General features: G+C 43.7%; 1 protein-coding gene across 2 annotated transcripts; it reads left to right on the top strand.

Annotated features, from left to right (window-relative positions):
- Positions 1-52,492: 52,492 nt before the first annotated feature.
- LOC107186251 (nucleolar protein 4-like) lies at positions 52,493-132,334 on the top strand. 2 transcript variants are annotated; one of them, XM_015574078.1, is made up of 9 exons: positions 52,493-52,995; positions 107,841-107,895; positions 112,459-112,698; positions 121,873-122,207; positions 123,867-124,070; positions 124,653-124,799; positions 129,299-129,513; positions 130,558-130,748; positions 131,725-132,334. In XM_015574078.1, the coding sequence occupies exons 1-9, from the start codon at positions 52,951-52,953 to the stop codon at positions 131,889-131,891; spliced, it is 1,599 nt and encodes a 532-aa protein (XP_015429564.1). In that variant the 5' UTR covers positions 52,493-52,950; the 3' UTR covers positions 131,892-132,334. The 2 variants fall into 2 exon arrangements, with proteins under 2 accessions (XP_015429564.1, XP_015429565.1); XM_015574079.1 differs by lacking the exon at positions 52,493-52,995 and adding an exon at positions 87,694-87,726.
- The last annotated feature ends 11,845 nt before the right edge of the window (positions 132,335-144,179 follow it).

The raw sequence follows: 144,179 nt of genomic DNA, 5'->3' as shown, positions 1-144,179 counted from the left end.
AAAATATTAATTTATGCATTTTCTCAGATCTAATACGAGATTTTACATTTCGTCTCGACACGTTGACATGCGAAATGTTTCTAACCATCGAAAGGTTTACAATTGAAAAATTTTCAAAGGTAGAAACTTCAATAGAAAATTAATTATATGTAAATTACTCTTGTAATGTGGAATAATTAAAATTACGAAGAATTAAGTACTTATGCTATTGTAATTCTATATATACATAAATTTCTCGCCATTGAATTCACTTTGCAACAGAGAACGTGTCCAAGCGAATTCCGTTCGGCTGCATCACCCGCGAGTTCGATCCAAGACCGATCGAACTCCGCGAACTTTCGCTCTCCATCGGCCGCCCGTGAAAGCCGCGGCGCGCCCGCCTCTTTTAACCCAGTCGTAACTTTAAAATCACCTGAATCCAGCTTGTCGATCAGCAAAGCACAGGAAAAACGTTCACGCGTCCCTTCATAATTCTTTAATACAAATTCACACCTCTCCCGTCTTGCCTGATATGAAAAATTCTCGAGACGAAATTGCCGGTATTATCTGACGTACCATTATTATTACTCCGTCGACCCGTAATTTGCATTTTACGTACCGCAACATGTGGATAAATATTTGAAGAATCGTAAAGAAACGTGACAAATATTCTTTCCACGTTTATTACATCATAACAGCACGAGCAGTGTCCATTGAGCTTTAATATCCCCTAAGCAATACTGCCTCGAGACTCTCAATAATTTCGTAGTACACTGTAACATTTATTGTATAATCGATCAATATTTTTTTTTTAATTTTAATTTATATTTATATGAGAGTTACGAGCGCTTTGCTACAATATACAAGTATTTCGAAGTCCAGAGGATAAACAAATAGTTTAGATACACAATAATGCGTAATGATGTGCAAGAGTTTATAAAATCTGTATAGTAACTATAAAGAAAGTTTACAAAATTTTATAGTAACTATACAGAAAGTTTAACAAAAGTTCTACGGGACTAGGTATACAAAGAATTACAAATATAAACAGCAACAAAAATTTACTGAATGAACTTTAAACTGTATTACCAGTTTACTGGAACAAAAAATGGTCGATCACTGATTCTACACCTAATGCATACCGGTTACAATAACGTCCTATTAATAATAATTTATTATATGACAAGGATATCTAAACAGGGCTGCTCCTGAAGCTAGTCTATGCAGCTCCCAATACAATATCGAGGTTCATTGCCATTTTTCCTAAACTTCAATACCAACAATCTATATTAATATATCTACCAATATTAGTATACTTTATTTCTGTGGTCCTCGAACATTCAAGAATGAAAGAAGAACTAACCACCCCTGTTATACAACAATCTAAATACACCAAAAATACAGATCTTTGAAAATAAACAAGTAAAGAAAAAAACAACCAATTTTTCATCACGGTTCTCAGTGTATATAATAATTCAGCTGTATCTAACGCTGGGTTAGAGGTGGCGGATGGCACACGAGATGGGTAGATTTCACAGGGTGGTCTAACTGGGCAGAGTCGAAGGTGGATGGACGAAGAACCTAGGATAAGGGGGTGTAGGAACCAGGGGTGGTTGGTGGTGGGTGGTTGGGTTGGCGGCGTTGTTTGTGTGTCAGCCGCGTTGGGACCCTCTGCCCATCCTCCATCCCTCGGAGCCCCGGTTTCCCACTCAACTACCCCCGCCGTAGCGCAGAACGCCACGGTTGGATGTGGCGGCTCGGTTGCACGTGTGCGAGCAGCAAGGTAAACCGACGCAACTCTCTATGTACCCCCGCTGGTGCCTGTGTTACACCTTACAAACATTACTTCCATGTACCACGGGATATCCCATGTGCCGGATATGTGGCTAATACATAGAGAATATTGTAGACCTCTCCTTTCTCTCTCTCCCTCTCTCTCTTAACACGCACCATGCTACGAGTAAATAGAGGCTAGGGATGGAGTATGGTGAAACGATTTCTACGTCTTCTGATTTTTAACGAGACGACAGATTCCGAGATATTTCTAACACGTTCGCTACTGCTATATTATTTCGAAAACGTTCGTCGCAGACCACGCTCTGTGTGTCCATTGTTCTCGTGGAATGGAATATTCTTGTTTCCCTGTTCAGCTATTAAAAACACATAAACACAGAGATAAGTTACAGATGAAAATCGCAAAGCACATTCTGCTTTTATCGAATAAAGTATGCTGACTTAGAAATCGGAACATCACACATACGTAGGAGTCCCCCGTGGGATCAGTCGAGCGCACAGTGGTAGGGATGACGATTGAACACTCAGAATCCTTCGAACACTCATCGATGATTTACTGTGCACTTCTCGATATCAAAATGCTCCTACTTATCGATAAATGAAATTATCATTTCCGCTGGTATTTATCGAATTGAACAATTTTATTCGACTAATTCTACAATACCTTAAACGAATTCCTAACACAAATAAAGATATTTCGTATAAAAAACATACTTATAAATCTGCGTATAATATTCCACAGATTCATGCAAGTGTCCAGGATAGTACTTTCAGACGGTAGCGTTAATATCGCCTGATTCAATCATCTACTTGTAGAAACAGGCGAAATGTGATCGTGTATACAGGGACACCATAAATTCTTGGCCCCCACCGATTCCCACACAACCTCATCACCCACAAGCACACTACCTGCAAGATCAATGTTCGATCGAACCCGATCGAATACGTTCGTGGTCGCGTGTACGCGGCTGACACCTCTCTGAACCTGACCACGAACACACGGCTGTGAAATTATTACGTAAGAATCGCATCCGATGGCGAACGGAAATAGCGAAGCGCTCGACCTGGCGGGAAGAAGAGGTTTCGCAGGGGTGAGTGTGCGCGCCGTCCCGTTTACCGCCTCTCTTTACTTAATTACGCAAATGAGTGATTATTTACGCGACACCTCGCAGAGATCGCAGGGAGGGGTGGGGCTCTCGCGTGTGTCTGCACGGTTGAAACGGAGACGCGGTGGAGGAAGTGGAAAAAAGAAAATAAAAGGGTAGAGAAGAGAATGTGTTTGCATAAAATAATAAGGCACGGGGAGCAGAACACCTGATGCGACGCTGGCGGCGTGGCGACGGGGGTTGGAGTAAATAAAAAACTGGCGTAGTAATAATAAAGATAACACACACGGTGGGGGGGCCAGGCAACAGCCGGAGTAGGGGAGGAAATATGGGAATGTAATCACCGGGTGCAGAGGCGACTCGCGAAATACCCCTTTTACCTTCCCGTTCGACGAAAAGTCGACGAGAGTGGTCACGGGGAGGGTGGAAAATATATACCGGGTGTCTGAATTTTTAATGGGCGAGATGATGTTTCGTGAAAAGTCGCCATACAGCCCCCGTCCCGTACAGTCATTGGACACTCGATTGTTTCGAGAAAAATGGAAATCGAAGTAGAAATGTGATTTCTTTGAACTAATGATCTTTAAATTACCTCAGGCATCTCTTAGTATTACTGAAGGAAAAATTACAGGATAATAGATCAGCTGTGAATTTTGAAACGGTATCCATAGTCGAACTGATTTAATGAAAAAATTAGTGGAGAATTATTGCAAGTGAATTCGAGACTGATTTATGCGGAATCGGGGGAGAATTGTTTTGAAATATTCACCGTTGATGTGTCACTATTCGTTCGGATGAATATTCTTGAATGAATGAACACATATTTAAAATTGTACACAACATTGAATATACAATTTATATTTTCTCTGCCATGTGCAAGATTGATAGGAATTCGTTTTATTTTAAAATTCAAGCGTGTGCTTAGAAACACAAGGGTCCGATGACTTACGGATGGGAGTGTAGGTATTTGCAAGTCGAACCACCGGTTGCAACTTAGCGAATCCGGCTGAAAGGAAAAAAGTATTTCGTTCTGGAAAATGGAAGTACCGATGTATTAGCAGAGGGGGTGGGAGGTGTGCGTTATTTAATTTCAGACGAGAAGCAGTATCCACCGTTTTGGGTTAATTGATTTATTAAATGAAGCAAATTTGCTTTTAATTTATTCCTCCACGGCGGCGGTTCGCGGGGGAAAACAGAGAATTTTCTCGTTACCGTGCCGGGAAAAGGGGTGCTTTTCGCAGCGACGGGGAAATTGTTTACCTTTGTTTTCGTAAATGCTCGCGAACAGGACACTATTTCTAATTGAGGGGAAAAAGGTTCGCCTCTCTCTGCCTGCAGTGACAGAACGAGAGGAAATAAGGATTTTCTGGTGAACGAAACAGAGCAGAGATTTCACCTTATGGAATAGTATTTTTGCGGGTCGTGATGCTAATAAAGTGTGTCTTACATGTAGGTTTCCCGGTGACATTTTCTGTGTCGTGATCAATAAAATCTACTTCGCTTGATAATATTTTTATTTTTTCGTAGTGTATCCTTTCGTTAGGAGGAAAATCAATTTTGAGAATGTGGGGCATGCGCAGAATCCTTACACGCTGTCACGACCTCGTAAAATATTTTACCACTCCCTATCGGATTTATAATATTAAATAAGCATACTTCCGATTTTGATTTTATTACATTTCCAGTTAACGATACATAAAAAATATGATAGTTCGGCTAACCTTCTGAAAATTAAAAAAAAAAACAGTACTGTCTTTAAACACAATTATCCGTTTCCGTTGAAGCTACAGGTTTGTCAAGGAAAAGAATTACTTTTTCTCGAGCTTTACCGCCCAGGTTGAAGCATACTGCGGAGAATAGACCGAAATTATTCATCTGTCTTCGCAGTGACATTGTCTTTGGTAAAATCAGATAATTCGAGACAAACGGATATGGAATACTTCTACAAAATAGAACAGAATTTATTAGGAGCACGTGCAGGTTGGTTGAAACTAGTCGAATGAAATATCCACATATACCGTCGAGGGATTAAATCGAAAGAAATGATATCAATAAATTTCCACACAAGCTTCGACATCAACGGAAAAATAAAAATCTTCCATTTTTCGGATCCGTCTAAATTAAATTCGGTATACCCCGCGCAATCGACACACACGTTCACCATAGTAGCATTTCCCGTGTGGTATACGTATACTTGTTTCAAACAAGATCTTTGCCGGAACTTCGGTCGAGTAATCGGAGAATTATTCATCGAATGATAAACAGGGGTTCGCGGGACAAAGAAATACCGGCGAACGTCGTCTAGATGCGAGTGTCCTCTGGATTTTCCACTCGAGCTGACGACAAACGTCCCTCCCTCCCCTGAACGGACAGGCGAGCAAGCCTCACGGCTAATTAAGAAAGCAATCGTCCCGATAATCAAATAAACATCCCTTTAACTCGTCCCTCCCTGTTATAGACGACCACTCGATGACACTCGAGGAACCTTCCTGATCAGGGCGGCGTCCTTCTCGAGAAGGGGTTAAATTCTACGACAGGGGGTAGGAAAACGGGGGAAGAGACTGCGGCCTGTTCGTACCGTTAAAATATTCTCTCGACTGGCGAACGAGAGGTAGGACGAGACTCAACGGTTAAAGACAGGTAGCTACGAAAGTATGAGGGTAGATGGTGGGGTGCAATGAGGGTGGTTGGAAAACGGGTGGTACGTGAAAGTTCGCCGTCGGCGGTTACACGGTGCCTTCAATTATTTTATCAGTTATGTGTTTCAGTATGTATCGCGGGGGGTAGAGGCGGCAACGTCAGTGGCAGGGGGAGAGGAAGAACACGACGACGAACGGGAGAAGCGAGGGGAACAGGGTAAGGGTAGAGGAAACCGAGGGGGGTTGGTTGAGCGGAGAGAAGCGAGAAAGGGAGTGGAAAGAGGATGAGGACGAGGACGATGCGGCTGGGTGGATGAGGAGGGCTGAAGCAAGACACTCTTCCCTCTGAAAGGTGGAAGGCATTTCAGCCCCGAGAGCACGTTGGCTCAGCTGTGTTTTCTGTTCAGGGGGGGAGCGGGGGCGGTGAGGGGGTGGTTGCGGCGTAGCGGGCAAGCCTGTGTGTGCCGTGGTATGGGGCGTAAAGGGAGAGCAGAGTGTAGGTGGTTGGGTGGGCCGTGGTAGAGGGCTGTAGGTGGGATGGGTGGTTGGGTTAGGTGGATGGCTGGCTGGCAGGCTGGCAGGCTGGCAGGCAGGCAGGCAGGCAGGCAGGCACGCAAGGGTACGTCGAGCTAGTGCTGCGAGGGGGTGGCTGGTAGATGGGTGGCTAGAGAGAGGCTAGGTGTGTCGAGGGGCTGCGGGAAGAGTAGGAGGGTGGTAGCGGGTGGTGGTGGGCGCGCTGCTTTGAACTAAGCCGGGCTAGAGGTGGAGTACGCTCGGCGGTTGGCGAAGGGCAAAAGGGGCCAGGGGAGGGTGAATGGTTGGTTGGTATGGGGGGCAGAAGGGCGGCTACGACGGGGGACGGGGGAGAAGGGAGTGGAGGCGAGAGGGTGGTTGAACACCGGCCGACTCTCTGTCGGTGGTGTGGGGTGGCAAAGGTAGGTTGGATACGGGGTGGTAGTCCTGGACACCGCAGCCCACCTAACTACAACGTGGCTACTATCCACTGTTCTAAATAATTCCGCGGTACGATTGCTGCGGGCTTCGGTGCTCCACCTGCTGGCGAATTCAAAATCGTCCTATGCCCGCTGGAAAGACGAGCCGGTCCCAGCGGGGAGCTATGCAACCAGAAAGGAAAAAAAAAAACGATGAAAACGGAGAACAAAACTACGGCTAGACTGTCCGCGTATCCCTTGTACGCGGAGGTTACGAACGGAACGATTGTTAACTATTGGTATTCACGGACTGCGACGGATTAAGGAGACGAATGATACTATGATCGAGCAGTGGGTGTGTTTTGATATTATTGGACCCCGGGAGAAGAATGCCGTAGAAATTTACGCCTAGTTTTTGGACGAAATACAATTGTCGGTGAGATAAATGTAAATCAGTTCTGAGTTAGGACCTAGGGAAATTGATGGATATTTGATTGATCGATGTGGGATCGAAATGGCTCATTCTAGCGTTCTGATAACATTTTGATTCTTCTTTACAATGTCATCGTTCGTCGGTCCCTAAGTTTACACAAATTTAGAATTGTATGTAGATAAAAATGGATTGTTGTGGTAGTGGAAAGAAGCTTTTTATAGACATTAGGTAACAACTAAAACATATGTGGGGGCAGGATGACTCGGGAGGTCCGGTTAGATAGGGTACTCTGGCCCTTTTAGCATTAACGTTTTTCCATACGTACAGTCTAATTACGCGATGGCTGACTCGACGATTGAATTTCTCTTATAGGAAGAAGTTGTCAATTTGTTTCGGTAACGTTGACTTTATACACGATATAAACGGAATGTATATGGAAAGCGGTAAAAGGATTCCGAGTGTGCAGATACAGAGTTTGGTTTTATGCACGAGTGCCGGCTATTGAAAGAAAGGAAAATTTAAGAATTTACAGGCGTGCTCGCGAAAATGAGCCCGAAGCGCTCGGTTTACATAGGTCCGCAAAACAAATCCTTCACAGTGAAATGCTCTCTGCGTCAGCAACGCAAGAACATGCTTGTTTGGATTGAAACGTCGAAACGCGGGGAACTGGTTTTGTCGGGTTGGAAATGTAGACCATGAAACTGGCAGTGTACATTCTTTTTCCTTTGCATCGGTATATTGATGCAATTAAAGGGATAAATGTTTACTCCGTAATAACGACACAATGCGTACACGATATCTGCCATTGGAGTAATATTGGTTCATTATTATATATATATCTGGACATGTATCGAATTCACAGTGTTGCGGCGTACTCGCGATTAACCACTGCTCTTTGGTAAATTAATACCAAATGGTGATTGGTGGAAAATGCAGAATTTTGGTTGGAGTAGGTGGTTCAAGAGGGGGTAGTATGAGTTGGAAGAAGTGGGGTTTGGTATATGTCTTGTTTCTTGGATTCCTTGAAATCAACGCCGAAATATAAGGAACGATCTTAAGGGCTGCGAATGTTTTGCACGTGATGCACAGCTGTCTAGGAATCCCTGTTTATGACGGTTTGGTGACCGTGTCGACGGCTCAAGACGCGACGAGCTATACGACCATCGCCTAGCTGCGTTGGATCGCACTCGCAACACACAGTAAGTGTAACAAACGTTACGTAAATTACGAAATATCTCGAGAGTTTGAAATGAAATATTTTTCGCAGTTTCTTAAACGTGTAATGGACAACGTTAATTCAAACAGTGCTTAAAGAATGATTTTAATATGGAACATCACCTGGTCTTCGTACAAACTGGGTATCCTAGTACAAACGATGACTATGAAGTATGTGTATGAAGAAAATATGATGTTTCGTAGAAATGAGATACTTCAGGCCACATTTACAATTTTATAGCAGCAGAAACGTTGTCCATCGAACGTCACTATTCCCTCAACACTATTTCTTTGAGAGTTTCAAAGGATGAAACTTTTCTAGCCAGTAATCGATCGAATCGACCCTGATATCATCCTCCTCCAAAATTAGGGGACCATCCGGCCCAATTACTAAATTCATTAACCCGCACACACACACACACACCACCTCTGTACACGTCGACACCGTAATCAACTAATTGATACCAAAGGGACGACCGATTCATCGAGCGTTCCAACGGATACCCCTCACGTACATTTCGCGTTTCCGATAGAACCGTCCGCTACAATCCTCTTGAAACGACGACGGTGGGGCCACCACGTTTGTCTTTCTTCAGCCTTTTGACCAAATGTTAGAACCTTGCCTTATTGTATACAAAGGCGTCGGGAAGATTAAAAATGTAGAATATTCAAAGGCGAAAGCTACGAAAGGAAAACATCTGAAAAAAAACACAGTCACACCTGAGGTGATACATGTATTGCGGTTAAAATAACAAAGAACCACTTTTTTTGTTCTAGGGAATATAATCTATTCCTTTCCAAAGAAACATTATATCTCAATACACGATTTCATACGCATATATTGTTCGTTTTTATTTTAAACACAATACATAAGAATCGAACATTTTTGGGTGGTTTTATATTTATTCCACGCAATGTATAATCGTGACCTAAGTTGGCAACCGCGGAATCGTATCCAGCCCGTTAAATCGATGGCGACGAATTAACGGGCGTGACCGTCGCGACAAAAGGTAAAAATGGGTCAGCATGTCTGTTGGTTCGTTTTCAAGGTCGCCGGAAATCGATGCGCGGTTTTTAGGGGGTTGGCCGCGACGCTGTCCTACCACTCCGCGTGGTTTCGCGAGCGAACAACCTTCCCTATTAATTTCTACCCCCGCTCTACCTTCAACCCTCTTCATCCTTTTCGCACCACCATCCTCTTGCTTGTCCTCGCCGACAACGATTACGCGACTTACGAACAATAAGCCGGGGCTCGGTCGGCCGAGGCTTTTCTGCTGATTGAATACGTCGCGAGAAAGTAATATACGGGTCTCGCGTGTTTTTCTTTCTTCTCGAGCGGACGATGGAAGGGTTGGGAGGGGGTTGGTTGCTCGAGGGCGGCGAACGGCGCTTTTAGCAATCCTTGTTGCGCCGGATGCGCGTTTCTGCTTCTTAGTTTTTTTCTTTCTGTCTATCTCCGTTCTCTCCCTCTCTCTATCTTGTAGCTTTTACGTCGACGCGTGCAGAGATATTGTGGTTTATGAACCAAGAAGGGAATGTTAAGTTTGTTTCCTCGCGGCGGGAGAACAGGTGTGCGCGAGGTGGCGTTAACGAGGGTTGTTTATTGGATTGAGAGGGGTGAAATGAGAATCGAGGAAGAGTATCGCGGGATCGAGATTAATTGGCTGATCAGTGATGGTGGTGGTGACTACTTGGGAAATGGGTGAAAATTGTTTAACGAGATATGCGTTGTCTGCGGAATTCGGTTTCGATATGATTTTCACATGTGACTTCGTGGATTTTATGCGTTTACAGTAACGGCCAAAAATGTGGGACCAGGTCTGATAATAAAGAAAACAATATTATCCCATGAAGATTTGACAAAAGTGATGTGCGATAATTGATTGGAAATGATTTTTGTATATGTACCGATTTCGTGATTTTTATTATATCGTGACAGAATAATGGGTTTGCTGTTCGATTAATCTTGAGCCCTGGTCCTATACTTTTGCTCGGTAGTGTATGTCTGGTTCAACTTGAATGAAACATCGAAATGAATACCTGTGTTCTATGAATTTTCATACCAATTTTACTATCTTTCTTGTTTAATGGAGCCCCGTTTATCGTGGTGATATTGTTAGTTTTTACGACGAAAAATATTAACTGGCAAGATATGTACATACCATAAAATGTCTTACATCTATTTCTGTTTGTAAAACCGTTTTCCTGAGAAATCAAGGCGTCCCTGGAAATCAATTCCAACAGAAAGACAAAATCTCCAAAAATTATAATTCCTGTTTAAATCCCCCAAACGGGACTTATTCGAGTTTCCGCGAACATCCGTTCCCCGTCCACTGGAAACAATCGTTAATCCGGTCGTTCTATAAAAATCGGTGCCTCGGAAATACGGTTCACCCCTCCCCCCTTCGTGTCTCTAATAAACGTACGGTAAAGGACTATTATGCGTGTAGCCGGTCGTTTCGCGTGGGGACACACTCGTGGGGAGGCACAAAGAACAGAACAAACGATTCCGGAGCAACTTTACGCGCCCCGTGCACACGTACACACACGTACACGTATGTGGAGCAGCACGAAGTTACTGCAACGCTTGGAAATGGTCGAGTAAACGTATGTACGCACCCGTATACACGTGGAAACCATGGAGAATGAGGGACGGAAGAACGGACAGAAAGACTGAGAGAGATGGAATAGAGGGAGAGAAACGGGTTATATATATATGGTTGCAGACAGCCTTGGTCCAGAGGATATTTCGCAGAAGGGTTGGTCCAGGTCGAATCCTGAGGGTTGCTCGTTCTCAAACTCCCTCCCCACCCACACGAATCCAACGAAGTCCGCCCTGTACGTGGGGGTCGAAGGCAAAAGCTTCTCCTTTACTCGAGGCAGGAACAAGCATGGAACTCGAACGGGATCCCTTCTCCCTGTTCCTAGTTATCCTGGGCTCCGTGTCTTCGGTGAAAGGTAGAAGCCTCCGCTCTGGTACGTGTTCAACGACCAAATGTGTCGTTTCCCTTTGAGGGGCCTCTCTCTCTCTCGATGTTTGCGCTCGCTACCCGAGCCGAAAATGGGAGAGCGACGTTTGCGCAAATTACCGGGACCCGAACCGTTGCAAAATTATAATGAAATTTCGAGTGTGAAGAAAGGGGTGGGTGGGGGAACGCGGTTATGCGCGGTGTTTGATCGAGGAAAATTGTGTATTTAATGACACCGTGGGTTGATTACGTTCTACGTTTCGTATAGATGTAAATTGTAGATAATAACGTTTCGATGATAGCTGGATAATTTTCAGTGTTGAACACCGGAGAATTGTGTCGATAGTGTGTTACAGGATGTTTTTTGGTGTTCAGAAATTTTAAGGGATGATTTTATGTGCGAAAATAAGAGAAGAATCATGAATGACGAAAATGTGTTGGAGGTTTTGTCCTCGAGTTATTAACCATTTGATTGCGAACCACTCGGAAGCAGGAATGATTTGTGTCGATAATTTGAAAACTCATGCCGGTACTGTCGTGCTCTCGTTTACCGTTTTTGTCCGCGAATTTCCTGTCGTCGGGCGTTTCGCCGAACATTCGATCGTTAATAACCCGAGAACAAAGCTTCTGACAGAATTTCGTCATTCTTGATTTTCTATATAATTCGACGCGTAGAATCTTCCCTTAATGTTCCAGTCAACCACTCTGTTTAAGCAGTCGAGGTGTTAAAGAACCGAGGTGGAAGTTGTCTATAGCCGGTCCCGATTTTACATTGTAGACAACCAGGAATCAATTCCATCCGAAACGGAAACGAGGCGAATATTCAATTCTCAGTCGAGATATTCGCGATCCCAGGATAATTTTAATCGTAACGATAAAATTACCATCGAGGGTTGAAAATTCATGCGAAAGCTCGAGTTCCGTTATTCGATTGATTGGCAACAGAGGCTCCGGCAATTCCATACGGAATTCCGAAAGCTATCCCCCCCTAGGGGTCAGGAATTATTTCTTTGCTAATTGGCTGTGTTTGTGCCGTTGACCCGTCACTGAAATTAGTCGAAACGAAGTTAAAAGCTAACGGTATATCTGCATCTACATATACGTCGCGTGTTTGTCGAGGGCCAGGAGTTCCAAAAGTGGCGTTTACGGTTGGCCAGGGTAACCGACGAAAAAGAAAAAAAATGAAGAAATGAAAAAGTAAGGGAAGGTGGCTGAATTTGGACCATCGCCTAGAGTAGACCACTACTGTGACTTGTCATGTGTAAGCAATTTACGCCGTATGATAGACGATATGCCTTGCTTACATACTAAATTATTAAATGCAATCACTATTATCATATAAAGAAATTGTTTACACATGATAAATTACAGTAGTGATCCAACCTTAAGCGATGGTTCAAATTCGGCAATCTTTCCTTATATTAACAATTTCTTGACGGGAGGATTTTTATGTTTGCAAATATACAACGTTCAGGTATTCTAAAAATATTTAGAAACAACCACTTAACTTTCATTTCTCAAACTTTCGATACAAGAAAAACGATTTCCCCCCTCTTTTTTACTATTCTAGTTCTCATTTCAAAAAGACGTACTACTACGTCATCCGACAACCAAAGTTTAATGCCTCCCCGCTTAGTCGTTTCGTTCATCGAGGAGGGCACAAATTTACGCCCTAAAACGGAAGGGAATGTCTGCAGGCTTCTGGTTCCTTCCTTATTAATCTCTTGATTGGTCCTCGGTTTTATACCTCCTGCGGAATACGCTGGAGACCGAGCCACGGTTACCGTTGCGGGGGGTGGGATAGGTAGAATGGAACACTGCCGTCGTCGTGTCCCGTCACACCCACGAATGGCGTGCGGCGTACACATTATCTGCATCATGTGCAGAAGCACGTACGGAGGCACGCGCGAGCACACATACACACACACACACATATCTGTGCTTTCTCGTTCGTGATTACGGCACTGCAAGAACGGTTCCACGGGGAAAGAAATGTCGGGCTGTTGAATCGAAGACTGGCGTTTAATGCTGGATGATTTACGGCCGAGGGTGAAAGTCTTTCACGTGGCGGGTTTGGGAAAGGTAATTAGGCGAGTGAAAACAGTATTATTGTACAGAACAGGTATACGTGCTCTGAAATATTATTGGGATACCACTATTACGTTTTAATGGTCATAGAAATTTTTTATTTCTTTGATATGGTAGGCTTGACTAAACGAGCGACACGATGTAAGAAAAGTCGATTTTCCAAGAAATCGATTGAGAAATTGATCATGATAGAAGATATATTAATTAGTTGACTATTTGGCGATAAATAATCTATTGATTCAAGGTCAGTTAAAATGGTTTCTATTGGAGCTGAAATTGATTCCACAAAATTTAAAAACAATCGAAGAGGTTGAAATAGTCTTTACAGGTTTGTTTCATTGAGGTATCAATAGTCACGTTAAACCGAATAGAAGAAATTTTTTCGTTTATTATAACAATTTAAACGAAAATTCTGTCTTTGATATTTGTCTATTTATTCCCGGCATTGCGTAGATAAGAACGACAAAATATTCCCAGGGATCTGATACAATGGCCGGTGATACTACGACAATGCACGTTGTGCGGTCATCCTCGTTCGTACGAAATATATACATCGGACTCTCGACCAGTCGCAACCATTATTTTTGGCAGCGGCCAGGTAACAGTGCATTACCGGCGTATCATGGAGGTGTTAAAATATGATACGTTCCGCCGTGATATATTAAATTCACTGCGTAGCCCAACGACGCCGTCCATATTCTCAACCGGTCGGGCGACCTCGTGAACTTCCTTACGCGTGCGTTCAACGCGCGCTGCCGGAAGCCCAGGATATAAACGTTATCAGAGACGGCGAGGAATATTTCAAGAAATCCATTGGGTAATTTCGTAGAATCATCGACGGACCGAGTCGCGTTTAAATTAAAATTATAGAAGCGAAGCCACGAATTGATAAACAAAAAGGACACTCAATAACTGTGTTATTAATTTCGTAATTCTTGCGAGCGGGTTGAGAACATTTTAAGTAATTTGAAAGTAATAATGTTAAGTTTGAAATCGTTTATGATAATCCACCTTTGTGTTTCTGTAGTCTCAAGCTTCGAGGCGGAATATTTATAATTAAAGCTCACTTATGTTTACATCAATGTTTTTCTTGTATCGTACAAGAAAACAGCGAATTACTTATATCTACTACTATACTACTATATTTCATATACTACATACTTATTGTATTTTTATATCTACTGATCTGATTTCGTAGTAAAATTGCTATAGAGAATACGCGTTCAATTTTTTTCGGAAATATGTTCGATGCATTAAATATGTTTGCTCACAAGTTCTCTTCAAGCAAAAAAAAGATTATCATATGCGGAAAATGAAAGATCGAATGACCGCTTAAGTAATCTTAAATCAACATTTTACCATTGATTTCCTCAGTTCTACTATATTCCATCCTATTATTCCTCCTCTTCACTCTACCCTTTTCGATTACGTTCGTTCGTCGGTCGAGTGATTAAAAATTGTGTAAACATTGAGAAACACGAAAGTGGTTCGTACATTTCGACAAAAAAAGAACGAAGAGTTAAATTTAAAAAAAAAAAAGAGCAACTCACCAGGAATGGCCGAAGAAGACGTGAGCACCGCTGGTATCATTGTTAGTCCGTCGAGCAGCTCTGTGAACTGAAAATAAAATCGCTCGGTAGAATGCAGGGGAACAGAGGGGAGGGGCGTGTGTTACTCAAAAAATGTTTCCGCGTTTATGCACATCGTTGTAACGGAGCTATTGTAAACAGCGCGTAATGTTACAAGCGGCGAAGTTGCGATGGTCGTATTTACTTTGTAAGCACGGAGGCACGAATAACGGCGCGGTGTTAATTATGGGGAGACCTAGATGCTTCCGCGATACCAAATTTATAGAGAAAATATTGAAGTATTCCGTGAAATAAAATAATCACCACAATGCAAACAGGTGACGAATTGACGCGTCGGTACTACATGAAATGTCGGTACTAGATGAAGTTTCACCCTTTAACAAAAAATTAACCCCTAATTCCTCACTGGTTACTATTCGTTTTCCCTTTGATCTGTCGCCTGACCTGTGTAACAACAATTGCTGGTAGAAAGTGTTATTAATATTAATAATATTTAAAATAAACTACAAATAACTTTTAACTGCCCTTTAATGCGTCCGCCTTGTTGCTAGTACAATCATCAATTTATCAAACCTACACAGACTCCTTTCGCTCCCTTGATTAGAGCAACAAGATCACCGCGATCCATCGATCGATCCCTTGCTCCTTTCAGGCAATATGTAAACCCTCATCTTGTTAACAAAATAACGAATCACTCATCGTCTATCATCCAATAACTCCATCGCGCATCAAAAGATCCACCAAACTCTGTCCACGTTCAGTTACACCCAATGCTCCATACCGCGTGCTACATTTCGTCACCGTTAAAACGGCCAGTAACGCGCGGCCCCTTTCGTCACCTCCTCCCAACCCCCTACATCCGTGGTTGGTTTCTGGACAAGTGGAAGAGTTCGCGTAGCGTGGATAGCCTCGATGTCCAGCCTGTTGTACGAAAATATGAGCACCGCTGGGTGTTCGCCATGTTGGCTACCATGCCACACCACGTCGGTTGAGCTCGGGACGAAGCTGTTTCCGGTACTGGAGGGCAGACCAGGTATATCTATATGCCTGTATGTGTGCCACGTGTACATATGTACCAGGGGGTGTGTACCTATATACAGTTGACGTACATACATATACATATATATATATACTCGCACACATATATATATCATGGCTTGCAGGCCTTCACCCTCGTTCAGCCCACCTCAGCCACCCCCGTGGATCTCCCCCTTCGTACCACCACGCTCCGGGGGCCGTTAGAGGGTTGCGTGGGGGAGGGAGGGGGGTGTAGAACCCGAAGGGTGAAATGGGGGGGTGGTGGGTTGGGATGTGGGGTAGGGTGGTAGAGAGGCAGTCAGCGAGGAGGGTGAGAGAACGGGGCAAAATGGCCGCTCCAGACCTCTAGGTGGGATTCATGGTATCGCGCGGAGGACCTTTCCCCGGTGCCACTCCTTCATCCACGAAGTTAAAGCTCTCGGGGCACCCCTACCCACCGATACCCTCGGGGAAACCTTCAAGGACATCTAACTGTGCGGCACACGAGAGACCAGTATCTATACCTATCGGATCCCCTCCCCCGATTACATGTCCGCGCGGTATCGAGGACCTGTTGTACGGCACGTAGTCGATACTTGCGGACGGGACGTCGAACTTCCGGCTAAGAATCTCTGCTAGTCGAACGGCGAACTGTTTCGAGTATCTTGTGCTCGAGTGGGTTAGTTAATCTGGACTTTCGGAACCAGCCCCCCCCCCCGCCCCTTGTTTCGCTTCGTTGCGCGAAAGCTTGCCCGGCGAACAGTCGGCACATGGAGTGTGATCCGGAGGATGTTGGCTTAGCGACGGTTCCGTTCCGGTTGATTTTCGAAATTGAACGAGCACGGGGTTTTTGATAAGCGGAGGTAGGGTGTTTTTAAGGACAGATGGCTAGGGTTTGATGATCGAAAGAAAAGGGTTAGGTATTCCGAGCCAATGTGCAGTGGTCGTTTGAAATAATGATTAGTTACAGTGGCGAAAGGATTTTTATATATGTGTGATAGTGGTAACTTTGCACAGTGATGTCGAATATGCTGTCGGGATTCTTATACAACCGTCGTTCTGTTGACGCGAATGTATGGGAATCGCAGAATTTGGTAATGTTTCTCTTTTAATTTCACCCTCTATAAGTAAATTTCTATTGAATTGCCTCTTCTTGTAGATCGATCTGGAGTAACAGGAATTTGCAGAAATTTTTTGCATCCGATGGATTATATTGTTTGTGAATTAATTTCGAATTATTTAGAAGACCATAAAATAAATAACACTGGTGGATAGTCGATACGATCCCTAAGCTGGACGATCAACAGTCCCTAAGCTGTTAATAAATTTGATTCGTCATATCAGTAAGTTACAATCGTCAAGCAACATGTCTTCTTTATCCTTTCTTAATGGCGTACGAACAGCTCTCTTGTTGATAAGCATTTAAATAAAACGAAAAGTCTACCAATATGTTTTCCGGTCAGAAAGGTGCCAACAAGCATTAGAGGATACGATCCAAGGGAACCTAGAGAATCATATCTGTATCGCTTCAATTTCCATAAACTCGAAGGGTCTGGGAGATCGTTGGCCGATACACGGTGAACCTAATTAGAAACCCCGATCGGATCTCAGCGCGACCAAGGACCTCGATACTTCGTGGATAGCGCGTAACAATTACGTTCGCGCACGGAAAAGGACCAGCAATGGTTGAAACGGCGTGGACGGTGGTTTAACGACCAATAATTGAGCCACGCTTACGAAATCTTCATTACACACCGTCGCTCTAATAAAATCGTCTACGCGCTAATTTCCAAGTCCTCGTCTCGATTTACCCCATTTTCGCTTGAAGGGGTGGAACGGGCGGCTCGCCACCCCTCCGCGGCGGAACGAACGAGAGAAAGAGAACGGAAGAGAGAGAGAGAGGAGGAGGGTGGAGATGGACGAAGGGGAGCGAAACAATCGTATTATCATATTGTTCAAGCTGTCTCGTTACTTTCGACGCGCTCGCTGAGCTTTTGGCGAGCGGTTAAGGGGGTGACTTTCACGCCCTTTTCGCGGGTAACTTACTTACCGATTAGTACGAACGCCAGTTTCGTCGGTGTAGCAATGTTAATTTCAATCCGGTGGCCTTGAGTATCTACGTAATTTGAATACATTCGAGTGTTCGAATCGAACCCACGGTGACTCATAGTGGGATTATTAATTTGTGATCCGAACAGAATTCAATTGAAATTATTTTAATGTACTCTACGTTCTGGAAAAAGAAAGATCGTAAAAAGTTTTGAACGATTCTCAGCCGAAAGATTTCAAAAGTACAGAATTATTAGTTTCTTTTAATTAAGACTGCGTAGAGTTAATAACTCCTGGATTCGCCACCCTCTAACCCCACCCAACATCGTGTCATTAATCGAACCTTTATCCCCAACGAAGTGTTCTCCGTTCCGGTAACAAGGTGTCCTCGTTTACTACAAGCTGCTCTTTTCAAAACACCTTTTCCTCCGGTATTAATTGGAAGTTCCCGAGCACCCATCGCCCCTCCTCGAGGGGTGCATCTCCATCAGCAGCTCCACTCCCCCATACCCTCCCCTATTTCGTACACTGGCTCGTTAGCTGAGTTTCCCGGAGGTTAAATAATTAACATTTCGGTCAAAGTGTACTCTCCGGCCAGCTTCATTCTGTTCTCCCGTCTTTCGCTACCCTCAACCACCGCCCTTCCACCCCCCTGACTCGACTATAGGTATACAGAAACGGTGAAAAACCTTTCCGTGATACAATCATTTATAAATCGTTGGGAAATAAATGATGATTCACCGGTAATATCCGTAGAGTACTACAATTCATAACATAATTGCTCATCCCCACTACTCAACTAAAAAGTGAAATCTCATTTTTTCCATCAACACCTCAAAGACTTCGATACGATTGTTATTTACGTGGTAAACAGATCGAATTTCCATTCAACTGAATAATGCATTAATCCTGAACGATCATCGGTGAGACACGCACACGTTTCAAATTCAACCCTTCAACCCCCCTCCCCCCACCCCCTTCCTCGTGATAACCTGGAACAGAAGCTCCAGTCAAGTGAAATTCAAATTACCAAATATCAGATCTCGCAACATCAAACTTCCATTTCCAATTTACACGCGCAATATACACCCGACGTTCCGAAACTAATCACACGATGCCGATTTTCAGCCCGTTTATCGCCTTCGCGAACAGCCACCACCTCCAAACCCACCCCCCCGAAAACTTTCCGCCGGCGCGGCGGTATAGCCACGGACCGTGACACGAGCCCCAGTTAGTCCACCGGCCTCTGTCCAGTATACCTCGCTCTGAACCCACCCCTCTTTGGCTCACCCTGCCCCCAACCATCCTCCCCACTCGTATGCTCCGAAGCTTCGAGCGGAATAGCCGCCCGCGGTGTGCATATTGCACGGTGCACTGTAACCGTGGTCCTGAAATATACAGCCCCGCTGGAAACGTGGCGCGACGCTTCCGCGGCTGCTACAGGCTGTTCCATAAGCGAATTACCTGACAAGGAAAGTTGCACGGATCTTGAATTAGTTTAAAAAAAAAAAATAATATTTCTACATTATAGTACCCATTCCTGACTTCTTCAGAAGAAAATGTTGATTGTGATCGGAAAATTCAGTATTGGGGCAGAAAATTGACGTCTTTAGGGTAACTATGAGATTAGATATTAAATAACTTTCCATTTTTGTATCATTATTCTAAGAAACGACATGGAGTTTCTCTGTTATTTTATGTTACATCGGTTTATATTTTGATATCATGAAAGAATTTTGGATCAATGGGATTTTTGTTCATCACGTTTCGTTAATACCTAATGAGATGGTTTTGGAAATTTAATATTTCTCTTCTATGGCTTATTTCCTAATGTTATTAAATGGATACAGATGGGGAAAAGGTCTTGATTTTTGTTGCTCGATGTCTATATGTTGGTTTTAAATTATCAGGAGAACAACAATCTGCATTAATTAATCGGACGTAGATCTTGTTATAGGATAACGCAAGATATATCAAGAACGGCGGTAGAAAAAGTTAATGGAATATGGATTTTTACTGTGTTTATTCTATTCGATCAATCTCCGTCCATACGCATAAATTACTTAAGCAACAGAATTGCTTTTCACAAAAGAAATTGCTGCTAGATGGAAAACATTTTTTTAAAAGAATTTTAACATTTGGTACAAAGTTGTAATAACCGGAGAAGGATTATAATTCTTGAAGATCTAAGATTCTTGACGATTTTATATTTCAGGTCGTAAGGGACTCTCGTTCTTTTAACGCAATTTCTTAAGGGCGGATTGAAAAGGAACTGCAATCGATATATTACAGATCGTTTACAGTTGACCCCCCCTGAGATAAGCTCACTATTTCAGCCACTCTTGACTTTCTAACGAATAAGACGAAACAGATTTCGCGAGGCTTATTGCCTACCTTTTAACGTTCAGTGATTTTAATTTATTTATATCACTGAAATAAAATCCCATTTAAAAAAAAAAAAATAATATCTCCAATCAACCCAAAATAAATCCCCCCACTGGCCCCTATAATATGAATCCTCCTGACAAGGAGAGGTCCCCAGGTGTAACGCTGACGTTTTAATGAGGTGCAGCACAGTGACAGATCTTGAAATTCTGAAGCCAATGATACTTGTTTCAACCGCATATGGCCATTAGTTCACGAAATATTTAATGTTCTGTGGCGAGAAGCCTTCGAACACTCATCGAGGATTCCCTGTATTTCCATGCAAGAACTAACAAACACAGTTCCCCAGCCAAGCAGAGACACGCAACAGCCATCATCTTCAAGAGCCAGGCCATCCCTGATGGACGAACTTCCGCGGTAGTTATGAAACAGCCTGTACGGCGTGTCCACCGCGCACGGCAGGACAGAGATAAAGAGCCGGGCTGGGGGGCCTTCGGTGGGTACTGGAGGGGGGCAGGGGGGACGAGTGAGAGAAAGGGTGACCACCCCTCTTCGCGCGTCACTACGCTGAAAGGTATACTCAAAGATAGGCGTGCGCTCGTATGTGGGTCCCCCGTGTACCCAGCGTATACACATACACACACAGATACACATCTATATATCCAGGCACGGCCGCGTATCGCCGGTGTGTATCGCGTTAATGTACGTAGTAATGCATTATTAAATAATGTCCGGCCGTGCACGAGGCGAAGAACGTTCACCTCGGCCCCGAGACGAGTCCACAGGCCGATCGAACTGGCGATGGTTTGCGTGTGTATGTGTTGTGTGACTGTGTATGTGCATTCACCGGTTTCGATCCGCGCCCGTTCCACCTGGTGAACAACTGCTGGCCGAGTTTGGGCTCGGTTAACATGATCGATCCCCCCTCTCCCGCACACTTTACGCCCGCTTCCGTCGATTCGACGTGGCCGCGATCGAGCCCCCATACCATCCCTACCAATCCCCCTCCACTACCAACCGGGTGCTTCGAATAACCGCGGCGAACTTCGAGGCGAATCGAGCGGTTGCTCGACTGTGCCGTAGAACTGGGTCCAATCGATGAACTTCCGTGGCCCTCCGCTTCGACTCGCAACTTCCGGTTGGTGTGTAAAGATCGAACGCTCGAAGTGGGCTTGGGAAGACAGGGATGGTTGAAGGAATAGGGTGGTGGCGGTGGTTCGACTCGAGTGGAGAGGATACTCTGCGGGCACCTTGCGATTCAAATGCTCTTTTGTGGGACAGATGGAACGGGGGTTGGGTGGTTCGCCACGGTTGTACGAGGAATCGCGCCCGTCTGTGGGAGAGATGCTGTCGAGTAGCTCACCGAGTGTGTATTTACAACGGGGGGGGGGGAATTTAAAAGAATTCAAGATAAATATTTAACTTGCTCGAGAAAGTGAAACTGATCCTGTGTATCGGAGATGGAAAAATTTACTGTCCGGGTAAAGGTGGTCGTCTAACGAATGGATGATAGATATTAGGGGTACAATGTAATTCGTGAACTCCAAAATTAATTATTAGCTTACATAGGTTTTTCGGAGAAGATTTTCGCCAACTGCCCGGGAAATGGTGTAAATGTAAAGACTGAGGAACATTTTCAAGACTGTACTTTGGTTTTGTCAAACGTGGGAAAGATATTTTTTATTCAAAATTATATCGTTCTGTAATGAAAAAAAAGATATTATAGGGTGTTGCTTATTGGTCCACCTAATACTACGGCCGTTGTAGGGTTTCTTGTTCGATACTTCACGATGCTCACGTTCCTCAACATCATGCACTTCATTTTCACGATAATATTCAGAATGTTCCAGGAATTTCGAAACGCCCCCGATAATGCAAGAATTCTTCCATACCAAGATAACTATGTAACAGGTTCTTTGAAGAGAAAGAGGAATCGATCTACTGTCGTCGTCCCTGCTCGAAATTTACGTTGAACAGAAATTTTTCGATATTTTCGCAACGAAAAAAGTGACCAGAAATCGGGACAGAAGAATTTTCAGAATCATTCTGCAAGAAATCGTATGAATTTATTTATTTATTTTTTGTTTTCCACTTTGTCCTCCTGTTTTGAGAACGCATTGTACATACATTTGCGCGGAAACTCGTGGTAAAACGGAAGTTTCTTCGGAGAATACCGGCTGCCGAGTGTTCTTTGATTTTCCAAGCCGAAACGGTCGGATCCGATGGGGTGCAACCTTCTTTCTGAACGTTCGGCTTTAATCGTTTGCGCGAAAACGGTGACTCGGTCTGGGGCGCTCGGAACTTCTACTTGAAGGTGGCGGATTCCCAGTACGTTTTATTATTTTCCAGAAGAAATACTTTTTCAATAAATATTTCTCTGCATCTATTCATAATAAATACTCTAAGCGAATATTAAAAGACATCTATCGATTGGAGGTACTACGGAAATGAGCCAAGGGATAGACGAGTCAGAACGAAGTCACATCAAAGAATTTTGCTGTAAGTAAATCGAACCGGATGTTCCATCGTAAGCAGAATTTTTCTTTCATCATTTGCGATCGAAGTTTTAAATAACATAATATTACACTGTAAGCACTTGTCATCTAACGATACATAAATTAGATTCGATAGGATAACAATATTAGACTGGATACAAGAATATAATAGTTTTTCTGAATAACAGTTACCCATTGAAAGATCGACTATAATACATGCAAGGTGCCTTTACAGCAGCTAAACACATCGAAACCACCCGGTCCGCGCCGAAAACCTCTAGAACATCCCCCACCTCCCCATCGAGGCAATCGAAGCAAAGTGGTTCTACGGTGTCGTGCTTTGGGGCTGATTTAATCTCCAAACAATTCGGCTCCGTGGTCCGGTGTCTGTTTGTTTGTCGAGCCAGGGCTGTGCCCCCCCCCCCCCCCCCCCCCCCCGCCGATTCCGTGCCGCGAAGCACATACCTATAGCGACTTAGGAGTCGCCAGTGAGTCTGGACCCTAACAAGAAACTTACCCTTCCGCCCAACCTCCCTTTCTTAGCGCGTCCACCCCCCACTTCCCCCTGCCTTCAACCCCCTTGGACTATGTCCTTACTTCGTCCCTGCTGTGAGAAGGAGCTCAATGTTGGCGAAGTGGGGGAGGAGGAGTGTGCGGGGCCGGGGGCCTCGTTCGTTGGGTGGAAGCCGGGAGTTTCGGTCTGCGAAGGGTGGAGATCGGAATTGTGGGGGGACTGGAGGCGAGGACCGACAGGGGTGGCTGGGACGATGGCATTACCTAAGGGTCTAATGCGACGTCGGAGGGACCAGTGACGGCGGGAGGGGGGGAGGCAGGCGAAAGGGGATGTGACGGGGATGGAAAGAGAGGTTTCTTGCAAAAAGACACCGGAGGACAAAGAGGGGGGGGCCAAGGGGGGACGGGGGTACCGACAGACCGGACTGGCGACTTTGGCTCGAACGAACAAAGAGAACGTTTAATCCCGACGTGTTACCCTGAAGAAACCATTCGAGCCCGGTCATCCGGCCATTGTTCCTCGTCCCTCCTTTTGTCCTACTTCGGGGCACTCGCTCGCGCAATTAGTCGTATGCACTTTGAAACAGACCAACCCCATCCCTTCAGTTCTGGTGATCCTTTCGCGACGTCGCGTGTTGTTTCATGCGTGCTTTCTTGGGATTTCGGTTGGTCGAAGGGGGTCAGGGAGCGGTGGTCCCAGAGAGGGTTGGGTCGTTCATCCAACAACGGAAAAGATAAGAGTCGTAGTCAGATTATAGTATATATTGTTTGTGAGACGTTTTCTTCAATGGACAAGAATCTTCGACAACGAAACGTAAGTATTCCACTGTGGGGGGTGCTCGTAGATCAGCCTGCGCGAAAAGTAACATTTCTCTACCACGATACAGAAAAATCGGGGTGTTTCAATGACATTTTGTTAATATTAAAACACAAGCATTATTCCTTACTTCATGCTATATATGAAGGGAAATACATATTACTAAGCAGACAATTTATGAACGGCGATAAGATTTTCTTAATTTCATGTGTCACCTCTGTTGGGTTAAGAGACGGTTCATAGAATGGTATCTTAAAAATTGTGGAATGTGTGAAGTGTGGTTAGGGAACGTGTTCAATTTACAGGGAAGAAGATAGGGGCGGTTACCGTACGGAAATGAAATCCCTCAGGTAATTAATCCCTTTGAAAGGCACCCCGTAAAATTTCGGCGTATATATACCGTTAATACAATGTTTTTCGGTGTACGATGACGAGGATCAACGGGCTGATGGCAGGGCAGGCCCGCAGAACGAGGGGAACCTTAGGGATCATAATCGAGGGTTGGTTTCTATAAGGCTCGGTGGGCCGACGGGGGCAGAAGCCTGAAAAATATCTTTCCATATCAACCCCTCGGTCGTACGGGTACCCTCTCCAGACCATGCGTGCCTTTTTGCATTCTTTCTTGACGTGGTTCGGCCTTTGTCCCCCCCTACCGATTCAGAAATATCGACGAGAATTCAGTGACGGGGCTAAGGAAGAGGAGAAAGGAAGGACTTTATAGATTGCCCTCGGTCTGCGAACAGGTACTCGGTACTGACACAAAGTCTTGCACACAAGATCGCCGAAATGCGAAGAACAGAACAAAGGAGGGTGACTTTACTTGTGAAAATAAATAACAGACGGGATACAGAATATTTCCGAATGTTTATAACAACAAGGGTACACACGCAATTCGTGGTGAGATTGATCAAATTTTTGGGTGTACCTATTTGGAGTACCTACAGTATATTATTTACATAGGCACTGGTTATTTTGCATAGATGCTGATTTTGCAATTTCCATTAAGTTTGTCGAATGCCTTACCTACAGCGATAAGGTAACATTGTTTTTTCTGTACATATTGCACATACAACGGTGACTTGGCGGTACAAATCGACTGGTAGGTCCTATTTCTGCAAAATAACGAGGATCAATTTTTACAAAATACGGAATTGAAGAATCTACAGTCGCGTATATCGATCTACGAATCCTAATTACTTTTACTGGACCAATTAATCCAAAACTGTCACGATAATAAATTAACCTCGAGCACACATTTGAATCTGTACTACAACCATTTTACATGACGCAATAGAGACATTCACCACGAATAATAACCACGTTTCGCATGGGAGTTCGCAAAAAACGCAACCGGGGAATCGCGAACCAAAACGAAAGAACGTTCACGCCCGAAAAACAAAGGAACCGCTGAGGGGCCATTATTGCGGCGATCTACAAGGATTGTAGAGGAGCATGGTCGCATCATCGATTTTCCGCGGGATATGGCTCGAAGGGGGCGGAGAAAGGGAAGGGGGTGCAAAAAAATCATCGTGTCCGGAGCCCTCGAAAAATAACTCTCCACCTTCGTCTACCGGTGGAGCTCTGCCCCCCTTGCATCCCGTTTCCCTCTACCCCCTCAGCAAAGGGCTGGCAGGTTTTTTGCCTCGGGCGATTCGAAAGGGCGGCCAGGACGCGCGCGGGGTAGGGTAGTGGATCGGGGGGTGGGTGGAGGACGGAGACCCAACCTAAGAGACTCGAACCGAGAAGCACACAGCGCTCGACGGAGAGATAGAGAAAAAGAGAGGGAGGGAGAATAAGGGTGGCCGGGAGCCGGTGGGGTGGCAGAAGATGAAATGGGGGTAAAGATACGAAAGGAGGACTCAGCCAGAGGATCCACGGGGACCACCTAAGGTATAAAGGACGACGTTCGGTCTTTCCACCCCCCCATATTTGTCCCCTCTACGGTCTTCGTACTTCCGTCGGTGTGTCTGGGGCTGGATTGAGGGAGGATCTATGATAAGAATGACTTGCAAGAAAAATTGCGGATTAAAGCATCGTTGGGTGATGGGGAGAGTAATGAATTTTAGGATATAATTAAGCTACTACGAATGCGGATGGAGTTAAAAGGGAGGATTTTTGGTGAATTTCGTTTCTCGATACTGATTTCGTGTAATTACCATAGTAGAATTGGCTCGTTTTCCTCGGTTACGGTATTAGTGTAATCAGTAGACTGCGGATTTTATGCATTTATAGAATATTCGTTCATCTAAAATTCAAGACAATAAAAAGTTTAAAAAAGGATATTGAAGTTTGTTTGTTTTGAAATTACTAGAACTTTTAACAGGGCACATAAAGTGTGCTCTCCATCCAGTTTCGAGAAATTAATCCATAAAATTCTATGTTTGCATAACCATCCGCAGTCTAATAATCGGTGAATACCTTTGTTTTCTTTTTCTGAGAAGCGATCACCCTTCTATTTCGGACATTGATTTGAGCAAACCTGTGAGTAATGCTTGTTAATTTAAAAATCGTATTTAATCTTTAATAGGCGTCTGGAAGCCGCGTTCATGCGGCAACGAAAATTTCACCGTAGGAAAAAGGACGTCTCGTGAAATCGCTTATCGCGAACTGTGATACTTCATTAGTGTTATGTAACATGATCTTGATAGCGTTACACGGGTACGTTTCGTGCCGTGATTTCTTTTTTCATTGCGGACCTTACAAGCATGCATAAATACGGTTATTTATAGAACGCCGTACGCAATGTTGCAGTGCTATCGATAAAACGATTAATAATATATTGATTATCCAATATACGTGAATTATTCTTAAATATAGTGCATAACTGAATATTACTGCCGGTTGGTGGATCACCATCTATTCCCTATACGCTGCTTTAATTACCACTTTCTGCTGTCGAGTCAATTGTATGAGTATTCGAAATAGGATTCGAATACTTGAGTATTCGAATACTTAAATAATAGTAATTCGAGTAATCGAATACCCGAGTATTCGAATATTGAAGTAAGTTTTCGAACTTCATTCCTAGTATTTGAATATTTATAAAATATTCGAATGCTAAATTATTCGAAAAGTCCCAGCCCTACTAAATTACCCCTATCTGAATAGTCAAAACGGTGGTCATCGCGCCGATAGACGCGGAATGCCTTTCGCGACACCGAGATTGCAACGTCGATGCAATTTGCCGCGGCCCGTGGAGCATTACAGGGCACAAGATTCGACGATATTCCAGCGGCGATGCATCAAGCCACCGTGCCAGCTCCGTGACACGGTTCCGCCCGGCACTTGGCGAAGAAGCTCCAGCTCTAGCCGGGCGCAAAAAGGATGACTAGTCGGGTTGAAAAGGAGCGAAGGCAAAGAAGACAGCCAGAGGGGTTGGGGGGAGGGAACGGAACGGCAAAAAGAAGAGGAAGAATCTGTAGATGCGGTGGCCAGAGGAATGAGAGAGGGGAGAGACGAGACCCCTGGAAGACTACACCGAGAACATATCCCTGCTTGAGAAGTTCTCCACGCCACTTTCCGCCTCTATTGTGATTTATGCGCGCGATGAGGGTGGCTACGGGGCCACTATACGGGTTTTAGATTCCCGGGATCCAGCGGGCCGTGGATGGTCCACGATCGTTTTCAACGAGATTACAAAGGATCCTCGGCTCGCCGGTCCATACCAAGCAGGGGGCGACGTGAAACGTTTCGGAATACTCTACTTTTCGATTTCTGCCCCCCGTACCCCAACCCTTGTTGCGATGTACGGTGGAAATTTTTGGATATTTCGTGGCTGATCCATCGATTAAATTGAACGGATCGGAGGCTGATGATTCGCTGTGGCTGTACTCTGTTGTATGACGGGATTCACTTGGTCGCGATATGATGTTTAGAACACTTGGTACTTTACGTGGAAGAAACCGAATGAATCTTGTGTGCGTTATAATCGAAGGAGGGAATTGAATTGAGAAATTTATCGAGATTGGCGTATATTCGAGAAGGGTATTGAAAATGATAAAAATTACCATTGAGACAAATCTTAATAATTTTGGGATTCATTGTATAGTTTTGTCAGAATTGAAATTAATATGTAATTTTTCGATTCTTTGTCGTCGTTGTAATCATTTGATTAATCTCCGATTTCTCTTCGAGAATTTTAGTCTTTAGTTGTATGTATACATATGTATATTGTGTCGAAATGTGTGTCCAAATTGCGGTCGACAGAACTGAAGCTACTGACCAGAAAGTTTGTAACCTGAAGATTAGATCTCTTGTAACTGATCAGCCCTACTGCCTCTTGGAGCAAACCCCTAATCTTATCGATCAATCGGTTGTCGCGGACTTGTAGTGTGGAAAACAATCTTCTTCGTGGATGTGTTTCGTATCTCAATTAGTGACTGTTAACATTGACCGAATTCTCCATTGATTAATTATTTATTTTTTATATACGTGTAATGGACTGTTTCTTAAAAACATTTGAATCGTCATATCTGTCATTTTCAGGCCCTTTCTGTGATAACTAATGATTACGTTAGGTACCCTTCGCATTCAAATCTGCTCTCATCGATCCGTTTCTATTTCCGGCTGAACCGTCAGATTGATCGGGACCTATAGTTAGAGGAACGTGGTTCAACATGGCGACGGGGCGAAGATACAATTTTCGACGATTTTCGTTCCCGAAATTCGGCTATTATTGGCGAGTAATTCGGTTAATTGCGTCGATGGCTGCAAGAGGAAAGGTAAAGGGATTATCTGTGTCACATCACATTAACCTGTGACACACTATAAATATAATTCAACCGGATCTCTTTCGTTCGATAATTATAAACGAAAGTATGACTTGTAAAATTCGCCTAACGTCGAGATGGGGTGATACGTTTAAATGACTTGCAGGATAATGTAATAAATTTTATGACAAACAAATTGAGAATAGTATACTATCCATAGCAAAACGGATTTCATTCAGAATTATTAAGAGCATATATGATAGATAATGTAATTTCTACAAACTCTACTTTGAACCTCTACTTCATCAGAAAAACAAAAGTTAATAGCGCAATAACAATATTTCGTGTAAGAAATTTCAAATTTTACACTTTATATTCCATTAGCAGTCAAATCAATTTTTATCCCTTATACACGACTCATTTTTCTGGTCTTCCTGTCAATTTTATTTCGAATAATCAATTCCATTGAACGATCAATCGGTAAACCTTTCTGATGCACCCAAACACGATATTAAATCAATATACACCGTAAGACTATAAATCATAAGAAATTATCCATCATCGGGTTACAACCTATGGAAACTATTCCTTTATCTTTATCAATCAATTTAACCCTGACTCGTACCCACTAGGTAGCTAATACAAATTTAAATCCCTATCTTTCTTCTGCATCGACGACAGCTATCCTAATAATTAAGCCAGTCATGAGACCTTCAGCCCGCAGTTAAACCCACCGTCAACTCGGCCTATTCTCAGGTGTACACCATTGTCACCGATCATTATTCAGCAAAGCGACCATGACCACAATCGTCGCCCTCCTTTCGTCCGATCTCTTATCCGACCGACAAAACTGTCATTTGCCTTCGATCATTGGGATCCCCTTACCCGAATCGTACACCGAAATTTCCAGTTAACCGGCCCCGGAATCTCCCGTGTGTATACCGCAAGGTCTCGAGAGCCAACCCCCAGAAAGAGCGGATCCGACGCGTCCTTCACGCTCCGTAAGAAATGTCTGGGATCACGAGAAATACCTGCACGAAATTTTCCATGGAGACGCAGTCTTCGTTCGGGGGCTAGAGCTCGGTCGAGCAAGAATACGGAGGAGCTACCTGGCGCAAAAGGGTCGGGGAAGCTAAAAGGAAGGATGGATCGAAGGGTGGCTGCAAAGAGGCTGGAGGCACAGGGTGGGTGGTTGCCGGGGGAAAGAGGAGATTGGGAAGTTGGCGTCGGTTTGAAATGACCGCCGAAAGTCGCAACTGGGAGAGGGTTCTCGTCGCGCAGGGTCACGGGGGACCTGGCACAGGCGGTAAGGTACGAGCAGCCCCGAACCAGAGAGAGCCTTTGCAGAGAAATTAATATCGCCTAGCGGGCGGCGTTCACCTACATGGGTGCACCGCGTGTATATATACGTGCACGTAGAGAAGATCGACGCGTGCGATATACAGGGTGGTCCACGAATAGGTTACCTAGTTAGAGACGTTCAAAGATTATTGCACGAAGTAGGTATTTCACTTTATAGGTGAGGACCTCGAATCTTAATCTTTACGCAGCGCTATAAGATGTCGCGATGACGTTGCGTGCATTATATGCTCGATTACTTATTACTGAACTGTGGATATTTATGCATTTCTAGGAAATTTTCAGAAGGGAAATACAGACTTCAATCAAATTTAACCATTCAATCCACGACTGTCGTCAATATACGACGCAACGAAAAGTACTAAAAACGAAGATAAATATGAATGGAAATAATTGATATTTTTTTTTTATAAAATGAATATTTGCCTGCTTATATGCCTACTTATTACTTTCATTAGTATCACTTATTGATTTACTCCTTTTTGCATTCGGACGGTCAGTTTCATGAAGGTGTGTATAATCAAATAGAGGGAATTCGTTTGAGAATCTCAGAGGAAGCATTGAATCGGAAATGTTTTAAACTATCTGGGCGATTAATGGTGATTGTTTAATTTTTTTTAGAAATAGACGGTACATCAGTTACGGACCTACCATGTTCCGGGGTAAAAAAGAAACTGGAGGAACCCTCGGGTGGGATCGTAGATATGGCAAGCTTTCGTAATAAGCTTGCCAAGATTATAGGCAACAAATCGTGGATACTTATGGCAGATTTTTTCCGTAGACTCAGCTTGAATCTGATACCGAACGTTCCAGCCAGGCCAGCAGAACTATGAAAGCACAAACCGTGGAATATCAAATTTCATAATCAAGGTCACGCATAATCGAATTCACTTTCCCAGTCACCTACCTCGACGTTGCATTAGTAAACATAACCGATTCCTCGAAAACAAGAAACAGGAGCATCGTCGACAATATCCAATGTCCGATAAAAAAATAACACATAATATATATATATATATATATATCGTACCACATATCCCCCAATTCGAGGTGTATAAATGTTTCCCCCGGAGGTTGCGCGAGCGCACCACCGCGGAAACGTCCGAATCAACCGGTTTACGTTCAACGTGGAATCACGATATACGTGGATCACCCAGTATAGGGATGCTCCTCGGACACGTTTCTCTACGGCCGTGTCCTTCTACCTTCTCTGCACCGATGTACCCCGTCCCGTTTCCCCGTCTCTCTCCTCCCTCTGCCGCCTCCGCGCCCTCGATTCAACCCCAAAGGACTCCCTTGCTCTCCTCGACAGGGCATAGCGAGAGAGCGAAGGGAAACGGGGGGGGGAGTAGGACAGAGGAAGGGGGGTAGGTGGGAAAGGGGGGGTGGTCGAAGGGCGAGGTAGGAGGTGGGGAAACGAGCGAGAGAGTCGAGGTAGCAGAGAAGTTGGGTTTCATCTCGAGGGCTCGGGGGATGAGGGAGCGTTGCGGAGAGACGAAGAGGGGGAGCAAGGGGGATGAGGGAAGGTTGGCCAGGATGAGAGGGTGAGACTTCGTAATATAGGATGGCCTGTGTGCGGTGGAACGAGCCTCACAGCTTCGTTCTCTCTGTAATTCGAGCGTCTCGCTCCCTCTAGCCGGTGTACCGACGTCGCCACCCTTCTCGCTCCGTTCATCCCCCTTCGCCCTTCACCCCTGTCACCCTCTTTTCTCGTTCCACTAGACGTGCAAGGGTCTACTACGTGCATCCGCGCCACGCTCACTCTTCGTTAAAAGGAGACGGCCTTACCGGTCAGGGGGTTGGGAGCGGAGAGAGAACGCCGAGGGAGATACGATTTTACCCCAGCTGCCGTGCCCGAGACATTTTTTCCTATCTAGGGATAACCTCGAAACTGGAGTAGCCCCGGTTATAAGAGAAAGAGAGATACCTGATAGCCCCTCGGATCCATTTCTACCGGCCCCTTTTTCCTGCCGCGCAGCCCGGAGAGCAAAGACCTTCATCCCGTTTTCGAAGTGATTTTTGCTTCCTGGCCGCTCACCTACGCGGATATTACGATCGGAGAGGGAGAGGGAGCTGGGAGGGGATCAGGGGGATTGGTATTGTTTGACGGGAATAGTTGTCGTGGCGGAGATTCTGAAGGGGATAATTGTGGAATGCTAATGGGGAGCGACGCGCGCGGGCTTCAGGACGTGTTGTTGCGAAAGTTCGATGCGATTAGGGATGGTTTGGATCGGCGGTGTTTAAGACGAGGGTGTAAAAGTGGAGTGGCCGGTTGGATACTCGTTGTTTTCGGGGTATGTGGGCAAGTATACCGGGCGATCTGTACTCGGGGGCATTGTTTGGCGGTGTAGTTGGAGTTTATGGTAAGACACTGGTTTTTTGTTTCGGTTTCAAACTGTAGATTTAAATTCTATTGGGAACCCATTTGAATGGTCAGGTGGAATTTAAAATTCGGGAATATTCATGAATGTGGAGGAATTATTTAAAATAGGCAGTCGTCGATTCGAGTGGATACGGATACGGAATATCAATCGTATTGTTTATGCTTTAAAGTCACCGTACCGTTAAAACATTGTCGAAATATTTTTACTATAAGTATCGTCGTGTAACACTGTCATCATTCATAGCGCCTCAGAACTTGGAAAACATAATGAAATGAAGGTTCTAATGACGTTTAATACTGTTCATGTGTTATTGTTCGACTGCGGAACTTTATGAAAAATAACATTCTTCGAAGTAAAGGCAGATACAGTAGAATTTTCTTTCCATTTCTGAAGGATTTTATTATGGCAAGAATAAGACAGAAAATGTATTAGATCTGATGTTAATAGTCATTATTAACGCAGTAAAAAGGTTTCGATACCGGCATTTAAAATCGTGAATTTGCATAAACTTCAACATTCTAGTCATCAGCTATCGTACATCATCGAAGTATACTTTTTCGAAACTGTATAACCAACCCCTCAATGAAGAATTAATAATCCCACGTGTCGGGGAAAAACGTGAACTCGGATAAACTGTAGTAGAAGCGAATTGTGTAAGGATTCTGAGGAAAAAAAATATTACTCGAAGTCTCAGATAGAGCAAGATGGCTGACCTGGTACCTGGCACCCGGGCAATGAAAAAATACGTTCCCCGGTTCGTGGCCGGATCATTGTGTTAGGGGGGTGTGGTGGTCGTCGTTCGTGCAACGAACGAGATAGGTAAACCGAGGGTGTGTTCTCGGTTCGGTCCCACAAACGAGAAATTCTACGACCACGTTTGTTGTTACAAATTGTTATCCGGAATTCTCGGATCTGCCTACAAACATACCCCCGGAAACCGGGATGTTCTGGCTGTTTATTTGGACGATTCTTTACACAGTGTGTTAAGAGATGGTAGGTTTGGTCGTAGTTATCGTAATTCATGAACAAATGTATCGATCAATCTAAAATTTCCAGAGTATTTGGTACTTATACTAACAAATTTCTGTGTTAAACATTACTTGAAGATATCGCGTTGAAATAAAATTAGAAATTTTTTAATGTTAATAAATGTTGGATGCATAATTTGTGTATCATGAAACTCAGTTTTTAATGGGTTTATTAATTTTCATGATATATTAAGTTTTTGGACATTAACATATCACTTAACCACTTTTTCAACAAACAAACCTATGTATAAACGTTCAAAAATTGCCTACGTTCAGAAAAAGGTTTCTAATTTTGTTTCAACACGATATTTTTAACTAATATTTAACACAGAAATATGTTAGTATAAGTGCCAAATACTTTGGAGATATCAGATTTATCGATACATTTCTCATGAGTTACGACCACAACTATGAATGAACCTATTTTTCACCAATTTCTCAACACACTGTATAAAAATGTCTTGGTGACACCCCGTGGGTATATACGCGTTGCATTACCCGGCAGCCTTTTTCTTGCGTCGCCGACATGGTGTCGCTTGAAAATACGGTTTATAATTAAGACTCCGAATGTTTATGCAACTGCCCATTTTCATAATGTACTTTTACACCAGTTCCTTCCAGAGTCCACCGTCGTGATTCCGTAGCATTTCCGGCTGCACGGTATCAGTCTGTCCAACCCTCGCCTGGTACCGGATTCCAACTGTTACAGCCCTTTTTTATCGTGACACCGTTCCCTGATGCTTACCCTTCTACTCCCCCACCTCCTATTTCCAAACCCTGACAACAACTTCACGGAAAAGGCACGCCAAGGATAACGGATTCGAGCAGTTCCGTTATCTGTCCTGGACCGGTAGCGGGAGCACCCTTTCGGACCGGAAGTGGGCGTGAAAGGTGTCCACGTCCCTATCTCCGTTACCTCTGCGTCCAGCCATATTCCGTATTGGCCGTTGAAGACCATCGTGGGTGGCAATGTCCTTGGCCTGCATCTGTTCAGGATTTAGTACATTTATCTACCGGGTCGTTGCACATATTGGTTAGTTTTGTGGTACAACCGATTATTTGCACTATCCTCAAATTGTATGATTCTTGCTTAACATGGTGAGAAGAATTTCAATTTATCCCGATTTCTTGATAAATTGCATCGATCTTAGGAACACATTGGAATTTACGGTGTTTAGGTATTGGTTCGGTAGTTGTGTGGTTCATGTTTGAAATTTCTCAGGTTTCACGAGGATCATCTTGATTTCACGTATGTTTCACCTCTGCGTGAATTAATTTCGCGATGACCCCGATTCAGACGGCATCGTTCAGGGCGTATCTCATCGTCTTATCGATTTCTGTTTGATGATATTACGTTTGAGGTAACTATTAGGGGGAAACCAAGCACATCCTCAAACCTGTCCTTTACAGTACCATTTCACGATTACGATGAAGACGGTCTATGATTTCTGGCGCAAGATAAAGTAAGCGCGATCCTTCATAAAAGAAGTCGAGTGCAAGCATCATTCCAGCTGACTCTGAAATCGTCATCGACATCGAAAATCATCCAGACAATTCCTCAATATCAATGATAACGAGACGGATACAATTAAACAATCACCACGATCTTTCAAAAATTTATAATTTTCAGAACAGATTGCGCACATTTGTACCAGTACCTTAACTGGCCGAAAACGTAATAAAGTAAAATCTCCAACAAGGTTTAATAGCATTCATATATGAAACGTCCGATACAGGAAAGATATCTCTCTCTAAAACTACGAATTCTAAGTACAGTAGACTCGCGTTAAATTAGTGCTGCGGGGCTCTCGAGGCGGGTTTATCCTGGAAACGCTACTTTAAAGTCAGTCAATAGACACGCAGGATCTCATGGCAGTTTGATTGATCCACCAATTGGATCAGAACTTTGGTTAAAATAGGCGACCGATAGTGGGGTGTACGCACGTGTGTGAGTCATGCGTGTAAGTCGAGGCATTATAATCGCTACTTTCACGTGAGTCTACTGTACATATTGTAGAAGGGGTTCTGGTATGATTAATAAATAAAAATATAATACATATATTTGCACAGACGTGGCTGCTATTTACATACACGTACATATTAAATATCCAATTTCGATCCAACCTTGAATGTCATCGCTCTTCTAGGTGCCGCGAGAGAACCTTGACTGGACCACGGGGAGGGAGGTACAGCGACTAAGGTGCAACAACAGGACGCATAAATTGTTGAGACTATTTTAAGATTTTAGAGCGAGTTTATGCCGCCATTAGGTGCGCGTCGCGAGGCGCCGCAGCCGTGCTCGATCCTCCCTCCAACCCCTTTACCGCGGCTCCTTATTTTTTTTTTCTTTACGCGCGCTGCTCGAGCCGGCCTCGCATAAACGGGCGAGAGGGGGATATAGGAGCATAAATTGTCGCAGTTGCGCGCGTGCCAGCCTCTCTTAAAGTCTGGTTCACCTACCCAAGAGGGGCGGAGTACGTAGGAAAGCCGGTCAATGGGAAACTAAATCGCCGCCCACGCGATTCGTATCGTACCCCCGTGACGACTAACGATGCGAGTACAAACTATTGTTTTTTTTTTCTTTAAGTCTGAGGCATATGCAATCAGTACATACACACAAGATCGATGGATAAAGTTGAAGTAGAATTCTTGATCTCGAGGTTTACATGGATCCCATCAACAAACGAAAAGAAAATTCAATCTGTACCTTATTTTACAAAAACGAATCTTTAATCAGTGCGCCCTTTCCGATAGTTCATCGATGTACTCCGGAAAGTCCATAGAACTCTCGAAATGAACAGGAAAAGCTTTACAGAATCGATAAAATTCTAATGAAATTCATATGTAGAATACCGTACGATTTTTCTTTACGTCCTCGGTAATAGAAAGTAAAACTGGGTCGATTGAAACAGATCGGATACATTGGACACCCGTTAGAGGCGCGTCGGGTTCCGTGCTTGTTTCTTTTTGCCCTGTGACGGAGCCCCGGATTTCGCACTAATAGTCACGTATTCGATTAACCGACTCACTAATTAAACCTTTAGCGGTGGCATCGGTGAGCCGCAGCGCTCGCAGCCCACGCATGCCTCTGTACACCGTACATACACAACGGGGACGGGTCGTGCGTGTTGGTCAGCGACAAGGGGGGTCGCACAGTGGGGTTGAAAGAAGGACACGGGGATGCGTGGCACCGCACAGACGTGCGGCGAGACAGGAACAGTTTGCGAAATACGAACGGAAAAGGAGCTCCGAATGAATAGAAACAAGGGTCGGAGAATTGCTACTCAAGGAAATTACGGTCCTCCGAGAAAATATAGGTCGGAAAAAGTAGCATCGATATTTTTCTGGTGTAACAATTCGACGAATGCGTGATACTTTCAAAAATATGCATCATTGTTCAGAAGCTTTACTGGGGCGTGGGCGATTTCTGTTTGAACAAAAAGATTGATAAAAAAATTTGAAGGCCATTTATGATGCGATTGCTATTTTATTTTCTAAGCCGGACATAAGAAATTTCTTTTTAATACACTGTGTGACGTAACTGCGAAACCACCCTAAAATTTTCAATCCTTCCACTTTTTTTTCTGGGGAATATAATCTATACTTTTCTGGAAAAACATTATTTCTCGACACGATGTCAATCGTGGGTTGTGAATTTCTCAGATTCATTTTTCACAATAATTCGTCCCTTCCGACGAATATAATTGATTTCACATCGCCGATAGTGGGAGGTCTTGGCGAGTATAGAAGATAAATTAAAGCTTTCAAGTTCAGTCGAACTTTGAAATATCTCGCGGAAACAAGATATCCCCCGTCGTGGACACCGATCAATTTCTCTCGATGCAACAGTTTCGAAATTTCCGAGAATCTCAGCCCACTTTCTTCCGGTGAGATTTGATTTCCTCGAAAAAGGAAAAACGAATTCTTCTATTTTCTAGGCAAGTCTTTCCCAGTGTTTCCCAACCGAGGGGCAATTTAAATTTTTTGGGGGGTAATTAGCAAATCATTTACATACGTCACCTCATCAAGGCCAGTTTCACCTACGTTGTTAATGTTAAACTTTTACAGAACTCGGTTCACTGTTATGATACGGGAGACTTCGAGATCTTTGAGGCATTGAGGTAGAGATGATCCAAAAAAGGTTATGAAACACTATGTTCCATATTACCACCGTTTACCCCCTGTCTCCTTATTAACCCTTTCGATACTATAGACGATTAAATTCGCCCGCCACGAACAAACTACCCTGTACATTAAACAATTCTTAAACTATTTAAACACACGTAACATCAAATTTCATTACGTTCAAGTTTCTACTGACCGTTTGTTTCATTCTGTAAAGACTATTTACAATTTAATATCTAAACATACGGAAGCATTGCCAACTTTTCTATCACGCCAAGGTACACTCGTATCGTATGATACATTCCACAACCGAACATGACCGTATCGAAAGGGTTAATTTAAAAACACAGAACGCTCTATACGCCGGAAGATTGCCTACGCCTCGAGTAAGAACGAACACAAACGGGATTCCGTATTTCCCAGATCGATTTCCACGGAAAAACTGTACGCGCCTGTGTCCACCGGTATCCCGTAACGGCAGAAAGAGCTCGCCCTCACCCCTGTCCTTATCAGGGGGGTGGGTCGGTCGAGGGGGTAGTCCGTGGTTATTTCGGTGATTGGTTTTATCGCGTTGGCAACAGTACGCGACCCGGTCCCAGCCGATGGTCACCCACCCTCCCTCCGCTCCCCTCGGCACACTCGACCCCTCCGATGGCACCATAACGCGCGGAGGCGTTCCTGACCCGGGACGCGTGGATGGACGCGCTCGTGAACGTGCATACAAATTCGTCAAATATTGGCCGGCGTATCGGTGGCCTTCGCAGAGAGCTGCCCGCCCCAGCGGAACGGTGAAAATGGAACGCGGTCGTTCCGCGTAGCTTTCCCGCGAGCTGTTTGCCGATGATGACGCCGTGCTGTGCCCTTTTTCCCTCCCCCCTTCTCTCTACTGTACGCTACCGCGTTATCGATTTTCCTTTTCCGCTTTTTGCCCACTCCCCCCCCCCTCCTCCCACGCAACCCCTAGCGCGACGGACCACCGGTGTTTTTGGCGCCGCGCGGCAACCCCTTCCGAACCCACCCCAACCGACCCACGCGTCGCAGTTTAATGCAGTTTAACAACGTCCCGCGGTACCGTTTTCCCTCGTACCTTCCGTTATCGCGTGTCACGGACGAGGCGCGTAAACAACTCGCCCGTTCACCTATCTAGCCGAGGGAAGCCGATCGTTGGCGGTGGATAGAGCAGGGATAGGGTTGCACGTCAGGATCCTTCGCAAGGAGAGAGTCCGTGAGAAATGGGGAATCGGAGAGTAGGTAGGGTCCATTCCAGGTGATGGATCGATCAACTTTTTTGCGGACGTGATGTCATTGGATGGGATATTTTATGAAATGTGGATGTTGTTTGTGAGTAGTTGATAGGGGAGGTGGGTAGGGGGTTAAGTTGTCGGTTGGGTCTTGTCAAAATTGTTTGAATGATATTTACCTGAGACGGGTGAACCTTTAAGGGTTTTGCCTTATTTACAGAGGACGATACACTGTGGCTGTACAGTGGAGAGAAGCACTGTAAGTGCCAAAATTGAAGAATTTTTTGTCTTCCTTTTTTTATCGAGAAATATTCTGCAAATGGGAATATTGTAGTCTGATTTTTATATTGTTATCCCCCGGAAATGTAAATGTGTCTCGGAAGTGGAGCGTATGCTCGTTCACCTTCCTTCCGCAGTGCGGTAAAGCTTGCCTCGGAGACAAGCTGGACACTCTTGTCTTTCCTCGACTTTTACCAAAGCGCTGAAGTAGCCAGCATCTTAGTTCTTTTTAATACCCGAAACAGGATAATAATCCTTTGCACTCCGTATATTGACAGTGTCGACACACGCACAATTAACTTCTTTACGGATGAATTTATTAAAACCAGGAAGAATATTCTCTTGATTCTTCGGCTGTATTTAATAAATAGTTGTGTGTGTTGAATTATAATTATAAATTAATAAATAAAATGGAGACACCCCGCTCTAACAATATTAATATCGAATTCCTCGTACGATGGTATATACAGGACACAGCCGATGCCCAGCAAATATTCACCCGTGAACGCTCTAATCTCCAAAATGTGGACAACCTCGCCTGTACGACCCGGGTCGGTTCGACAAATTCTGACAGATTACATCAGTACTGAGGCTTATTAATGCCGTCGTAAATGCTGCTTCTGACAGATTTACGAACGGCAAGGCGGCCCCTTCGCGCGCGTGCAATCGTTTATGGTGGTCCGCGGCGGAGTGCATTCTCGGGGCGCGCAGCTCGGGATGCACCACGCTGCGGCGCATCGTTAAACGCACGATGTAACGCACACACTCGTGCACACGTAAGTACATGCATACATACACGCAGTACCAGGCTCGGTGAAAAGGCTTTGACTAGCTCGTTCCACGTTAAGGCGCGTCGTTCCCCTGGCATGCGACCACCCGATTAAAATCCATTACTTCGATTACTTTTATTTACGGCGAGGGCCACATCGTCACCGGAAACCGTTACTTGACTTCCATTTGTAAACGAAAGCCCAAAAATTATACCGACACTTCGTTGAAAATATCACGGACTGAAATAGATTAGAATTTGATTCTTCGGTTACTTGAACTGTTCACCAGGTGATTTCTTCGACCAACGAATATTACGTTATTATATTGTTATTACTTACGAGAACATTATTTTTCAAATTCAATCACAGTCTCCACGGAAACATACGTTGATACTGATATAATGGTTCGACTGCGGATTTTACGTACTCAAGCATACGGTGGTCAAGGTAAATAAAACTATACTATTAACGGTACTTCTTAAAATGTACCTTTTCTACAGAAATCACTGTTCCTCCCTTGTTTCACTGATATTTGCAACGATTTTCCATATTTCAACACTGTTCTCGCCAGACTTAATATAGAATGATATAAGTTAAAACGATTGCTGATTGGTAATGTCTAATGGACCGACCGTATCATTTTCGATTCGAGCGCCTCTTCGAAGTAGCAACGACCCGTTTTTCACCCTCAATTCGATTAAAAGGATTTAGACGTCTTTCCTCCTCCATCCCCTACAGACCTCGGTGCTACTTCCCCACGCACAATCTCAGCCCCTGGCGATTGAATGTTCCGACTAAACCGTTTATGCCGGTCCACGAAGTGCATTCTCGATGCTGCAGCACGGGATGCATCGCGATGCACCACCGTGCACCCGGGTAGGCGTACTCGATCGCACGGCTGGCTGTGTTAATGGGAAGTCGAACTTCCAACGAGTGGGGGCTTTAGGTGGGCGGGAAACAGGCACACATAACCACGAGAAACGATTCTCCTAGATCGCACGCATGCATGCAGTACAACATGCGTTTTATCCAAGAGGCCAGATAAATAAATTTGGTCCAAATTATATTTAAAAACAAACTATGTCAAACTTTCAAACGATCTATTGTTAGGAATTGGGGAATGCAAAAGAAAGTAGAGGTGAAATTTAAGTTACAAACATTTAAAAACATAATACCTATTTGAAATATAATCTACATTTCAGACCATATAGACCCAAGGAGAACAAAAGAGTCAATCGGAAGAACCTTACCAACATGTTAAAAAAATTTAATGATATCTCTGAAACTGTTCACTTCAGTAACCGACATAATACTTTTTTTCATGCAGTACTTGATACTTTACAATGTGATAATCTTTAATAGTCCGATGTGTTAATCCGGAAATAGTTATGGAAGAAATATATATTTTATAATCGTGATTATTTTGATGTTGATGTAACTTTGTTCTTTGAAACATTGTGGCAATAAACAATGATGCTTAGATTATATTTTTCTTGATTATTATATACCGGGTTTAGTGTTCTACTTGGTCCACGAATTGCTAACCGGGGTTGCTCCTATATTCCTTTCAACGATCTCGTAACTACTTTATTTGGTTAATTGATAATTAACAGTAACGACGTTATTATTCATGTTATAATAACGTTCCCGTTCGAAATGTGAAGAGATAAAGGGTCTATTTATTGGACGTCGATGATTCTCCGATTTTCCAAATGGAAATCTGCCTTCTGTGAAGTAGATATTATTCTTCTCTGTAACTGTTAATTAGAAGGACGATTACTGTTTCTCATTTCTGAATTGAGAAACACGTTATTCCCTTTTGATTGTACAAGATTCACTAATAATTCTCAAAAAAGAGCAATAGTAAATTGGAATACAAAAACACTCAATAAAGTCAATTACGAAAACATTGATTTCCTGTTATTCCCTAATTTTAACAGTCTCCCATTCATAATCTCTGGCGCTAATCAGATTTGCAGTTCGATAGAAAAGAATTGATCGAGACTAGTGTATATTATTCGAAAAGTGATACGATCATTCCACGAGATCATTTTATCAAGCGACATTTATTTCAGTGAACGCGATGCAATAGTATCATACGTAATTATTTTTCTAATTAATGTCCCGAAATTTGATCATTAATTATATCACGTCGCGGCCAACGGCTCGTTCGCGATGCTCATTAATGCGGCCATCAATATTATTCCGAAAAACTGCGGTATCATTACGAGCATGAGCGGAAGCATCGCAAAATGTATGCCTGCAATATTAATGAACATTTAAGCTGGCTCAGGTTAGATTCTGCCGTTGGTTATCCAAAATTTCGAGGGATGTAACGGTTCTGCCGGTACTAATTACAATTTGCAGATAACGTATTTGTATATCGGTAAAAGAAATAGCAACATCATTGTGTTCTACATAAAAAAAATCCATCCGGTATCAATAACTGTTAATTATTTATTTCCTTTCAATGGTAAAGAAAAAGTGTTCGTACAAAAATATTCATGACTTTCTCCATTAAACTGACATTGAAATCGGTAAGCTAAGTTACGTACTCAACATGGGTACAAGTTTGATGCAAGATCTGCTATCAACAACTTGCACGGAGATTTGCAGCAGATTAACAACAAGTCTTGCAATATAGTCTAGTTTATAAATTGACCTAGGTTAGTTAGCCTGGGTTCTTTCCCTGTAAAACCAAATGTGAAACCAGATAGCTATAATTTTTTAGACAAATTTTGTCATTATTTCCTGGCAATCTTTCACAAAAATCTCCACCCATCTAGCGATGCCACAAAAGGCAAACTACGGTTATTTTAGGTGGTGTAGTTGTACAAATCATCCTGTACACAGTGATGCGGCGCACGTCCAGTACCATATTAAAACGGCCCTTCTCGAATAGGTGAATGATCACGTATGACCCACGAGCGGACAGTAAAAGCCCGTGCAATTGCGCACGTCACGGCATCCGATCACCGAAACGCCTTCGTTCAGGCAATCAACCCCGGGGGAATCGTTGTCCACACGGATCCAGATCTATCCGGCTACGCTCCGATCCGCCTGTGATGCCTAATTGAGAACAATGAGCAACTTGTCCTCTTGTTTGCCGCTGGTGTCTTCTGGTCAGCGCTAGGTACTATGTTCAAGCTGAACTTCGAGGCGGCACCGCCTTTGTTGTGTGGACCGCCTTGACAGAACGACGCATTCCGATCGAATTCCGATCGAGTACACGCCTCTTGTGTCGAATTACCACGTCAGATCGGATACAGATTTATGAAATCCACAGAACTTCGTTGTCCCTCAGCTACTCTAAGGATAACCGATGGAAGTATAGTGCGATGGCTACCTTGCTAGTTAACCAACTCTGTGGAGATCGCTCGTGTATCGAGTAGCAATCACCCAGGACCTTTAATTAACGTGGTCACTTTGGTCCCGGGGACTTGACGGTTTCATAAAAAAATTCTGTCGCTAGAAGATGTTCAGATGTGCAATATTAGGCGATGCTTGGGATTCGTGAAGCTGAGTTCGAAGGATTGGAATTGAATATGTATTTAGGATCAAGGTGTTGCGGTCTGGATTGTTCAGAAACCTTGGTTATCCGTTTCTCTAGTTATGTAGTTGGAACGTTCACGCTGGATATCGTCAAAATGCTCCGATTTCTCGATAGTTTCGTCGGTATCAATTTCTGAAAAGAACAAAAAAAGGCCAACCAAACAAGGGATGCATAGAATTAATATTGTTTTAAATCGTATACTAGACATGGAACTTCCTGCTCTCGAAATCGTTTCCAAAGTGTAGCCTACCAATATGTTTATCATTTACCAGTCACCTATCTCGACATCCTATGATCCTCGAAAACCTCACCACCCGAGTGTTTCAAATCGAAACTCGAATAGCCATTCAATATTCCCAACTATCGTTCACCACTCTATTCAAGAAACTGGTCGATCACACCGATCGCCGCGAGCCTGAACAGCATCGAGCAGACACGTCGAGAAATCAAGAAAGTCAAAGGGAGAAATAAACGAAGGGGGCAAAAGGAGGAAACGAGGCATAAAAGGCGTACATAAAATCGTCCATGGGGGAGATGGAAGAAGGGGAAAAGGGGGGGGTGTGGGGGAGAAAAAGTGCCGTTGCGAGTTGAAAGTCATCCGACTGCGGCGTACGGTCATGAAAGCTGCGGATCCTGTTCTAGCACTATTAAAAGAAGCCTCTCTCACACCCCCTTTCGAAGAGGTAAGACAACGTGGGGAACACGACGACGGCTCCGGGTAGGTAGAAAGGAGACAGTCGAAGTCAGGCCGAGGGGCCCCCAACGCGCGCGTCTCTTTGCCTACGTGTGATGGAGACAGAATGGCCTCGGTGAGCCTTCCTCGGGTATTAACGCCGGGGAATACATTAGAGAGAGGTTGGGATGGCGAGACCCGTACGCCGAGGAGGCGGCAACGTGGCCACCATGTGTGATGGCAAAGCTGAAGTTTCTTTTCTTGGCTGTTGCCGGACATATATCTGCGAGGGCCCCGTCGCGTCCTGCATAAGAGGGAGGAAGAAATAAAGAAAGAAAGAAAGAAAGAAAGAAAGAGAGAGAAAGAGAGACCAAGGCGGGCGGGCGATGCTTCTGGTGCCGCGTCCGCCTGCGTCATACCTGTCCGGAGAGATATGGCTTGTGTGTTGCTTTATGGTTTTTGAAAGTAACCGCGGAGGAATTTTCAGCCGTACCCGGAGACAACGTCTCTTGACTCGGTGACTGAAGCTGGCAGAAACTTCCAGGGGATGCTCCACGGATGGGGATCAGTCGAGAGAGAAGCGAAAACTGATAGTTTCGGAAGTTATGTATTTGGTTCATCGTATAAGAACGATTGCTTCAGGGTACATTTTGTGATCCTGGAGGCTAAGAATTTTCGGATTCGTTCCTACGTATCTGGAGAAGAAGGACGAAGGGTTTCCTATTATTTCTCGAAGAAGCATAAGAATTGTAATAGAGTGGAATTTGGGACAAACCACGAAGAACAAAATCTAATCGAATGGATCGTGATACTTCGCGTTATTGGGCCAACTGAATAATCGGACCAAAAGACGTCGAGATTTCCCGAATAACCGGTATCCCTTGTACTATAGAACAAGCCAGGTGTGTTCTGTTGTACAACCACTCGCGTCAGGATGAAATAAATGACCGAATGTTCATCGTTCATTAAGAATAATTTCTGTCGCTTCTTCTCGAAGGAAGAAGCACACGGGAAAAAAAATGGCGAAAATCGTGGAAAATGAAGAGACAACGGCGGCGTTAAAAAGCCAGTCGCCACGACAGGATGTTTAAGCATGCCTCGTAGAACGCGTCAAACGGCCGCGAAACAGCCGTCGAAAGTAATCGCGTATCTCATTTTTGCCCCGCGTAAATGGAACAAGGTAATAAGAGCCGAAGGGAGTGGTTGGGCTCGAAACGTGAACACGTTGCATCGCATGCGACCGCGCCAGCCCAACGGGGACGATAATTTACCAACGCGTTGGCTTTTACGAGCGCGAAACGCGCGCCCCCGTACTCAGGTCCCTTCGATTCTTGGACGATCGTAATGGGATTATCCAGATTAAGCCCCCGGATTCGTCTTAACGGTACCGTTAATGCGTTCAAACGGCGACCGATCATCCGATGCCGGTCCCGTTACGAATATCATCAATACATCTTTGATCGATTAAATGCCATCGTCTGGTAACCGCACGATCCAGTGCCTTCACGTGATCTACATATGTATTCCATGACGTTCGTACAATGGGCGGTCGGTAGCTAAAACGGTTGATGTTGCATGTTGTATCGTTACATCGGAGCGTGTTTTTCGATTGGCATTTTTTTCGACTGTGAATTGATTCTGAAGTTGACTGAAAAAACTGTGAAGTTGAAACTTCAACTGAACTGTGAGTTCAGGGTGTTGATTGGTCTCCAATTAGTTACGTTCGGTTCGCAAAACGAGATTCTAGAGATCAGTGGATAGGATTTTGGGATTGTTTCATTGGATATCAGATTCGTGTTTAGCTTGTTGACGGAAATAGAGTGCGATAGCGATGAGTAAATTGTGAATATGTTAGATTTTGAATATATTGACCATGATGGATTTTAAAATCGCATGAAAGTTTATGCTGTACCTTTTACCACATTTATACAGTAAAAATAGAACTGGTTTTACATTCATAAAAATGATTACCTAGTAAGATATACGCGAAACGGAATTATAATTGTTTCCGCTCGATTCATAGAAATAAACTCGGTGAAATTTAAATGCTCTTAGGTGTTCACACAGCAGTTGCCGTGGAAATTTATACCTGTTGATTTCTGCGGTTGAAATTCCTCACACCCCGTCACAGGATTACGAGCAAACAAGTACAATTCCGATAACTTCTACTCTGTTCGAAAGTTCACGCGTGATATGATAGGCGTCCTGCACAACGACTACGAATTCCAAAGAATCACCACCAATTCTTGCTGTTCGCTGATTTAACTAGCTTTCAGCTGTTCATTGGAATTTTTTTTTTTTTCAAAATACGGTTATTCGATAATATCATTCACACTTGTCGATTTATACGTGACGTATCACAGATCCTATAACATCCTTCGCGCAAGTTCCTATCGCTCTCGGGCATCATCGTCATCAATCTTACTCCCGGCAAACGCTATTACCCTTCAAAGCAGCTAACTCGTTAGACAATATTGCACTCCATTTGCCACCCGGCACAGCGCGAGACGCCATATATATATATATATGTATATATGTAATACCTACCGTCTCGTCGCCACCGTCAACCCAAACCCATTTTCACGCAGAAGGATCCAGGAACGCTCTCCGACATGCGAGGAACGTCACGAAAATCATCCGCGACTGACGTGTAAGTTGAGAGTCACTACTATTCTCAGACTGAAAGACAGACATCAAGAGACCGTACACGAGCCGGAGGGACAGCGACAGAGAATACACCGGAGAGAGGAAAACGAAGGTGGGAGCGACGAGGAGAGAGGAGAACGGAGTCAGAAAAGAGAGCCAAAGAGAGTACGATCGGACTTAAGGTATAGCACGATGAGACTTGGCTTGGAAGAGGGACAGAACGGGGAGGCGAACGGGAAGAGGCGACCGTAGGGGTGGCGCAGCGGGGGGGAGGGAGAGGCTAAAGGAGAAACGTACGACGGGAAAGAGGGTAAAAGGAGGCGAAGGGAGAAACCCCCCGTTGCGCCCACGCTGGACTTGGGTTTTTTGTGAGGGAGCGATGTGCGGGTGAGTGAGAGAGGAACGTGGAAGAGACGTCGGAGAGGGGAGGGGGCGACTGTGAGGAGCCGCAGGGAGGCCAACGGTGGTAGGTAGGAGGACGGGGTTGGGGGGAGTACTGGCAGGCAGGGGCTGCTCTAGGGAACGGAGAAACATAGATAAAGGATGGAAGGGGTCGTGGGAGCGAGAGGAAAAAGGGGAAGGGGAGAGGTTAGGGTGAAGACGGTGAAGGTGGATAGGGTGGGTGGGTGGAGGAGAGGGGACGACGGACGGGTCGTTGCGCTATGGGGGGAGGGTTGTGAGTCGGGTGGAGAGACAGAGATACATAAGGGTGTCAGCTATAGGGTAGAGGGGGTGGTGGGGGAAGGGGGCTACCGCCCAAGGCTTCAGAAACCAAGGGTGTCTAATGCCGAGTGGACTTTGTTCGCTCGCGAGAAGACACACTGTGTATACAGGAGGCGCAGCAAAGAGACAACGACGACGGACACGGGTCGGTAACGTGTGTACACGTATGTTCAGGTGGCACGGTGGTAACGTTCGCGCGAAATGCACGCCGCGGTATCTTGCATCGATAGTCGCCCGTAAATGGATCCAGTTGCATGTAGCATACGTACATGTATAGCGGCCACGAGACGCGCTAGGTGTATTAGGTATACACGAGGGCTGACCAAACGTCAGCTCGGCGGGCCCGTTGCATTATGATCATGTTGGTGAAACGAAGGGGAACGGGGGTAGGGAAACGTATAGGGTGACCGGGGGTATTATAGATTTAATTCGACCGCTTTCATACGTGCGGACGGAACCGTGGCTTTTTTGTTCGGCGCGGGATTGTCGAGGGGAGGGAGGCAGGAACCACGGCGCGGTTCGACGCTTCTGAAAGTGTGGTGCGGGAGTGGCGCGGTCGGGTCGAGAGTGGGTCTTTGTTCACTCTCGTGGGATGACACGTTGGGATCCCAGTCTTTCTATCTGTCTCTCCTTCTCCCGACGCGATCACGAATATATACGTATATACGAATGTACAACGGCCGCTGCTCGGCGCAAAGATAGCCCGGACTCACGGCTTTTTGCGAGCGGTAAGGAGAAGAGTTCATTTAGCCCTCGACGTGTGGACGTAGCCGTTGCATAGTTTTCTTAATACGATACAGGACGGGGATTAAGAACGAATGAAAATTATATCGTTATGGGTGGTGGTGAAATGTTGAAAAAAAGGTGTGAAGTCCGATAAATGGGGTTGGTGGGTTGGAATAGAATGCATTAAGGGCACGTGCAATGTATACACGGGGCGAGGCTATCTTCCGCCTGTTGTACGATAGCAGTGAACATTATCTTGAACTGTCATGGATTATGGATATATCGACAGGGAACTGATAGTCTATTGTAACGTAATACTGTTCTGTGTACCAGGGAATAATTTGGATGTTACTAATGATTATTACGTAATGTATACTTAATGTTACCAGAGGAAAAGGTTTGATGTATTCTTCGAAATGGTGGTTATAAATTTGATACTTCAATCAAAATAAAGCTTCTTCAATTTTGTCTATGCATAGTACATAAATTCTTGATCAAACAGGGATACGACAAAATAAATTCTCGATACAGCCCACTAAACAGTTTTCTGATTTATACTCCCTTAGCTGTCGAAGGGAATCGAATCTAAACCTATTGTTGACTTTTCTGAAAGAACATCTCGTAAGAAAAAATGTAGCTTGAAAGAATGGTTTTACGCGGTACTTTTGTGCTTTCAAAATATTATCGATCGGTTAACACGTTTGTTTCAATTTCCTCGATACCATTTTCTTGTTTAACCAAAAAGATCAGTCCATGTGAATGTAATTATCGTGTTGCCAGGTTGTTCAATCGCTTAATGGTAGCGAAAAATTGCGCAATCGAGTCTGAACGTGGATCCTCTATCAAGCTTTTCGTAAGGGTTCCCCTGACGTTGTACATCCGGCTCAAACGATTCGTAAAAAACGCGCCGGGAGAGAAGCCTTCCGACCCTGCTCCCTAACTTCTTGTTGGATGCTGCCACTGACTTGACTCACGATCGACTGACTAAACGTCCCGATACATTAACATTTGAAAGTTTATTTCGAATCATTCTGCGAGAATACGTTTGTTAAATATAACATTCTCGACTCCAGAATTGTTATAATATCCAATAGCTTAATACAGAACACGTGGATCAATGATTTCAATGTTCGTAATGCTATCGACTGTCTAGTTTAACAAACATATTATTTTCTATTTTCGCCTAATAAACAAATGTACTTCAAAAACCAGATCAGTCAGATAGTTTCATGAAGTGTCATTAAAGGATGTTAAAGTAAGCAAATTTGTGACATCACGTTCCAGAATACTTTAAGACTATGCGGGAGCTTGAAGTTAAAATACGGAAACTCTTTTTAAAATAATGCCCAATAAATGTTCGAGAAGTAAACAAAAAGTACAAAGTACGCGAGTTCTCGTCCAGGGTGACCGGAGAGGGTATCATCGATAGCGCCGAAGGGAGTCGGAATCGAAAGCGGAGAATTGCACTTTCGCCAGAAAGTTTCGACCTTTTTTATGCTCCCCGTGTCCCGAAGTTTTCCAACCCCGCGGCAAACTGTTGCTTAGATCGTTATCGCGTACGCCGGCCGATAAGGGTGGAGATTCTCCCCCTATCGAACGCGTAGGAATTAGAAACAATCTCAGCGCCCAGGGGACGCGGGTTTATTTTCGTTCTGTTCAACCGCGACTTTTTAATTCGACAGCTAATGCGCGGCATTTAAAAACCGCGGACAACGTTTAATTCGACTACTGGTGAAGAGACGGGCATTAATTTCCCGTCAACCGTAACTCGTAAGAAAATCGACAATCGGACATTACTGTCAATGCACACAATCTCTCAATATTAGTAACAAAATAAAAATGATTTCCCCAGAAATTAATTTCTTGAAACATGAACCAAAGGTTGTGATTGTCAGAGTCTCATTTCATTTTTTTCTGACGATATAATAGCGGAAGCTACACAGTTATAAATACCAAGAATGATTAACTCCAAATGTGATAAAGATTGATGACAATGATCATTTCGTGACACTTAGGTAACTTCGTCAATAACTTCCTCGGAAGTTTGAAAAAGTTGCTAAGTTCTAGGGGTTTCTCAAAAGTGAAGCAGTTTATAGTAAGTGTCCAAATATCGAAAACCGTTGTACTATTTCTAGAGTGAATAACACACGCATGCACATCACTTACCAAAAGTTACTGGAATCCTGTTTGCCAAGACTTGACCAACCATACCCATCTTTCACTACGCATGCTGTACCCAAAAATGGGAGATTGTCGTCGTTGTTAAACTATCCAACCAAGGCTCCCTTGCCCAGCATTTACTGGATCCCATCTGGAACACCCTGCAACATATCGTCCCTTATCAGGCCCGCAGGTGGTCGAGGCAGTCGCTGATACTTTGGTCAGCTAATAACTCGAAAGACGGGGCCATCAAAGACCCCGTCCGGACGCGTATTCGAAGCTCACCGCTCGGATGACGAGTCATCATCAGTGGCGTGCGTGTGAGAGGCGAGACGCACACGGGCAGAACCCGGCATCGATATCAGCGCACACCAGCGTGCCACGTGAGGGCAGGGGGAAAAAGATAGACGTACAGATAGATGGCAAGCAACAGAGACCACGGATCCGTGTACGGCCGCGCGTATCCCACACGCGCGCACGGACGTGTCCATACAGAGAGAGAGTGGCGAGCAGCAGCACAGTGGCGTGTACACATACCCTGCTAAGCACAAGCCTAACACACCCGTAGAAGCCCCTTCGGCCGATGAGTACCCGCGCCCCTTGCCCCTGCGCTATTCCCGCTGTCCCCTTTCACCCCATCACTAGCGCACAGCGAAAGGTACTCTCCCATTTCCCCCCTTGCCCCGAAAGCCCTATGGATGTCCGTGTACGGCCCCTTGCGCCCCTTTCAATCCCTGCTTTCCCTTGGAGTTACCCGTCCAGCGGCCTCTTCTGTGTTCTGATGGTGACAGACCCTACCTTACCGCCTCCACTGCCGCCTCCGTGGGCTAGGGGGGGTCGAGAGGAGCCGGCAAGGGCGCTGGAACAGCAGAAAGGAAAACAGAGAAGGATAGTCGACGGGGGAGAGAGAGAAATGGAGAGAGAGGGAGCGGTGTGCATCGAGTTAGAGCGAGGCGGAAAGGAACGAGGGATGAGGGAGAGAGGGTTGACGTGTTCGAGGAGGACCGTTGAGGAGCGAGAACGGCGCGGGTCATAGCAGGGCGCGGCGTCAGGGAGCGACAGAGACGTAACGAGAGGGTACGCTGGATGGTAGCTGAGGGGGACATGGGGGAATGGAACAGTCGGAGAGAGAAAGAGAGAAAGGTGAAGGAGAGCGAGAAGCAAAGGGAGTGTAGGGTATGGGGGAAACGTGGAGTGAGGTTGGCGTGGTTAGGGCGAGGAGACGTGGGGGAGTCGAGTGCTATAGGGGAGCGGCGCGGAGGCGGTGAGGAGAGTAGTGGAGAGGGTGAGGTGGCCAAAGAGGAGGGGAGTCGCCGCCGCGTCGCCAGTCGCCAGTTTGCCGTGAGCGCTCGTGATGTGAGGACGTTCTATGATTTCGTCTACGAGCGTGGCGCTCTTTCAACTGTCGCAGTAGATACGAGCGAACGTCGTGTTGTTTTTTTTCCACGTACCTCATCGCGGTCCCGTCGCCCTGTACAGTCATCACGTCGAGCCGAACAGAACAAGCAAGGAACAACACGGATCCACGATCGTGCCGTAAGGGTTGACGGGTTTTCATCAACGAAGCGAAAACTCACGGCGTGTGCAGACACGCGACGTGTACACACGAGAAACGGTATCGTCTGCCGCAAGACCAGCCAGGTGTTTTGCTCTTGTTTACGTCCGTTGTTTACCGGCCTGTTAAGGATTTACGTTGTGAATGTGCGACACTCGAACGTGATTACGAACTCACCGATTATCGTGACCACGTTCGCTGAACAATTATCACCGTGGAAGCATTCACCGAGTGATCCCGTGACTGTGCTCCTGTGATGAACGAACGTCTCGATCAACCAGCTGATCGCGATTCCGTCAGTGCTGCACCGACTCAATGGACTATATAGATGCAGCCGGTCGACGGTGTATCACGTACGTGAGCGGAAGTTTGAATCGTACGGTGGACGGGACAGTTTTCGTGCGGGCTCGTCGTTGCCGTTTCTTTTCCGCTCGCAACCGTCTTGCACGTCGACACCTGCGGTAACCGCGGGCATTTTATCGCGGCGCCGCTGCGTGGTGTTGTTGTGCGCGCCGAGCTTGAAGTTCGTGGCTGTGCGCGAGACAAGGATAGAGTGCGCGCTGTGTGTACGCGTCTAACCTAGAAAGAGAACGAATCGTGAGTGTACATAGAGAACAGAGACAGGACTAAAACCGAGAACTCCGCGAAAGTTCGTGGGTGAAACGTGCTATCGAGACGAATTCGAGACATCTATCTCTCTCTCTTTCTGTCTTACTTCTTCTTGCTCTATCATTCGTATTATCGGCTGACGAATGTAAGACAAGGACAGTGTTAACCGGCCGAGGAGAACACGTAGGAAAAGAACATCGACTCTACTTTTGTTTTGTGATCGGTGCTTTCGAGTACGCGAGTGGTGCGCCAACAAGGGAAAACCTCGACGTCTCAAGAGAGAGAAACATACGCACAAGCATCCAGGAGACAAAAACGCGTGGAAAAGGAGACGGAAATACGATTACCCGCTTTACGACCAGGAGAGAGACAGCCACATCGGAACTGAATATGTCCGCCAAGCGAAAGGCCACTGCCATCATGCAGCACCACAAGGTGAGTCCACTGATTGCCACTGTATCGCCACGTGATCGGATCGTTTTTTCCTTGGCGAGGGCCTGTAAATCAGTCGGCGATGTTCCCGCTGCTGGTAAAAAAAGTTTGCCGGGTGTCAAAGTTTAACGCGGAGTTGCGACGAGGTTCAAGGTTATACATATACCGTTTTGTTTTGCCGCTTAGCCGCTGCCACCCAAAGTGTCGTGTGAAATTATTGCGGCCGGAGCTCATGGCTGTTCCCCAAGGGCGAATGATTTTCGTAACGGTCGGGAAAATACGCATAAAATCGTGTTTCAAAATCCGGTCTCCCACGACGCTGTCACTCGTCCCGCGCAACTTTTTCGTTACTCGTTATTCCGGTCCGTTCCTACTCTAATTCTTTTTCACCCGTCCGTTCCGCGTTTCCGGAACGGTGGAAGATGAACCGCCGGGCGCGAAAGTTTTAATTGAAAGAGTTACGGCGGATTTCGCCCGGGACACGCGGAAAAGTTGTCGGGACTACACTTAACGCGTATTGACTCATTAACCGTCAACTGCGTCGTTATTCCTGATTTTTGTTTTACCTCGAAATACCGGAATCACAGTACCTGCTGGCGTGTCTATTTAGTTTTCAAACGAACACTGGGTACTTTCCGGATTCACGAGGGTCACTCTGATATTTGAGGTTAGTTCAACATTTTGGGCGTTGCTTTTTCTCTACTCTTTTTCAGTAATTAAGCATAAATTTATAATTACATTTTTCAAATGGTTATTTGCGTTAATTGACTACATGAATATATTCTGTTGTATAACAAACTAACTTTTACAGGTGAGTTAGATCTTCTAACTCTTTCGTTTAAATCGAAGACTAATGTTTTTTTATAATTAAGTTTCAAATAAGTTGTTTTGTGATTTAGCCTATCAAATTACTCTCTCTCTAATATTTATTACATTTCTAGAGACTCCATTTCATTGTTTCAACATTTTTTTCCTCGATGAAAAAATTCTTGGTCTTCCCATTTCCATGAAATATGTGCCAATCGATTTTTCATTGAGCATATGGAAGTTACGTAAGCATTTGTGAAACTTGTTTGTAGTATTCTCGGGTTTTCGCATGATTCGTCGATCGAGGAAATCGACGACGTTCGATGACAAACTTGACAGATCTGACTTATCGCAGAAGTTTTTCTTCTACTCGGTCAGATTAACTTGGTATATCTCCCGCGAAAGATAATCCGTGGATCGCGTTTCCAAGGAGGGCGATCAAGAGCACGTGCTCGATCGAGGAGCTTTAGAGTCTGACTGTATTTGGAGTTATTTGCAAACAAATTTACATTAGTTGACATATGAAAAATGAATAGTACAAAATATTTTGTCTGAGATAAACACATTGAGATAAACACATTAGATAAATAGATATTTTGATCGATCTTCATTGAACTCGAATTTCCTACCGTCAAGACTGTATCTTACTACTTAAATTAGTTAGACGTGAAAAATATTCTTATCTGAATGCTTTAAGATGAGGCGTTTATTGATTTTATTCTAAGCATGCCAAGGAACCAAAATCTAATATGTTTATTATTGTTTACCAGCAGTAAAATGTTTGTGCAGAAAACATATTTTTAGTGGAATATATAATAGTAGCTAATATATAAACTAATATTTCAGATACATTTTCTAATGTCCCAACTTCTATATAATTTGGACGTCACTTTCAATGTGTATCTAATTAACATTTGGATCATTTTAAATTGTGAACGCATTAAAACTTTATCCATTGTAGTCGCCCTTAATTTTATTATTAAATTTGCATATTTTCAATTCGTCGGCGAATATGTGTTCTAATTACTCGTGTTGGGGGTAATTGATGCGGAAATGTAATTTTGGTATGGCGCGTGGGTAGGGTGGACGGTTCGAAACATCGTTAAAACCTCCGATTAATTGCATATGTTTTGGTCACGCGGTTCAGGAAAATATTTTGGAAAAGGAACTGCGAAAAAAAGGTTGGAAATTGTAGCCGGAGTGAAACGATCCCTCGAAAATGTATGTTTAGTAACGATTCTCTTTGCCTGGATCAATTTTATCGAATTTTTTGTTCCGTTCAATTGTAACTGAAACGAAAATTACAAAACATTCCCAGGTTATTTTTGTCCATAAAAGTTTTTCCTCTGACTTTCGGTTTCTATTTGTTTTTTTCGGGTCGTTGTGTTAAATCAAAGGTTTCAGAATCTGACTTGAGAGCAGTATAATTGAAAAAATTCACTAAAATTGGAGCAGATGAGTAAAGTTAAAGATAAAGTTGCATGGTTTCTGTATAAAAATGACTGAATCCAGATGGGCGAAAGGTCAGAACGTATTGTATAAAGTGTCGAAAACTGTTCTGATTTCGGAGTAAAAACAGGAAAACCAATTGATTTTTTTCGTATCCTTAGTTTCAACGCAAACTGAATTACATTCTAGTAATTCTTTCAAACTCTTCGATATATTTTTATAATTATTTAATGTAATATTCTAATTTGACGACGACAAATTACTGAAATGTTACTCAGTGATCAGGTTTGATATTCGATGATTCAGGTCTTAATGTTTATCGTGACTCATGAGAAGCTGTAGTCACGAGGTGACGATGACTTCGAAAAGCAATAAATTGTGTTCACTTCTTCATAGTCTTGAGACTATCAAATCCATCCGATAGCGATACGTACTATCAGAACAAAAATAGTGTAAATTGCATTTGACGCAACCACAATACATAAACTGTCCCAAACATGAGAGTAGCATTCAATCAAAGAACTGACATTGCTGCTTACAAGTATTAGAATCATGTATGAAGAAAATATGATGTTCCATGAGAAATGATATATTTTACGCCACGTTTAATAGTTCACAGTACGTATAGTGTTACCCATTGAACTTTCCATATACCCAAAATAATATTCATTTCAGACATTCGATAATTTCATCAATCCTAATAACATATACCTCATATTCGATAAGTGTCCTACCATACTTACGAGCGTAAGTGTATAATTCTCCTAAATATTAGGTGTACATTAATTCGTAGTCTTCTCTTTACAGATTTGTTTATTTACAAAAAACCCAAAATACCATCTGGTCTTAAAAATATTCCAAAAATGTAATAAAAACTAAAATCTGTATACAGAAAAGGTTGATTTATCGCAAAAGGATAAAGAATGCTCCGAATTCGTAAGAACGCCATGAGTAGTATAGCCGTCATAATTTCGATTCAAGAGCATATCTCAACCGATTCCGATACACGATAAATGTGAGTTGGGCGCTGTGTGACGGAGAACAAGGGAACGCAAGAGAGAGAAAGAAGGGAACAGTAAATACCGGTGGCCGGTTTATACGCTGTGCGCCACTTTGATCGATCCGATCAGAATTGAACCGCGAATGTCAAGTTAGAATTAAGGTAGGTTCGGGTGGTCCTCGCGTCCTTCTCCTTTCTCCGATGTCCTCCTTCCACCGCTATACGTTCCCCTCACCAGCTCCCACTAACGAGCCTGTCTCGCTCTGCTGCCTCTATTTTCTTCTCTTTTCCACCATCGTTCACTGAATCGTCTTCGTCTCTTCCTTTGACCGTCCGCACACTCTCTCTACCACCCTGCGTCTCCTCCGTACCCTTCGGTTTCTTCCCTCTCACCCCGCTCCATGTTCAGAGGGCAATTAATCTTCCCTCACGGTTTCCTTTCGTTTCCACGGCGGACCAACTTTCTTTTCCAGCTGGATTTCGAAGTTTTTCACACCCTCGCAACGTCGGGGGATGAAGCACGCCTCGAATTCACCACCCCCGCAGGGGTGTTCAACTGCCTCTCTCTTTCTCTTCAGATTATTTCCATCCGAAATGAAATTATTGGGATCAAACCGTGTTTACACAGTGGAATAATACAGCTAAAAATGCGTGCTTGTCGCGATATAAATTTTTCGATTTTCTTTAAATTAGATCTCAGGCGTTTGGCTGTACGATTTAAATCGAAGTTCGGTAGTAATTTCGTGGGAATGGCTGGTCGATGATCGATTAATGTGTACAGGTTCTTACCGGGGGTAACTGTAAAAAACCGAAAACATATGTTTCTCTTCTGCTTCGTTGAAAAATGTATTATTCTTCCTGTGTTCTTGTCGCCGGTTCGTTAGACTTGATTCACACTGTCCGTTCGGTTGACGTCAGTCTGCTGTGGATGAACAAAATATACGAAGCATTTTCCCGCTGGAGTTTGTGGTTCCGAGTCCGATGATACATAAAGCGAACTTTGTCGTGTAAAATCTGTTGTATATGGTACAACGGTTGATTTTCAGCTGGTTGCTCTATAATAAAATTCTTCGTGTCCCGATTTACACCGAGACAGGGGATAGCTCTGCACACGAATCTGCCTTTATTTTTAAGTTTCAGCGAATCTACCATCTAGTCGAAATCAAATTCTTTCACATTTTTTTCGTATAACCTGAGCAGTGTTAGTGTGACACACAGTAATCTCTTCGAAAAAAATGATTATTCAAATAATTTTAACTTGTTTCCAGTGTTGAATACTTTAAATAGGACTAGATATAAGAACCGATCAATGATGAAGGATGAGCGTTGATTTTCGGAAATGCTGTATTCGACACGATAGCATAATACGATCAAAGTTTTCCTTTCAACTTCATTCGGATGACGTAGCAAGACGTAAGCTGGATTAGCTGAAAATGGACGGCGCATTCAAAAGGAAACAAGAAGCAATGTTTGTAATTAGGGCGCTTTTGACGTATTAATCCCTCCGTTTCATCCATGTTGCAACATTTGCCCACCTACATATTTTCTTTGTCCATGTAAAATTTTCAGCGAATGAATATTTCGCATTATTTCCATTAATCGGGGAGTCTCGAGGGCTGAAAAATCAATTTTCGAAGGCACAGTTTTCGGGCGTGCGTTCACAATCCCGTGAACAAGACCGCTAAAAGTGGCGGCTTTACATTGGTTTCCAAAGCTTCTGTAGGTACCTGGGATCCTGGAGCTCTAATGAGGCGTGCTATTCTCGTCGTTAAGGGATTAAATTACTGGACGTGGGAAGTCGTTGTAAAAGCACGGAGGGTTCGGCGTAAGGGGTTCCGTTCTTTAACGACGATCTCGAGCACTTAATGGAGCTTGTAAATGACGGAAAATCGATCTCCTCGCGATATACTATTTTTCTACGACTTTACCCTCTGCGCCGGGTTAATTCGTTCTGTCAAAGGTGCATGATTGGTTATTCTTAATTTTTGAGCGTATAAAATTCATTTCGAAGTTCGTATTGAAAATTTGTTTTCTCTGTTACAAACAAGAGAACAATGAAGTTTTGATAGGTATAAAACATGCTACATATACGTATCGATTTATGAAATTTATTTTCGATAATTGGACTCTGGGCTGATACTTTTTGGGGAACAAATATTAAGGACAACTTTTTCCGAACTTACTCAGTAGCTGTCAGAATTATGGAATTTGAAAGTTTCGTTAATATATAATAATCTATGTAATCGATCGAGTTTTTGTTTTCATTGAAAACTTTCTTGTCTGAATGCCACGTTTGAAACGAGAAACTACCCCAATAGTTCGCCACCACTCGACCATACCACAAAGAAACGGCACTCCCACCATTAACATCGACGTCTCCAGTTTATCATTCACACGATCGTTCCCATTCGTTCAGGCAATTAACTCTGCTACACACGTGCCAGACCGGCACGCAACTGCTCATGATCGTTCGATCCTCGAACTTGTTAATTTTCATGCAATTTAATCATAGAAATCCTCAAATGGCTTGTACACTGTATTAAACATAAAGAAGCATTGCAAAATTCTTGAATGTTTCGGATATTCTTAGTTGACTCGGATACGTTGGGGTAACATTTTTATTGAAAAAAAAAATAAACAAATCTTCACGCTTCTAAACAATATTTATCATTATATTCAGACTTCTGTATAATATTCACGCGCACACCATATATCATAATAATCAAGTTGAACCAAAAGTATCTTCATTCTGTCAAACGAAACATCAAACTCGAATGTTAATCAATTACACATAACTTCGATCAATCCTATAAGTATTCTTCGATCAATTCAATAATTTGAAACAGTTTCTCGGGCAGCTTCGATATTCCCTTGGTGAAGATCTTGATGAGTTTTTCCACCGAAGAATATTTCACCGTCGATTCCGATGACGAATAAACTTCCACCGAAGCACAAAATACGGATAAAAAGGAAACCCATCGTAAAAACGCGAAATTCCACACCCCACGAAAGTAGAAGCATATTGATCGGAACCACGTTCAAAGTGCGGCGTCGGTGCATCTGGAATATTTTTTTTCGTAAAAATTACGGTCTCCCGAAGACAAAACCTCGTTCGAACTTCTACCAGTGTAGAATCTACACTTTCATTTTACACCTTGGACTTATGTCCCCGACGGAATATCGTGCTCTCCCCTCCTGGCCCCCGTTTCGTACCACGAATTTTATTTCACCCCATCCCCCTCCGTTGCTTTTACACCGATCTCACCGGGGCGAGTTCGCCCTGGGACTCTGAAAGGGGGCGGTGGTGGCGGGAGAGAGGAGCTTCTTCATCACACGGTAGCTGGGGCCGCTGTGAAAGGGAAGGAAAGAGTTTGAGCGAGGGGTGGCCTTCTCGCACCCCTCATATTCCCAAGCGAAGTAAGGGCCAGTATGGATTTCCCATAAGATCAGGTATGCTAGTGCCTGGAACCGACAATAAGAGTGTGTCAGTGTGCTCGTACGCTATATTCAGCGAAATGGAATGGGGCAAGAAGGGGGTTGGGGGGGAGGGGGCAAAAAGGGAAGAAGAGAGTCATCCCTTCTCTCGGCCTGTTTCGAGCCACCCTGGGGGCTCTGCTCGTGTCTCGCCCCGTTTCCAAGCTGTCTTCTTGCCTGCCACCTCGTGTGTGGAACAGGCTGCATATAATGTATGTACATACATGTATACCTACCGGAATATTTGCGACATTCTCTAATATTTACTTACGCCAAGTAATAATTATTTGGCGCGCGCTAATGAGGAAACCAAGGCTACATGGAGGGGAATATGCATTCACCTTGTCGGGATAAACAGTTTTTTATTCCCCGGAAATATCAAGATCACGAGGAGCGTTTTCGTAAATATTTTTATATTCCCAAGTTTAATCTATCATGATTTTTACCGCGGTTATTCAAGAAGCTTGATCATTCACGCAAGCTATTCTACATCAGACGAACTTTCTTTTGCGGTTCATTCAATACCCTTCTGTAACTTTTCATGAATTTACTTTGTTATAAGTGCATAAATACGTATCCAGATGATGCAAAAGATTTTAATCGTTCTGAATATTTCTCACGGATTCTGCTTTCTGGAATTAAAACGATCGCCTCGAAGAAAAAGCCTGTGTCGGTGAATTTCTGCACGAAACGTTGTATCTAAGTTTCGAACACAACCAACACAGCATCTCGTGACTGTTATTAGGAACCCAATCGTTGTACATTCGGTGTTCGGCCCACGGACACGGGATCGGAGGAAATGGAATTTCCTACGGAGAGTCGTGCTCGGTCGTCGTCGTCGTCGTTTGTCTGGTCAGCCTGATGACGGGCTTATCGGCGCCGTTCGTCAACTGGCCGCGGCGCACACTAACGCACACGCCGGTTGTCACCCGTGCCTCCCGTCGCGTAGCCGGTAGGCGTGTGTGATAGCGAGGTGATGTTTGTTGCTAGCTGTCGGCTGATTCAGGGAGCCATCCGTGTCAAGGTACACCGCATCGACGTCCACATGCAACGTCCTGTGCTCTTTTTGCAACAGTCACGTGCACACACGTACTACCGACGGGCACGCTCTGGTGTGTGCCGCTCCGCATGGCCACTTGGCCGCTGGGAACGATGTATTGGTGTGATGTACAGGGTGGCCTGGAAATCTGGCGGTAATCAGAGCTCCAGTACCGGGAGCATTTACCACAATTTTCGTTTCTGTCCTCGAATTTTTCATAGAATTAGAATTTCTTGTACGAAAGACAGTTTAACAAAATATTTGGGGTAGTTTTTGCAGTAGATGTAGGGCCATAGGCGGTGTTGAGATGTACAGAGTGGCGTGGAAATCTGGATGTAATTAGAACTCGAGTGCAGGAAGATTTTAATTTATTATGAGACTTTCGGGTGTCACAAGATATTTGCGGTAGCTTTTACAGTCGATGTAGGTCCATGGGCAATATTACTGATGTAAGGGCAGGGCTGGGAGATCGGACGTAATCGGGATTCCTATCTTAATATTTTATTAAACTGGAATTTTCGGAGGTACAAAATTCAAGTTTGATAGCATATCTCAGTTGTTTTATGTGCTCCACTCAGCTGATAGAGCTGCATTGATGGTAGACATATACCTTTCGTGAGTACCGTGATTATTAAACCTCAGCCAAATCAATGATCCATACGTAGCTATGCAAATACACGAAATACAAGACAAGGAACTTAACCCTTTTTATTTCGGTGTTAAACTTTCCCGAAGTTAATTTCTCTGTGCTATATACCGTGTGCATGAAATACTTTTGAAAAATCGAGAGCTTGCGCAAACGTGCACAGTCTACTAATCGGGTCCACGATAATCGTACGAAAGGAAGGGAAGTTTTAATGAAGAATCAACGCTTGGAAGATAGTTCCATGGAACGCTCGTGTGGTGTCTTCTCGGCGCACAAACGATTCTATTAACCGCAACACGCGATTCGGTGATAAATTACGCGCAAACCCGCCGCGCCGGAAGGAAATTACGAGGCGATCGAGCCGAGTATATATGTACGTACACATACATATACACGTGTCGGGGCAAGCCGTGTCGTTTCTCTGTTGTTGCGAAAACGTATCGATACTTGGAATGCAGCCGATCGATATAATCACACGGCCGCTGGTGACATTGTGAAATAAGGTTCGACCGGACGCGTAATTTTAGTCACGCGTTCGAGCAGATAATTAAGGAGACCGCGAACCGATGAATTATACGTCGTTCCGGAATCCGACGATGCCAAGAGCAGCACACCGCCTCGATTTTCACGTCATAGATTCTTACACCTCGCTCGAAAACTGTACATACACGCCGATTCTTGGGCGAAAAACAACTTGAATATCTTATCGCGACCCGTACGGTTTTCTTGCACATGGTTCATTGATCTTATTTAAAATTTTTATCTTGTTTCGCATAAAATATTTTTCGGAAGAGGTTCGAATTATGACAGAAGAAATATTATACGAATGGGTGTCTAGAAGAAGGGCGTATGTTACATTTTAGGAAATTTACAGAATAACGTAAAAACAATTCATTGCTCACTGTAGCAACCCTGTGACGTCCAGTGTGACGTATACGTCACATCTAGAAAATTGTATTTTCAGGGGGCCTATCGTGAAAATACAGATGAGGTGGACGTATGACCATTTTTCAGTTAACTAAACGCGAGAAATCCTTTTTTTCCCCGAAAAATGTATTTGGACGTTGAAAGGTTAAAAACAAACATAAAAGCTTTTTCTTTTGAAAGGTTGGTTTAATATCGATATTTTCAACTGTAAAATAGCAAGACCCAGCATATATATAAGTCAACTGCAAACACAAAATCTGGTATAAAAATCATTACTTAAAATAATTTCTAACATACACCCTTCTTCTAGTAACCCATGAACATATTCTTGATAGCCACTTAAGCGGAATATAAATATCCTTCGAACGACTTTGCAAATCGTTGTTCCTATTGCGAATTCCTAAGCGCTGCCACTGCAGCCAGTAGATCAGATTTCCGAAATTTCGAACGAACGCCATTCGTATTCGAAACAACTCGAATTCCAAACATCGTTACCGTTTCAAACGGGTCCCCCAGTGGTCCCCGCTTGAGTTTGAAATATGCGATAATCGAGGGGAGAATTGCGTCTTCGCGCAGAAATTCGACGCGATAAACGAATTTATTGGTTACTCGTAAGGTCACCCGGTAACAGAACCCGCCTGACCTACCCCTCGTACACGTAATTTAGCCCGCCACCACCACCCCCTCTGAGCCCGTGAAATATACCTACTCGCTGACGACACTGTTTGTAATCCTTGGGGCTGACAACTGGCTAACGATCGCCATTTAAACGGGCGCTCTGCTACCTGAACACGCCGTAACAACGCGGTGGGGTACGTCGGTCAAAATTATGGCGAACAATGGCCGGTCCCACCTTGAGGACCGCTTGTTTTTATGGGCGTACCAGACCCTACGATTATGCGGGTGAATTGTTCTGGTCCCGTTGTAGGCACGGTGAAGTAACAATTTGTTTAATAGTTCACACTTGATTACCTTCTACGTTAACTTGTAATAGTGACAGTGATAATAATCATAAATCATATTTTGATTTATTCGAATCCACGTGCATTACAGATTTATTTCTAGAAACATTTGGGAACAGAAGGTGATTACACTGTAAATACATAACGTAACTGCGTTAATCACCCCATTTCGAGTCCTTAGATGTGTCATAAATACATAATATCAGCGGTTTGATTATGAAACACATAATTTTGCATATGTTAGGTGTGCAGCAACGAGCAATCCACCCGATCGTTTAACACGTCAAGAATCTCTTATACTGTTTCATCGCCTTAATTAAAATCGCGTGGGATCGTCGAAGACCGACAAAAAAACATTCATTTTCCGGAAACTAGTGTCTTCTACTTCTCTTTGCTTCCAAGAATATCGTGACATTTGTAATAGCGGTTGATTCATTGGTACACGAATATATTATACAAAGCCACGACAAATGTTAACGAAAACTCGATACCCAAATCAGAAATTTATATTACAGTAATAGAATGTTTCATTCAGTCCTCTGACCAATTAAACGGATCGTCGATCTTTATTCGCACCATTTCAATTCGACCGTCTTCATCCTATCCAAACAATTCCTGCAAAGAATCTCTACGATTCACTAAAAAATTGTTGAAAACAGAACGCATCCCATACTCGCCGAACAGATTATAGACATAGACCAAATGAATCATCAACGCCGGAAACCAAAAGAAAAAGCTCCGTAATCATCAGATTCGCTGTCACAGACGAACACGATTCTCGTTTTACATCAATTACGCACAGTCCTACCGAGAAGATAGCTATATATCTCTTCGATAATATCGTTCGCCTGAACACCCCCCCACCTCCTTCCCTTCACTTCATCCTCCCCCGTGTACAGGTTGTCAGTCATACGAAACGACGGGCGGAATCGGGTAAGGCATGAAACTTTTAACCCCGTGGATTACTCCGGTAGTCAATTAACCGAACGAACGGGATTCGATTATCGTCGAGTATTATAACCCGGACCTAGGACAATCGGAGGGCTCTTGTCTGTCGGTCGAGATAATTCCGAGCCTGGGCAACGACGACGATGAGTCAAGGGCCGTCCGGTTTAAGGGAGTCGTGATCACGCGGATCCAAAGATAGATCGGTTACCCGGTGGTCCCATCCATCGCGAGTGTGTAATCGAATTCCTCGTTCCATCCACCCCAAAAATACGTCGAATCAACGGCGCAGCCACGAAAAATCAAGTCGGTGGCGACGATCGTCTGAATCTAGACACCGGATGCGACGCTCCGTTGGTAATTACACCCGAGGTCTGCTGGGGTATTTTCATTATTTATGCGCGCGTAGGTGCGAGCGCGAGCCACACGACAAGGCTCCCGCCCCCTTTCGCCTCGGTAGACAGAGAGGATCCCAGGAAATCACCGATGAAACCGTCCGATGACTTATAATTCCGGTATCGGGGTGACGGTTCGGTTCCACGATGGGTAGGAAGAAAATATCTAAAAAAATTTATTTTGGACGTGTGTATAGTCTGCGAAATGCCACCCGGTATTTGAAGTATATGGATATACAGACACCTCTCGATTATCGTCTGGCTTCTTCTACACAATTATTGTCCAGGCGTTATCCCCATCACTAGCAGGGAGGAGGCCGTTGTTGTCGAGGCACGGGCTTCGGGCAATGAAATGAATTTACGAGGGTCTGAAGCATTTCTCCCTATACGATTATTGTCCCGGCGCGGACCCGAGTTCGGGACGATAATCGAGAGGAGTCTGTACAGTGGGTGGTTTACTGAACCTTGATTACTCGTAAATTATTGGCTGTATGAAACAATATTTTAAACAAAACGTACAGGATAGCAAGGGAAACAAATAATGTGATAATATGATTTTTACTGTGTTACATTTTTATCAAGATAAAGCGGTTACCTTGAGGTCTTTAATATGCAATGCGCAGTATTTCTTCCAAAATTTGAGTAAAGTGTCAAGTACTGCATGAAAAAAAGTATTATGTCGGTTACTAAAGTGAACAGTTTCTGAGATATCATTAAATTTTTTTAACATGTTGGTCAGATTATGTAACAAATAGGTATTATGTTTTTAAACGTTTGTAACTTAAATTTCACGTCTACTTTTTGTGTATTCCCCAATTCCTAAGAATAGATCGTTTGAAAGTTGGGAATAGTTTTTTTTTTTAAATATAATTTGGACCATATTTCATTATTAGCATTATTTATATGTCCTCCTTTATACCGTGCAACTTTTGTTTCAAATATTTTCGTCGCACAGCAAATAATTTACGAGTTTTAAGATTGCCACGTTTGCTGAACCACCCTGTATACATATACATATGTGCACGTATACATATATGGCGCACACACACGCGGAGTATATGTATATGTATATAGAGAGAGAGTACATACCTGTCCAATTTCCAACAAGGGAGGGCACAAAGGGGGTCGACGTCGGCGAGCTACATTGGGGGTTGCGGTGTCAATAATACATCGCGACTGTTCTGTATGTAGGTGACTCTCGGATTGGTAGCGACTATTCGAATGCCGCTCGGATACAAACAGAACCGTGGTGAATTTTATAGGAGGGAAAATGATGCTGACGAGGCTCGCGGGAATCGTAGTTTCGAAATTTCTCCGGGAATTGCGCGCTCGGTTTATCGAGGGTGGGGAGGGGACTCGAACTCTCTGGTTCCATGGAACATCGGGCGCGACCAGAAGTATTTGTAATTGTACGTAGCAACAATTTTTATTGGTCACGAAGAAACAGGGATGGGTGATTTATGGTGTTTATTATCGAAACGATTCATCGCTTCGAAGTGGTTCCTAATACCCCTTTGACGATGCAGCCCCCCAAAATAATTAACAGCATCTCGGTCGATATGATCTGTTTTTGAACAGTGGAATGGTGGATTACGCTAAGGTACACTGGAAATTGAATCGATTATGTATAGCTACAATTTCTAGTAGGTATTAACTTGTATAGTACTCATACTAAAAGTTAAAGGTACGATTTTGATAACCCTTCGCTTTACCTGGCAAGAAGCAGCGGTTACAATAATTTCACACTTTCAGAAAAGTCAAACCTAGATATAAGAAGCGTCAGTTTCACTATTCGTGTGTGACAGTCCTTTCACCTTTGTGGCAATCTTGCGACACGTATTCTCTTAGAAAAAAAAAAAATAAAAAAAAACAATAAAAATCCTGCACAATCCTTTCTGTAGGCACGTTATATCGGCCCCAACCATGAAATCGTTCGAAATCGAACGAGCCCCAGCCTCTATTGCCCTCCCCCCTCGCGATCCAGCGTGATCGTTCCGCGGCGAGTCCAATTCCGCTTGCAATTCCACGGTCGGAATTTCGTGGCGGGGGGTTCGTCCCGTGGACAACGGGCCGCGCAACAAAATTATTATTTTATTCGTGAAACTTTGCTCGTTTCCTCGGCTCGTAGCCGTCGCGTTCTGTGTGTCTCACTCGTGACTGGTCTCTCTGGTCGAGTTTACGGCTCCCCTGGCCTCTCTGCCCCTGGTGGTGGGTTCCCCTACGCTTTCCTACCACACACACGCTCTCTCTCTCTCTCTCTCTCTTGCGAATCTTGTCCAGCCGCGCCTGCGGTACATACATATATTAGTACGTTCCACGTATATACATATACACGTATACAGAGAGAGAGATACAGGTACGATGGACACTGGCACGCACGCACACAACGAGGGGGCCGGGAGGTAGGGGGGACTCCTACGTGATATATGTCCGGGCTGTACGTGGCGGTTGAGTGGAGTTGTGGTGGACGGGTGGGTGGCCATGTGGGCGGACGGACGATAGTTTATTCAGCGGATTATTGACGGGTGGTGTGCTCGGGTACCGTACACGCCGTACCGGGTACACTCAAAATAGCCCCCGGTTAACCCCTGACGCTGGCATTTGAAATATCGACCTTTTCGAATTTAGTCAGGACACGCGGCCCAGAGTCTACCCGAGGGCCCAAGGAACCTCGAGCGATTTTCACGCGAGAAATGAACCCTGGGGGGGGGGAGGTAGTGTGTGTGTGTGTTTGTATTGTGAACCGGTTGATCGCAGGAAACTGAGGATCTAAAGTACGGGTTGGATCCAAGCCCGGGCGAGATTTTTTATTCGACGAGGACCGGGTCGAGGACAGGGTGCTTTTTTGTGGGTGGACGTTTTTGTCGCTTCCCTCGGGAACTGCTACCACGCGTTTGCTTGGTTCCTTTGGCCTCGGTTTAGAGTTTTCCTTTGTTGGTGTTTTGTACAGGGCGATGAAGAAAAGGTCCTCTACTTATGAGCCTTATAGTACTCACCGAGAGGAGTAAAAATGTCTAATCAACGTAGGTCCTAAAAGTATTGACTTTCCCTGTAAAATCAACTTTTATTGTGTTGTTCTACAGTAGCTGGTACAGTGATTCCTCGATAAATGCAACACGGAGAAGCAAAAGGAAGTTTATTTTACGACTTTACGAATGTTTGTGGCGCGGTTTCGGATGACGATATTGTAACGGGGTTCATCGATTAATCTTGTTTTCCCTAGTTTCGCTTAATTTATTAATCGTTATTAATTGCCCCGATAGAAATTCCCGATAATATTAAACTGCAGTTTGCGCTGTCGCGCAATGTATCGAGCCCGTGGAAGTGCAATCAATTTTTAATGAATTTTTCGCAGTTCCCCCCTCCCTCAATGTTGGGAGCACCGACAAAATGAATTTCGGAACGGCACGAGTAGGCAGGTATCGGTTATTAAACTAAAAGCACGCTGTTGTACGCGTCACACGCGAGAGGTCAATTTTATGATTCAAAAGAAAAAAAAACGAAAGAAGGTTTTCTCTCGTTTTTTTTTTTTTTTTTTTTTATACCACTCCCGTTACATTGTACAATTCCACACGGGGCTAGTTCGTAATACGTATATCAACCCTTTACTTTCATACGGCGAAAGGGTATTCATCTTTATGGGGAGAAATAGTAATAACGATGAAATCGATAGGGTACGATACGGGACGATCGGTTTTTTTTCTCCGAATCGCGACAAATTAATAGACGGCAGCAGGAAACTGAAAACCCGACGACAGAAACCGCGTGTCCGATATTTAATTTTCCTCGTAGATTCGCGTATACCCGTGTGCGAACCGCAGTGTTCAGTTACAGATACCCACTGTCCCCCCTCCCCTTCCCTACGTACACATCGTTTTTCTTTTTTTTTCTCTGCCCCCCCCCCCTCCCTCGTACGTGCACTCGTTTGTTAGTGTATTCGCGTGATATCTCGCATTATCAAGGTGAGCTGACCGCGCCGACAGAAAAGAAGGAAAAAAAAGCGCGGCGCATTTTTTTTTTTTTTCATCCGGTGTGCTAGACGTATTTGCGCAGAGTAAAGCCGCGTTCACGCTCGCACGAATCCGACGTGTGTAATTCTATAAACCTCGAAAGTTTGTGGCATAGAACAACGACAATAGGATTTTATTTAAATATTTCAGATAATCGAGTGGAGTCGCCGTGACAATCTGTTTTTTTTTTTTATTCCAATTTCTTGAGAGAGTATGGAATTGCAAAGTGTGGACGGGCCTTAAGGGAGCACCCAAAGAGAAACGAAGCGTATGGTGCAGCGTGGGCAACACACCCGTGTTTTTTTCATACGGTCACGTGTGGACGAACTGATAGGGATGGCCGTGCGGGTCCGCATAATTGCCGGCGCGGTGCTACCGACCACTTCCGCTCACGTATCCGCTTCTCCAAGCACCTTCCTTTCGCCGGAAGACGGCTCCCGGGAGACCGTAAAACTCTACGGGAAGGACTCCCGCGGACTCCTCAACAAACTCATTTTCCTTTCATTTCATTTTTTTACTTAAACTGACCATTTTCTTATTAACTCACTTATCATTCCCACGAAGTCCCTTTGTCTCTTTCCTTTAACTATTTATGGGATTATGAGCGCGGCAGCGGCCCTCCCCAAATCTTTAAAGCAAGCACGTTTTAATACGTGTTGATATAATTATTTATAAATTTTTGTAATTCTCTGTTATTTCGTCAGGTTTTTAACGTGGTGATTGAAATTTTTAGCTGACTGTGTATGTCTGTGACGGAGGAAATTTTCGGAAATTCGAATTATAATTATACTTTTGGGCTGTTCGTCGCCAGAAGGGAAAGCAGATTTCCGTCTTACGACTGTGCCAGCGCAGTGTTTGCAACACACACACGCGTGATCTGCTTCGGGTAGAGGTTATCACTCGCGGTACAATTGGTCCACGTATTTATATTTTGCTGCGCTGCACTTATCGCTGATACGCCATAGATACGCGGAATTCGCGTCGCAACTGGGATTGCAGCCGATCAGAAATACTTTAATCGTCCGAAATTCTCGTGAAAATATAACAAAAGGAATCCTAATTTCGTTACTGAATCGATATTCCGAGAAATCGAAGTAAATTATCTGAGACATTTGTGCCACGGATAAGCCAAAATGTAAATCAGAATACTAACATTTTTTGTCATTAAAATAATTAATAGTCGGAGTTTTTTTTTTCATATTCATTCGAGGTATCGATGAATAATCTACTATTTCTGTCGTATTGAATATGAAGGCCAGTAACCTAATGGTAGTCTAATTAGATTCCCCATTGTTCCACCAACATTCCGTTCAATCAACTACAACTCAACGCTGCGACTACTCATACAGAAAACTTTCCCAAGTAGCAGTAACTCTTTCATTTTTAATTGAGGTTTATTCTACCCTATTTTTCCCGTGTCAAATCATTGGTATTCGGTTATCAGATCATTCTGCTCACTGAACAGGTTCCTATAACCGAACTTCTACTCTAAAAAAAAAAACACAAAAATCGTCAGTCTGTTATCAAATCACCAGTGTTCGGTTATATCTAACAATCTTATTGGCTCGACTACATCGTAAAATCGTGGTTCTGCTGTTAAATAGTTATTCCCTACGTGAATATCATCAGCGTTCTGTTATCCGATCATCATGTTCGCTAATCAGTTTGAGATATCCGATTGTATTCAATGATACTTGCACCCCTCCATCCCTCAACCCCTTTTCTCTACAGTAGTTGCGCGCGTGTCGTAAATTCGGAAGACTTGAACGCGCGCATAGAAAGCCACGCCTAAACGCGCGTATCTGTCTCTCTGTGTGTACACACGGAAACCAGCGAAGAGAGGTAGGTAACTAGAGAGAAACGAGATTTCGCCGCGAATCGATGGCTAATAGCCCACCCCGCTGTAATTAATGCAACAAGTTGATACCTAACACTTATCTACGGTGCCGCCGGTTTCACGGTTAACCCCGGCGAGGAGTTTCGAAGAGGAGGGGGGTGGCGTAGCCTGTACCGTATCATTGGTTATCGAAGTCCAAGTTTTCAGTCACCCTCCTTCTCGCCCTATCGTTGAGCACGGTTCCATTTTATCGAACCTTGACGTAGCACGTATATAGATGGAATAGAAGGAAATTATTTTTTATTGTCTTGTCGTTTGAAAGATTTTTGTTTTTTTTTTTTCTGGTTTCATTGCAAACCATTCGAAAGACGCGGGGTATTTAGGTTAATTCTGAGAATCATGAGGGAAAAATTACGTCTTTTTGCAGGTCGATTTCGCGGCAGTATTTATATTTGTCTGTAATTGCTCACGGGAAAGCGTGTTCTGTATCGCGGATAACGATAACGTATTTAGAACATGTTTTGCAAATAAACGTTTTCCGAATAAACTGTATAAATCATTTGTAACAATTCCGGTCGTTTTTTCTTTCTTTTTTTTTTTATATAGAAATTCTTTTTTTCTCGAACGAATCACGCTCGTAGCCCTCTTCCAGCTCGAAAATGAAATTTCTACGGAAAATTGTTGAAAAATCATTCGAGAGCCAGGCTGTACTCGTTATTGCGACTGGAACAGCGAGGGGGGAGGGGTAAACATGAATATGAATCTCGAAATTTTCACATTTACCGCTCGTTGTTGTGTTTCGCGAAATTTCGAAAAACCCCCGTTCGTGTATGCGTGGTGCCTGAAAGATGAAGTATGATTTGATTAAATTCTTTCGGAAAATAGCTGTGACAAACATTTCGGTTCCGATCGTGATTCTCACAATTTTATACCCCGTGTATAATATTATTGCTTGAAAGAATAACAAATATACTCATCGACCACGAGTACAATTTATCTAAAAAAAATTGATTTCGTACAACGAATTCCGTAACATGAGACGATCAGATCGATTTAATTTCTCAATCGATCGATTCAATTTCTTCCTCGAGAAAAAGCACGATTCGAGTGAATAAAGAAACTAACCGTCGTTCACTGTGCGAATTTTATTAAAAAAAAAAGAGAGAGAGAGACGGGAGAAAAAAAAGGGAAAAACCGGAACCAGGTCCACGCTTGAAAACGCCGGATTAACAATCCTCTCCCCTTCCCGTCAGCGGCACGGTTCGGGGATATTTTTCATTTAACCGGCATCGAGCTTTTAAACTCGGAAATATTTTTTACCAGGGCAAACACGAATGGACGATCGAAACAACGGCCGGCGATCGTCGGTAAATTTCACGAGGCGGCCTCTCTCGTACGGGGGTGTAATATCAATTATATACGCGTAACCAATAACTATGCCCCTCCCCTCCCCCCCTATGTGTATGTGTATATCTCTGTGTCGGCAGTCGCGAGGCCAGAATTCGTCGAATATTTACCAATCCCCGTGTAATCGAAAACACGGCAAACGGCCACGCGGAATACCTTTTCATTGCGTTGACAAAACACATTCGTTTCTCGTCATCGCGTAAAACCCATAGCACCGTTCGATCCAGTTTCGTCGAAGGGTTGCAACCCTTGAACGCGAATTACGCGCGAGCAGAATAACAGGAATTTTCGCGTTACGAACGATTATTACGTGTGTGGATTAAAAGATGGTCAGTTCGTGGGCTGTTTTGCATTTTTTTTTACACGAATATACAATGTTTTGCGTATAAGGAATATCTACGGGATGCCTGTGTGTTATTGTCTTTCAAGTGGCCACAGTTGAACGATAGGTGGCAATTGAAACATACTGAAAAATGTTTAAAAAGCGCAGTAAAAGATTGAGAGTCGATTCCTCGTGAAATATTGTGAAGGATAATATTACGAAGCAGAAATATACGTTATGAGGCCGTTTTTAGGTATACCTGGGTTCATTTGAATTATGGATATTTAAGAGAAACATATGGTTTTGAAGAATTTTTGTTCTTACCGAACAGACGACGACATATCCCCACTCTAATCGAGAGATAAGGAAAACTGTATAAGGACCAACGTTGCAAGAAGTAGGGAAAACATGACCTGTATAGGAACAAAGTGACGTTGTTGGTACTAAAGAGGGGTGGGGGGGTATATTTGTGTCGGGACGCAAGGATCATGCTTTCATTCGCATGTAGTATTAGCATGGTGTGCACAAGTCGTGTTAGAATTTTCCTGGTAAGGCTGTGAAGGACCATCACACAACTGACGACAATTCAGTGATTACAAATGACAGTATCATAAATATTTGTGAATACAAGTGCATTACAGAACAAAGAGTTTTCTGTCAACAATGACCAACTGTATAATTTCGTCCGTAACAATGTAAGTAAATTCTTTATATCTACATAAAAGCATAGCATATTTCATGGAAAATTACAGGATGTTTCGAGTGAACGTTAAACGAATATATAGAAATTAAATATTACTTTCAAATAAATGAATACATAAAATGAATAAAAATGGCGTGGGTAGTTGAATAGTAAATTCAATTCTACGCGAATATGTTTAAGCGTACACATGAGTGGCAGAGCCTATAGATATCAAAGTAATTATCATATTATCGCACTCTATCTAACAGAGACAATTACTATCTCGTTCCACGCGTACACTGGAAACTCCCCAAAGACGCTTGGGACACACCCCTGTCCGCTGATGAAAAACTTCCCCGCTAATTACAGAAACGAGACTGTAACTCACGGTCACGCAGGGAAACGCGGGGAAAGGAGTTTTCCGGCTGGCGGTGGTGGCTTAAGATTTGGCGGTTTTTGGCAGTCAGCCTGATCCAGGGTCGGGGATGGGGGTGGGAGGGCATAAAAGCACGACCGTTCCGCTCCAAGGAGCCCCGCGGGTACACAATTAGAGGGGGTGGTGGAACCGTGGATTATCCATGCCAATTCTTTGGGAACCTTCCATCCGGTATTAAACGCGAACCCCCAATTTTCAGAGGTGATTGTTCATAGAGTCGGGGTGAAATTTAAAGTAGACAGGGGTACCATGTGTACTATTTTTGAATTGTAGTCGCAGCACTGTACAATGTAGGTATAAATAAAATAATGATCGGAACCTTATTAATCCCGTTATTGCCTTATAACATCAAAGGGACGGTTTCAAACTGTATTCCATAAACACGAATATTATTTATTCTCCTTGAGGGCAATTTTAATATTTCACATTTTAGAATAATTTATAGGAACGAGTGTGGAATTATTTTTCCTTCTGGAATATTATTAACGTTTTACACTAATTGTTCGAGTCATTATTCTACCTATTAATTATATTTACGAGATTGTAAATATCATCTTTTTCGTTATGGAAAAAGTTGTTTCAAATCACCCCTTTCAAAGGCTTACAACTATTTTGGGACACCCTGTATTAGTATGTATATTCGTGCCCCGATCACAATAAAATGGGGACGTGTGGAGGAGAACGGCTATGGAGAATCTGACAGGGTAGGGTGAAGGGGGACCATAAAACGGTAAAGAGACCTGGGGCTTTAGGCCTCCGAATGGGACTTGGTAGGAAGTTTCTGGCAGGCCCGCTTGCCAGTTCCCTGGATCGTGTGGATGCACCTGCAGACAAGAAAGAAAAGGGTGGAAGGTCGCAGAACCGATGGAGGGGAAGGGATGCAGGAGAAAAGTAACGAGGATTGCCGCCACGAGGGTCGCCATATAATTACCGTTAATTGAATTCTTAGTGGCGGCCGTCCAACCTACCACCTACGAGACTCCCCTAGGGTCCTACGCTTGTTAATACGCGCGTGTTTACACTCTCTATAGGATTGTCTTTGTGTGTGTGTGTGTGTGTGTGTGCATCTGTATTTACGAACGACCACGAGCCTTAATGGATCGAGAAATTATTGCGCGAGATCCTCTGGAGGCCGAAATCATTTTGCCGTTGTGTGTGTGTGTTTCTCTTTCACCTGAGCCCATCCCCCTCCTGCGCACAATTCCAAGTCTCTTATACCGGGTGTCGCGTTTTAATCTGTAAATGGAGGCCTCTGGTGCGCACTGGCCTGGAAGGATCGCGGTGGTGGTGTTTCGGGGCGTTTATTACGGGGTTTTCTTTCGAAGGGAACGGAACATTTTTGTAAAGTCTGCAATCTGTGTGGGCTGCTCCGATATTCATTCTCTTCTGTTCTCAGTGTCTATCAAAATCGCCGTTCACTCGAGTACAGAATCAATTTTTGGAAACTCGGGAACGGGGTGCAAGATGTCACCTCTAAATCTCGTGGAATCGATCGCGTGAAATCTAATATTCCAATTTCGCGTAATTATTCCGTCGAGGAAGGTACGGTTACGGCTAGTAGAAATCAATCGCAATAAAATTACAGTTCGAAACGATTTTGGTCGCGCTTCCAATACAGAAGCTCCCATGGTTTCGTCGACGAATTCAATGATACAGATTGAAACGTAACCGTTGTCCTGATTGCTGAAAATTACACCGCCCAGTAACGATTAATACCTCAATTCTTTTCCTTCCTCGAGATCGAGCTTCCACAACGAATTTCATTTTACTGTGAACGAAAGGGATGTCCATGAAAGACGAAATAAATTATTATTGCGCGTAATTATCATATTTAGCCTCGGGGCTGATTTCTCACCAGAAATTTATCACTGTTCGACGACACGGAGGTGCGAAAGGGTTCGTTCCAGGCACAAGTAACGCCCAGGAGAGACTTGAATCGCTCGTGCGGACTCAATTATCATTCTCAATTAAACGAATTGTGTTAATCGATTCAATCTTCCGGTGTCTCCCCTATTGGAGCTTGAATCATGGAGAACACCGGTGGCCAAGAGGGGTAGTCGATGCGAAAATATAAAATATCGTCGTGGCTGGATCGTTCCGGAGGTAGGAAATTAAATTGATTTGCCCGCGGGCCAAGGGGAACACACGATGAATCATTTTCAGGATTGACCTGATGAATGTGGGCTAGCTTTATATTTCACTGTGCAGATTCAAAATGGACGCTCGAGGGTCGCTCCAACTACCGAATTTAACCGTTCTCCCATTTTATTTTCACGTTGACGAAACAGCTGTACGGTAGCTAAATTTAAAAACAGCAAATGTAAGCCGTACAAGTTGCTGCAATCACCTTGAGAAACATAATTTATTAATTTATAATTCGTTGACTTACCTTGGCTTTCGATTTATTTTTGTTCGGTTCATCTGATCGAATCGTTAAACCACATTGTGACAAAGAGAAGTACATACTTAAAATGTACAATTTTAATATTCTATAATCCACCACAGATAGAATTGAAGTTGTTAAATCATAAAATTCGAAAATTCCATAATCCACTATAGATAGCCCCGAAATTCTTAAATCGTTTCGAAATAATTGCTCATGACAGCTTTGTCACATTCTTATCAAAGTAACTTGAAAAATTGCACAATTACTCATTGGTACACCTTTCGATGGCTGTACTTAATTACGAATTAATCGATTTCGTCTACCTTTCCCATTCTTGTTTCGTTTTCTTCTAACCGGAGATGCTCATCAGTTTTCATTCCCCCTTCGTGTTCCAAGTTTTCCGTCGTTCCCACAAAAAACTCACGGCATCGTAGCGTTATCATCTCCGACATTGTAAGGAAATGCACTTCGCTGCTCGATTGTAACGACGTCGAACGAAATCGGAGCCGGGGGTCTGGGATGGGATTGTAAACCGTGCCCTCCCGATGGAATTACTCGCGGAAGAGAGTGCGAATTCGGCTTGTGCATCGTGGTCGTTGCGTTGGCCGTTATTCGACCGGGACTTCGAGTGGAATATGCATGTAAAATCATTAGCCGAGCACTGAATATTGTATTCCAGACGCTTAAACGGTTGAATAATTTGTGTGTAATATAATCGTTAGCGATTCGGATTGGATTGCTTTATTCTCGGTGATACGACTGGATCCTCGAATACGCACCTATCGTAAGTTGGGGTAACTTTGACTTACAATCAGTCAAAGTAATTTTGTCCTTATAGTCAAAAAACCATCGTTTTCGATTTTGTAGCTCTACATATTGTTACATTCAATTGATTTTTACGTGAGAAGGTATTTCGCGTAAAAATACTTGCAAAGGAGCTGGAAAAATTGAAACTGATCATTTTCTGGCTTTAGATCAAACTTACCCCAACTTACGGTACTAGAGAATAGGGTGAATTTTCATCGAAGCGGGAAATGCTCCATTTTTTTCTTGCATATGTTCAGTTAATAACTAATCTGATAGTTTAAAGAAAAAAATATATGTATATTGTATCACCGCTGCTTGGTTAAATATCGGCATATTTTAAGTATTTATAACCTGGTAAAAGCCTCGTTCTATTGTCATTTCCTAGTCAACCGTGTATCTATCCACGATTTTTCGTGCTTTTCCAAATGCATTCACCCGAAGATCCCTGATCCGAAATTGGTATTTGCATGTAACCTCGGTGCAAGTTGCATGAAATAATTTCTGTTCACCTTTAATCGCGCTCGCTACAGGCACCCACGAACGGATACGGTTAATGGTTTAAATGGATTAAAGAAATTTCCGTTTCTTCCCGGGTAAAAATTCACGTTTGCATAACCATCCTGTGGTGCTCGTTAGAACGCGTTACGAAAGGTGTTCAAGCGGTAGAAGAAGAAAAAAAAAAGAAGCAAGGAATCCTTCAAGGATCAATAGCGCGCGTAGTAAACGCAGGTACGTACAGTGTACACACAGCCTCCGGCCTCGGTTCATTCGTGGTCTCGCAGATTAAGATCCCGCGGAGGTCGAAGCGGAGATTATCGATCACAGGTGATTAATTTCGCCGCTCGATCCAACCGACGACCTTTACCAGCCTCCATCGGCTCCGTTACTTTCGCGAAAGAACCCTGGCGATCCTCACCGTTACTCCGAGCAGTCACGAACAAACCGGTGACCACCATCGGGGGCAGCCTCGGCGACGAAACTCTCCATAAAATCGCCGCTGTGGTTGATAGATTTTATTTTTTGTAAATTTCAAAAGTGGATTTTGTACAGCCTGTAAAGATGGTCGTGAGATATAATTAAATACGATTATTTTCTAACTGTACCCCTTATCGAATTTCATATTGTATTTTTAGATTCGTATTTTAACCTTCATCCGTCTTAACTTAATTTGTTCCTAGCTGTCAAATCGACATAGTGGTACGATAGAATAATGTAATTTCTTAGGACAAAAATGGTTCAAATTGACATAAGAGACGGATGAGGATTAGTACCTTAGATTTTCAAAACGATGTATTTAATCGATATTTTGTTTTTTTTTGTTACAGGTAAGTTGTCATTTGCGGGATTAATTCTACCGATATAAATCGAATTCTCGGAGACGAACGTAGGAGGACGAAATTTAAGGTATTTCAAATTTTACGAAAATTTATCTCGAATGTTTGAATCTGACGTCGGTGACGTTTGTTCGATTATTCTTGTTCCCCATGAATTTGCATAGTCTGAAGGGAGTGTACGTGGTGGGGGCGATTGAGAACGCGGGAAAATTGAAAATTGCCATAATGCGACGGTAGTTAGGGTAATACCCGGTAATACAGACGCACGTATGATCGTACCGGAGCGGTTCGAGGAAGGATTTTTATGCTAAAAACCTGCTCGACCGTCTCCCAATGATGCACGTAACACCTAAGTTTCGCGATATAGGGAGCTGCTACCTGGAAGAAAGTATAGTATATAATAGCATGCTTGATGAAAAAGTACTTCTGGCTAGCCGGGATAACCATAAATCAATGATTCTTCGTCGAGGTTGCGGGGTCAGGCTGTAATTTTATCCGAGTGTTTCATTTCGAATACCCTTTCTATAATATCGGACCGTCGACCTTTAATTATTAAATATTATTCTATAATCAAAATGTAGCGAACTTAATTTCAATACATCCTTGGTTAGCGTATCGGTGAATTCTAATCTGTTTATTCCACAAGAAGGTACCAAAGATCGATCTTAATCGCTGATTTACATACTTTACAAAAATTTATGTTAGAAATGGTAATAAGCAGATAATTTAAAAAAATTAATTATTACAAATTTCTATTCTACACATTTCTTAGGACATGTTTCCTTCCGCCCGAAAGTATTCACAATCATAAAGATACTCTTTCACACCTGAAGAACTGTTATTTCAAAAGCGAACTTGAGTTGCATCCGACCCCACCTTACCAAGTACAATCTTAAAACCCACCTTACCATTCGACGGTAAATACATGTAAAAGTGTAGATCTACCTGAATCGAAACTCTTATTTCCAACTCGTAGTCACAAGCTTCTTGATCCCATATTTTAACAAATGTTCGGATGGCTAAAGCATACCTCGCCAACAAACTGAACTCATCATGCGACAACAGACCCACAGTAAAAGTTCCATTCCACACGCGGTACCCCTATAAAAATGTTCTCCGTAGCAACCCCCACATGAGGGCACCATATTCCATTCCCCTCCCCCACAATTCTGTACCTCGAAGAAGGGTTCCCTGACCCCGAGATATCCATCATTCGATACTTCTAGCGAGCTCTGGTGAATCATCGAAAGCCCCTGGAGGGTTCCACTAACGAATTAACCCCGACAGCCCGCGATTAATCGCGGCGGTTCCGGTACCGAGTCTTATTCCGTGTAGGACTGCATCAATTCATGGTACCATCGTCGTAGTCGTCCCTGTTGCCCTTCCATTATCAGGAGCGAACCGTACGGATACGTTATCGCTGCTGATATCATCGATCGGGCCCGTTTTGCATTTCGATTATGCGATTCCAGAGGGATGATGGGAGGGTGGAGGATATATCCCGGCTAACTGGCGCGCGGGCTCGCGAGCGACTGGAACTCTGTCCTCTCCGGCGGCGGCTAATTGAAATCTACGACTTTGAACTTCGCCGTCCCGTCCCGCCGCGGGGGAGTGATATTAACGAGCGCGCATAATGCTCGCGGCGTGCCAATAAACGACGATTTGTCGCGCGACCGCTAATCACTGATTACACGTGTCCCGTTTAACTGGCGTGACGCCCTCTCGGCTCCTTTCGGTTGATTTGTGCGCTGAGTACGCTGTGCTCGCGGATTTGTCGCTGACCACTGCCCCCCTCCCCCATCCCCGTGCACGTTGTCGTTCTTTTTGCTAGATAGGAAATTTCGTGTTGTTACTTTTTATTGTATAACTGTACCTGTGCTAGGACGTTTTAGATTATAAAATTGTACATTTGTTTAACTATAACTGGTATATCTAGTGTACTTTATAGAAGGTGTAGATCCTAATAATTGTTGCAATTGTAAGATGATTGTGTGGAGGACGGGGTGTACAATAGTATCATGTATGTGTAGGACTGATTTTTGTACACCTGTGCACTGTAGAGTTAAGAGGTGGGCACTCCAGCCTGAGGTGTCTAAGAATAGGTTGAAGTTTAAACGTGAAAAGTTTCGAGTATTCAGATGATATCGAGTTACACTACTGTAACTTGTCACGTGCAAGCAATTTGAAGCTTTATCATAGACAATATCTGTATGATAATGGTGATTGCATTAACTAATTTAGTATAGAGACTCCTCTCGATTATTGTCTGGCTTGTTCTACACGCTTATTGTCCAGGCGTTATCTGAAACCTAAAAATTTGATTCAGTAATTTCGAAATCTCTTCAGGCCATGAACATCGATTGTTTTATCGCCGTTGTCGCCGGAAACGACTGGAACGTTCGATATAATAAAAACTGCTTTTTACTTATATATTGTACATAGAAATAAGAATTTATTATCTGAGATGTAGCGTAGGATTTTTCAAAAATTTTTATAATCATGGAAATGGTGGTAAATCCAATATCCCGTCTCACTGGGGATCTTTTTAGCGACGACTGAGGTTTCTGCGAGCGACTTTCACACGTGGGCTTCCTGCAGTCGCAGCCGTCTACCCGTCTAATTATATCTTACTTTGTTTGAGTACAACGCACCTTTCGGCACCGCGGCCCCGCCGCCTCTTCTCTTTCTTCGTCCGTTTCCACCGACGCCTCCTCGTCGACGTCCCTCCACCCGTTCATCCTTGGCCACGCCGTCATCCCCATTCCATGGAAACCGGGCCGATTGGATCGTGGCCAAATCGAACGGATCGCTCGTTAAATCGAACCGCGAATTAGGAAAATTTCCCTTTTTGAATCGACGATCACGGCTGGGTGGATGTGGTTAACACCCCGTGTGATTTATGAACCGGGCGGCTTCCGATTTCTTTCGCGTCGGTCGGAAATGATGGAATCGGATCTTGGAACGATGGAGTACGAAGGGAATGTCTCGTGGAATAAAGAAGTTTGCATGATTTATTCTAGGCAAGCCATTCACGGTTTTGGGGCTGTCAATTGGTCCCTTTCGAAAGTACTAATTTGAGTCTTCATAAAGTTTCGTGGTCATCGTTGTGAGAAATGCCTTGAAATTCACTGGAGGAATATTTGCATTTTCGAGATTGATACTTTATTGTTGGTAGATTCAATGGGAAGATTCGACGATTACTCGTGGGAAGTTGGTGAAATTATTTGTTCTAACGAGTTTTATTAATTATGTTTGGTCGGGGGAATGTATTTAGAGGAAGTTTGAAATTACTGCGTGTAACAATACTTGCGATGATCTTATCGATGATTTTGTGATAACAGTTTTCTATACGTTCATAATTCATATAGATCGATTTGCCACATTTTTGCAAAGGATATAATAGAAAAGATATTACACATACACTTGTTGATTGGTTTCTTTTTCAATTTTGGGTTAACAAGTGTCCCGCAACGCCACCAGTATTTTCATCGTAAGTAGAAACAAGCTGTAGTAGACAGACACTCTATCAGCCGCGTACCTACTCAACGGATTTTCGTATTAGATTTAATATAACTTATTAAAATGCCTTGATCGGACATAAATGAAAAAACAGCAAATCGGAAGTAATTGATATCCGATCAATTTCCCACGAAGCATCATCCCCCCGTCGCTCTTACCCCTGAATAACAACCCCAATTCTCCTCTACATTCTTCGAAGCATCGCTCGTTCACCCAATCTCCATCCATTTCCATTAGAAAATCTCGTATTCCCCTGGTCAATCCAGAATGAACCACCCATTTAAAAGACACCAACGGACCTGTACCCGCACGACCCGCTTTCTCGGTTTCCGTCCGCGGCGAAGCTAGAACGTCGAAAGAAAAATGTGTAAAAAACCCAACGAAGAGGAGAATGACGAGAGAAAAAAAACCGCCACGCTCTGACCCACTACCCTCGTGACTCTGATCCCTACCCCCTCAGGGTAGAGGGGAGGGGGGTGGGAGACAAAAAAAAACGCGCTGGACGATGAGACGAGTACGCGGGTAGATGGGATAGATATCGGGGATCGTTTAACGAGTCCGCCGCACGAGAACAGCGACGAATAAAATGAGCAGGCTAATCGAAAGCAGTTCATTGAGTTTCGGGCGGTGCACGCGCGCGCGTCACGGGCCCCCCACTCCCTTCTCCTCGTCACCTTTTTCCACACAGCAAATTTATCGGCCCCACCACCGCGTTGAGTCTACTTTCTCCTACCCCTGGCATCCTTTTAATCGCTCTCCTGTCGTTCCCCGCTCTCCCAACTTCTCCCCCTTCTCCCTAACGCGACGACCGGTGTGCACACGGCTGACGCCGACGTGTCGTGGACGTTCCTCGTGCCACTGACGCCGTATGACGCGGAGGATATGGAAACGGGGGAAGGTCACGTGGGTTATCTGGCAGCGCGCGACCGCTTGTGCGCATCTTCGTTCGCGGGGAACCCGCCAGTCGCCGCGGCGACCCGTCATCCCGCGTACCCGTCTCGCGGCCTCGTTCTTTTTCCCTCGACCGATGATGATTCTTTTGTACGGACGGGTGTTCCGTCCCGATTGTACCAGCATTTCGGAAGTACCCTTTGTACATGCAGTGTGTCCACCGTGAACTCAGTCCGCCTGAAATATCTTCGTTGTTTCGAACACAATGCGAAAATGTCAGTAACGACTGTTTTATGATTTATAGCAATGCATGATACAGTATTAATATTTTCTTGACAGGTGGACGCGTAGAGGAGATTCAGGTCTTTATGATTGAGATTTTTTTCAGAAAATTTATTGACTTCTTATTATACCGAGTTTTAGACCCTCGGATGGACTATAAATGCACGCAATTCGCAGTATAGTTATCATCTAGTCAGCATTGGGGATCGATGGTTAACTATGGATATCCACCTGAAAACTGAGTGTAATAAATTAATTTAGTGTATCTAACAAGGTTTCAGTTTCACATTTGAAACCACTCGAGGTAAACGAACCTTTGCTCGATCCCAATTTCTCTGAATCGCTCCCCATATTCACCGTTACGTAGATATATCAAGGTGTACACAGTATACTTGCTCGTTAATATTTTAAATAATCTACAAGAACATGATACTTGTGTGTATCGAACTTACCGTCGATCCAGAAACAACGGTTTTACCCTTGCAATTGAATTGTCTCCCGCCGATTCGATGAGTCCGCGTCAGACTCCGATGAGATCGCAGCGCGATTGATGGCGGGGGGACCTTGAATACGCCGAGACGGTTCGTTAAACCAGGAATGTGTGGGACTTCGTTACGGTGTTCTGGTTCCATTACCAACGGCACGGAACCTCGTCAATGACTTGAGCCCGAGGAGCGGTCCCACACCGGCGAAGCCGCGCCGCCGGAAACTTTCATCTGGATCTCCTCCGGTCGGGTATTTAGCCTTGTTATTAAGTCATGCTATGATAATACCTCCCAGGTGTTGGTGTAGTTTTAAACCGGGGCCACCGTTTCTACTATCTTCTGTCGAGTCCAAAGCGTATTCCCGGGGCCAGCTGCGCGAGTGGTTCGTCCGACAACGACAGCCACATACACTGCACTTCGATGTGGTGCTGTCATATTTTCTGTAGAAAGATTCGATCCGTGGTTGTTCTTCGAAACGTACCGTCGCGTGATTTTACGAGCTCGAGAGCATAAATGAAATTTGTACATATTTGACGTCTAGATTAGGTTGCGAATTTTTAAATTCAAACACGAATCGTAGATCCCTTGTTCTTATTGTTTAGATACTTATCGTAGTCTCAGTTCTCCGGATTTTTTCGATCGACTCGAGAAAGCCACCGATATAAAAAATCGTATTAATACATAGTAGTTGTAAGTGAGTGAAAAGTAAGAGTAACGGTAACAAATCAATTTAAATAATCTGTAATAATCGATTCGATCGAAAATGAATATACTCCCTCCCAAAAATCGTATTAATACATAATGCTTCTCTGGACAAAAAAGAAAAATTAAATTTACATGAAAATGTGTTCCTCCTGATCGAGCAATTGGCGAATCAAGAGAACACCCCGGCGATCGTTTCACCGAATGTCGCACGGTATAACATTAATACGTTTTATTCGAGCGCGTACCCACCACCACCGTGAAATCGCTTGCTCGCGTCAATCCCGATCTTCGAATGGCTCGGATTCCTCGGCCATTTTCCATGACATCCTCGGTCACGGCGGCGAGCTACAGTCTCGAAACGGCTCCATTCCCAGCCAGCATTCCCATTACCGGAAGATAAACTCCTATAAAATCTCACTGCCGTTTTAAGGCTTCCCCCCACCCCCTCCCCTTTCCCACACCCGCTTGGATACCCCCGTGGACTACCAATGCCAATATCGTTCTCCATTGGAACGTATAAACCTCTTTCGCGAACGGTTGGCGTGGGACGCGCGGCAGTTGCGTCATTCCTTATCCATTTTCGCGCGACCCTCGATGGCTTGTTAAAATGTTGGACGGACCACCGCGCGCCGTTTGTCCTTTCCCCGATGTGTGTATTCCATGTATGTACGAGCGGTTATTGGACAGGTCTCCTTGTGTGATAATGTTGTGCAATCTTGCACGCGGATGCACATTCGTTACGATTCCGTACGATCTCGATCTTTCCGCGTAATGATTCCGAAGTTTTGGTCCTCGGTGAGCATTCCCCTTCGCGTGGAAAGTATTTATGCGACTCTACGAGACAGGAGTTTGAGGGCTTGTGTTGAAACGTTTTATTTTGGAAATTGTATTTTCATAGTTCCAATAGTTGGAGTTCAAGGTTCTCGCCGAGAAGGAATCCGCGGAATAATTGGGTTTAAAGCGTAGGGTTGTGCGTTCGTTGAAACAAATGGTAAATTCTTATTTGTTCTCTTGTTAACTGAATATTTTTGTGAATCTGAATTTCTTTTATCCCGCATAAGATACCAATATCGAAGACTACATCCTCAGATATTCGGATTCTTTAGAATATTTCATTTGAATTCGAGTTATACAGGGTGTCATTTAACTGGTAGTACAATCGGCCATGGGGGATGATTTTACGTGATGAAATAGGTCGAAAATATACAATGAAGTTATTTGATTCGAGGTTTCGTTTTCGTAGAAAATCAACTATGAAGGTTAATCCACAACGCGTGTGTTCCGTTATCATGAGAGTAAGTAGAAACAGAATGCAATGAACAGACGCGCCATCCGAGTCCAGCAGATGTTCTCTAAAACGAAGTCTTGAATGAAGACAATTTTATTCTATATTTTTCACTTAGTTTTTCGAGTGGAATCACGCGTATACCTGGTTGTACCTCACACATTTACACGACGTTCGGAAATATTACAGTAAATCCTCGATGAGTGTTCGAAGAGTCCTCGGCATTGGCAGGGTGAGATCCCCGTTGTAACGCTGACTTTTTAATGAAGTTTAGTACGGTTAGAACTCTGAAGCCAATGATATTTATTTCAGCCGCATATGGCCATTAGTTTCAGAAATATTTAATGTTTACTGCCGAGGAGCTTTCGAACACTCATCCAGGATTGACTCTACAAAAACTACCTACTAACAAGGCTCGACAATAATCACAGCCAAAGTCGAGAAATTTCTTCCTCGATCTCCGTATCTTCAACGACTTTCGACGACAACTTCTAGGCTTGACAGAATGCAAATTTTTTAAGATAGACAGTTTTACACGCATCGCAGAGCATCAACGTGGAGGCTAAATAATGTTGAATTCCGTGAAACGGATCGATACAATCCCCATTGGTGTTCGATCTCGCTCGAATCGGATAAACAATCGCAGACGCTGGCGTTCCAGTGTCGGTAAAAGTTTAAACCCACCCCTCGTAACTCCAGCGACCGGTTATAGCGCCGCGACGCTGATCGTCCTCGCGATTCCGTCGTTTATGCGACAGTTACCGGCGGGCCTGGCGAGAAGTGGTGCTTCACAGATCTGTAACGAGCCGCGGCGGCGCGCACGGTTCACGATGCGTACAATGGCTTCAAAGGGTAACGTGTGGGAGGGCTGGAAGGGTGGGGGAGGGTTGGATATTGTGCACACGGTGCGATTCGACGACGCGGGGCCACTTTTCACGCGTTCCGTCCAGCTCGAAATTCTTCCTTTCTATTGTCCCCTCCCTCGTTGAACAATATCTCTGGGTCTGTATGAGCACAGCTGCATAGAACGTCAGAACATAACATGGTCCCAATTACATTTCGATACACGACGATGGAAGAGAAAATCGCCATTTCAAGTAAATTAATGAAATTAACCTTCAACCTCTAACTTGTGCAGTTTGGCCAGACATAGTCGATCATAGAAAGTTTCATTTCGTTCGATACAGGGCATATTCTGTGAAAATTATGTACAATTTGTTTCGTTTAAAATCATATACGTATAATACCTAGACTCTCCCTATCTCTCCTTTTTTTTTAAATGAACGATATGATTAAATGAAAATCTTGATTTAAGTGCTTGGGTGTTTCCGTTAACACTAGACCCACCGACGAGTAGTGTACATCTATTGCTCTCAAATTAATCTCATCAGGGCCTTTAGAAAATATTCAGTTCGTAAATCAACCAATTCCGTCACTTTACATCGTAACATTTTAATCATCGTTCTAACAGTACTAACCGGTCGTTCTAAATGCTTCCATTAGTTTCAGTATTGAAGACCATACATATATCGTTGCCATAATCCCGTGGAAAAACCGAAAACTCTTCCACTCTACCGATCTCGACTCCATCCATCCATCACAGTCATTCATTCCTAAACGGAACCGTGCATTTGTGAAACCCGCCGTCCAAAGATCCCGTCGAAGGTGTCGCGCGTCCATGGAACAAGGTAAACGCGTCGCAACGCACGTCGTAGGGGGTTTGGTGGGGTGATGAGGGACGAAAGTTCGAACGAAGGAGGGCCCTCTCTCGTCCCAGGCAATTTCGTGCCCGCATGGGCAAACGTATTAGCCGGTTGATTGGTATTCCAAAGATCCTTGGTGCGGGAGAGTCGAGGTACTTCCCCCCCCCCCCCCCCTCCCTTTCCTTTCCCCTCTTCACGAGCCATAGGATCTTCATCACAGTGCCTGTTACGAATAAGCTCTTAATTCCTTGTAGGGTTCTTGACTCCCACTTCTGGCGTCTCTGGACTCTTTCCGCGCTCTCTCTCTCTCTCTCTCTCTCCCTCCCTCCCCCTTCGTACCGCTTCATCCTCCACCTCTTTTCTCAATCCGACTCTCAGTTCTCTCTTACCCGACTCTTTCCAACTCCCCTCCCACCGCCCCCTCGACTGGCGTGAGGAGACACCGTCGTCGTCTACCAGCTTCTTCGTCTAACTCCTCGACCCACTCACCCACCCACCCATCGATCCCCCCCATCTCTCCCCCAACCTCTCCACCACCTTTTGCCGCCACTTTCTTGGCTTCACTCGCCGCTTGTGCTCTTCTCCCTCGCGTTTTGCTCTTGTACCGAAAGCCGACGTGGCCTGCACGCCCGTGTGCAGATGCGGCTAGCAGTAGTCTCGAGCGCACCGAGAGATGGAACAAACCCTGCGAAGAAAGAACCTACGCGGGTTCCGTAATGGGATTCAGTGAAACGAGTGATGTTGCTCTCTTTTGGGGTCTCTCGACGCTTTCAGATGGGACTGGGGTTTTTTGGGTGGTTTGTTCGTGGGAACTTAGAGGATTTGATGGTTAATGGTATGATATTGAGGTTGACGGTGTATTTAGTATGTATGTATGTGCGGTACGGTGATGATCGTTTAAGTTGAAACTGTGATTTTTTATTTGATTTTAGCGATGGGTTGATCGTTCTTCCGGAAATGTGGGAAGAGGATTGTAGGGAATGAGAGGAACTGTTTTGAGTAAGTGATGCAGTAAATATACTTAATTTGCTGATTTTAGAGGGTAGTATACTTTAGCGTATATCTAATATCGAACTATTAATTATTTTTTTTTTTTTTTTGAGATCTTAACAGTTTGGAACATATACCAAAGTATGTATCAATGTTATGTATGGAAAGGAAGAGAAATGCAATTTAGAATTTATGAGATACTTAAAATTTATTAATGGAAAATTCGACACCGTCGCGCTTGGACCACAGAGGTTAATTCAATTCATAATACAAAAAGCAGACTTGAGCATGACTGATTAGACTCTGTAGCGTTGAGTACCGTTGAGCACCATGCTGGGAAAAATTGTTCCAGCAGACACGTGGAATGACGTTTCGCAACTAGGAGTGCCGTAGGATCCGTTGCAGCGTAGGCTATAGAACACGAAGAACGAAATGTGCGTTTGTGGGAGTCTGTACTTTTATCAGTTATACTTTTATCAAATCTTTCTAGAATAATAATTTCCTCTTTTCTTAATAATTATCAGACCTGGGTCCCATACTTTTGGCCGGTGGTGTATTCTCCGAATCGTTATCGTTTATTAAAATAAATGGAATAAAGCGTAATAAGTCGCTTAAACTGTAAACTATCCATTCCAAGCAACTTCCAACACCCACAGGTGAGAAGCCGGTGGTACGTTCACTCCCGTATTCGAGTCAGCTTTTGTACACAGTACGGATCAATGCTGTTCGCAGTTGAGGCCCTTTACACGGCCGGGGTCCCCTCCTCTATAGAACGCATTGCATTTATATTGGGTGCACAGACATGACGCGGCATATGACTCGAATGGAGTGGGGGAATTAGCCGTGGCGGAGTGAGGGAAGGTCTTTAAACTCCCCGTATGTATGTTGGACAGTATTCCACATCGAGTGTATCGAAGTTATACCTCCACAAAGTCGATTTTCTCGAAAAACGAAGTCTGTCTCCCCCCGAATGTGATCCGATTCTGCTCTCAAGACTCCCCTAACAAATATCTCAAAGTCCTCCGATATTAAAAAACAAAGGAAAAAAAAAACGCTTCGATCTCGACAAATTAACCATCAATCAGACGGTGTTGTCTCCCCATTAAATTCCACCAGAGACAAAATCGAACAAGTAAAAGAAACCTATCTACCCGTCATTATTAACAAATACAGAATAATTAGTACAACAGTACACATTATCCCATAAGCTGGACTCCAAAGTAACTGATTAAACCCCACGTCTCTAAGTCCTCACGACCCCGGAAGCTTCATCTCTAGCCCAGAATCGTAAAATAGAGACCCTCCGCTCCGAAGATCAATCGATCGCCATCGATCGATAACAGTCTTCCAAAATCTCGCGACAGCTCACTTCGCTGACCCTCTGACAACACGTATACGCGTATACACACTCGGAGACCAGTGCTTATCTTATCCGGTGTGTGTCAGGCAGGCTGCACACACACGTGCACATAGATGGAAACCCCGCTCAGTGGCTGATTCGTGCGTGCACACACACGGTGGAGCTCGTCTCCCTCGCTCGGCTGGATGCCGTGTCCTCCCTCGAGCAAGCAAAGCGGAGCGCGTGTATCGACCTCGCTCCGGCCCTCGTAGGTGTGGGTTCAGAGAGAGGGAGAAAGAGATAGAGAACGGTCGGTTGGTCGGTCGGTCGGTCGGTTTGCTCACGCTTGGCAGCCTGGCGACTACGAGAGAGCACAGCAGCAGATCCGTTGCCTGCTACCTCTATCTGTGTCTCTTTCGTGCACTGTTGGCCGAGCCCTCGAAAAAATCCCCCCAATGCCAGGGGAAATGGGGGCAGGAGTGGTCCTGCGGAGCATGGGCAAAAGGGTGGGAGGGAGGGGGGAGGAGGGCGAGTGAGTCTAGTCGAGAGAGGTTGCCTCTGAAAGGAGGAAGGAGAGTTACGGAGGCTCCCCCGCCGCGTTGCCTCTTCTTCGTCTTGGTCTTCTTCTTCTGCTTTTCTTCCTCCACACGGTGTTCCTCCTTTTTACCATCTACCTCTCTCTCTATCTGTCTATCTATCTCTGTGTAGCTGTTCGTCGACCCCCGTCCTCCAGTCGTATTCCATTTAACAGGGGCGCCGTTGGAACCGACGAACCATCATAGAATACCTTATAGCGAGAGAGGCGATGGCAAGGCGCTGCCAGTGGCTCCGAGAGAAATAAAAAGAAGCCCCTCTATCTCTCTCCTGTTCGCGGCATGCCAAAATAAAACGGCCCTCCTCCTACTCCTCGAGATCCCTCTTAGCGTTTCTTTTAGCTTTTCACTCTCGGCCCCGCTGCGATCAACAGAGACCAGGGAGAAGAGAGGACGGCTCAGAGACGGAGTTGGACCAGGTAGAGAGGGTGATGGGGGAAGAAGGAGGCTCTCTTTATTGGCCCATGGGAAACCGATTCCCCCTCGAGGGCAATTAGCGAAGTACAAAACCCGGGGTGGTAGACCTCTCTCGATTTATGGATCGGACGTTGGGAACACGGACGTCCACACGCAGCCGATCGGAGCTAAAGTGTGTGGTCCCAACGACGACGGCTCAATCTTCGCGACACTGCGCGCCGAAACGCGGGGTTGGCTATCGATTATTATCGAGGAGGTACGGGGACCTGATCGAGGGCTGTATACCGTTTCAACTATAGTGGGCTGCCGTTTCACCTAGACACTTCTCCTGAAGTTATTGGACACCGTTTGCTAATGTCTTGATACGTTTCCAATGGATACGATTGATCTGTCGAAATGGTCAGAATAGATGCGTGTAGGTCCGGAGTGCTAAGGGAGTCGTTGAGACAGGTAGTATTTTTTTTGTTTAATTATTGCACTGTGAAGTTTCTTGCGTGCACAGATTCTTGTGGGCAACAATTTATAGAATTGTTCAATCTATTGGGAGTATCAGGCTCCAAATAGGTATAATAAAAAACTTCTTACGAACGCATAAAATCTGAAAATTCAAGGTTATACACCAATTTATATGACTTTGCGTGAGGATACATTTTCTAGAAAATTGTAAGATTACTCGCGTTGATCTTACATCATTCGATTCTTGCTATTCACAGTTGATAGGAAGACGATAGGCTCTCTAGAAGCTAAAGGAGGTTTGAATGTTACATGAAATTATGTACTTCTTATCTTTTTCGTGCTTATGCGACTACTTTCTAGAAACTCTCGTTACCGGACAGTCTTCAGTTTTTTCTGCCCATTTCAATATCACGATAATTTATATAAAATTCCATCAGGTCGATAAAGAAGGATTCATCGTAACTGAAAATAACACATCACCAGATTACACGTGTCTTTTTCATCTCTCTCTCTCTCTCTCTCTCTACAAGAACTGCGACGGAAAGAGTTTGAATAATAATCTTATGGCTTGAACAACTCCATCGAGTCGTGCATTTTCCAATCGATTCGCTGAATTAGCAGCATTGTTTTCGCGCTCGCCCGCGGACAAACTGTATACTGCCCCGTTTATTGGTCCCGATTATGATCATCGTCGTGCCGCTATCGTTTCCGTATTCCATCGGGAGTTCGAACGAACAAGAGGGAGGGGCTGGCGAAGGGAAAAAAGAGAGGCAAGGAAATATCCGATAATCGGGGAATACTGGGAACGTGGCTCTTGAAGTCTGCCCCGAGTATCAAACTTGGATGAACGTGCCCGCTTCTTGTGTTTTTTCTTTTTTTTTTTTTTTTAACGATTTTCTTGATGGGAATCGCTTCGAGGGAAAACTAACGAATCCTAATGAAAAGTATACAAATTGAAACTGCCGGCACTCGCCTTGTCTTACTCGATAGTCGTGCGCAAGTGGTGTATACCTGGGTAGATTCATGTACGGTATGGATCTACATTGGGTGGGCTTGCTTCACGTTCTACAATGTCACCCGTTTATTAATACACTGCACAGAACTGTATACGATCCTGCGATCGTTTCATTGATTAGCTTTTGTTTCTCTATGTATATGTTCGCTCGATCATCAAAAGCTAAAAAAGGTAATGGGGTGTTTCATGGGAATAGCGGTTAAAAATCGTTGTTGGAAATAATATGAAAGAATAAATGAAGAAGAATTTGTTACGTTTTCTATTAGAGTTGTTGCTATTTTTCATGAATGTAATTTTCCACCGTGATGGAACTGTTCAGTAATAATTCCTTGGCTGTTGGTCGTTGGGGATCTACTAAACATATTAACCCCTTGCCTTGTAACATCGAGTCAGCCCTCTCGTGGTGATAATTTCAATATCAGATTCAATAAACATTAATATCATTCGTTTACTTTGAGTCAAATACAATTTTGCTGATATATACATATAACATTTTAGAATAATTGTAAATTCTGGAGACTTCAAGAAAATCCTAAAGCACGTTTGTTAAAATGTGTTAATACGAATAAATACTTCAGTTTGCCAATCGTGATTCCCGAAAAATTACCGCATTTCTCCGTTCGTCTTCCATTTTAATTGTCTCCTTTCGCTCGATAGCTCTATTATCGAGCATCGTCCGAGAATGAAGGAAACAAAGAGCGAAAGCCTGATAACGAAGGGGGAACGGGCTGCAAACAGCGGCTGACTGACCTCCGTACGCGTTCGCCTCTTTTCTTTCGTTCTTTCTGTCCTGATGCGCAGACGGTATCACCGAGGACGAGTAGTTTCGGTCGCGATCTCTTAGCTCTTCGAGGCCCCTCCTGCACACGTGTCATCCATTCCCCTCTTGTTAGGTCAAGCTTGGCGACTCAAGGACACACCGTTTTGCTCTTCAAGCACCGGAAACCATGTCTGGTCACTCTCCGAAAACGCTTCTAGACGAGTTTTCTGGCTGCTCTGCCCGGAAACTTCTTTGATTAAATCCACCTAAGGAGGTCGGCAGCTTTCTCGCAACTGCGTCGATCATTCATCCCTCCTCGAAATTTGTCGTCGTTATACGTAAAATACCGTCGAGAACGGAGTAACATGGTTCACAAAACTAATTTTGGATTAACACGTCCGCTACCAAGCGTCATATATGCGTGACGCTCCAATGTCTAGGTCAGCAGACTTAATTTCATCGAAGCAGAATCTGTTTTGCAGTATTCACTTATATATTATGTTATTGTTATCTCTGTTTTATATACTTTTAATATCTAATCGAGAAGGTAAGAACTGAGTCTATAAAATATTTGTTACTCTGCGATAAATTGCAAAATGCGTGATTGGATATTCCGCGGTAAACTGACTCGAGGCCCTCGGAAATTAGTATATTGCCGGATCTGGGAGTGACAACATCATGAGCCTGGGATTCTTGGACAGCCGTACACCACATGTCACGTATCTTGTATCTGACCATTACGGATCGTGTCAGCGCGGGTCATCTCTGCCGTGATTTCCAAAGGTTTCCCTAGGACGATATTCGCTCTCGGAATAGCAAAATTATAAATCTTTCTTCTCATACCCACATGTGTGCCTCTTACCGTGTGAATTCATTTCGTGTAACTATTAAACGTTACTTCGGTATGGGAAATAAATCAATTGAACCACTTCGAGATAAATATTAGTCTACTCCGACTCTGTCAGAAATCGAACGGAACAGTATCTGACGTTTAACCTCTTGAATGGATAAATTTATTGAGAGCAGAAAGAAATGTTTTCTTATTATTCAGGAATGTCTGTTTAAAACATATTTTTAAATGTTACTGAAAATTTTGTCTTGCAGAATTTTCTAGTGAATATTTATTCACAATAACGTTCATTGGAACCATGTTTGAATAGAAAACAAAGACTAAAGTCACATATATTTGCCAATATTCCTCAAAAGGTTCAGTATGCGAATAAGTTCTGAAAATCATAAACACACACTGAATGTCGATCGATTAATTTGAAATCACCGAAGTTGTCGTGGATAGTTAGCAGATCAATAGATTCTTTTAGCAAGCACACAGGTTGATCTTGATCCCAATAGCATTAGCTGAAATCACCCTAGAACTTGTCCCCGTTCCTATATCCAGTCACCATCGATACAGCTCGCCAATCCGCGCCTGAATCGATTAAATCTACCCCGGAAGTCCTTGGCGTACCGTTGTTGCCCAGCGGATAAACGACTGGGCGATTATCAACGAACACATTCTACTTTCTCGTTGGATATCTCCGCCAGGAATTCCCTGATACCCCGAGGATCAACCGTAGATCATTGCCTGGACGCAGGCACGAGCAATTTCGGTTCTACTTTCGACCAACGATTCCTTCGTTCGCTCGAGTTCGAACAAACGGACTCGACACAAAGAAAATCGATGTCGACAGTCTCCGATTAAATCTTTTCTGTATTCAGTATCAATAGTCCTTCTCATACTCCAGGGCTCCTGACTCACTTTTGTCCTATTTTTTAACAACCCCGAATCTAACATTTATGCCGTAGTTCCACGGATCAGAAGCTTAGAACAGATCTATCTAGGATTTTCACTTCGAGGAACCAATATGCAACATTTTCTTCGAAGTTTCTCAAACGGGAAACTATAAAAAAAACGTCATGTCCACAAATTTTGACATGATCAGACGATTTAGGGTTAGCTTCTATAATATGCACACTACTGGGTCGATAGTATATCTGCCACTCAAATCGCTGGCAACATATAAATCGGTTATAATTTCTTGCAAATGTTTAGTTGTATCTGTGACGATGTAACAAATTCCTCTGTCTTTAGTGACAGTCTACCTCACATTTTCTGTCGGGTCTCAATCAAATTCTTCGCGCGGGCCTCCCCCCTGTCGGTCGAATTCCTCATCCTCTCGTTCCCAAGCATATCCGATCATCCCACCTCTCACGATCTCATCCCATACATTTCTCCCTCTCTCTCTCTTCTCTCTCGAAAATCTCTCGAACCACACTCTTCCTCTCTCTTTCATCGTCCCTTCAACATTTTCTTGCTTCCCAAGCTCCTCTCCCATTTCCACCCCCTTCCCATTCAAAATCTCCACAACTCTGTCCCTGCCCCCACACGCTCCTCGGTTTCCTCGTTCCCTCTTTTATTCCTTGTGCCCCTCGGATTCCCTTCTCTTTTTACTCACTTTGTACTACCCAGTGCTGGATTCTCTCTTTCCGTTGCTCCCAACGCCACCACCCCATCGCCCTTCCCCTCGTTCCCCCGCTTTCGACGTGGAGGCGAGACAGGCCTCCTCCTCGCGGCGCGTACGCGTCATCGCCAAGTATAATATTCCCTTGGCAGGCCTCTCGGCCGGCCCCAGCTCCTCGTATCTCGCATGCTAGCTCACCTCGAGGGCCCCCTCGGCGCCCGTCACGCACACAGACCGTGGACACGACCGTGTGTATGGAGAATTTCGACGTCTCCCTTATCCCCCTTCGTCCAACCATTCCACCCCCTGCCCCTCTGTTGCAACGGAAAGGGGGTTGCTTCCGCTCGAGACAGCTAGGGTACGCTCTGCGCATCATTCTCCTCTCTCTCCCTCTCGCTGTGGTGCATTCCCGTCGGTATTTTAACATCAGAGAACCATCGAAATCCGTGGAAATTGTGGATTTCAGATTTGTCGAGTTAGAATAATTGATGGTGATAAATGTGCTTCTGTTGTTTCTTTTGAAAGATGAAAAGAATCGAGAAGATGTTCTTCATTATTCTTTTTGGAATTGGACGATTTATTGGAATGAAAGTTACGCGAGGACTGAGACAGTGTTTTACGATAATTCTTTTTTCTAGAGAACTTAAATCTGTTTCTTAAGATTCGATTCTCGTCGTTCGAACGTAGAGGAGTTGACGATGAATAAAAAAATTTCTTTTTCCAAACTTTATCATTTGGAATTTTATTCATATTTTTCATTAGTTATAATTTTTCAGTCACGTTTGCGAATCGAAGTAAATTAGTCTGTATTATTTTTTGTCATTTTTTCACGCGTTCAGTTTTTGTAATTTAGAGCGGATAGCACGTTCACACCAAACTCTTGTTCCTCCGAATCGCGCGACACTGAGCACCGTTACGTTTTTTTTTTCCTTTTTTCTTTTTTTATAACAATTTCACGATCCCAGCTGGAAGTGGCATTGATGACTGGTGCGAAATGCATAAATGCACGAGATTTACAAACACGTGGGAAGGATTGAATAAACATCATTTGGCGCGCGTTTCCTTGCTACTATTTAATGTTAAACAGAGATTTTATATTCTAAACAATCTCAATGCAGACTCGAAAGTTTCAGTGACAGCCACGGTCTGTCGGTCGTTTCACACGTCTGTCCTCTATTGTAGAGAAACAATTAAATCGATTGTATGAATACCGTGAATTTCACAGAATGAAATGTGTCCAGTAATTTCGTGCAAGCTTTCTCCATTATGGAAAAAAAAATTCATCAATTGAAGAAATAATTAAGTGAACTAAAGTCCGAGACACATCATATTTGAAAGATTAATCGTTTACTTCACTTCATTTTCGTTGTTGTCTTCTGACGATATTTTTCCGCAGTATTTTCGGCTTTCGTATCAACAAATTTATGACTTTCGAAAAAGAGGGAATCAAATGAAAATTGATGTTATTCGTTAAGGCATTGAGGAATGAAAAACAAATCAAGGAATGTGTCGATCTTGTTACAGGTTTTTTGATCTTGATACATTCTACACGTTTCCTACTAAAAAAAATCAGGTTAGAAAAAAAAAATAAAATCAGGAAGCGCATAAATTCCGTCTTCGGTATCCCAAGAATCCGGTCGCTTGAGTGCAGAGGAGATTCACAATAAAAACGTCCTGAGATTGAAGTCAAGGTTTGTCCGAGAATTCACAGTTGAAAAGATGGAGAGGATCGACATTTAATCGGTTTCACCGCGTATGTTTCAACGTTCCACTGTCATCTGGGCTCCTCGTTAGCCGCGAATCATAGAATGATTTCGATAGATCACGCGTGGGCGATTTATGGACGGGAAAATTGTGAAGAGAGACAGAGAGACAAATACAGTGAAAGAAGGATTAAAAAAAAAATGAATAAAAAAATTTAATAAAAAAAAAAGTAAAATTGCATTTTCCATGTGCATCGATGCACTTGTGAAAAAACTAATATACTCGAATGACAGGGCTCGTTAACATTAGAATCAAGAAACAGAAATCGAAAACACCGGTTCATCTTCGGTAGTTCCACTGTCAAGCAGTGCAAAAAAATGTCCCCTACGATCTTTCCTAAAACTTCACCAGGGACCAGAACTATAATACCTCGCTCCAGTCACCGGAATCACCCTGTATGTCTACCTTCCGATCAAACAGTCTTATGTCGTCACCTTGTCTTTCCTCGTACTAACTCGGTCTATCCCGTTCACGGAGTCTCACCTCCGCTAGACCACGCTAAAGTGTTAACGAAGAGGCGCGACCAAGGGTGGTTTCAAAATCACAGGTGCGTCTCGGCATGGAGGACGAGTAGGAGTACGAGAGAGATAAAGAATTTCCATCGATGGCTCTCTGGTATCTAATCGGTTTCGCGGGTTTCGTAAAAGATCGCGGGAAAAAAACAGGTCACGAAGAGTGGTGTGTGAACTGCCATACTCCCTGCTCGTGACGCGAGACGCGACTGGAGGAACGGAATCGATCGCGCGCGCGTTCTACACGGCGGCGGACAGCCGAGCGGAGTGCAGGGCGCGTGCTCGAGGCCCGCCGCTTCTGTTCCTCTTTTTCGCCCTGTTTCGTTCGCCCCCTCCTTTGTGTGTTGTTCTCCATCCCCCTCCACCCGCGTCGTCGAACACTCGACCAGGTGATACGTCTCACGCGTGAGCCACACGTGGGCTTAGTCGCTTCTACGACCGAAAGGCCCCTCTTTTACTTTTCATCTGATATATGATACTTTAGAATTTATTCAGAATATACAGGTAGGTTTGACTTGATTGCTCCATAAACCTGAACTGTTTAACCCTTTTATAGAAGGTGCAGGATCAGTTTGACCCAATTACAGAAAACTCTAGAATAACACCCAGTTTGTAGTGTGTATAGGAGTACAGACTCCTCTCGATTATTGTCCCGAACTCGAGTCCGTGCGGGGACAGTAATCTTATAGGGAGGAATGCTTCAGATGCTCGTAAATTCGTTTTTTGCCCGAAGCCCAAATCTTGGCAACAAAGCGGAGGGACAACAAGGTATACGCTTGACAGGCCCCCCTCCACCCAGTGCTGGGGACAACGCCTGGACAATAATCGTGTAGCCCACCTAAACTGTAGTACCAACACCTTAAAAAGCCTATGATTTTAGCGTCCTCTACGTTTCGAGAACGGTGAATCTGCGGTGGATAGTGACACTAAAATGAAAATGGGGTACGCAACCCCAGAAAAGTGGGCCTCAAAAATACGTTGGATGAAATGTCTACTCCTATACCTCGTCTGTGGTAAGGCTTAAAAACCCGAACAGCAGACGTGTATCCCCAGCACGTCCTGGGGGCCAAGAAGAGAAAGAAGAAAACAAAAATTCGAACGAAAAAGTCGTAGCGGGCACTCCACCACAGTGATCCAAGAGCCTGGAGTGTTCTCTCGATGAAGAAAAGGAGGGAGACAGATCAGACGCCACGTGTGCGTACACAAGGGGAACACACACGGTCGTCGTAAACGACGCGGGTGCACCCTGGGTATACATAATGGACGTGTTACACGGCCACTGAGGATTCAGAGAAATACGGACGATAGCCGGACGGGAACGGATGGACCGACAGACATACGAATGGGAGAGACTGTTACACCCAATTGTCCCTCGTTGTGCGGGGGTCAAGTAAGGTAGCCAACCGGGCCACACGATGCGCGCACCGTTCTCATCTCGTGACTGGTGCCTGAGGATATAAACTGCAGCCAGCTCGAAAAATACAACACCGCGAATACTGGTGGGAAAGACCATCAAAAAGAAAACCATCGTCCAGCGTCGTACTAACTGGACTAAGGATTGTTCGATTCCGATTCGATTCTTTTGGTTAAAAAATCGATATTTTGAACCGATTTGCTGCTGTTCGATTTTTCTGAGATTCCCTTCCCATGATTCGATTCGATAATCGATTGTTTGAAGTGGATCGAACACCCCTGAAGTGGACAACAAGGCTCTAGTCTGAGACAGTGTGTGATAACACTGGGTACATCGTAAATGGTACGGTGATTCTTTGTGGTGAAATGAGTCTAAGATTTCGGGTGAGATCTGTTCGTATGAGACTTGATTTTGGCTAGAAAATTCGAGATTGAATAGTTATGGTGCTCACTTTGAGCCGAGGAGTGTTTCCGTTAGCATTGTCTGACCAGTACCGACCATTTCCACTTAATTTAGGCAGACATGCATACGTATCGGAGGAATTAATTTTTTCTACCTTGTACACAACTTTTTTTTCATAAAATCAAGAATCAGTGGTTAGTTTAAGACTATTTAAAACATTTCTAAGTTTTATTCTTTTTTATAAACAATGTGTTGGCTCACGATGAATAACTAGTAGCCACAGTAACACCGTGTTTCGAACGTTTAGATGTCATTCAAAGATGTTTTTTTATCGTCAAAGTAGATTTGTTCCGTGCGTTATTGTTTACAATAGAACAAAATAATTCCCTAATAATTCAGACGTTCACAATGTTACGAGCACTGTGTGAGTGAATGACGACGTGTGATCCAAAGACGATCCTTAGAACATACAAGAAACCCCTCATTAAAACACAATCATTTAAATACAGTTTATAAATTTCCAAAAATTTTCATTTATCCAGTCAAAAGAACAATCATGTGAACCGTTCAATTTTGATTCTGGATCATTGGTGGCGGCTTCTCGAATCGATCCCTCCAATCGGTTAATTTCTCCTGACCAACGGGCTGTGTGATCCTCCAGTTTTATTTCACATCGTCTTGTCCTCCTCCGCGACGAGAGTCAACCTCCGATGTCGCCTCCTCTCTCCCGGTCTTTTTTTTTTTCGGCCCGTGTGTACACGTGTGAGGTTATCCAGCCGCTGGTGACCCCGTCTGGTTCTCGCCTCCCCCTACCTCGCGGCTCCGTTTCAGATCAGAGGAGCCCCAGCAATCATCGTGGATCCCCGCGTCCCTCCAACCCCCCTTGACGCAACCTGAACGCGCGGAGCATTCGTTCCTGATGACGTCAGGCACTCCATCGCCGTCGGTCCTCCCCGCCTCGCCTCGCTCGAGCGACGAATACGCTCCAAAACGAGCGCCACGACGGGACCGGTATCCTTGGCCAGGATACCCCAAGTGTCGACTCCCACTTCTTTTTGCCCCTGGATCCCATGATGGCTCACAGGTGTGTGTGGTGTCTTTCAGACACATCTTTTTCCACATTCTCGCCCCCGAACGATCGTGTCTTGTGTAATAGAAAACTTGGAAATTCGTCACCTTCAGTTGGTCGTTATTGCAGAGATTGGCGGAGTAAAAGATGAACGAATTTTAGGTATAGGAGTCATACATGTACAAGCAATGTTTCAAGTGGAATCCCACTTTTACTGCTCTGTGTTCGTTTTTTTTTTCATTGTGTGTTCCTATTATTCGAAATGTTATAAGTAAGATATGTTCTATGCTAGAACCTCTCACGGAAAGTGAGGAATTTGGAATTGGATGAAAAGTTGAAAAGTTGGAATTGGATCAACTTCGTGGAAGAGGAAGCACTGGAAGTCGTTAACATCGTGGACATTATTGTTTTGAATTCGAATCGATGGTTGGCTCGGTGGTCGTTTTGACGTAAATATGAAACAGGTGGTGATTTATGGACGATAGTAACTTCAATCACCTCGGTATGGACTGAATATGCATACGACTATGCCAAGCGACAAACGTTAAAAATCGGTTTCGCGCAGAAAACAACAGAAGAGGGGGGAAGAGATGCCCCCTCCCCCTACAAGACGCGTAGCATCGTTCTGCAGTAATTACCGACCGACCTTGAGACCCGTTCACCGTTGAAACCTCTGTGTATTTAGAGGCCGTCGGATTTGGTAGGCAAATGAGCCGAAATTGAGGGCCGCCTCGCGCGGTTTCGCCGAAGAGGCTGAGCAACAGGGAGAAAGAGTGGGAGGGAGGTAGGACGATCAGTGGGAGTAGGGCAGAGCCAAATGGATGTTTTGCTCGACTGAGAACGGACGACCCTGAAATTACCGGTAGGCCACAATCGATCCCATCCCATTATCCAGAAAACTAGCCGAAAAAGCTAACTAAATTAACCACCCTAACGATCCCAGGGCGTGATGGGGAACAGTAATTTCGGTGTGATCATTCTGGTGATCGATTTACGATAGCGATCGATACACAGCCGTCAAACATCCATCGTTTTTAATGGAAATACATATAGAAAAAATACGATTTAACTCTTCAGGGTTAGGTGGGTTAAAAACTGTCCCACCTTTTGTATGCTCGTTATGCATGGTGGGATATATTTTAACCCACCTCGAAAAGTTGAAGTTACTCATAGTGATACAGTTTAATATTTTATTTTCATATAATATTTTTTATATTAAAAAAAATTCTGTGCAACCAGGGTTCTTATTTTCTCTAAAATCGTGTGTCTCAAAGACTTAAGCGTGCCGGTCAATTTGACCGGCTAGTAGTATGAGCGTACCTATAATATCTTACCAGCGCTTACGGGTTAATAAAAAATTCCAAACACTTTCTCGCGTCCTCGTTGTCATCCACGCAAAAGCAGGGCCGCGGAACGCGGTGGTCGCGTGACTCTTCGGCTCGCAATTGATCGTGCTCGCTGTGCCCGTCGACCGCGCGCTTTCAAGACAAAAGCGCAATCGTTCGAACCGATCTCGCGCGGAGCAAACGGAGTGTCCGAGGAGACCGGTTGCTCGCCGCGCTGATTGGTCGGACACCGGCTACTGGACCCGGTTGACCCCTAACCCCGGCAACTCGGTTCGCTTTATCGTCTGGAATTGCCGTGTTGGTGGCGGAGTTGGTACAACACGACGCGATCGCAAACAAGCGCGCGCACGCATATGTGTATATGTATGTATGTATATACACGCGTCCGCCGTTCTTTATGAGCCGTGTACCCGCACGTGGGAGCGGAATTCTGTGCTGAGCGACAAACAATTGCCGCCAAGTGGCTTAATTGTAGCCAACTAAACAAACGTTCCAACCGTATCTCCCTGGCCGTGCAGCCCTCTCTCTCTTTTTCCCCCTTTTAGGGGGAGGGCTGTTTCTTTTTCTATAGCCCGAGTTCCAGGTCCTCGCGAGGACAAGATGTATAGTTAAAGACTCGGACGATTTTCCAATGTTTCCACCCTTTTGCTCCCTGTTCACTCGGTGCATTCGATTTTTCTCTTCGGGTACGACCAAAATGGCCGGACTGGGGACTGTTTGTCTAGTGGTGGGTCAGAGGACGGATCGAGTTTGTCTAGCTAAAGTGATAGCGACACAAAGTGTCCTTTGGCACGATACTGATGGAATTATAAACATGTCGTTTTATATGATGCAAATAGAAATATAATGTAGACCTATTCAATAAAAGTAAATTTGAAATTTTTTAAGCTGTGTCACTCATTGCCAAGCAGCGATATGTATAATTCCTCTGTCAGTTTGGGAACAATTATGTACCCTTTGTTTAACTGATTCGTATATGTTCGTGCTCCGATTGCACACCGACCCATCGCTATCGTCTATCACCGCGGCACGAAACGCTGTTAACGCATATACGTATATGACAAATGCGGGATCACGAAACTTGCCGTAATCCGCTGACATTTGTGAACGCGCTTGACGGAGTAGAGAGACGAGTTGTTCGCTATGTATACATACCAGGTATCCACCGACGGCTCTATTTCGAGCATCAGGGCGGACAACTGCCGGAACCAGCTGCCTTCTTTCTAGGGAATGCGATTTAAATAGGATTAGGTCAACGTCTCGCGTCCAGCGAATACGTTCTCCTACTTTATTCGGTGACGCATCAATTGAACAGGAGTCAACTGGCGGGTATGAACTTTATTTTCATGTTTGCTCTCCCTCCCTATCGTCGTTAATTTTTAGCTGTGAAGCCGCTGGGACACCTAGATCCACTTATAGTCTTCGATAACGAATTGACCATTTAACCGCTGGTGTTCACACCGTTCGATAAATTATTGCATTACCATTCCCTGAATTGGACTTGGTCTAGGCAAAAAAATCGAGTCAAGAAAATTCGTTTGACATCGTATAACACGGTTTCACCTGTAACATTGTTCAGAGAATTAGGGAAACCCCCCAAATAACGAGGTATTCATACGACACAGTTCTCCTCTAACACGGTTAAAGAATTGCGTAGAACAGTTCTGTTCATTCTTAGGAACCTGATTGTTTGGAACAAGAATTCGCATAACACGACAATTCCAATATCCAATCTAACAAATTATCGGTTCCCAAGATTCTTCGAAATATTCGGAGCCCCATATGCTTTTCACTTCTCAGTTAAATCCAGAAAGACCCGCGTGTTTTTTAGGTCTCTAGAAACAGCCCAACTTTATTCATGACTTCAAATGATTCTACTAGTTTACACTCTTCTATATAACATCTACTAACCTAGATAGTCTCAAGTTATGACTCACGTTTGCCTCAATTATTTATATTCAATATACATGTAAAAGAGAAAGAAAATAAATATAATTTAAACGGTTTGCTATATTACAATTACCTACGATGAAGACCAAGGACGTCACCAAGAAAATGATAAAACCTGCTTTTTCTCGGATCTGTCTGAATACGTCAGGACGATTAAGCTAAGGAGGGCAGCATAGGTGTCTCGTCTCCCTTGGACTCGTTGGCGCGATCGTCTGGTGAAATCATTAACTTCGCGACCGTTCCTCCTGGCGTGTGTTAAGAACGCTCGAACGAGCCCGCTCGACCGGCCCTTTCCCCTCCTTCTGGCCCCTGATTTTTCTCCCCGGGCGCCACCGACGGCCTCGAAGACGAGCACCGACCGCTCCCCCGGCTCGTTTCTCACTCGACATCGTGTGCGCCGCTCGTAGGTGTACCTACACGGCCGAGACCGGTCGCCGCCGCGTTCAGCGAGATTCCCATTTATCAGGGTACATCCGCCGGAAGTGGGGCGGCCCGTGCGTAGGTGAGACGGGGGAGAAAGAGGGAAGGTGGAGCACCGCCGCTGAGAAAGAGAGATAGAGAGAGAGAAAGCCAGAGGACATTGTTCATTAGTACCTACGACCTCAGGATACCTCGATGCCCCTGCGCTGACATGATTTACGAAGTCGTATTTCGGAACGACGATCGAGCCTTCCGACGATTTTCGAGACCTCCCTTATGCCCGGGGGAATACGTGGTAATAGTCGCCAATAGCAATTGGCGTAGTCAGAGGGGGACATTTGGGGAAAAAATGACCTTTGCCATACCCTACAGGGGAGAAAGTGGGTTTAGCTTCCTCCCCTCAGGGGAGAGAAATAGTATTATGAAATTTATCTTATTGTTAGGTAAATTTTTGAATGAGTATTAATGATTGAACGTATAGGCGAGGAATATGTAAAAATTTCACGGTGGCGACTCTGAAATTATCGAAATATGCCTGGATATTTTAAATTAAGGAAACAATGTAAAGGACTCGATGGCGTAGATGTCCCATTGTTTTATTAAATCTTCTGCCTCGTATTTTCCGGACGCGTATGAATTTCAATCACGACCGTCGAGGCCGAGGCACCTCGCCGGGAATTGAATCAATTAAAATACTGAAACGAATTACATACTATCATTGGGAAACGGCTGCTTGTCTCCATCAATTGAACAACGGGACCGGTTATGCTTATCGCTGATACCGTGGACGAGTCGCGAGAAAGAGAGAGAGAGAGAGCTGGACATATATGTATGTAAATCGCACACCTGATTTTTCGACGTTCGATCGAGATTCGAAGTTTTCTCTTTGCAACGCATATTTATAACTCGCAAACCGGGCGAACTCTAATTGAAATAAAAGAAGCCAGGTTGAAAATTACGTCGAAATATTCAACGAAATTTTATCCCGTCCGAACTGTGATCCGGAAACAGACGTCGCGAGTTGAAACGTACCGATGAATTATATTAAACTCTTAACGAAAAATTCTGAAAATAACTCCGCGTCAGTTGACGCGGTGTAGCTGTAACTCGAGGTTGGGGATGCAAATTTCCGGTGAATAAATGCCACCGATTATTCAAGCAAACTTCGTGACGTCGAACCAGCCCGGAAAAAGAGAGGTATCTGATCGGAAGCGGTCGAAGATCTCGAAATATCGGTCATGATCAGGACGTGATTCGAAGAAATTTTGCGGGGCATTATTGTGGCTCGAAAGGATGGACGCATGTTTTGTTGAATAATGGAACAACCAAATCTTCTGTTTATACCATCTATTGTTTTCGTGTTTCTTTTAGATCTTATTTTACTAATCTGCAATGTACCTATACTATGTGCAGGATTTAACGAAACCTAACTATCGAGTGTGTACTTTAAAGTCTTCCACTGTACCTATATGCGTTACGATGCACTCGTCACCACAGACTATTCCTGCTTCCCTTGGTAAATGTATCTTCGCGACAACGTTAGCTAATCTAATAAAACCAAGAGCTTGGTTTGTGAACATAGAGAACCTATGTTTTCCATGGCAGATCTAGCAAGATCAGGTCTTTTCTATTATCTTCAATAGGATGAAGCACCCGATTTAGAAACCAATCTACCGCTAACCTATCCAAACCAGATCTAATAGGACCAACAACCTCTTCTAGCAAGTTCAATGCCAACTTTCTCATACGATGATTTTTTTACAACAAAAGTACCCAGAACTAGTAAGCTGTCCTTAAGCCTACAGGGTCTAACATCAATGCACCAAAACTAAGGGACCACATTTCATTAGCTCTAGTGGGTGCAAACATCTTGATCATTAACCCCTTCGCATCGATGGACAAAATATCTCGCCACGTGATTTCGTTCATGATATGCTTTCACGAGATCGTCCAAAGCATATCATGAACGAAATCACATGGCGAAATATCTCGTCCACCGGTACGAAGGGGTTAACTCTTTAGTGTTAGGTGGGTTAAAAACTGGCCACCTTCTGCTTACCTTCTTATGCATGGTGGTATATATTTTGACCCACCTCGAAAAGTTGAAATTACTCATAGTCATACAGTTTAATATTTTGTTTTTATATAATTTTTTTTATATTAAAAAAAATTCTGTGCAACTAGGATTTTTATTTTCTTTAAAATCGTTTGCCTGAAAGAGTTAAACGTGTGTAGCAGCCCCCGGGATCAATTATCCTCATGCAAGTCCGTATCCTCTGTCGGATCCTTTTCAGTCCTCCAATTTCGTTCAAAGGCTCTCCAATCACCGAACGGCTCGTCAGGTCGCGCACTCGCTCGCTGATACGGTCGCGGAATTCCTTGGTTACATCACCGGCGCTTTTTGCGCGGGTATGCACGCGTACATGTCGGCCGGCCGCTGGTCGTCCTACAACACCGCGCCGGACAAAGTTGCGGCCGGTGTCGTATCAATTGGCCGTGCTCCGTGGTGTATACCGGTCGACCTTCTGCAGTTGCAACACGAGACCTGACACAGATAGGAGAGCCGCGGCGGCTCGGTCGGGGCCCAGGCATCGCCTGCACGTGCGCGCGCACGCCTTGCGAAATCGACGCTCGCCTGGTTTCATGGGGAAGGGGGTGGGGGCCTGGTGACCAGTCAACTGGGGACCAATGTCGCGAATTTAGTATACGTCGAGCCACGATGATCTCACCCCGTCATATGGGAATCCTCGTTCTGGCAACACATCGATCTTTGCGGATTGCTTGGTCACGACTTCTTTTTGCAGTAGAGTATAGAGGCCTAAAGGTTTGATAAATGTTGTTCATTCAACGATTTTTATTGATTTTTGATGAAGATTATGGGGTGTCCAGTATAAGTGAAATTGGAGTTGGCTCATTTCTTGTTTCATGGGAGGAATGGTAGTTGGGGTTAATCAGGCATGATTCGAAGCGCAGTACCCGTTATTCGGAGTGGGTGTACCCAATAAGTAATCGAAATGATCCCTGAAAATGAATATTAGAAAAGAAAAAGATGTCAAAACAGTTAACATCACCGTAATCCAGAATTAAAATTCAGTAGCTAATATGCTTATTTATCTCAATCGTAAACATCTTAAAACTTACCTGTTTCTCTAAGTGGAAGTAGACGATCAAACAAATTTTTATCAAAATTAACAGCGTTCCCAACGTATCCATGAAGGTACGAAATTCCAGGGAATTTCTTTCCCATTTCTGACTGTGATCGATGATACGAAAGGGGTACGAGGAGCATACGATAACGCATGGGACGAATCCTTCATGGGTTAATAATACGTTGACGCGAATGTTTGCGGAAAATTAAAGAAATTCCTTTTTCGACCATTTGAGCCGTTGAATTTTTGCTTCTGAACCACTGGGTGGCGCTGCTGGTGAGTTCAACGCCTGGGCAGCTTCGACGAGGTCGGCTGTCGGTCGGTTCCCCTTGCGTAGACACCGTGTTGCTCGCGCCCCGGGTTACGCTATTGATCCGGGATTCTCGACGTGCCTCGATCCCCGTCTCCCACGGCACGTCGTCGAGCCGAGGCGTAAGTAATTTGCGTTCAGACGAACCGCAAGAGCCGCTGCCAGCTCGCGATCCGGGACAATAAAGTCCACGGCCGTTCCGTGGGTGTACGGCAATGTCTGACGGTGTGTGTGTGTGTGTGTGTGTGTATGTATGTATGTTTTTTTCTGTGGCGCAATCGCGAAGACAATCGCGATTCCATGAAAACGTGTCAGACAGACCGCGTGCACGGCTGACCGCGGGGATTGATAAGTCTCCTTCCCCTCCACTGACTCGGCTGCGTTTTAATTTTTATCAGCGATCGAGAACCAACGGAAATCGGGCCAATATTTTTCAGACTCTGGATCCCATTTCGGATTTCCATGAAGTATAATTTATCGTAAACGAAATTCAAGTGGAATCATATCTATCTCGTTAATAATTCGTATCAGCGTTTCGAGTGATACGAAAACTTTCTTACGATGTATCGAACTTTTTTACCGTATTGAGTTTCAATCCACTGCCGCGACCGTAAGCGAACCGGCACGCCGCACGGTTTTCCCCGCTATTTTTGACACTGCTATTTGAAATATATCTATTTCGTTTCATGTTAAGAAAAGATTATTATACGTTCAATTGATATATACTATTATATTTTATCTGTTGCAGGAAAATATCTCGACTCCCGAGCCGGCAGACATGTCTGAGGACGATCATTACACGAGTAAGCAAAACACCAATTTTCGTAGTTCTTTTGGCTAGTTTTTTATCTTTCATTACATCCATATACGTATCCGCGTTCGTTAAGTCGTATTTACATTTTCGATGTGCATCGCGGACGATTCATCCAGAATCCATTCGATTCATTATTGCCATGGTTGGGACTGTAGACACACATTGGATAGAATACAGATGAAAGCCAATCTTTACACCTTCCAATGTGAACGAATCATCCAGCGCTGCACATCCAAAGTGCATACAGTAACTCCTCGATGAGTGTTCGAAGGCACTGATACTGAAGAGATCCCCAGGTGTAACGCTGACATTTTAACGAGGTTTAGCAAATTAATAAATCTTCATAAATAATCTTCAGCCACATATGTCCATTAGTTAACACGTTGACTGTCACAGTGAAAAAGGTCGTTCGTAGCCAGACACACTTTATTTCATTTTTTTTAAGTCATAAATAGTCGAAAATCTATGCGTTTAGTCAATAGAGGTAGATTGTCTTGTTTTAAATTGTACTGTGGTATTAATTTTACAGAAAAGTATTGTAACAATATTTAAATAATCCAGCCTGTTTGCAATGTTTCAACTACAAGTTATCTCGTAGTTGGCAGTCACCGTGTTAATGAAATATTTATTGCTCAGTGTCGAGGAGCTTTTGAGCACTCATCGAGGATTTACTGTATAGTCTGAATTCGTCTCTAGCTACCCTCTCGAAACGGCTCTGTACTCTCGGTCCATCATTCCCGTCCCTATTCCAGTCCACTGTTCGTTGTCCTTTGGATGGGGTCAGGTCGCGCGGCCGTTTCGGGAATCTGACCCAAATCGAACGGCGGCGTCGCGTTTCTGCATTATTGAGCCGGCTGAATGATTCAGACGTCACACCGCCGCTCCCGTCATCCGCCAACTTTATCCGGTTGCTAATAAATCTCTCGTCCTCTACTCTCTCCCTCTCTTTCTCTCTCTCTCTGTCTTTCTCTTTATCTCTGTCTCTCTCCGCTTTCGTTCCGTCGCGCGCGGCCCGAGTGCTCTTCTACGTGTCACTAGCTAATTCTGCCGCTCGAACGAATCAACGCTGCAACCGGAGGGAAATCTGGAGAGCGACGAGATACTCAGGCCGATCACACGATGGGCTGAGTTTTTACGTCGGGACACCGTGACGGGGGCGACGGAGGGTGTATAATATCGATCACCAGCCCGTGACGGACTTAACCAGGTGTCGGTACCCGCGTTGATTCGTCTCATTCAGGTGTGACAGACGGCACCAACCGAGAGAGAATTCTGCTCGTGATCCAGGATTTTTTGACCCCTTTCGCAAACGTGGACGTGTCTAACGAACCGTATCAATTTGGACTTTCAAACTTATCGACGTATAACTCCTTTTAACGTTTCCTTTTCGAAAGGAAATCGTTTGTGAATTTCTTTTTTGGTCCGGTTTCGATGAGATACACTATCGGCTCAATGTATGGGTTCAGGTCTGATGATTGAAAAAAGAGGAAAATGTTATTCTATGATGATGTGATCAAAGTAATGTGCTGAAACCGTTAGGAAATGATTTTTACTGTTCCATTAATCGTGAGCTCTGGTTCCATAGTTTTGGCCGGTAATGTAATGTGGGAATATTGTTGGAAGTAGATAGAGGAAGATGGTCTTGACCTGTTCGATGGGAATGTGTTACCCTGATCCCCGGCGTTGTTTAAATATTTGAATGATTTCTGTGGTGGAGTTATTGCGTTATGAAATGCGTGGGTCCATGTGTTCGTTTTTATTCAAGGATACACTTTCGTTTACGTGTATCACGCGCGGTATTTAAATAGTATCAATGGGAATCGAGGAAGGTGTATAATGAAAAATTTTATTAGATGGTGGATCTGAATATTATTTTAATGTTGGTTGAAGGATACACTCTATCGGTATTAATTACACTGTTCACAATTTGTTATCGAATTCTTTTGTTGTTCGACTTATAGTGAAGTGATACATTGCTTTGTCTGTTAGTTGAGTTGTAAATAATTACAAGAGTGAAATTGTAGAGTTTGTAAAATTTTAGATTGGAAGATATTGAAACATAATTCAATCATAAAACTGATATCTGTGAAGACGAATATACTAGGAGAAAGTACCTGGAAAGTTATTAATTCTTGTTACGATATACAGGGAAAAGGGAAATTTAACGAAAAATATAATATCGGTGGGTCGATGGGCAACGTATTCGTGAATAACATTCATAGAATCGACCTGGCCGCCATCCGTGTTACGAATGACCAATGTATTTATTAACATGCACCGACACTTCAACCTCGTAATCTCGTTACCGCGGCCTCTTACATAAAAGAGCGAGATGCACTCGCGCCTTTTGCACGATGACGTTGCCACCGCGCCGTTCCGAGAATCGACTGATTAATCAGCCGAGGATCATCGCGCCGCCATCGTGCCCTCCTTCCTATCGATTTCGTATGTAGCTTTGAACTTTCGTGAAATCTTGATTTCGTTAACATTGACAAAAAAAATTTGCGTGTACATCATTATCATATACGCATAAACCATTCGCAGTGTAATTACAAGAGAAATTTATTTGAAAATATTTATATGATACTCTTGCCCAAAAATTGTTTCTCTTCACTTCAATTCTTCATTAAAAATACGGGGTTGTTTAAGTCATCGTTTCGCTGGTCTCGAAGTTGTTTAAAAGATACAGACTCCGCAATTGTTAAAGATACGAATTTCATTTTTCTTTCATTTGAATCGTAAGGGATCGTTCTTTTCAACTGTGTTTTCGTTTTATACGTAAAGTTATTTTAGCAATACAAAGATATTAAAAGTCTGTAATTATTAATCAGTATAAATAAAAAATAAGACAGCAATCACCTGATATTTTTCACGGGATTAGAAGCAATTTCATTGTCACGTCGTAATGAATTTCTTCGTTAAACCAGCCCGTGTCGCTATTGCTCTGCAGGCGAAAAAAAAACACACGCACACAAGGGAGGTGATCTTTGCTCGTGTACGAGACATAACGAGATCGATGATCGAGTGCGTGCACAATAGGGATGGGGGGTCGTGTACCCATCGGGCGTGAGGTTTTAATTGACACTCGAGTGACTCGCTGTCGCACTCGGGGCGCCACCTACGTTTACCACGCCCCACCTGTGCCGTTTCCTTTACGCAACACTTTTCGTCTTCCAATTTTCTTCGCTGCAAAAGTGCATCTGGATGGGTCGGTTCGCTAGCGGAAGTGCCAAGGTGTGTTGTAACTGGCTCTAGAACCGGAAAGGTGACGATTCGGTTTAAGACGAACCATTAAATCAAACTTCGTCGGTCGTGTGCTGGCTTCGTTTTCAAGGAAACTGTTCAGAATGGTACGTCCTCGACGATTCTGCCAAAATAGATCGTACTGAATTTTACAAGGTTATCGATCGATGTAGACGTCTCCTAGACGTTATTGATCCTGGAATAATTATTATCGATATTATTTGCATGCAGAGGAACTATTACAGACACCTCTCGATTATCGTCTGGCTTATTCTACACGATTATTGTCCAGGCGTTATACCCACCACTACTTTTGGGCGGAGGGGTGCGTGAGACCTGTCAAGCGCATACTTTGTTGCCCCTCCGCTTCTGTTGCCGAGCTCGGACTTCGGGCAAAAATCGAATTCACGAGGGTCTGAAGCATTCCTCCCTATAAGATTATGGACCCGAGTCCAGGACGATAATCGTGACGGACCTGTAACATAATTCTTCACACGCGATCGAGCTCGGAAATTCTCGACGAACTCTTCGAATTTCGTTAGCCCCCCCAGGACCTGTTGCGCTTGTCGAACTGTGGTCTGTTTGAAGACAGGAGACGTCGATCAATCGGGTGAACCACATGCATGAGATAAGATACGTTACGTGTTTCTGTCAAAGTTCCTTTTCATAACTTGTAATATACATATTTCGGAAATCGAAATTCTTGTATCCTTAACCGATTCTGCGTCAGCAGAACTTCGTTGCGTACTGTTTACGGTGTAACATAAAATAGATTGGCGAGATTTCATACGAAAACATTACACACGCACATATCCACATTCAAAAATTCCACAACTCTGATCACACAAAACTACACATACGCACACCTATAACACAAAGTTTAACCCCTGTTCCAGGTGTTTCCCCGTATCAAACCAAAATCTCCCCGTTGATATACGAAATCCGCCTCGAATCATCTTCCGCCCAAAACTTCTCGATCCATTCCCAGTAACTAACCGAAACCAGCAGTGAGAGAGAAAAAATGAAAGTAATAGACAGTATAATAATCCGAATCCCATCGATATATCTCAATCGAATGATCAATTATCACGTGACCAGGCGGTAGAGTATCATTTCAATCGAGAAATACCCCACAATCCAATGATCGTACCAGCATCACCGTATCCGTTTCGCCTGATCGGATCGTCAATCCGTCCCCGATCCTTCAATCTCGTCGAATCCGTTCGTCGTACGCCCGTTTTTTTTTCTTTTCTTTTTTTTAAATATCATTCATCCCCTGAGACCAATTGGCTACTTTTCATTTCGGCAGGCGCGCTCATGAAAGACGCGGATAAGCTGAAGCTGATGCTGCTCGCGTGGAATTATAATCTTCAACATCAGGCTCAGGCTCAGGCTCAGGCCCAGGACCAGGTACAGGCGCAGGCCGCGAACGCGGCCCTCTCGCCAAATAACTCCTCGACAACCACCGCCACCACCGTTGGCACACCTGTCACCAGCCAAACGGCCATATCCACGGCAAACAACACCATTAACAACTCCACACTTACAGGTAACCAGCCTTAATTCATCGAACGCTCTAGCCACGGGACGCGAACGGAATTTACCTCTCGACGAGCATTCGTTTTGTTCGGAACCATTTTAAGACAAACGATCTTGGCCGCAGGGGTGGTTCGATACGGCCTTCTGGGGGTAGGGACGATCAGTTTGAAACCATTGGTTACGATTTTTCTTTTAACCTTGTTAGTCATGGGACGGACGGAACACGTGTATTGTTTGGACGAGCATTCGATTGACCAGCACCTTGGCAATTGTGTGATCTTTCGTTCTTAGGGAAATGCGAAATTTTAATCGCGTAGTGTACTGTGCAGAGATCGTAAGTTGTCGACAAATCGAATTGGCTGGACCACCCCCAGTCACATGAATTGTTATTATTGGATAAAATGGTGGAGTTAACTGGTGTACATGCGAGTGTATTACTGTTACAAAATTCTCGAGGTTAGTTTTCTTGAAAATTGAAATCTTGTGTAAAGAAATTTTACAGTAGTATTTTGATTTTTAGTACGATTCACTGAACATCTTGCATATTTAATACAGGCAAGAGTGTTCGGAATATTATATGAATTATATTTGCAAAGTCATTTCGAATGTGCCTGTCTCCGGTGTCTCTGGGGGAGGGAAATCACGTTGGTTATTTATTAATCCCGTTGCCATGCTAACGTAAGGAGTGTTTCGCGTGTTTTATACTTACCGTTTACTGGCATGAATAGAGGAGTTAATAGCCCCTCTTCTCCTTCGGTCATGGTGGTTTGTCGTTGGTAACTGTTTTCTTTCGTTTTTCTTTTCTGTTGGTATTAGATGCTACGGTATTTTGCGGTTAACATAGTCTTCCCGACGACGTTTGGTCGTTACTTTAGTTCCGCTTGTTGAGTTTGCCCAAGGGGTTAATTGTATTTCGTGGGCATTTGTAGGTAGTGGTTATTAAATAGTAGTAGATACCAGTGAACAATAATTATAATAGCTTTTCTCAGCCAGGTAGTATCGGAAGACAAGGATTTAGGTACTCCTTGAAAGCGATTTTCTTGAAAACGAAACCCCCTTGGTAGTATCTACTGCTTTAATACATATAAAATAAAGTATTCATACATATTCGTTCTCAAATTTCAAGAAAATGGAGTTTAAAAAATCACCAAATTTATATTGACAATCTTTCATCAAATTCGTAATTTCTAATATGTAGCTATATGGCTACTGTGGGAACGAAATGGTTAAAAGGAACGGAATATCCGATGGATGAGGATTGTCGTCGTCTGCGGATGATCCTCACCAACAAAATCCTATCGAGCCATCCAAATGGAAAAGGCGCTCCTGCTCGGCGTGGCGCAGAGGCGCTCCCGGAGACTTCAATGCTCAACTTTCGCGTCCTTCTCCGGAGCGAGACGGGTGAATTGCAGGTATCGCGGGGCCAAGGTGTACCGGGTATTTAGCTCGCCGTGAGTTTTGTCGTCGCGCTCAACGTGACTAATGGACACTGTCGGGCCCGCGTGACGTGTTGCTCCGCGTAGGAAATTCAACGTACATATACACACGCCTTCTTTGGCCCTCGAGACCCGAACGAGAAACGCAGCCAATACGGTAACACGATTCGCCGTCGCGTTAATTGGCCACGGTGTTAATCGCGATCGTTTAACGGCCCTGCGTTTTACAGTTTTTTTTTTTCGGTACTCCGAATTCAACTTTTTGCAAATCATATGTTCAACATTTTGCAGATGAAATTCGAACCCTTTGGAAATGTAATTCAACTTTTTACGAATGAAATTCTCAATCTTTTACATTTTCTATAATGAAAAGTAATGAAAAGACATTTAAAGAGAATGCACTTAGAATGCAAAATTTCAAACAACAAGGTTATCAAAATTATTTGCAGAGCAGTCTAGTTGCCTTTCTGATCGTTTGTGTAGGCGATTTATTTCCGTTCGTGTAAGAAACATTTAAATCGGATACCGGACACTTGGAAATGTGTCACTGTTCTTTTCTCCGTTTTTCATTAAACGTTTGAAACCTCGATAGAAGTTTATCCTTACTTACCTGGGCTTATGCAAATATTTAATATGCAGTGATTATATACATTGAGTCATAAATTATATATTATATTATACTTGTATACACACCACTCGCGTCTACCTATGTTTCTAAACATTTAGTTTGCAGTCTTTTAAGGAAGAGTGGACACACAGACACGCTGTAATATTATTGTTAGAGAATTGTTAAGGGACAGCTGTAGTTTTATTATTAGCAACTTTTCGATTAGTGTTGACCATTTGAGGTCGTAGAGCTTGTATTGCCAGACGATGTGATTTACTGTTTAGATTTTCTAGTTATCGACATTACGATCCTGTTTCTTAATCAGTCCAAATTGAACAAACCTTTCGTTTTCAATTCCACATCGTTCGCTCGAATGATTCATCTATAGAAAAATTTCGTTCGTACAACGTCTCAATTCACCGAATTACTCTGATCAAGAAACTTGAGCCACTCCTGTCTCCTTTTCTTTTCCCAGTCTGAAGATCCAAAAGTGGTTCAGTTAACCGAGGTTGCGGAAGGATAATTCACCGTTGCCCTCTGTCCTCCCCACCCCACCTTTCCACCGATCTTCCTTAGCGGCAGCTATATACGAAAACTGGTTTCGAAGCGGGCCTCCACATCTCAGATGTGGTCATTGCGTAATGAACCAGCCGGCGAAGACGCGATGGTACGCGGTACAACCAGACCAGAAGATCCTCTTGGTCCCCTCGTCCACCTTTCCCCTCTATCTCTCTATCTCACCTGCCCACCATTCCCTCCCCTAGAGGCGACGACGATGACCAACAAGGATTTCGCGTCCGACATGGGACTTCGTGGCGAGCGTTTCGCAAATCGAGTCCACAATAAACGAGTAAACGGTTCACAGTAGAAATTTTGTCGATAAAATGACGACGGATTTTTTGCTCTGCCTATTGAAATCCTTTTTTTAAGGGAGTCCTGGTCCTACGAGCTCGGGATCCTTTTTATCAGAGAGTCTTGAAACTTTTGGGTCACTTATATGAACTAGAAGAAAAAATATGAGATTACTAGTTGAAATAAAATGTTCGAAAAAATCTCCCCACGCATGAACATCCGGGAAAATGGCGACGAATGGCGTATTTCTCACTCTGGTGTCTCTTTATGTCCAATTCGGACCCACCCCGTTAATTGAAACGTTCCACGGATGGTTGGTGGTTGAGGGTTTGCTTTCTTGGAGTATTATACTTGGACGTTGTTCCGCGAAGGGGGAGGTTTCGGCGTTAATGGAAAATGGGAAAATGTCATGTCGTTGACGATGGGGAGGAGCTTTACTTTCCCTTTTTGGTCTTGACGCTTTCGGCCACCTGAGAGATGATTGTTTAGGACGAAGTGACTGTGGATTTTTCTCGTTCATTGCTTTAGGAGATGATCGATAGCCAGCCTTATAGCACCGGGTAGCCTGTGAATCGTGGTAACGTGATGATTAGACTGCGGAAGTTTATGCAAATTTACAATTTTGAATACTAGTATTCTAAAAATGAAAGTGGGACAAAATTTTAAATTCTACACTAGATGCTTCATTACGTTAATAACAAACACATTACATTTAATCGTGACTCGTAATCCCATTCATTCTTTCATAGAATTATATAAAGACGTCAATGATCAGTTTTTCTGTTCGATGTTATTAACAGATAAATATTCTTCCAGGATCACGTATTCCTTTCCTACCGTCACGTAGGAAACAATTTCACCGAGGCAACGGAATATAAATCCACGTCCCGTCATCGTACAGTTATCTAGATTTTTAATCAGTTAATAGGCCCCCTTACATGCCCGTGATGCGGCTTAACGGTAAAGAATCTTTCGCCAGCGATGTTTACCAAAGAGAACACGTACATAGTATACACCGTATGGCAGATGCTTCATTCGAGCGATCCGCGAAGCCGATAGTACGTAACAAAAATGATTTGCTTGCGTTATTTTTATTCGCTCATAGAAAACTGCTCAGATTGCTAACACAATCGAATGGAACACAGTTTATTCATACATATAACGGGGTAGCTAAATCTAAGCTAACTAGGGTAGGAGAAATCTCACTAGATTTCATTATATTCAATATTCTAGTAAATTTTCAACTGGTAATTAAGTATTTCGAAGTTTCTAATTTGACCAGGTGCTACGATTACGATATCTGATATTTGTAACAAAAGATCAAATTGTTTCTCCAGTGGAGAACCTATCCACGAACTGATTCCAGGTTTTCCATGTCTTTTTATTTTCGCGTGGATGAAACCAACACCACGGTTTTCCAGCTCGAGCTGTCGCGCGTTTAATATCGAAATTCCAAATCTCACCTGGTTCCGTGAACGGCTCCCGATAACGAATCTACAGCTTTAATGGCCGGTGACATTTGCGAAAGCGACGCGAGAGAGGCGAACGTCTGTTGCGAAGTGAATCCGTATCTCCGAGAAGGATTCTTCTCGTATGGTTGTCAGCTTGCTCGCCAACGGGGATACTTTCGTTTTCTCCCGTGTATATATGCAAGCGATTTTCGGATAACAGGGTAGAATCTTGATAACCATCCTATGACAGTGAATCATCTCACGGTTGCATATCGTGGTTTCTGTTATGTAACGACAACCGAAGAAATTCCTTAATATCGAAACGTGTGACACGCAGATCCACGAGGCGATTAACAACGTCGTGACGTGTCGCAAAACGGGGAAACGTCGAAATTTCGAAACGGTTCAGAAATGTTTTCGTTCAACGAACATCCAAATTTTACCGCGTCGGTTAGGGTCACTGAACGGTTTGTCTTTTCTCCTTGGAATATTTCCACGTATATTCGTAACATATATAATACTTCATACCTTCAAATAATAACAATATATGATACTTCATACCTTCAAAATTATCCAGAGTCTACACCAAAGACTCCACATACATATATCATTAAGAACCTATATGTATACTATCATCTTACAAAACCCCTGTTAAAATCGAAGTCGAACAGTTCAGGTCCTTCCCTAGCTAGTATCTACACCTGGGAGACCTTTCACCCCCAAACATACCCTTCTATCGCAACGTCCAGAGAAACCCCTAAACAAATCCCACGAAACGCCGTGACAACGACCAGGGAAAGGGGGGATCTCGTCGTTCCAAGGACTTCCGAATTCCTATCTGGATCCCCAAGAACCACCACCAAGACCAGCCGTGTAACGTTCCACCGACGTGGATAATAAAACATTCCCGTTCCAGACAGCATCTCTCGACGGTGGTTACAGCGGCCTGGGTGGTGGAGGGGAATGCGGGAAGGAAGGGAGGGAACATTTGCGGTGATCCGTGGGCGTGAGCCGCGCGCCAGCACTCCGTAGTCCGTGAATTTTCGTTGCACGGCCGTGCATATAGAGGTGCGCGTAGGCTAGTAAAAAGAGGAAGTCGTCGCCGGGGCCGGGTATTAGTTTCCTTTTGCGGGAAGCGGTTGAAAGAATGAGGAGGACGAACTGCCGGGTGGGGTAGCCAAGCTGCCCGCTGGGGACTGATTTCAGGTTCAGGCCGTGTCCGCACTGAGTTCAGGAACGATGCCTGGTGGGATTGGGTTTGGTAACCGGCTTTCTAGCCGACCTAGCCGGGTTTGCGCGTATCTCTCTTCCCTTCTGTCCCCTCCACCACCCCTCTTACCACGGTCCCCCCTGTGCCGCTTTTGCAATGCTGGCATCCGCTCGCTGGAGGCCAGGAACCCTCGCCGCGCGTAGGTACCGTACCCCATGCGCTCCTGCTAGCCGCGCGTGTGTATATACTTGGTGGGCACGAATAGCAAGTGACGACGATTTTCAAGCACCAAGGCTCTTCGTTACTCGTGATTCTGTAGACTAAGGCTTTATTGCCCTGTCTTTGAACGTGAGAATGATTGACCAGGGTTTATTCACTGTAGCTAAGGCCTGGTAGCTAAATGGTATAAAAGGCGCGATGTCGATGGTTCAACCGATCTTCGTTAGAATCTTCGATGTTCATTTGACCTTCGACAGAATGTCCGTTACCTATGGTTCTGTAAACTAGTCTTCGTTACCCAGTCTTTGAACGTGAGAATGATTGACCAGGCTTTATTCACCGTAGTTGAGTCCTGGTAGCTAAATGGTCTAAAAGACACGATGTTTATGGTTCAACCTATGTTCGTTAGAATCTTCGATGTTCATTTGACCTTCGACAGAGTTTCCGTTACTTATGGTTCTGTAGACTAATCTTCGTTACCCAGTCTTTGGACGTCAGGACGATTGACCAGGCTTTATTCACCGTAGCTGAGTCCTGGTAGCTAAATGGTCTAAAAAACGTGATCTTGATTACCCTAGTAATCTACGTTACAATCACCCATGTTCATCCGACCTTGGACAGAATTGTCGTCGTGTACACACGAGGACCAATTATCGAAACACTCGAAGATTTCCCGTGATCGGTTCCTATACTTGAGGATACTCGTTTAATATAGCTGTTCGAGCCGAAAGATCCTTTCCCTGACCATGGACAAGAGTAGTGGGAGCCGCCCGGTCGCGTTCTCCCCGTACCCCACGAATTGTTTGAACCGAGTGTACAAGCGCAAGAACCAAGGTGCAGCAACCTCGTGAGCTAGGGTGGCGGGAGGGGGGAGGAGGAGAAGGAGAGCCGGTGCTGGGCCGCCTCATGGACGGAGGGTCCAGTTTCCTGGGTCGTCTACACGCGGCGTTCAGTTACTGGTTCTACCGGAATCTTCCTGGAAGCGGTGTGTGTCCCGATCGTTGAACGCAGAATTAGAATCGGCGACGCGGGGTGGCCGATCGTGCCGGCACCAGCGGCGCCTGGCTTTCTACTATACGGCCTCGCAAGGATTCTCGCCTGTTGGCTTCCCTCGGTTGGCGATTTAAAACCGTTCGCCAGCGATTTCTTCGGCGGCGATGAGACAATTCGATGGGCTCTCGTGAAATTTTCGTGACATTGTACTTCGTGGTTCCTTCGATTTGACTTTTAATTGGGAAAGGCATCGAAAAGCAGGAGATTTTTGCCCTCAGTTTCAGTTCTAAATATTTAGGAAATTTGTGGATATGAATATTATACACTCGTCGGATAGTATGACTCGATCCTCTTAATGTATTCGTACGTAGTTATGCTAGTCCCCTAAGCCACCTTGTATAAATACATGATTCTTTTACCTTCTTTCTCGCAGATCTATCACACATTCCTCGACATTCTCAACCAAACAATTACCTCTGCACAAACCTAGAAAACAACGTATACACCAGTCTCTAATAAAGAACGATCTTTCGTCAGATTTTATCGAATGATTATCGAATTTGTACAATATTACAACAACGTTTAGCTATAAGGTGTCCTCGATCGAAACGAATTCCAAAAGAATAAACAAATGTTCCTCAACTCGACATTCCTTCCCATTTGAAGTACCCAATCTCACTATGTACTTTTGGGGGGGGGGGGGGCGATAAATCCACATATCCATTAGCATGTTTCTTCTAAATTACACACAGTAATCCTCCCTTTTTTCAACCGAGAAACCCGACGGTGATTCGTGGGTACGTCTTTTCTAATCTCGCCTCGAAGGAGGCAAAAGCCTGTGAGTAGCCTCTTTACGGTGTTCCCCTGCGGCACTCCCTACCCACGATCCGCAGCACTCGGGTTCACGGGTAGCCTCTTGCCCGGTCGGACTTGTTACCTGTCCTCGCCGATATCCCCGTGAAAGCACCTTTGCCGTACATTCTCTCTTTCTCTCTGTCCCTCTCTCTTGGGATCGTGACGATGGAGCAGCGCGTGCCTTTTTCTTGCACCTCTCGTGGAAGGGATCTACTTAGACTTATTACAGGTTTTGGAAACAGGTCGGCCTTTTCGCGCGGCCGGAAAGGATACGTTCCCTAAGAGACATCGCACATACCCGCGCTAATAATGTGGGGTCTCTGCGTTCAGGACCACACTTATCGATCCTAGTTTCGAGGACGTTAACACATTAGTACTCCACAATCGCGCTAGTGGTCGGGAGCTGCACCGAAAAATTAATTATTATTATTCTTTGTTAAAAGAATTGTAAAAAGTTTCTTCGACAGTTCGGTAATATCCTCGAAATATTTCGAGCAACACAAACAATCGTGTATGTCATAAATGCATGAAATCTACAATTTATTCATTATCACAATATAATAAATACTTGTGCCCGCATAGAGAAATGATCGACGCGATTATAATATATTATAAATTTCTAAGGTACTTAAAAATCCTTCGATATAATTCAATCACGGGTGACCAATCGAAACATCATTATTAACTTTTTGTCAGGGTATCAGTGATCGAACATCGTCCAATCGATTTATTTATGCGTTACCATTCCGAGGCGCGAGTTCGAGGGGTCGCACAGTCGCGAGCAAGTTTCACGAACAGCCGACGGTGGGAGGGGTAGGTTGTTTGAATTGTCTTCGCGGGCAGGCGCAACAAGTTGACAGACGCCCGCGCGTCGTGGACGCGGAAAAACTTTACGATGTAATGTACGAGTTACGGAACTCGGTCGGGCCGCGTTGATGCAAATACGAAATGGGTCGTTCGGTTTCATGGTTTCGAGGGTACGTGATCCACGGTGACGGGAATTATTCTGGTAAAAAAGAGCGTGTTCTAAACGTTTAGAGCTTTGTCTGTTCACGATTGTCGAAAGCTTTTTTTATTGCCAACAGAAATTTCGGAACTTGACGTCGAGCATTGAAATCTTAATAATTGACGATTGAAATAGAAACGGTTGGTTTCAAATAAAATCATTATTAGAATAAATCACCAACGTATTTCTCCACCCCAGAGTGTATTAAGTCCACTTTTTCAAAAATCCCATTCTACAGCTCGTCCGACAGACTCGCGCTCTGATTGATCGCGACTTTCCGCTAATATCTCGTTAACAGAGCCTCGGATAACATTGTTGCTAAGGAAAAACTTGTTCCAAATCACCTCACAAGTAACCCATATCAGGGACCTACAATACTTTCGTTAAAACCCTGTATCACAATTTGAAACAGTTATGTCTAGAACCTTTTCAACCTCCTTTCTAACCTAAAATTTTACTAGAAAAAAATAACCAGAAATGAAACAGATTCTCGGTTTTCTTGCAGCATTTTTCGTGTCAACCGGTGATCAATCCACGTTTCTCCTTTGTTTTCAGACTCGCGAAACGGCTCGTCGGACATGGTGGACATGCCTACGGGCACGGTACCGAATCTGGGCACGGTGGCGGGCGTCGGTGGCGAGGACATGGCGTCGTTGTGGGCGTCGTACACGATGGGACTGAAGAAGACGCCGCCGCCCGGTTCGTCCGGTACTCCGTCGCGATCGGATCGCGATCGCGAGTCCAGTCCGCCGGGGGGCGAGGGGACGGGCAGCGCTCACGACGAGACCAGCAGCAGCGGGAATAAAGAGGACGAGGACGACGACGACGAGGATGCCGACGAGAGGCTGGACCCCAGACATCATGACCCGGAGCGTCTGAAGGCTTTCAACGTGAGTCTCCCTCTCGCATTTACGTAATCCTCGCGGCAGATGTTTTTTTTAATTTTTATCTTCGGTGTAGTAGGGGAGATCGTGGCAGTTTGTAACACGGGGTAAGTTGTAACATAATTAAAATTTTCTGAACGACAAATTAATTTTAATGGATCACTTTATGAAAGTGGCATTTTGTATAAAATTCCATAGTCTATTTATGCCGATTGGGAGAATATTCGTTGGTATTTATTTTACGCTGTCTTCAGACTTAACCGAAATTTTATCGCGTCGTCCTCCTGACACAGAATCTACTCTTGCCTTTTAAACCAACCGTTGTACCATCGCTGCTAAAAATCCCCAGACATTCAAACTTACTCTCTCCCAGTTACCTACCGATAGGCAACCACATTCCCCTCCTCCCCCTGTCGCCACCAACGGAGAAACACCGACAAAAAGCCTCGAAACCGAACGGAGCCTGTCTTCCCCGTATTGTATACCGTTTACTGCCAATTACCTTCCATTTAATTACCCGCGATGAACAGTCTCTCCACACCTGAAACCGTGTCCCGTCCGTCCGGTCTTGCAGTTTCCTTCCGCCGCCGCGACGGGGCCGCACTAAACCGGAAATGGTGAGTTTATTGCGCGCGCCATTACCGTGTCGGTAGCCGCGTAAAAAGCCGATGGTGTGTCGGGTATATATACCTTGTTCCCGACGTGAAGGAGAGAACCTGAAAGGGGAAAATGGGGGATAAGTGGAGGGGCGAAAGGAAATCATCCGATGGAGTTTCAGACTGGCACCTCGGACTTCCCCCCCCCCCTCCCCCCGAAAAAGCCTCCAATTATCGTAAAATTTTATGGAAGTTCCAGAACTTGAAAATCCAATATGGGGGCCACACGCTGATAGCCGTGTGCGTGGGGCCAGAGCAGCGAAGATCTTCTTTTATTTAACACGTTGGTCACATGTACATACATTGCACAGGCTGGCTGTATTATTTAACCAACTCGTTGCATCTTCTTGGATATCTTGTCCAAAGATTTTTTTTTTTTAATTTTAAAGATTGTAAAACTAATAATCGTGGTATAATTTAAAACCAAGACCAACAACCTCTGTTAACTTAACGCATATACAGGGTGTTCCGCTTAAAACAAATTACCTAAACATCTTCTCTATTTGTATTCATACGAGAAATATTGCTTACATAATTTAAATGGTTTCAAGAGACGAATCAGATGGTGCAAAAAATTATACAAGTTTTATAATATTTAAAATTTTTAGAGTTCAAAGTCTAACTTACAACAGGAAAAATGATGCTTAAAAAATGACATTTATAACAAATTTTTGACGCCATCCGATTCGTCTCTTGAAACCATTTAAATTACGAAATAAATATTTCTCGTATGATCACAGATAGAGAAGACATTTAGGCGGCCTGATTTAAGCGGAACACCCTGTATATATTTTCGACGATTTGTGACTTAATAAAGGAAATAAGGTGTGTCTGATTTACTTGCGGATTTTTTCCATTCTAACAGTCAACGTGTTAATTGCAATTAATTCGACACATGCCCCAACCATCAAAGGTTTTCTTAATACCTCCTACTCTTTCTCCCGTGCGGCGAATTGGTTACAGGGCCTCTCGGTTTTAATCGATTCCCCCCTGATTCGTTTTTTTACAGATGTTCGTCAGACTGTTCGTCGACGAGAATCTCGACCGAATCGTGCCGATCTCGAAGCAGCCGAAGGAAAAGATACAGGCGATCATCGACAGCTGCACCAGACAGTTCCCGGAGTTCGCGGAGAGGGCCAGGAAGAGGATCAGAACGTACCTGAAGAGCTGTCGGAGGAACAAACGGGGAAGGGAGGGAGCGCCATGGGACGCGGTGAGTAGAACATTTTGCTTTCCACCCCCCCTTTCTTCCCCTTTACCTTTTCTACGCAATTGTCTCGTCGTTTTACGGAGTTGTACATTGTGCCAATTGGCTAAAGCTTCTAAATCCGTAATTAAAATTTACTATCTATATACGATACCAGAAAAACTATGAATTCCTCATAAATATAAAAAAAAATACACGACACTAGTATTTTATTTCGTAATTCATAACACATAGCCATATGACTGCAGTGGGAACGAAAGGGTTTAAGAAAAATTTCGTTTCGGTCGTTTAATTTAAATTGAAATTCACAAACGAGGAGGGGGGAATCCTGTTAGGAAAGTCTACATAGCCATTGATCGATGCGCCTAAATGGTGTCGTTAAAAGAATACCTAGGGATCCGTGTTTCTGTTCAGAACCGTACTATATTCACCGAGCCGCGAAAGGTCACCCCGCGCAAAACGCCCCAAGAATTCCGTGGCTCTGAGTCAGGTCCGAGATCTTTCTCTCCATCTCTCTCTCTCTATCTATCTATCTATCTATCTCTCTCGGTATGCGACGATCACGTGACGCCGTGAATTTCTTTTTAGGCGAGGCCCACTCCGGCACACTTGACCTCCGTGCAGGCCGAGCAAATTTTGGCAACCGCCTGCGAAAATGAGAGCGACAACGCGAAACGCATGAGAGTCGGTCTGGAGCCCGTGTCACAGCCTATGCCAACTCTTCCGGCCGCAACGGTGAGTAAAATTAGTTACGAAGAGAGGCAGATGTGAGTGCTATCTTTCTCTTTCTCTGGTTCTCTTGTTCCTTCGCGTGAACCATTCTTTCTGCGTTGCGTGCACGTCTCTTGGTGCCATTTACTCGCGAGTGCATCGTGTGTGTGTTCACCGCTCATTGTTTTAGTGTAATTATCATTTATCGGAAGGTATGTGTGCGTGATTTCTGCGCTAAGTGTCGAGAAGGTTGAAGGTATTTAGAAAAAGAATTCCAGACGAATTTGAAATTACTGGTACCGGTGCGCGAGTGTAATGGATAATTACAAATGGTTTTGGGAAAAGTGACATCGATTTTCGCGGTCACTGGCACAATTATGAAACAGAGATCAATTATGTATTATCGATGTCCACACCTAACCTAGATTCGAGATCCCGTGACTCGATATAAAATCCAAGAGTATTTCCAATCACGAAGATATCGACGTTACATTCACAAAGTATCGACGTGTAACATTCACCTGAACAGGTACACATCAGGGTCAGATCTTACAACCGATTTCTCTGACTTCTGTTAACTAATTCTATCCTGTCGTACTCTCTATACACGGTGATTCAATACGCAATCGTGAGACACAGACAAATCGACAGAGAACAAAATTTCACATCCCCTTTTTAAAATTTACGATTACGATTCAAAATTTTGAACGATTACAAATTTAAAAAGACGATTAGCTTCTAACATAATAATCGATAATATAAATAATAATATAAAATTTTTAATCATTCGTGTTCCGTTTAGAAGCTAATCGTCACTCGATCGATTAATACAGACCGATGAACTGGCATAAACTCGAAGGAATTTTAACAAAATGTAAACCGAAAGAACCGATACTGACAGGAGAAGTGGAGGGAAGAAATGGCGGTTCAAAAATTCCGCGTCCGAAGATCGACGGTTCTGCGGTGCGATCGAGAGCTCGTGGCGCAACGCCCCCCCTCTCCGCCCCGCCCCCGATAAAGACTTTTTCTCTTCTTTTTTTCCTTTTTCATAAAAATCGTGGAATAATCACGCGTAGAAATCCGAGGCAACGCGCGGCGGTTCCTGCGCAACGCTTCAAAGCGATACGTGAAACCGAGCTAGGATTGATATAGGTACACAGAGAGAGAGACCGGCGATAACCCCAGGGGGTCGCGCACCTCTCCCACTCTCTGATGCAATGCGCGGCCGCGCACACACTGACCACGTTTACGCGCGTGCTGCGGTTTCAGCTAACGTGACCACGAAAAAAAGGTTTTAACCGAACGTTGCACGGTAAGGATGGGGACATATAATACAATGATATGTATTTTTACTATGTTCGAATTTTACATCAAGATTTATTTAAATGGAATGCCCGGCATCTTACTTGGAATTTCCATAAAGTATCGAATACTGCACAAAACGTTATATCATATGAGGGTCTAAAGTAAACAGTTTTTGACATATCGGTGGATTTTATGAATATTTTGGTTAGATTCTTCCGATTAAAACGAGACCAAATTGTATTTATTAATAGTATTGATAGAATGTAATATCGGTAAATTTTATTAATAGTAATAATGAAATATGGTCGAAATTACGTCATATTAATGAAATAGTGGCCCGGAATAAATGGGACACATTTTGGGGGTGACTTCAGCACATCTAAGCAATAAAAAAAAGGTTCATAGAATCATATGTCCTATTTGATTTTGTGTTCTAATAATAACGGATTTGATTTTCAACAAACTTGAACGCGACCGGTTTATCTACTTGAAAGGCGCGCTCTTCGACTGTTTCACGGATTGGTTTCATTCGTTCCATTTTATTTCATTCATTAAATTAAACCAGGTCATTGAGATCGAATGTTGTGGATGTGCGCACGTATGTGAGTGAAATACTTGTAACCGATGGACGTTCCTAGCGATCGATTAACGGACCCTCGATTACCAAGCTTCTACTGTAAATAAAATCCACATTCCACTAATAACACACGGTATCAAACTATCCAGGTCGCGGTGAACCCTGATGGTGCGCAGCGATACCGCCTTCAACCTTCTCCCATCCACGTTACAAGCTAGTCATCCGACAGAAGTTCCACGGAACAGGCCCCCTATCCCACCCGTTGCATATCCTCCGGATATACATCCCACCCCCAAGGATCGTCCTCCCTGATCTCGGGGGGTGGAAAGCAATGGGGTAGTCGAGTTTTCCGAGAGTGTTCCAAAGCTGAACACGAAGCCACAGCGTTGCAGAAAGTCATAGTCGTCCAGGGTCCGTGTTTGTAGCCGCACACCTAATCCTTCCTCTGACCTCTTGAATAGTGCACACATCCTCTCTGTCTCTCTCTCTCTCTCTGCCTCCCCCTTTTGCCTCACTTCCTCTGTCCCCGTCGTTCATACGACAAGAAGCTAGAAACTTGGTCTCTCGTTTCGACTTATCTACACTGAAAATCCCTAGCTGGGAGGAGCGAGACGATATCCACCGTGTGGCAGAGCTCACTGACTAACAGAGACAGTGAAAGAGAGGGAGGACACGACGGACGGGACCGATAACCTCTCCGACGACCTAAACCTAACCCATTAAGGAGAAGACCGGGGTTCGTACATGGACGGCGGCTATCTTGCCCTGGCCACCTATATAATTGACGTCAACGCACACTGTGCTCGCCTTTCATAAAAACACCTCCCTACATCCGTTCTCCTCCGCTTCTTGACGATTTCATTCCTCCGTGCTCGGCACGGTCTGCCGTCGCCAGCTAGCTAAGCTAAGCTGGGCTGACTGGTCGACCGTCCCGCTCCTTACCCCCGTCCTGTCTTCATCCAGTTTCTGAACCACGGTGCGCGTCCCCCTTCGGCTGGCTGACCCACCCTTCCCCCGTGTGTGTCTTTCTTTCCACGATTTTCTTCCTTCCTTTTTCTTTCCGGGCCTCTGTGGCTTCGTTGCGCTCCCTCTGTCCCACGAATTAATTTGCTCTCGGAGCGCGTGCGGCGCCCGGGAGCTTACTCACGCCTGAACGTCCCTGCCCGCCACATCTGGGCTGTATCTGTCTTTCTCTTTCTTTCTTTCGTTCCCGCGCGATACGGCCACACGTTGTTTCTTTCTGCTCTGCACGTCGGACTTGGACACACAGACACACACCGGGAACAGGTGCGAGATGGAGAGGATCGCGACGCCTTAGGAGCCCCCCCCCCCCACGGCAATTCCTCTTTGGCTGGAGTTAGGGGATCACGTTTATTGGACCATTTGTTTTGGACACGTGTGGTGGTTCTGTTTTTGTTGTGGTTTGTGCTTTGGATATCTGGACATTAGAGGATAACTTGATCGGATTGAGGAGTTGGTGGACTCTGATTGGAGAGGTGTGTGGTGTTTTTTCGGTGATTTGGATATTAGAGGATAACCTAGTAGGATTGGGAAGTCGATGGACTCGATTTGGATACGTATGGTGTTTTATTGGTGATTTAAGTCCTAGGATGGTGTGGAGTATAACTTGGTCAGATTGGGGAATCGATGGACTTAGTGTTTGGACACGTGTGTAGTGGTGATTTAGATCCTCGGATGGCGCGAAGGTTAACCTGGTCGGATTGGGGAACTGTTGGAGTGTGCCCAGTGTGGTTGACGGTTCTGTTTTGCTGGGAGTGAATGTTCACCGGTGATAGATCGAAGTAATTAGAAAGATGCGTTGAATTAAGTTGTTTAAAATATATCGATGTGAGAATCTGATTAAATTACGAAAGTGGAACGTCGGATGAAGATGAGGAAGAAGAATCTAAGGGTGGTTCACAAGCAGGTCTACGATCGCGCGCAGATTCAGCAGGTACGGGATGTTGATCCACGGCCACGTGCTTCTATATCGAGCTCGTCAACGCTTGGAATAGGATGTGTTTTCGTTTGTTTTCGGTGAATCTCGGCGAGTTTTCGCCAGGAACACCGCCAAGACGATACTAGATCCGTCAATGGCGGGAATGTAGGTCAGAATGCGAAAAAAATCGTCGGAGCGTGAGATAATTGTTTCGCGCGTGCTACCGATGGAGGGGAGTCGAGTGGGATCCCGTGATCGAGCCAATCGGCGGAGGCAGCGAAATGTGTTACGATTATGATCCATTTGCCCGAACGTACCAAAAGTCGTGCCCTGACTGAGACCTGAATAGATCCGACTATGCTTGCTACTGCGATTCCAACGTTCTCGTTCGATTCGTCGTTAATTTTGCTACGAAAACATGTCGATCTTTAATATTCGATTATATCAGAACAGAACCGATGAATTGGATTTTCAGTAGAATTAAGAAGCATATCATAATAAATACACGATTCAATCGATTATTCGATAAAACGTATTACACGACAGTTCGGACGAAGAATTCTGTTTGTCTGTTTATTATAGTATTTAATGATAACGAACCGTTGACGTCACACCAGTTACGTCCACCGTGAATTTTTGCGATCGAAAACGTGTTTTGTGGTACCGTTAAGACAATCTAATATCGCCGGTTTCTGGTTCCAGCAAACGGACGTCCGGTCAAGTTTGGAGCATTTCTCGAGTACACCGGTGAAATCACTTCCGGGCAAGAGGGAGGACACTCCGCCGACATCGTTAACGTCCCTGGCGCCGTTAACCAGCTTGGCGAACTTGCCGAGCAGCACCCTCTCGTCCACACCTCTGTCACTCGCACCGGCGTCGAAGCTGCTCAACCCGGCGGATAACAAGGGTCTCATGAGGTCAGTACGACGGAAACTTCAGCCAGTCGAATATACACAGGATGTCTCCATAATTAACCATTTAGCTACGGTGAAACTAACCGGGGAGTCGTAAAAAGGAAAAAAAAACAGCGTAGACATTTCCACATAATCTACGCAGCCGTATACACGGCTTCAGAAGCAAGAAAACAAATATGCCACTATAATGGCCCTTCGTTAAAAAACCGTCACCCAGAGGGAAGTTATTATAGTGGCGATTAGTAGCTAAAGGGTTAACTAATTAAAATAAGTGTTTCATAAAACAATGAAAATGTTTGCGTTGCTATCTCAGGATTTTAAAACAGTACGGTTATCGCAAAGCTTAACACTCGTTAACTACCCCAAATTTCTACTATTACATGGGCGTAGCCAGGGGGTAGGTGGGGCAAAATTGATCTTGAGGTAAATTTCGTAATATTACTTTAAATGGATTTGAGATTTATTTTTACATACGAAATATTAATTAATATTATTTTTTTCTTCTCCAAGGAGGGGGAGTGGGAGGCAATTTTTTTCCTCAGGGGTAGGAAAAAGGCCACAGTTTTTTCTTTATGGTAGACAAGTGCACCTCCCTACCTCGCCCCTTGCTACGCCTATATTTCACAAGAAAACCAACCGTCTCCCGAGGGTTAAAGAACGCAAAGATCAACGTGTCCCACCGCAAAAATCCGATAAGTCCCAACAAGAATCGAACGCACAAAGATATCATCGTTGCCCCCGTTCGTGGCGCGAAAATCACGCTCCCCTCTCTCTTTCATTCTCTTGTCCGATCTCTCATTCACCGTTCAATCCGTGTAACGACACCATTCGCGCCTGTCGCAAGATAGAACGTCGAGTCGCATCTCGAGCTCCTTAGCCGGTCAAAGGTCGCGACTGGAACGAAAAATCGACGGCAAAATAGAGAGCGAAAGAGAGAGAAAGAGAGATAACCGTAGGCGGAACCTCGACGGGCGGAGCTAAATCAAATGCTTGGTTGCTGGCTAATGTTATCATTAACACGAATCTCGGTGGTTGCTTTTTTTCCAGCCAGGCGACGATAGTCAGCTCGTCGGCCGTAAACGGTGTTGCCAGCGGCGGTGCACCCACGGCGATGTACAGACCGAACTTCAGCCAGGCGTTTCAACGTGCCGGGCCGACGACGGTGCCGCCCACCCTCTCCGCGGGACTGTACCCGACGCAGAGCTTCACGTCCGGGCTTTTGAGCAACGGTACACAAAGTAATACTGGTTATCGGTGTATTTCTCTTATCGTTTCGCTTTCTGGACAATGTTCGGCTTCTTTTTTTTTTTTTTCGTCTTCTGGTGGTATTTGTACGTGTTCCAGAAGTAATGATTTTTGAGAAGAAATCGTTTTACTTGAAAGGTATATAATTAGGCCTGATCACCTTCGAGAGGTAAGTCATTTGGGACTGAACACAACGTCTTTGTGTGAGAGTCTGTTTAGAGCCCTCGTCGCAACAAACTGGACGTTTTAAACACTCCGAAATTGGTGTTCTTTCTGGTGGGTTTTGAGGGCCATAGGGAGGGTGGGAAAGGGAGGATATTTTTTTCTATTGAAAATTCCCTCACGGCTAATTTTGTGTTACTCGGAACATTGTCATGGTGGAAAATCCTCCGCGATGAGGGCTCTGAACAGGCAGCCTCTGACGTGAAGACTATCTTTCACTGCTCAGAAGAATAGCAGCTTCGCTGAAATCGCTCTGTTCAGTCCCATGGGACTTACTTCGATGGTGATCAAGCCTAATTGTATGTTTGTTTAAGAAAACGATTTTTTTTATAAAAATCATTCTCATTATTTTGGACGCACAGCTGATCATTAATGTTGTAAATGTAATCTCCGCTGCCTATTCCATATTTAATCATGAAATAACACGTTAGTTTTGACATTATCTCCCCTCCCCAGAAACTCTTAGAACCTTTACTAAACACTCCCATATTGATCAATCTGTGAATTTTCTCATTCAATTCTTATGATTTCACATATCTTCGTACAGCAGTTACCATCCTAAAATATTCTCTTCTCCAAAAAAAAACATCATGACCGTAAAGAAAAACCACTGCCTGCATCCCCAGCCTCAACATGTCCATGGCTTATTACCAGCAACACGTGCATTCTCCGACACGCTTTACATCCCCGCGGCAAAGAATCGCTCGTCCCCAAACTCAGACCTTTGACCTTAATCCATTGTTCCAGGACCGACGGATCTCAGCATGAAGAACACGAAGCCGCTGCTCAGTCACAAGCTGAATGCAACGGAAATGACCGCGGTCAGGCAATTGATCACCGGCTACCGAGAATCCGCGGCGTTCCTCCTGAGGTCCGCCGACGAGCTCGAGCAGCTGTTGCTCCAGCAACCATAGAGCTACATTTACGTGGCTAGTGGCCAGCAGCTTGGTTCGTAAAGTTCAGCTGGTGCCGAACGGAGCAAAAACGTGGTGGGCGCCGTTTAAGAGCTGTCCCACACACACAAAACCGATCATCGAAAGCCGGCAACCCCCGGGAGAGATATTTGAACGGTCGGTACAACGGCGGAGCAAAGGACACGCACTTACCCGGCGTCGCTGTTACTGACGGTCGATAACGAGTCTTTCTCTATTATCCTACACTTTGGAAAACGCATTTCCGTGACCTTATCGACCGGTAGGAAGCGGCGAACGCTGCCCATCCCCCGCCCGATGAAATTTAGCCCGTAACAGAGACGGAATTCGGAAACTTACTATACCCCCGCAAGAGAACCAACACGTCCAAAGTTCTGTTACCTGTTCACGGGTGATTAATGAATCCACCGAATCTAGGATTTCGACGGGGGATAGGGTGGACGGACCAGCCCTCGAATCCAGGGGCTGGATCCTCTTTCGTGAACTAGAGAGTTCCACGCGTAACGCGTGCGCTGAGACGCGCGCGGTGTTTTAAGGTTAGGTTTAAGGAAACTATTCGAAACAGGGTGTACATAGAAAGGATCTACCGATTATTTACTTAACTACCGATAAGCTTTAGCTTAAACTGACGAGACGGCGGCGCGTGTTATATGATGTGCGAGCGAGAGAGTGCCCGCGTGAGAGAGGCTTTTCGACCACGGGTGTGTGGAGAGGAAGTAGCTCTGGTCGTCGTTGAAGTGTATTTCCTACTTTTGACAGCCACGTCGAGAATTCCCCCGATCCCCGACGACCACGGTTAAACGATCACCTTGGATGATCGGTTACCGTGTGTCCGCCAGAGACAGACGGATCATTTTTATGATTTTTTGGTAAACTCGAAGTAGGCGTTTTTTCTCTCTCCCTTTCTTTCTCTCTCTCTATTCAAGCTTGTGGTTCCGAGTAACGATGTACGGTAAAACTTAGATTAGTGTCCGAACATTTGAACCGAAGCCGGAAGCTTATGAAGTAAAGGAATTGACTCTAAATATAAAATCTACATCGAACCTAAAAATAGACAGTATGTGAAAAAGAAAGGAGGATTGAACCTCGCAGTACGTCAAGGGGAATTCCCCCATCAATGCTGGGGATGAACATGGGGTACTTACGCTCTACAGACTCCTCTCAATTATCGTGTGGCTTGCTCTACACGATTATTGTCCAGGCGTTATCCCCACCACTAGGGGGGTTGGGAGGGGGAGGCTGTGGAATCTGTCAAGTGCATACTTTGGTGCCCCCCCCCCCCCGCTTTTGTTGCCGAGGTTCGGGCTTCGGACAAAAAACGAATTTACGAGGGTCTGAATCATTTCCCCCTACAAGATTATTGTCCCATCGCGGATCCAAGTTCGGAACGATAATCGAGAGAAGTCTGTAGATCGTTTTGGGCACCTAATCCAAGTTTTACGGTATAATCGCGTGTATATACGGCTGAAGAACCATCCACGATCAATTGCCGGGCTGTCGAGACCTGGAATGACGTGGCGCCCGACTAGCCTGCAAATGGGGAGCGATGAACGTTGCAGACCCACGTGTATGTACATAGAGAGAGGGGGGACATGCATACGTTTCGTGTGCAGACACCTGTATGTAAATTGGTCGCGAGACAAGATGGCGGAGTTTTTGTCACTGGCGACAGTGAGGAAACGCACGAGTTAATTGATAATTATTCGTACGCTGGCCGAGACACGATGGCAAGGCAGAGAGCCATAGTACTTGAATTGTGCAGGTTTTCGTCCGATGATCGTGGATCAAGAGTTGGTTACTGGTTGTCTTTCCCTCGCGAACGACGGTAATGAAACACGTTGGATACTCTGTGCTTGAGAAATACAACTTTGTATCTGTTAAGTTTTCATGGAGATTCTATGTCCTGTATGGTTGTGCATTGTAGTGCAGATGGAAGTCGAAAAGACTGTATAGGCGAGACGGTACTTTCGTTTGGTAAAAGAAACATTTAACGTTTTCCATTTTTTTTTTCTTTACGGATAAATTTGGAATTGTTAAGATTCTGAAAATTATTGTGGAAAAATTTCTGTTTGGAAAAATGGTTGATATCATTGTTTTTTCTAAATTGACAAGTAAGGACGGTAAATTCGTTGAAAGGTGTGTTTGATGGGAAGGAAGACACTTTTCAGTTAAGTTGTTTGAGCATTTAAATGTTTAATTTAAAAAAGGAGATGTCGAGAGAGTACATTTGGTAACTGTATAATGATACAAGTAAGCACTGCATTTTTCGTCGAATAAACATTACTAATGAATATATTTTTATTTATGGGAATATTTATTCCAGATTGACGTTAGTTCGAAACAGTGAATAATTGTTTTTAGCATTAAAGATTGTCGCGATCTTTGATTAATGAACGTTGGTTTTCTATTTTTAACTGTTACTAGATTTCTCGATCAGTTCTAGTAAGGACTTATTCGATTGTTATTTTCTTAAAGTAATTATATGTAGTAAATAAATGCGACATACTAGAAATAGTTGTGCTTTAATTAATTATTAAGTTATTATTCTCATTTGAGGGACACGTTTTATGAACAATTAAATATTAGTAAAACCCAGGGACTGCTAAATAATAATTTAGTACATATTTTTTTTATCGAAAGACCACGTGTAGTATTCGTTTCATTCGAGAAGACAACGTCTTTCGAAATGGTAATCAATTTCATATAATAACAGTAATCTGTTTTAATAAATTCGATACATTTTCATTCAACTATTCTATTATTATACAGCCTCTAAATTTACTTTTTCAAATTTCACAAAATAGATTGAATTTAATTTTACGTCAAGTAAACGCTCGTGTGATCCCACAAAGATTTATTTCTCGAGAAACACAGCCAAGGAAGGGGATATCGCGAAAGAAACATAATCTTGATCACGATCCCACGATTATCGTCCGAAACCATGCGCATTTATCGGGACCATCTTGTCACGATCCGACAATACGTATGAAACCGTATTTTGTGGTCTCCGGACGCGCGTCACTGTGTTACCAAAGAACACTGATTATTCTTAATACGATAATATATCGCGTAGCGCTATATAATACACACGCGTTAATTTCTTCCTTTTCGTTTTTCGTTCGTATCGAGTGAGATTACAATTCGAGAAAGTGATATATATATAGATTGTTGCTCCGTACGGACCAAGGATTCATCCGAACCTGTTTAAAAAGATGAACCGCCCACGATTAGGGTTGTGGCGGGGGGAGAGGGGGCGTGTTCCGTCGCGTCGATATCTTCCGTCGTAGATCGATCGTCGCGAGTCGGTTTTTCTCTTAATTACATAGTTTGTGATCAAAACGGATTGGTCGGTCGCGTCTATTATCGCTGCTACCACCATTTCATATTATATTACATCGTAACACTGTCACTACAATTTATTGATTCCCGTGAACTGACTGTGGACATTGTTCCGAAAGACACAAGTAGCTGATTGACGTGAAATTTTAGGGGACTGGTGGAGGTGAGAAGGAGGTATAATGGATTGCCAAACATAAAATTTTATTTTCGGATATTTAATAATTTCCGAAATGGGAATATAAAAAAAGCTTTCAATTATGATTAGTACCTGTAATAATTATGCACTTTTTTTCAATGGAATACGGAAATAAAATATGATTCACACTGGCCCTCTCCCTTACCGTCCTGCTTTGCACTGTCGTAGTTGCGACCGACTGTTAAAATAACCAACTTTACGTGGGACACATTATAGTACCGAGGCTGGTATCCGTTATTGCGCCATCCATACAGCGAAGACATTTGTTTAGTAACGTCATATAGGCAGAATTCATGGTATAGTACCGAAAGTTTTTTTTTTTATCAATATCTCGTGAACTAATAAGTACCCCCAAACTAAAATTTTATATTTGAGGTCCACCCCCTTGTCTTTGCCATCCTCAAATTTCGTGTCGATCGGCCACTGGTGTCTTTCAGAACAATACTTCCCGATTGTGTATGCGTGCGTGTATGATGTGTGAGTGCGCAGGTGTGTGTATGTGTATGGAGGGGCGGGTAGAAAGGATGATGCCCCTTCGCCCGTGAAACCCTAATTTTTACGCGGAAACGGATGTTTTTCGCGGCGTTGATTCTATTCTGTCGTTGTTTTGTACATAGTTTATATATACACGTGGTCGTGTCACTACGGCACGAGTAACACGGATGAAAGAAATACCGCGGATAAACGAGGTTCTTTTACCGAGATATAAAGAGAGAATATATATTATTATTATTATTATTATTAATATTATTATTATTGTAATTATTGTATACGGTGTGACGTGTCGAATTCGTACGCGTGCAACTGTTTCTCGAGATGTTCCCAAGATGAACAACGAACGAACGTTGCGATCGGACAGAGGGATTTGTTTTGACCGGGTGGAAAATAGGAAATATAATTATTGAACTGGAGCATTTTGTGAAATTATTATTATAATTTTGTCGTGTACACGAGCGCGCGCACACACACACCAGGAACAATTGAGAATTTTATTTAACTGTTCTGCGATCTAAATGAACAAAGAAAGTCATATGTTCACGTGTCGATAACGAACTAGCCGATACACAATTGGAGTACAAAGAGACGAATATGGCACCGAACCCCTACCATTAAAATAATCCCACAATATATTCGAATACTCTACATTTGAGGATCATCCGAACGAGTAAAAGTTTTTTCCTAATTCTTTTAACACCGTAAGAGATAATTGCATCTGTACGCCTTGGTACCGGGCACACCGTATACGTGTGTAAAATATACGAATCGTATTTTGTGTATGTGTGTGTATATATTGTACGCCGCTGTAAAATATGTTCACGCGTAATGACCGATTCACGTATCGAGAACCGAGGGAAAGAATAAAAAAAAAAACAACAGAAACATTCCACCCAGCAGTGGAGGGAGGACGGTTAGGAAAACAGAAAGGACTGACGTGAACGTGTGTGTGTGTGTGTGTGTGTGTGTGAGTGTGCAGCCATCGAACCATTTTTTGTTCTTGGCGAAACGAACCGATTTCTCAACCGATCCCGTCGCAACGAAGTCACACCCCTTCCTTTTTCCTTTTCCGTTTCGCGGCCGTTTTTTTTTTCACCCGTTACACCGTGCTTTGGGGTCTCGATCGATCCAAATATCCGTACAGAAGCGTGTATCCTCCCAAATGATCCGACTCGATCGTGAACATCTCCGGCGACGCTTCCCCCCTGTTTTTCTAAATGTTAAGGGAGCTCGACATCGTTTCGAATATCAAAATGATCTTCCTCTCCGTTCGAATCGTTCGTTGAAGAACTCTAGGAATTGGAAGGATAACAGAAACTATCACGATTCTCGTCTTTGGATTTATCAATTGAGCGTGCGATTTTCGGTTTTCTTTGGACTTGTTTCTTTGAATGGGAAAATTGCAACAGATTCGTGTTACAGTCAGAGAAAAATAGGGTTGAATGATCAATACCACGTGGGTTCAGTAGTCGTTAATTTATAGTCCGCTTGAGATATCTCGGTGAAATCTGTGTTAATTTAATCGGTAATTAATGTAACAGTTTTTTCACTCGGATTACATGAAATCACAATTTGTCGAAATACTAACGTTCGAATGTGTTAGAAATCTTAATGTATAGTATGTGTGTGAAATTGAAACGGATGATTGAAGTTTCGGAAATTGGTCCGAAATCCTTCATTCAGGGTTTCTCAAAAGAAACAATGGGAAGATCGAAGGTTATTCGAAGCGATTTGAACGGCCAATCACCGGTTTCATTCGTGGTATCCCGTAATCGCCGTGGATACTGGCCGTTGTCATTTAATCGAGCAGCGAATCGAGCGACGTGTCGTGATTCGATATAGTGCAATAGTCTTTACACACTTCGAGTACTTTCTCTCTCTCTCTCTCTCTCTCTCTCTCTCTCTCTCTCTATTTCTTTCTCCGCGCGCAGTAAACGTAGATTTTGCTTCGCGGGCACCGCGGAACGCCTCCTTTGATTCGAACGTCTCTCCTCCTACCCCGAATCGTAATAATTAGACTGCGGTAGTTTAAGTAAATTCGAAATTTCCGATACTAATGTTTAAAAATTCAAATGGATCAGAATTTTGAATTCTGTACCAATGACTACGTTAATAATAATCATATAAATAGTATTAAACTTTAATAAAAACCTTTATTTTAGTGCGTTTTCGATGTTAAGAGATGCCACAAATTGCATAAACATCCGCAGTCTAGTAATAATCATTAGGATCGTCGTAACTTTATCCGCAACTAGCTGTACCGCGTTTAGATGTATCTTCGGGTCGATAGAATGGAAAAGGAAAATACGAAGATCAACGGTTGAAAAACTTTGTGGCTAAGAGGATAACAGACTCAAAACCGGAGCGACACATTTCACACGTTTCATTTCTAATTACATGTTACACGTATAGTACCATATATAGTATAAACTATATTTATGTTTCTTCGTTCGATTGTGTGGAGAGACTCCTCCTGGAGGAAGGGGCGGGGGGTGTGTCCATAATCTTCTTCGTCTAACACGGGGTGCAGAGTTCTGACACCGTTCAATGTAATCGCGAATTGATGTATATTGACTAAAGATAGAAATATCGGAAAAACGGAAGGGAAAAGAAAATGAAGAAGAGTTGAAGAAGAATATTGTATTTGTTCCTGAGAATGAAAAGAAAAAAAAATAATAAAAGAGTAGCGCTACCGTTAACATTAATATCGATAATAACGATAAAGATAACTCGATGGTACATACTTTTCTTATAAGTAATCTTATACATTACTACAATTATTGTAGAGTTGGTACGGTCTTTGATGATGCCTTGCCTGTAAATGTAACGTTAAATGAAAAAAATCTTATTACCTTGTAAATGTTTTACCAAATATAATCGATTATTCAACTTATAATTGAACATGCATTCGTTTCATTCCACCAAAATCGTTTTGTTACCTAATTTCCTTCGTCGATTTTATGCAATGACAATTGCTGGTGACTGCGTGTTTGATATACTATTGCTTGAACGGTATTTTAAATTTATATAGTTAAAAGAACATAATTAATCTAGAACCATACCATTGTAATGTTACGCTCAATAATACCGATAAAGTACGTAAAGTTGCAATTTTGAAATTCTTTTAAGTTGATATGCTATTTACCTATTACCTTTATATAGCCCAAAATACCACTAGGCATTGTAGATCAATGTTTTCCATCTAAAACGAATTGAAATAACAAATTTTCGAAGATAGCCTGGGATATGTACGCGGTTCAATTCATTCATTAGTCGTAGGGTACATTGGAATGTAAGTTTTCGAAAAGTGGTCAAACAAAGGCACAAAACATATGGCTCTGACATTGTTTAATACCATCGGAGTGCTGCGAAATGAAATTTCTGAGAAATCGTCCTTGTGCGTCTATTATTCCGTTTGAGGTGGGTCAGTACTCGTTGAGCTAACCGAAGGTATACGCAAAACAAAAGGTCGTACCGGCGTGTAATATGGTACTGAGTATTCTGTTTCGTTAAACTAGAAATTGAAGTGGGGCGAGGAGGACAGCTACCTCGAATAACAATGCCCCTAAGATAGTCGAATCAACCCATCGCGACCAGCCGAAGACGGTCTAAGGGTCATTCGTCTCGAAGAAGTTAGTGTGACAAGACGTGAAGTGAATTCGCTCCCATCGAAGTGTACGTGATCGTTACTTTTCACATTTAATCATTTATACAAACTATTAGTGCCTTCGTTAGTTCTTTATCGTTACTTTCGTTTAATATTTATTTAATTTCGAGTAAATTATCGTAAATTAATTCGATATTACGGGACAAAGTGATCGGTTTTCACGATTTTCTTTGTTTACGATGTAGTATTTACGCATTTCTGATTCCATTTACAATCTTTTACGGCACACCTCGAGTACAATACTTATTTATTTGTAACGAAACCATTGGTAATTTAATGTAATTGCTTGGTATAAACGCGTTTATTCTCTGTTTCAGAGCACCGGTTGGAAAGGATGTGCCCCCTGACACCATGGCAGCAGCAACACTCGGAAAAATTGGTAAAACACGGTAATATGTTGTAACAAATAGGTGATCATCTACTATATATTTTTATTTTATCGTGTTTCTATTATGTCTCGCCGTAAGCATGATCGCGATTTTTTTTATTCATTGTGCAAAGATCGAACGAGAATTCTTCCGGGAAGTATATACAGTGAATTAAACTGCGCAATTGAAGAATTCGAAATGGCTACCGTGGCCATTACATAATTTGAATATTACTTTTAAACATTTAAATTCGAAATATTCGTAATTTCCTGTGTCACGGTCGCGGAATTGTTTTAATATTAATTATTTCACCTGTCTATCTTTATGGAACCATCGTGTTTGCATTTGCATACGGTTTCGGTTGTAAGTTTGATTATTGTAGATACCGCGTAATTCATCGTGCTCACCGAAGCACGGGTAAATAACGAAACTTTGATACTTGAAATGATTTTCTAAACATTTAGAAAATTCGGGACGTGATTTAGATAGAGAAAATTAACGTGCTTACAGCTCCAACAACAAATGTCTTTAATATAGTTCATAAATATTAAATATGTACGTATAACAAATTTAACATATTTATATTGAATTGAATAATTATTCTGTAATATTTAATAATGTTTGAACTCGTGTGAATTATTGAAAGGCAATATTTTCTCGACAAACACTTGGTAGGATACAGAAACTAAAACAGTAGGCAGGCACAAGTGTGCCTTATATTTCCCATGTACTTTTCTTTCAGAGAATTTTGTGGCCGCGCGCAATGCGGTCGAATAGAGTCAGTGTTTATATCGTACAAGATTTTTAAAAGTTTATGCGGAGCGAACTGGCTCCGTGTAGAATCTCACCGGAGATGTTAGGTTTTCGCGAAATTAGAGTCAATATTTATTGCGTGTTATCAATTACTGTCAGAGTGTCTGGACACTTTTTGCTTTTTGAGTCGCGAAAGTAGAGTCAGTGCATCACTGAAGAAAATATTTTTGCGCAGCTCTGTTTACAGAGGATGTAAGTATCTTTACATTCTATTAGTTACACTATTCAATTGAATCAGCTACAATTTTGAGAGGAGGTTCTAACGATTTCTGTTCCTTTTTTATCAGATTCATCAGGCGCTGTATCAACGAGCATTGCAGAGGATGTCCTCGGGCGAAGCTCCACCCGCCAAGACTGTAAGTATCTTTAAATATTCTTACTTACATTATTCAATCGAAATAAGTAAAATGTTGAGAAGAGATTGTAACGCATTTTGTTTCTTTTTTTTTCCAGATTCCTAGAGTCTTAGACGGAGCCCTTCTGTCATCGGGTGAGTCGCATGCTTTTATTCCTCCAGTCCCCAATCATGTCGTAGGACGATTGGTCCAAAGCGACACGGGTGACTGGTTGTATATGTGCTTAATTTAGCGAGTACAGTGAACGCGGATATGCAATCATATCCGTGAGTAGTGACATCGATCTGTTGTGTTTCTTAGATAGGCTAGGGTCTTCTTGTACGCCGCGTTTATTATTAATAATATAATTCAGAAATATTTTTTATTGAAAGTATATTTATAAACGAATATTAACTTAACGAGAAATTATTGATTAATATTGATCTTTGATATTTTGGGACCAGAAGTCCTATTGTTTACAACAATTGATATTTTTCTATTAATCGAGAACGTGGTACTACATTATTCAGTTAATTAGAGAATGCAGTAACTTGATGGCAATTACTCGTATATTAATATTGTCATATCGAAACCATTACAGTAAAATTATTCTATTAATGTCTTCGTCAATAAAGACGATTATATAAAAATTATTCTAGTGTTGTTTACAAGTACGGTCAATTGATTGAAAAATAATACTGAACACATTAATGTATGAAATATATGTCGAGGAATATAGAATCGAAAAAACAGAAACCACACCGATATGTTTAAAGTACAGGGGAAAACATTGTCGTGTCTTTTTAGATGTGCATGTTACATACAGCAATTAGCGCAATACCACGAGACTCGGCAGCACGTTTCAAAAATTGAAACCAGTGTTTCAGGTTTCATTCGTATTTCCAAATCCCTATAAAGTATCGGTCCATAAACCGAAGACGTGTTGAATTGTGTCGTCTGTGCATCGGTATGCACACTCTCGTGAAAAACCATGTGTTGTGGAATAATTTAACATGGGTGCACACGTGTTAAATTATTGCACTATCATTGTTGTGGTCGGTCGTTTTGATGTCAATAGCAAAGAATTGTATCCAATTTTACGTACACACGGATAGTAATATGTATATCGAAACGTGCTGGCGTGTACTCACGACCACTTTAATGGAGTGTGAGCGTTAAATGCAGGGAAGGTACTAATGTGTTTCGCCAGCATGTATACAATGTTCCTTAAACATATCGGTATGGTAGACGTACATGTATATACTCAGAAGAAACTAGTATTTGTAAAGTCTGTCCCTTAAAAAGGACAGGGCCAGAGGTGTCCGTCTACCACTTGCGAGCAGCATTCTTCCCTTCCGGAGGTACCCCCACTACAGGACTCTGGTTGACTCGCTTGAGTCAATCTGAGGTCGGTAGTCGGGGAAACCCACGAGGGAAGGCTTGTAATTGCTTGTAGCTCGTGGGTGGCATTTCGACACCTCTGGTAATAGAGTCAATTTTTATGATTGTTAGCATGTTAATCACTTTTGATTTCACCCGTTAGTGTGTTCTTTATTATTCTCAAAAGTTTCACCGTCATTTGTAATGAAATAATAAAATTAATATAAGGTAAATTTATTTATCATTTAAATGCAGTATTGGTAAAATGTACAAAGAAGCATTGTATATTGGTCAGTGATGTTTCATGAATATTTTTACTTGTATCGAAGATATATTTGTCTTCATTTATATTTTTAATACAAATAGGAATATTCAAGAAGCATCACTGACCAATATATAATGCTTGTTTGTATATTTTCCTAATGAAACTGTGAAGAATTGTATCAAATACATACTACCACGTTACTCGAAGACAGATATAAAAATTAAGTAGCGCATTTTGATACACATAGATTGAGCTAGAACGTAACGTTCTAGACATATGTGATATTAGAGACCATGTACAAGAAGGCATTTCGCGACGGGTCGATCTCTGAGTCAAAGTGACGTGTCTGTGTTACTTATATCTTGATATACATATATCTTACATTGGCTTTGACGACGGGATCGCCCGAGGATTGTTCAATATATCTAGAGTCATATATCTTATTGCAAAATCTTGCTTAGAGTCTTGACAATTAAATTATACAATATTAACAAATAATTAATATTTACTTTTCAATTTTTATTAATACAAAGTCGAGTCACTTTTATTCCAAGAGAATATTAGCCCGTTAGAAGAGAATGAACTATGTAATATAATTTTTAGTTAGGATTTTCAGGATATTGATTCCGTGTTCGTTGCTCAAACCCTTTCACGTGCCCAGGTGCTACTTGATTGGGTGAGAGCAACGGGGAACGATGACTTGATTTCATATAAATAACATGTTTATGCGCCTGGCAAAGTTAGCTTACCGTGCACGACGTATTTTCCACTTGTGTGTGTGGTTAGGCAGTGGAATTGCGTCGGTTTCCATTTCCATTCAATTAACATTTCATCTGTAATTGTACCTTGGAACAGTTTCTCACAATTTCCGGTATCGGTCGTACATATTCCTCTGCTTTATACAATGTCTATAATTAACTTTCAATGGAATATGTACTGATTTCGAATCTCTCGCTATCATGCGAGAAATTTAACACGTAATCGATTTAAAGTATACCAAATACACGTACTTATAATACTTAAAGAATTTTTCGATTTTCGCAATGGATGCTAGTCTTTGCCAGTCGATTTCAAGAAAATGGTACGTACCTATGTAGAGTGTGAAAGTTGTGTATTACGCTCGGGTGTCGGAGGCGTCCCGGGACGTCCTCCCTAGGTGTTAGGCTAACTTGCACCCGGGCGTATGCTTGAGAACCGTGGAGTGTTGTGTGTTGGTAAGAATCTGTCTTTTGCAATTTCTTTTTAAATATAGGGTTAGGTAGGCAGGTAGTATACTTTCTTGTGTGTGAATGTATGATTAAATTGTAAGTAGGTAGGGGCCGGGGCAGGCTATCACAGTCTATGATCGGGTAGGCCCCCCATTTCGCGTGATAGTCCTGCTACCGGAATAATTTGTAGCGTCGATTCGAAAC

The sequence above is a fragment of the Dufourea novaeangliae genome, unplaced genomic scaffold, assembly GCF_001272555.1.
Source record: "Dufourea novaeangliae isolate 0120121106 unplaced genomic scaffold, ASM127255v1 scaffold64, whole genome shotgun sequence".
Taxonomy (NCBI): Eukaryota; Metazoa; Arthropoda; class Insecta; order Hymenoptera; family Halictidae; genus Dufourea; species Dufourea novaeangliae.
Note: the sequence above shows the minus strand (reverse complement) of the source record. Positions and strands in the feature narration are given on the sequence as shown.

Bases quoted from the DNA above. Each gene is read 5' to 3' on its own strand.
- LOC107186251 (XM_015574078.1), top strand. From the start codon at position 52,951: ATGTCCGCCAAGCGAAAGGCCACTGCCATCATGCAGCACCACAAG. The intron at 112,699-121,872 runs GTAACCAGCCTT...CTTTGTTTTCAG, and splicing joins TAACAACTCCACACTTACAG to ACTCGCGAAACGGCTCGTCG. The intron at 129,514-130,557 runs GTCAGTACGACG...CTTTTTTTCCAG, and splicing joins GATAACAAGGGTCTCATGAG to CCAGGCGACGATAGTCAGCT.